The sequence below is a fragment of the Sphaeramia orbicularis genome, chromosome 19 (assembly GCF_902148855.1).
Source record: "Sphaeramia orbicularis chromosome 19, fSphaOr1.1, whole genome shotgun sequence".
NCBI classification, from domain to species: domain Eukaryota; kingdom Metazoa; phylum Chordata; class Actinopteri; order Kurtiformes; family Apogonidae; genus Sphaeramia; species Sphaeramia orbicularis.
In genome coordinates this window covers 36,668,574-36,807,509 of record NC_043975.1, presented here as the reverse complement: position 1 = coordinate 36,807,509, position 138,936 = coordinate 36,668,574, and the positions used below count along the sequence as shown (strand labels likewise).

Below are 138,936 nucleotides of genomic sequence, written 5' to 3'. Positions count from 1 at the left end.
CTCTTAAGTATTTAAAACATTTTAAATGCTGCTGCTTTTACCCATTGGCGAAGTGTTTCAATGTCGGTGGAAACAACTCAGGCTCACAAAACTACACCTGTAACTTAATCATTCATGTAAACAATTGATTTCAGCTGAACACATCTGTACACCTGAGTATCGCTTTCATCTGATCAATTTGACTAAGTGACAGTTATCATCAGCCAAATCGAACTGAGGCTGGTCGACGATAGCCCACAAGCAGAGGTTTGTCAGCCACAGGATGTACCTCAAATCAACAAAATACTTTCACCGTGATAGATAGGAGACTCAGTTAACATGCTGAGATAAATTTTTATGTAGGTTTTGTCATAACTGTTGGAGAGACAATGTAAAAAATTTTCTTTTTCTGGATTTAACAGAAACGTCTCCTTTGGTTGTTATTGGATTTAATGGGGCAATTGGATCATCACTTTACTTTGAGGGTCATAGTTCAAATTTTGTAAGACACTGTTGAAGATGAATGAGGCTACATTTAGTAAATATGATGATCCAATTACAAATGGCTCATACTAACAGCAGTTTTGTCTACAACAGTTTGTCTAGTCTGGCAATCTACTCTATCTCCCATTTTATGTCTGAACATTCTGTGCAAAATGAGGAAAAAACTTGTGGCCTGTTGTGAGAATTTAGAAATAAATTTGCTCTAGAATAATAGATACTGATTAAGACCAATAAAGTCTAACATCGTGTAATTCATTTAAATATTCAACCATATTTCCATGTTAAAGCATAACAAAGCTTTGTGACTTGATGGAAGGTGTCAGTCTGATCATTTTCTCATTCCCATTTCTCTCCGCAAAATATCAAATGAGGGAATATATTTTGCAAGAATAAAATAAATCTCAAGGTGCACTAAAACCATTCTGGAAGCGTGACACAGCGCCATAGTATAACCCATTATATGAGGTTTTCCTTTAAATTGTCAACCATCTGTAGTAAAACTGTAGTGATGCTGGAGGGAGCTCCACTGCTGAACCTACAGAGGGCGTCCCTGCTCAGCAGATGGATCACAAACTCATTCTAAGATATGATTTAGGAGTTTTAGCTTGTTCTTTATTCAGTTTACATAAAATGTTTAACATTTATACAAATATATTAGAGGAAACATAAGGGCAATGTGTACTTTGCCCTTTTATTCCTGCTTTGTGAAAACATCTAAAAGACAGTCTTCCTGTCTGTTCTCAATGTGTGATGTGTTTAGAGTCACTTTGGTGTCAGTATGAACTGTGTCAAAGACCCATAGTGTAACCTTGATAAAAGGAGCTCCACTATGTGTACTTCAGTCTGAGACGTCAACACTCCTTGTCTCTAAAATAATGGTTTGGATGAACAGGTAAAATAACAAATGTACATGTCATTCTGATCAGGGAAACATCCTTTCTTTCATTTAAATTCAAACACACAGATGTAGTGACACATGCACAGAAAATACATAACAGCATGGAAAAAGAGAGGCAGGAATGGATACAAACATACTGCTCACAGACAAAAAAAAGTCATATACTGTTATTGTTATCAGTGCTATTATTTTCATTACTATCACTATTATCACTATTACTGTACTTCCTCCTCATATGTATCCTATCCCACGCATCATTAGCTTGCTCTCTGTGGACCCCGGGGGCTGCGTCATCGTCTGCTGATATGCAGGCGCTCCTGCTGCCGTCGGCACAGTGATGCCTGTCGATAGCCAACCAGATGTTTTTTTTTTGTTTTTTTTCCCACCCCTTATTGTGGGATGGCGACTGTGCCAGGTTCACCGTGGCAACCATGGGATGGTGCTTTAGAAGCCATTACAGCGGTCCTCTGATGACACTCAAATAGCTATCATTACACCTCCTCCAAGGAGACACAGAGGGAGGAGGAGGAGGAGGGAGATGAGAGATGAGGCAGAGAGAAAGAGAGGGATGGGCATGCAAAGCTGGGAGGAGAGGTGCAAAAACAAGAAAGGGAAAGAACGGGGGGAATGAAGGGTGGACAGTTGGAGACAAAGTGCAAAGAGAAAGATAAGGGACATGGTGAATTAGAGACAGACAGAAAGGGCTGGAAGTTAAAGATAGAGAGGATGCATGGAAGAAGGGATGAGAGGAAAAAGGAGTGACTGAGGAAAAGAATGGGCAATTCAGAAATGACCGTTTCTGAGTTAACAGCCTCTGGCGTTTTCTACCCTATTAAGTTCTATTCTGCCATTACTTGGGACTGCGGGGTGCTGCCTCATACCCCACAGTGTCCCACTACTCTCAGAGCCACCCCTATTCTACACACACATCCACAAAGCACACTCCCACTTTTCCTTCCTTCCTCTTTTTTTGTAATAAAAACCTCAGTTCTCAGTGCCTTCCGCCTCCTCCTCTTTCTCGTTCTCAGTTCAATTCTAAAGGTTGTGAACTGAATAAAGGACAGATCAGCTGGATCAATCAAGTCCACCAGCTGTCCTTGTTGTTGTTATTGTAGTTGTTGTTGCAGAGTCCACCGCATCAACGAGCTTCTAAAAGTCTGTGTGCTGCTGTCATATCCACTTCTTTCTTGACTTTTTTTCCCCAAGCATTGACTCTGTTATTTTTGCAGAAATATCTTTGATCAACAGACACACATTTTCAGTCTTGCATAATTTTTAGTCACTGTTTGTATGATTAAAAGCTTTGACCTTTGACCTCTGAAAAATGAAGGTGCAAATAAAGAGTATAGGCCTACAAATGGGATGGAAAAGTGGAAAAGCTATCGACTGCTACTTCTAGCTGTATGTACATGCAAATTAACCCAAAGCACCTCCACACTTTCCAGGCTGCTCCAGTACTGCTGCAGGATGTTTTCTTTCCAAACCCCAGATTTTCACTCATAAAACTTCTTACTCCTTGTCTAGGTACAGCTTTTCTCAACACACCTGCACTGCTTTGCACCGTCTCTGCATCTTCCCACTTTTGTTCTTCTTGCACAAACTTTTGGGAAAGACAGGATGAAGGATGAGGCTGCTCTGAATCCCAACACATCCTCTTCTCCTGCTCCTTAACGCTTAAGCCTTTAATTGCAGTTTCCTACTATTAATTCATGACGTTGCCTCCGCATACAAGCGCACACACACCCTATCCCAGAACCCTTAGAGGTGTAGTTCCCAGTGCTACCTCTTAGAGGCGGTGTCAGCCTTCTGCTTCTGCTCCTTTATGGGAGCCTTGCCTATATATTTTTTGGAGGTTAAAAAAAAGAGAGAGAAGATTGATGCTTGGTTTGTCAGTGTTGGTGCCTGTGTGACTGCACAGCGTAGGAGGGAAGGACTTTAGTGCTATTTAAAATGGCTGCTTTTAATGTCTCTTGCTTTTTAGAGGACTTTGCAGAAACTGAAAGGCGTCAACAACACGAAAAGCCTTATCAACAGTAAAACATCAGTAGAGTTAAAAAAAAAAAAATACAAGGGGCGGGGGTTGTTTCCCTTGTTTCAGTCATTTCCACTCACAGTACCTGCATGTTTCTATGCCGTGTAATGCAGGCGTTCCGTGGCATAGCAGGAACAGGTCTGACCCACAATTTTAGACCCTGGATGTGTGAATGTGGGTTATACCTCACTGCTAAGCATGCATCTCTCATGTGCTTTTAATCTCATTGGTTTTCTTGCATGCTGATTTGATTATAATCAGGGTAACATACAGGCTTAAAAGGCTGCAGCAGTGCTCTGGTCGCCCCATGGGCTCCAGCACAGAACACTATATTACCCCCCCTTCCTTTTTTTCTTTAAATGTGTCTGAAACGACTCTTTGAAACAGTCCGGATTAACTGATCTATCGTGTTTCTAAAAACAAACCGCCTCTGAATCATTTATTAATTCACATTTGACTATTACAGTGCGGGTTTGTGATTTATAGGCAGAGCAGCGCCTTCCTGTGTGGTAGGAAAGAGTTAATAACAACGGGCTAAACGTGATGAGTGAGGGGACTCTGTGAAAAACAGCGAACCAATCCGGGTCAAGATTAACACCTTACGCGGACGTGATTGGCCTGAAGCCCTCTCGTTGTCGTTCAGAGCTCACATCCCACGTGGGGGCGCGGACCCTCATTCGACCTTCCATTGGCCAAGACCCGCCTGTGAAGGATCTACTTGTATTATTGGCCCACCCGCCGCACTCCGCTCCTCCCCCTCCTCCTCCTCTGTCCCTCCTCCACTTGTTTTTCCGTCCGAGAGGAAAGGAAATATCCCTCTCGCGAGCTTCATGGCTCGCGCGGCTGCCGCGCCGCCGCCGCCACAGCTCCGTATCAGGCAGGAGGCGCATGGACGCAGAGCTGAGCTTCCGCACCGTCCGACGGTTTAAGGAGGCGAAGAGACCGACAGCACAGGCTGTTACCGACGGTTTAAGCCGAGTCTGAGCACCAGGAGGAGGGTTTGTTCCACCGCTTCAGCGCCGGTTTCGCCGTGATGTTCAGTCTGTCTTCTCCTGGTGGTTGTTCATTACGCCGCCTGCCGCTGCAGCTCACACAGCAAGCAGCTCACACACACACACGCACGCACGCACGCACACACACATACACGCACACACGCACGCACGGACTACGATGTGTGCCATTGTGTTTCCAGGACAGCACATAGATTCATATTAATTTGCCTGCACGTCTAAACCAGATGCATCTATCTGCCCATCTATGAACATATTCTAACAACCATCCAAATATTCCAACAACCTTCAGTGCACAGACCCTGCAGACCAAGCACCACTTTATTAGACATTCATGTTTGGTTTCTCATAAACATAGATTAATTTCCCTGCACACATAAACCTCATGTAGATGTAAATTTAAAAATAATAATAATAATTCAAGTTTTCAGACATCCTCAAAATTTTTGCACAATTCCTAATATTAATGTGAAATGTTTGCGGAAAAACCTTTTTTGTGTTTCAAAAGGTGTGGCTGCATCCAACATACAGAAGTCAATGCAAATAATTTTTTTGGTTTATTAAGGACAAAAAAAATAACAAAACAAAATTCCTGACAGTTTCAGGATGCTCTGCCCAGGATGTGTTTCAAGGGGCATTATTTTGCTGAAACATCCAGTTTTGACCTCGATGGAACATTGCACATACAGAAAGGAGCATGTGGGTGTGGAAAAGGGCACAATACTTGACAGAGTTCATTGACTTAAGAGTGATTATTAATGCAATACACACACATAATACATATACCTGCCTACCTATCTATCTATGAACATCTTCTAATAACATCCCAATTATCCAACAAACTTCAGTGCACAGACCTTGCAGACCAAGCACCATTTTATTAGACATCCATGCATCTCTTTTTCACAGACTATCAGATGCCCCTCCAGGTCTAAACTTTGGTTTATGTGGTTTTATTTCAGCCAGGCATGAGTAGGTAAACTGCTGCTTTGCACTCACATGAACCGTAATTATTCAATTGAGGATTTACAGTACTTGGTAGGCGTAAGTTTCACTTTTTAACTCTGTCTTTCAATGACTTGGCTTCAACGACATGATTAATGGGGTTGTGTAGCCGAGGACAAAAATGGTTTAACATCAATTTCAGTGCTTTTCCATTAGTTTATGTCCTTGTTTCACATAAACATAAAAGCCCGTCATACTGTAGGTTACACAAACAGATATAGCTGTAACTGGAGTTGCAGGATTTGCAGGTTGTGTCAATAAATTAAAGACATATCAAGTGTATGAAGAACTTAGGGACACAGTGTCATAGGCACTTGAAACCCATTAGAAGATTTTTAATGATGAAAATATGTGTAATGTGTTTGCTTTTAAAAATGTAAAACCTCCAACATTGGGAATTGTTAAGTGATTTGCAAAGGGACTTAATGATTTCAAGAAAACAAGGACCATCAGGATCTGGAACTGTGTCTCTGACAATGCACCTAAAACTGTGGGCTATCAGCTAACTAAATGCATAATATCTTCACTAGGATATAAAACTACTACCTTTTCACCAGAATAAAATTATATATATTTCTACAAACCAGAAAAAATATGTCTCATACACAGCATTCTAAATACGTATATATCCAAGAAGTATTTTTTATGTCTGTTGGTGATTTATAAATAATTTCATGTAATATTTGACAATTTTCTTGGTTAAGTTTCATCACTGAAAACACTTGGTTAAGATTAATGAAAGCCATCAATGCTTGGTTTAATACAGAAAAAGTCAGCAAATGTGTGATAAAAATGACCTCCCATCTATTCAGTAATATTTAGACCAGGCAACGATAGTTTCCTAACCCTTACCAACATGCTTTTATTTCCAAAGACTAAAATCCAATGCATCAAGATGTGCACTTCATTCTTTGGTAGCAAGTCTTGGATTTGCATATACACCATCGGCTACAACCACCTCCTGCTTTTTGAGGCAAGACAAAAAAGTAGATGATCCTACGATGACAAATGATGTTGAGATTGTACATATATCTGTGGTTTCCAGAAAGGGCAACATTTTAGTCTGGCCATGTTGAATGCCAAGCTAAAAGAGGCAAAAACCTCACCGATTTGTGGAAGAATTGCACAACCTGGGTTATGTTGTATATTGTGCACACTTCTCATTGAAGACCAGGAGAATATTCTTTTTAAATTGTCTTCTGTGCAACTAGCCGTACTTGGTTTGCCATACAAACTACACTGACAGTTTCCTGTGATTTCTGCGTCTAGAAACACGTAATAATGCTGCTAAACTCAGCTCAGAAAGAATCTCCCGTCCATACAGTTCACCCCAGAATCAAGATCAGTCAGCTTTTTTTTCCACCTCATCCTATGCTGGAGCCGTGCTGCGGATTTAGCCTGCTTCTGATCCAACAACAGCAGGCACGGCGGCCCTTGCTGTGTGATGGCTGCAGGAGGGGAGCTAGGGCCAGCAGGGAAGGGGGATACCCCCCGTGTGCGCTCGGCAATTGTTGTTGTGGCGATGGTGGCCGTGGTGGTGGTTGCCAGGGAGATGGCGGTTGCTTGTCTGACCCGTCCCCCTCGTGCTGTCACAGTGTTATTGATGCACGCCGCTGCTTGGTATTGTGGGAGTGAGGGAGGGAGGGCGGAGAGGACAACGGTTAATGAGTTCAGGAGGAAAAGGGACTCTCTCTTTCTCTCTCTCTCTCTCTTTGCTTTCTCTCGTTCACTCAGTTTGCCGATCACCTCGCTGTGTCTCCCTCTCTCGTGCTCCCTCCCCCTATTGCTTGCTCTCTCTCCCCTTCATTTCTCATGGGTGTCTGTCTCGTGCGAGTGTGCATTAAGAATGTGGGTCTCTCATGATCTATTATAGCAAAATGTACTTTCCCTTTCCTTAACACACTCTCTCGCACGCACACTTACACACACACACCTAAATGACATGCAGTCAATGTACTCACAAAAACCATGTTCTCTCACACCTTTACTCAAACACCATAACTGACTCATTGGCAACCACCCCGTTCTCCCTCACTTACACACACACACACACACACACACACACACACACACACACACACACACACACACTCACACACACACACAGATGCTGCCCTGCTGTTATGCCTGAAGCTAGGAGAGCTTGCAAGATTAATAATGACCCCTGACTCCCCATAGACAGACCCAAATATACACAGTTTGGAGAGAGAGAGAAAGAGTGAAGGTAAAGAGAATGAGGAGAAGAACAAGGTGAGGCCAAACAGTGACTAAAAATACATAGTTTAGAGACAAAGAGAGAGCGAGAAAAGATGTATATAGTTTAGAAATTGATGGAGAGGCGAAAGGAGCAGAGAAAGAAGTGGGAGGCCTAACATACATTAACAGGAGAGAAAGAGCATGTCAACAATAAGCTAAATATGTATTTATTGAGCTGGTGTTTGACATCTGAAAATTATAGGTTCTTAAAAAATCCTCTGTGGTTTAATCATTTTGCTCTTTTATAGCCTGTTATTTATGGTTTTATCTTTACATGAATTTAGGGGAGTTTCAAGTTAGGTAGAGAAAGAGCTGCAGAGGCTGAAATATAAAAATTAAATTATTTGGATTTTTTAAGAAAAGGGAACATTTTCAACTCAAAATATATTTAAAGCAAATGTGGTAGAATTTTATCCTTCTGAAGAGGTGGTCATGTCGTCTCATCAAGATCAGATAAAACTAAAAGAAGTTCATTTTTCCCTGTTGAAAAGAAAAAAAAATTAGAGATCCCATTACTCACCAGAGGCATGAAAAGGCAATAAAAAGAGCACAATTAAAGCAAATAATGTCCAATTATTTCACATCAATACAAACAGTTATTTTCTCATAAGAATTTCAGTTTGGATGCGGATGTTTGTTCCCTCTCTTTGTCTTTCATTCTTGCACTGACACATACAGTCATGCATAGACATACATTGTAAATATAAGACATATATATGTGTATATGACAGAAATAAATGCAAATGCATACATAAATATGAATTTACCAATAATCAAACAGGTACATGTCTCGCTCATGTCTATGTAAGTGAGAACATCCTGCATTATGGCACAATGATTGTCCTAGTTCCGTACCATAACCTTAACCTTTGCAATTGATAGCCAACCTGTTACCCTGAATCTGAATCTGAACCCTCAAAATGTTTCAAGAACCAGCTGAAATGTCTTAAATATGCTCCTGAGTATGACTGAATACAAAAATGTGTCCACAGAACTAGACAAAGACACAAATGCACACATAAACACACATGCAAAGAAAAATGCATAGATATATATAAATGCAGAGACATATACAGAGATGTACATGTAAACACACACACACGTACATGAACACGCACGCACACACACACACAGAAGCAGTGGCATGGATTAATGTGTTTGGCTCAACTATTTCATTTATTACTGTCGGCAGCCTTTTGTGATGAGGGCATTTTTCAGGTTGCTAACCATTATTCCCTCTAGGCCTCAGGCTCCTCAAAGGACTGCATGCATGTGCTTGTGTGTTTGTGTGTGTGTGTGTGTGTGTGTGCGTGCGTGCGTGCGTGCGTGCGTGCATCAGGCTTACACTTACCTATTCTTACGGTTATGGTTATGGTCTAACCAAGTTTTTTTCTGTTCTTCAGGGGATTCATGCTGCCTTTTCTGACTGTACTTTATGCTCCCTTCCCATTTGTCAACACAAGCCCAAGCAGCTCGAAGCCTGTTTGTTTTGCCATGAAAGGTTTTTTTTTTTTGGTATCTCTATCACACCTTGAAATATTGCTGAGTTTGCTGTATCCATCAACATAGCAAACGTTTGTGAGACATGGAGAGAAGGAGAGAGCGGAGGAAGAGAAACAAGCAAGTGCTACCACGTCACTCGTCTCTGTACTGATGTTCTTCTCTCTTTCCCCCCCAGTGTATTAAAATGTGTTTACACAGTACTCGGATCAACTACAGCACAAATTACATGCACATAGATATAAATTCAAACCAGATGTCTTTGCTTCTGCTCTGAATAATGGTCGGTGTTTGGTTCCATTTTCATGGGCTTGACTCTGCAATCGCCTCAAGACTAAATTAATTCATTGGTTTATTCTTGGTTTTGTTTGTTTGCAGAGGAACCTTTTTTTCTGGCCAGCAAGCTAATGTTTGACTCTCACTCGATAATTAATCAGAATCCGTTTGGGGGTAGGCTGTGTGATATGTTGTGTCGCCTTCAGCCTGTACCACTGCAACCTCACCCTACAGTACATCAGACCAAAGCTAAGTATACCATTTTATATGTGCAACTAAAATGATTTGTCTAATCCCAAAAACGGCTTTTAAATACGAGCAGAAGAAGCCAGTGCAGCCACATTCAGAGATGGTCACAGACAGATGTGTCCAGATACTGTGAAGTGTGATGGGAATACAAATGTGACTGCACTGACAGATGACAGCTTTTGATTAGGAGTTTTTGGTATGGGGCATACTCAGCATTATGCTAAAAGTGTTACTTGTGTTAAAATTAATGTGTGATGTGTTTGACATGTAGTATGAGAAGAAATAATAATAATGAGCAAATAGGTTGTTTGAGCAATCTGCCAATTTCAACACATGGCAAAACTGGAAAGTAACATGTATAGCTGATCTCATCAGAGAAGTGACTGATTGCTTAACATTCCATTGTGTAAGATTTGTTCAGATTTAGGCAGACTAAATTACAGAAATATAATACAGTGTTCATATTTAGTACTGCATGAAAATCACAAGAACACATGAAAATATGAATTAACCCCATTTTTGTTGCCTCAGAACAAGCATGTAGAGGGAGCACAGCACTGCTGATGGAGCCCACTACAGACTTATTAGGCTTGTTTCCGTTTCATCCAGGGTTAAAGTGCGTGACTGTCACCTACCATGTTTCAGTGTGAATCATAGACTGTATATAATTAGTGGATGTAAGAACTATAATGCCACCCACTGGTTTATGAACTACTGTTTTGAGCCCTGTAGTTTCAGCAAATTGGCTGTTGACATGTTGGCTTGTTGGACCAGAAAGTGACCATATTTGGACAAAAGGGGCAGAGCAACGGGAGCCCGAGGGGTCAAAGCTTACTGACTCAGTAAAACTTTAAGTGCTGTGTTACCAAGTGAGTTTACAGTCTTGTTGGTGGAACCTATTAATCACAACAACAGTCACAGTCTGTCAAGAAAAAATGCATTTTATTAACTAAACTGACAATTGGAAAGTCTGACTCTGCAGATAAAGATGGTATGATACCTTAGAATTAAAGCCTGACATGGCAGACATCACTGCCTTCTATTTAACATGAGATCTTATTAATGATGCAAAAGTTTAAAAAAGGACCACCAGATTACTTAGATGTTGCCTGAAGACCTGAAGGACTCTTTGAAAAAGTTACTAAGTATTTTTTGAGAGACATCCTGGGTAAGTCTGAAGGTGCCAGGGCTTTTCAGAGTCCACCCAGTGGCAATTAGCAGTATCACAGCTTTAAACTACTTATGCATTAGCTTCATTTTGGAGAGGGGGTCCTTGCCCTTTGTTGTGAGTTCATATCCCCTTGACCATAAAACTCTGGCTGTAACAATGACTACTCCAGGAGAGGGTAAATGTCTGCAACATCACCACAAGATCTCACTAAATGTCACACACTAAACATTTAGAGGGTTTAGAGGACAGGTATGATCAATGGCGGAGTGGCTAATCAGGAGATTTGGAAGGATTCCCGAGGGGCCAGCCCATGTCAGTCTGGACTTTGGGATGGCTGGATGGGAAAAATAATTTTGACACTTATCTGTCATTTCTCTAATCTTCTTCTTGCATTCATTGTCCATTAAACTATGCACTCATTCTTCATTCATCTGACAGCGCAGCCCCTACATCACAGTGGATTCGATGGGTTCTGCCATCTGAGGGAATTCTTCCCTCCCAAATGTTTAAGGCCCACGAGTCGTCTTTTCTGGAGCGGTAGCGCGAGTCAGGTTGCTTTCACACTGCGTACTCAAGTCCATACCATACTTGGATATGTTCACACCTTTCTCACAAATGTTGTGTTCACAAGCACATACTGCGGCCTGTGCCCAAGTACGAGTGGGTGTTACAGGGCTGAGACAGTAGGTGGCAGTGTGGAAGGAATTCTGTCGCTATCCAACAAACGCGGAAGTCAAAAGAAAACAAACCCTTACATCATCAGCCGAGCGACTGTTCTGTTCATTTGTCTACAAAGGCGACAATACTTGTCTATCTGTTAGCCTGTTTGAGGCAAAGTGAAGAAGAGTGACCTTTGTTGTCCCTGATATATCATCGAGGGGTTTGGTTGGTAAGGCAAGCCAGTGCCATGCTGATCCAAGGCTTTTTCAGGAGACGACAGGAGCGCCGTCTATGGTCTTGTAGTGATTAGATCATTTCCATCTTCGGAGTGGTGATTAGATCACGTCCGTTCTTGGGCACGGATCACTTTCACACTGCAGTGTACCATACTGGAGTCCACGCAGTCTGTACCCAGGACTACCTTCTCAGCTGGACTTGGGTACGGTACTCGAGCAAGGATCATTTGCATTCACACTGATAAAATTAAGCGGACTTTGGGGTCAGACATACTCGGATACAGGCTCGGTTACAGAGAGTTAAAGCATACTCAGTCAGTGGTGATGGAGGGCAGGAAGAGGCCAGGTGGAGCTGAAAAGGCCAGCTTACAGAAAATGAGGCCACTGAAGAGTTTAGTGTAAACCTGGCAGATTTACCTACCGGCGCCCTCAGTGCCGTACCCATACCCCCTCCCATTTGAAAATCTGCAGAAAAAAACTGCTGGGTTTTGCACCCCAGTCTTCTGCGTTGCAGTGTGAGCTTGCTACCTGTTGAGCTAAATCTCCATTGGCCAAAGGCTGGCCTATCTGATTGTCTTAGTACTTTTTGGGCTCTGACGTTTATGTTTAAGCTTCAGGGTTAATTAAGATTGAAGTGTATATTGTGTTGTGAAATATGACCGTAGAGCACAATACGTTCTGTAAACAAAGCAAGCAGGAATATGACAATTCAGAGAAGGATATCATATATGTACGTATATATAGCCCCCCCCCCTTTCATTTTTTCTGGATCTGCTACTATAGGTGCCGTATGCATAGCTTGTGTAATTGATGGCAATTGTAGTTCTGTTATTAATTAGTGATTAGTAATTTTATGATTTAATTGCATTTAAAAAGGTCTCACATGATTGTAATTTAATATTTGCATCATTATTATTTGCACGGTCAGGGTGTTTTGGTTATTTCATGTCAATGTACTGACAAATTGCTAAGGATGAAAATAAGAGCCTGCAGCTTTTTGGAGAGTGTATGGCATTAGAGCCCAGAGGAGCTCACGGTTTTTCTGACCATGTTTGGACTGTGTGGATAAGTTCCTATATATTTTGGCTGTGTTTGAACAGAAAACGTAGGCAGGGAATTCCTGTATGTATTTGATTTTTTATTTTTCGTATTTTGTTCAATTAATCTGAGAAGATAAACTTTTGTGGAGGACACACTTTTTACAACACGAGACAGCCATAAGCTCTGGTGGAAGGTTTTACTGGAAAACCTACAGCTACTACCTAAGAACAGAGCACCTCTCTGTTGTGAAGAAACATGCAGTTTTAAATCATTTCAAGTTATTGCTCCTGTGCAAAGGTAAATACGTTTTCATCTTTATCATATTTTTTACCTTATAAATCTTTACCTGATTTAAATTTGAATTAAATATATTGTTAAAGTGACGTGTTTTCTGTTAACTTGCCAACATATACCTGAACTTATAAAAAGGCATTGGAAGAGCTAGGTGCTGTTTCATTTAGTCAAATCCCTCCTCCATGGAAAAAGTGGGCCGGTTTGGGCATGAAACTCTTGGGCTGAAAAAGAGGCCCACTCCGCCACTGGGTATGATTCATTTTTGGTTAAATGTCTAATGCCACTGTATGTTCAAACTCCAGGTCTTAAACTCAATTCCATTTTTTTGTTTAAATCCATTTTTTAAAATATATATTATTCACATAATTGAAATGGAACTGCCAACAGACTCGTGTGAACAGCTTAGGGTCCTGAAGTAATGTCACTACATCACACTGTGTTTACAGGAGTAAATATGGGTCTTACCTGGTTCCACCGCCTCCAGCGCAGAACTGTGACATTTGTAGAATTTTAATGACATAAAAAGTTGGATGAAATCTGACACGACCGTAAGACTTTAGTCACATTGCAAAACATCCGATATGTATCCAATGTAGGTCCACAAATGAAAGTGGCCTTAGGCTGATTTGAAAAAGTAGATTTGTGCTGTTCAGACTGTCATAAAAAATCTGATATGAGTCACATATGGGCAAAAAAGTCAGATTTGGGCCACTTATATCAGCAGTGTGAACAAAGTGTAAATAGTCTGGTGAAGTTGAACAAGTGGGAGGATATGTCAGTAGATATAGTGGACTTAAACATCTTATCCTAACCTTAAAAGTAGGGTTGGAGATCCTGGAAAAATGATTTGAGCAAGCTACATTTTGAAAACACACAATTCAAAAGTCCAAACCCCTTCTTCAGACTTCTCCCTGAAGCCACACCTCCAGAGCACAATGCTTGTTCTCGAGGGTTCCCGAGCACTGCGCAGCATCAATTTGCTAACCTTTGCTAACTTTTTCTTATGGTTCATTCACAAGTAAGAGAATACCTGACCACATCATAATGAACCTAAAGAATGAATAAGATTGTTTCAAGTTATATTTATCAGTTTATTAGATTAGAAGTTGGACTTTTCACTTGTTATATGGATATGTGCTCTAAATAATCTGGGGCTAGTAAGAACAGCTGATTGCAGTAAGACTGATGTCAGGCTAGCAGCCCACTAAAGTTTGCTTTGAATGCTGTAATCTGTGCATTTCACTATTATATTTGTTAGCAGAACAGCCCCAATTCATACCTAGCAGGCTAATGTTAGCCCCGTAAGGTCCGCCGTGCTGGTTTGTTTACATCTAGCTACCACAATTTCTTGCGCTCAGGCAGGCCATGTCCACATGAAACCACAGCTTTTCCTATCCGATCTTTTTCTTTGTCATTTACCAAAAAAGTGCTCCATAAACAGAGTCATTTCAGGAAATATCTGCATCCCCATGAAATGGAGCATAAGCCCTGTAAAAAATTGCTACAGCATTACTAACATAGCAGGTCGTCCAATTCATTTTTATCCTTTTAACTGACTGGACACTTGTTAAAATGACAACATAATGCCGGAAAGCAGAGGTGTGACCAGAATGCCATGAGTGGGTGGGCATTTTGCTTGTTTGGGGGTGCAGAAATCTATTGTCAGACCGGCCCTTTCTGTTCCTTCAGTTGATGCCACCACCATAATGTTTCTAATGTGTCTACCATATTTTAATTTAGTATGCTAGCTAATATAGCAAGCCAAGCTCTGGCTCTGGCTTGGAGAACTTCCTGCACAAGTGCTTCAAGCCTCTGAGAATGCACAATTCGTGCATGAAGAGGGGTATGCACAGAGGGGGGAGAGACAAATGGCAGTTGAGTTTGATTAGACATAAACACAGAAAAATCCCCTCTGTAAAAATACGACTATCCTGTGAAACAAACTGTGATTAATCCATAACCATACATCCTATCTCAAAAATTCTTGGACTAGAGGAAAGCAGAGAGTCTCTTGAACATATTAATATATAAAATGTGTCAAAAAAGTTTGAACTGATAAGCAGTGATGGTGGAAAGAGTCTTGTCTTGTTAATTCTTTGTTGTTAGAATACATTCAGAGGCAGATTGCCAACTTCCTGTTGGATTTAGCTCATGGATGTGTGTGTATGATTTGTTGGGCTCGATGACACCAACAATTTGGCATTTGTTTCATGTCTGTACGACATTCCTACTGGCCGTTAGGGGCAATTATGTATATGTAGGTGGCGCCACCTGCCACCAGGGGGAGCTGTCGAGGTGTTTCCATATCCAGAATGATTCGCAATGGTCATATCTATAACTGTGCCAAATATCAAATTTGTTTCCGAAAGTGCACAAACATGGCCAATTTTGGAGCTAAGCCACTGTGCTAGATAGACATCAACATTCAGTCATTTCGATGGGTTGGTCAAAATGGTTGGATAGTGTTTTTTCGGTCCTATCCCTTCCACAGGTGACGAAAATTTCTTTTTTTGTGTTAGAGCATTTAATTAATTGGTTGCAGTCGGGGTGTGAAGCAGATTTTAAGCAATATGGTAAAAAAAAAAAAAAAAAAAAGCTCCAGGAAAACTTCACCTACCCTACCTTTAGCCGAGCTGTTGTTGTGCCTGAAGCTAATGAAACCATTAACACAGCCTAAATGCAGCAGTTATTTTTTACTTTAACATTAGCCGTAGTATAGTGTGTGTCATTTGTCCTATTTTACGTAGCTGCCATTTCTGTGGTTTGTGGGGATGCTATAGAATCACAAACATCATAGTGGAAAACTAATACATTGGGCTGTTTCACTCTTTAAGTGAAAATCTAGTTGTCATGCCCCAAATTTCGAGTCATAATTTGAGTGATGGAGAAAGTCTTGAGGTTTGGGTTACTATATAAAACATTTACCTTTAATACAAGCTGTTTCAAATAACAAGACAGTTGTTTAAGCCGTGAGGCTCATTTTTGATCATGATCTCTACAAGTGATCATGAAAACAGCCATGACATTTCATTTAAAGAAACTCAGGTTTTTCAGGGTCTAAACCTAACCAACGCTTTGTCATAGCATTGTCACAGCATAAAAAAATTCCTTTATTTTCCATCCACTGGAGGGATGCAGGGGGCTGGAGCCTATCCCAGCTGACAGTGGGTGGTAATGGGTGGGATACACCCCTGGACATGTGACCAGTTCATCACAGGTCTGACATGCAAACAGTAATTCACTCTCATTCACACCTAAGAGTGATTTAGAACAACCAGTTACCCAATAGAGGTGCATGTTGGAGGAACCTGGAGGACCTGCGAAGAAGAATGTAGGCACAGGAGAGCATGTTAACACACAGAAGGGCCCAAGCTGGCCAGCTCTTGGTTTAGACTTTCTTGCTGTGAGGCTTCCCACAACATAAATACAACAGTGTTTTTATAGTCTTTGCATATCCTTTGTCAGTATAGAATTGAATTGAATTGAATTGCTATTTATTGTCATTTGACAGCACAGAGTACATCAAACGAGATTGTGATTGATGATTAGGGACATCGGGCCGCTGCAACTGGTGCGCTGCCACAGAACCCTTTTCTTCGAAATTTGCAGTGAAGAACACAGGATAATGCAAAGCACAAATATAAGACATCATACAGATCTCACATGGTACACGTGGACACATGCTGGTACTTTTTCATGGATCTGATAGGAACTAGTTTGCTGTAATCTCTTATTACCATGTTAAAAGTGTTACATGTGTGAAGACTTCTTCATACCAGAGTTAACTTATGGTGTCTAAATATCTAGTGCATCAGCCACAAATCACACCAAACGCTTTCATGTAATAATTTAATGGATGTAAGGGCCAAGATCTAAAGTGGTTTCAGGTCAAAGCTTAGCATCAGGGATAGACAAACGTTTACTGCATCAGGAAACTCTCAAAACATTTGACAAACACAGGGTCAAAAGTAACCGCAGATTTTAATCAACCTCTCAACCCCACTGTGACACCATGCTAACCGATTCTGAAAACCACAAGCATCAAAAATCTGGTATTCAGGCCTGCCATTTAGAGACACTATTACCAAGGCTGACCCATGGAGATGCAGTCAGTGCAATGTCTCCACAACCTGGTGCCCCGAGCTGTGGACAGAAGTAAGAGGATCTAATCAGCTGTCTTCATCTTTCTCTTATAGGTGTCATGACAGTTGTCCACGTCCAATGGATCTTTTGTGTGACTTAATAACAGCTTAATAATAAGAGGCCATTTGGTGCCCCGTATTCCAAGATGATGATTCCTGCATACATGCTGCTAAGAAAACAGAAGACTGTGTTTTTATGAGCGCCAGAATGAATTCTGACACATTCCATTAAACACCACTGACCCTTTATGGGAGGCAGTGAAGAACTCAGCCTTTGCCATCCTTTGAAAACTGGAGACTTTTTCCTGTACACAAATGTCCAACAGTAGACTATACACAGTTTTGTTTTGTTTTTTTAATAAAAGTACTAGAAGGAAATTTGAACACTACACTGGTGTTTTGAGCCACAAAATTGGACAATTAAAAGTAAAATTTTCTTGTCTCTCATTACATCTTTCACTCAAAAGCATTACACTCAACTTTGGTGTTGAAAGTATAATTATTTTTAGTTTATCTTATTATCCATCTAAATTGAGTTTCAGGGCTTCTCTGATAAACACACCTTGATACTTTTTTTCTTAATTATTACATTTTCTAGATAAATTCTTGCAAATTAAATCAAAATAGGCGAAACTAATGTCAGCACAGTTAATTTCAGTGTTACTCTGTCCTTGGGATGTGTAGACACTGTTAAAAACACTGTGAGGTTTTTTTTTATTGGCAGGAAGAAGCTGTGAGGTTGCATTAAAAATAACTAAACACAGGAAGTGTCAGGAAGTTGATGACAGTGTCATGAATTTCCCTCTTGCATTTCATGTTATCGAGTCATAACTCCTCAAGTCAACAGTTCAACTGGTTAACTTCTGCATATTTAACCTTTTAAAACTATAATTCATTCTTTTAGCATCCATATATCAAGCTTGCTAATTTTGATTGATTTTACCCACGTGTCATTGCACTAACAACTAATGAGTATTTGAGTTCATACTCATATCTCATTGGTTTGGCAGCATCTAAGGTGTGTGGCTACCTGGTAATATTCCCTTTGTCTAGACTTGCAGGCAGTGGGTTATAAATTGAAGGTAAGGAGACATTGTAAGATGATAAAACCGATCTGAGTGTCAACCAGAAAAACTAGAACTCAGTCACATGTTTGATCAGTTCATTACAGCATCAGCTGACCGAACTCAGCTGATTGTCTCAGTAGCTGGACAATGGGATCATCTGATGCTGTAATGAACTGATCAAACATGTGACTGAGGTCTAGTTTTTCTGGTTGAGACTCAGATCAGTTTCGTTATCTTACAATGTCTCCTTACCTACAATATATAACCCACTGCCTGCTAGTCTAGACAAAGGGAATATTACCAGGTAGCCACATACCTTAGATACTCATTAGTTGTTAGTGCAATGTCACTTGCGTAAAATCAATCAAAATTAGAAAGCTCGATATATGGATGCTAAAAGAATTAATTATAGTTTTAAAAGGTTATATTCAAAAGTTAACCAGTTGAACTGTTGACTTGAGGAGTCATGACTCGATAACATGAAATCAAATTTTTTGTATTGCTTTAAATCACAAATTTTTCAATCCAGGAATAAGCCAACAACATCACATAAGCAAAAATTTTCAGTTGATACAACCCCAAATTAGAAAAAAATTCAGTCCAGTCCAGCACCAGTGCCCTCATCTTCCTCAGTCAGACCTTTGTATTGTATGCAGAATGTGGCTTTGCACTGCCTTGTTGAAATATGCATGGATATCATTGGAAAAGTTGTTGTCTTGAAGACTTTGCGTGTTGTAAATTGAAGTATTTTTCAGCATCACAGAAGCAAGAATGACCTTTGGCCTTTGCACTGACACAACTCCAGACCATGACTGATCTTGACCTCTGGACTGATAACAGTCTCGATGGCCCTCTTTGCCTCTCGTCCACACCACATGACATCCATTTCCTCTCAAAAAAAAAAAAAAAAAAAGATCTGGATACTGATTATTCTGAGCACAATCCACATTTCTACTGAGTGATGGTCCATCCCAGATGCTGCTGGGCCCAGAGACAACCATGGTGCTTTTGGACACATTTCAAAACACAGATCTGAACTATTACTTGTAGATATAATCTGTCCTGTACTGCTTGATAAAAGTTTCCCTGATGTTCTGTATACTACGAAGCTGAGCAGACAAACCTGGAATGTTACTGTTCTGTTCATGTTGTCTATGGCATTCTGTTGCATGTACTTTTGAATTACATCATTGTCTGACTTGTGAGAGCGGAGATGTCAGTCATATTTCAGAAATAATACACTGGGGGTTGAAGTGTGAAGGGGATCATTGCGACATCTACATCAACTGGCAGTGTGTTGTTTTCACCACTGCTCTTCAGACGACTCAGCTGTGAGTAAAATAATTCATGATGTTTAGTGTTAATTTGTACATCTTTCACAGTGGTGTAAAAGTTGGACAGGTCACTTTAGAACAAAATCTTGCAGTATCTTTGCAGTTTAATATTCTTGTCAAAACAATAATGACAGATATTGAAAATCTGTACAGTGATGAATTATTTTATAGTGTGCTTTACAAAGACAAACTTGACTACTGGTAATTATGTAAATTTGTGTTCTGTAAAGCTTTCATTTTGACATAATTCAGGATAGACAGCATTTGGCATATTTGTCCTGTAAATGAATGAAATTATACTGAAACCACTGGATATTTTTCAACAAACTTACTGCAATTTGTCACTTAAGTCTTGGAGTGGTTCTTTTACTGTTTTTTTCTGTCGTCTGTTCTTGGCAAGTAAATTATCCATATATGTTGTTGATGACTTAAGGTGCAATTATCTGTGACCACATGACTCCTGCACTCAAAGATTATGTTTATGTGCAAGCTAATATTACACTAATATTGCAAAACAGTGTATTCTGCTGGGGTATTCTGAATTTGACCTTTTTTCAAATGGAGTATTTTCAATTATATGTGGGATATGCTAATATTATTTCAAGTTTATGAGAATTATTTGGATATGTATTCAGCGCATTTGGAAAATGTATCTGATTTCCACATGTTGTGACACACAGCCAGTACATACAGTCAGCTAGAGAAAAGACAAAGCTCCTTTCTGGTAGAAATGGATGCTCTAAAAAAAAAAAAAAAAAAAAAATTACATCTAATGGGTATGAGGAACACTCCTACTGTTAAACATCACGACAGAGGATATCAACAGGTATATAATTGTGAGCAAATATCCTTCCAACATCCTCTTCCAGAAGCTGTTGGAAGGAACAAACAAGGGAGGCTTCATTTACATAGTGGGACATCTGCCACCAGTGCAAAACTATGAAAAAGTACTGATTATAATGGGTTATGCGCGTCTGCATGTAAACAGCATATTTGTAATATTGTCTTTTTTGGAGTATTAGTGTGCATGCCAACAAAGTCATTGAATGAAACTAAGGAAACACCAGTAACAAGTACCATGTATTGGATTTTGTGGGAGCTGGGGGACATACCATCGTCTCCTATGTCTTTTCTTTGATAGTGAATGCATAATTGTGTTACGTGAGATCTACCACAAAATTCTAAATCAGATTCTTTGTCATACATGTTTATTCATCCCCCTCATATCCTGTTTTGTTGTTTATTTTCTGCAGTGAATATAAAGTACAAATGGAGCACAGGGCAGCAGGAAATATATTCTGGTCCTCCTTCCTGGTGCTGCTTCTTGTGGCAGGTAGGCAATAACTTACATTATCATCACTGATTATAATTCTATACTTTGGGGAATCACCTCCACCTTGCCAGTCAACTTTATAGGTATCTGTGCTATCAGAAATACTCATAAATATATATGTTTTATTTCAGGACAGCTCTCAGGTTTGTGTGTTACCTACAAACAGACGGAAATCTATGGGTTAAAGGGCATGTCAGTGGAGTTTGCCTGCTCCTATCAACACAATGATCCGGTAAACCGGATCTCAGGATGGTGCAAAAGTTCACATTCTAAGTCAAACCAAATGACCACTCTTACAAGGGTGCCTTCCTATTTATTGCGGGTGAAGTACCTTAATCGTGGAACAAATGATTGCACCATTGAACTGAAAGATCTGAAAGAGAGTGATACATCTGTTTACTATTTTAAATACAATTATAAAAAACATAATAAGAGTGTGACATGCCATGGTGTTCCTGGTGTGACACTCTATGTTTGTGCATCTCCTGTGAAAATCCTGGTGGGAAACATGGTTAATGGACGGAGAATGCCTGTAATAGATCGCACAGTGTTGGAGGGTCAGAGTATAATGCTGACTTGTGTTCTTAACTGTGCTGTGGATCTGAACTCCAACCCAGGCTACATCTGGTTCAAGGACAGACAACAATTAACTAACACAAGTGAAAAATCACCTTCTCTGTTTTTGGACCCAATTCGTAATGAAGATAGCGGCAAATATTCCTGTGCTATGATTGGCTATGAAAACCTCCCATCATCCCCTGTCAATCTCACAGTCCAAACAAGCCCAAGAAAAACCTGGAACATCGTGAGCATGGATGGAAACCCTGGTGGAGGATCAAAGAAAGGCAGTGAAGCTACACTGACACATGGCTGTGATGTTCAGAGCTCCACAGACCAACACCTGAACAACTGTCAGGCACACAGAGGCAAAAGCATATCTACATTCTCTACCATGCTGTTAACCTGTGTTAGTGCAGGATTGGTTGTTTCGATGATGGTGACTATTCTCACCCTCAGAATGAAGAAGAGGAGCAATTTTCGTTCAGCCCCTCACACTCCAAGACACATGAATGACCCATATGTAGCCCTTGATATCAGCCAGATGTCAGTAGAATATGACACACTGAACTCAGTGAGACAATGCCCGACTGCTGATACAAGCTATGCTATTTATGAGAACTTACCAAAACACGAGTATGCAACCGGATGAAATGATGTTTATACACATGGTAGTCAATCCAGTGAAATCTGTGTGAAGTTTAGATTACTGTAGTTTTTCTCTGTCTGTCATGTTTTGTGTTTTTTCAATGTTACTTAATTTAATCCTTTCATGCATGATGTCCACATTTGCGGGTACATAGTTTAAGATCACTTTCTAAAGGGTTATAAAGGCAATATTCTCCAAACCACATGGGGGCAGTCTTTATAGACCCCAAGCAATACAATGAAAAAAAGGATCATTTTAGTTTTAGAATTTTAACTGCTCTGTGATGAAAGTTAACCTCCTAAGACCCAGCTACGGGTTTTCTGTCCACATTTGTGGCCAAGAGTTTCACAGCTTTATACAAATAAAACAAAACAAAAAATGAACTGTCCAGCGCAAAGGAAATTCCATACATTTTTTTTTTTAATGCATCTGAAAAAATTGTTGCATCATGATGTTTCCAATATAGGCAGTTATTTAATGAAAAAAAGCCAAAAACTTATACTTTCCTGGGTCTCAGAAGGTTAAATGTCTTCTTAATAAAGCCATATTTTTCAAAAATTCAAAATGCATTTCAACTTTAGCCTAATTTTGAGTAACAGAATCAATCTAAAAAAAATCTAGATACTTTTTTTTCATAATTCATGCATGAAAGGGTTAATTCACTTACATAGTTAATTGCATTGTGTTGATGCTGCTATTTATATTGGTATGTGATATTTATTAATGGTACTCCAGACTAGTTTTGTTATAAAAAAAAAAAAAAAGAATTTAGTAGCCAACACACCTTCCCCTTATGTACAGTATCGTAAACATAGTTACATTGTCTTACTGTTAGGTGCTCCTCCAAATTTCCAGTAATTGTAATGCTAGCATGACTCCTAGAACTACAACTTATGAGCAACCCAGCAGCTTAAAACAGAAAAACAAAGCAAAGTTTACATTTAAAGTTTCAATGCGTAAAATTTGGGTATGCTCATGCTCATTTATTCCAAGTTCATGATGGACTATCTAATCATTTGTTGACATTAGTTTTCTCTCCATGTCTAAGCTAACATTTGTCTAACACTTTTTCTCAAATTATGCCGTAAGGACACTTGCCTGCCCACTTTTTAAAAGTTGATCAGAGGAGCATACCTTCCACCAGAATATCAGCCATTAAACTCAATTTTCCATTCGTTTTTACTTTCCTTTTGTGTTTTGGTGGGATCAAATATTTTGTTTGTTCAAACCTTTGATTTTGTACAGAGCAGTGTTTGCTGCTTCCACAGTGATGGCCATTTCCTCCCGCAACATTTCTGGTCACTTCCCTAACAATTATGGCAATTATTGAGGGTTGACTAATATTCACGATGTCTAGCGTACCACATTCAACATTTGAGCGTTCATCCTTGTACTTAGAGTGCGCAGCATTTTTCCATAACTGACATGTCAAATGTTTTTGAAGACTTATACAGCAAGTGGATATGTTGAAGAACACTGTCAGTTGCCAACCACAAACCACTGATTTCTATGTAAGGGACTTGGATCAGCTTTCCAGATGGAATCCATGTTATTTATTTATTTATTTAACCTTTATTTAACCAGGAAAAAAATCCCATTGATTAAGACCTCTTTTTCAAGGGAGTCCTGGCCAAGAGATAGCATGAAACACAACACACAGTTACAACATACAAAAATTTACAGGACAAGTCAAATTATGCAAAACAAGTGCGAGTTATTGCACTAGGTCTCTAGGTCTTTGAGTTTGGATTTAAAAGCATTGAAGGAGATCAATGCAGTCAGTTTCTACTCTTTCAGCAACATATTTCATGTACAAGGAGCAGAGTAGACAAATGCCCTTTTAGCCAGTTCTTTCCAGGCATATGGTGCAGAGATATATCATATACTTACTCCAAAGATCTACAATACCTCTTCTGTGCTCCTCTACAGCTGCAACACTAGTTACAGCTAGCTATGAAATACAGTCAGCTAACATCAAAAAACGACCTGCTCTCAGTGCACGTGTGAACGTATAATCCAACCAGGACTTCACAAAGTCACATGTACTCATGCAAATGTTCCATATTTAACCTTAAATCATCACCAAGTTGACTTGTTGACATAGAAAACCAGTTCTAAAAATGTCTGACATTAACATACACATTCAGCTGGTAACAGATGAACAGTAACTTAAAGTATATGAATGTGTGGAGATGACATGAATGAATATTTGATTAGTGCTGTTTGTACCCATTAAGCTGATGTATACATAACTTGTATTTATTCCTAAGGCAGCTTGTCAGTTTCTCTTTTTTTTTTGTGATCTCTAAATAAAATGTGACCGATGCTTCACTGAAAAAGTTGATTTTCCTTCTTTCAAACAACTAAAATGTAATATTTTCATAATATGCATGATCAAATTATGCTGTTGGTTCTTTCACTGATATTTCACAATGTTGAATGAGACTGCGTTGCATGACTTATGACAGAAAATTCTGAAATCCCAGTGTACTTTGGCATGACTTTATGACACACACACAAATCAAAAACACGATTAGGATCTGACACCGTGAAAAGGGTGGATCTAACTGAAAACACATACTTTTGTTTTACCAACTTGTCATCACTGTCTTGCTTTGTGTTTGTGTCTCATACTCCTTTGTGCTCCATCCGCTGTGTGCATGCTCCAGCTAATGACATAAGTAAGGAGACATGTTCAACAATGTATTGCTGCATGTAAACATAATACGCTGCACAAGCTCCCCGTCCCTCCCTCTTTCTTTTCCTCCGAGCTTTTATCTCCCCTCTTATCTCCTGCCCTCTAAATCTGCTCATCCATCGCTCTGCCTCCTCTCTCTGTTCTATCTGTTCCTCTTCCTCTGGTTTCCAAATCCTGCCCCACAGTCCTTTTCTTTTCTCCACTCTTCTCCCTTTTTATTGTCATTTTCCTTCTTTTTTTTCCCTTTTCCTCTGGATTCAACAACTCCACTGCTATTATTTATTTCTCCCTGCATCTCCATCTGTCTGATGGTCTGCCTTTTTTTTCCAGCCATTCATCCACCATCACTCTGTTGCTGATGTGGTGTGATGGAAGAAGTAAATAAACAGAGCCAAAGCCAGGAATCCTAAAAGATCTTGTCTTTGCATGAATGATGGAAATTCATCACTACCTTGTCTCTCTCTGTTTCTTCAGTGTATATGGGAGAAGATTTATCTCTAATTGTAATAGTGAGTCAGGTGATCTGAGGATGGGAGGGGTGAGGACGAGTGGGAGAAAGGGAATTATTAAATGTCACAACTAGTTTGATGCCACCAGAGGTTGAGATGCCATCTTTGTTTTGGGCTTCTGCTGTTTGCTCTTGGTCATGTGGACTTGTTTGTTTTATTGACAGGTATCTTATTTTTACTTCACCTGCAGGCAAAAGGAAAAAAGTTGAAGGTTAGGTTAAAAAAAAAAAAAAGGGAGTAGAGATGTTCTTTGACAAGGCCTTGTCCTATTTGCACATTTAAGACAAAGGTGGGAGGCAGAGATGTGATGAATAATTGCAAACAATGGGTGGTGGAAATACAGGAACTCATTTCTTTTACTGCACACCTCATTGTAGAAATCCCCTCAGTAAACCCTGGCTTCCTCCAGCTCCCTTTACCAAACCCTCCACCTCCGCCTCTGTCTCCCTTCTCAACCCCCCCTCCACATTACCAATTAGCTCTGAGGCCATAATGGATGTTGTTTGCCGTGTTTTCCTGTCAGCGGATTGAATTAGCGCCTCTGTTTGTGTGTGCGCGTCTGTGTGTGCGTGAGTGATCATCTTATCGGCTCTTAGTACAGTAATGAAACACAGTTATAAATGGCTGCAATCCTGTTAACAAAACAGCACCTGAGTGCAGCCCGTTAGATAAATCAGAACTGGGCCGTCGCCACACCGACCTGGCGGCTGTTGCTAAGGCGTGGAATCACCAGGAGACAATTGAATCATTTGCTCACTGTCTGATAAAATGTCTGTCTTTAACAACTGGATCACTGCTATAAAAAAAAAAAAAAAAAAAAAAAAAAAAAAAAAGCACACGCTTGTTATCACTGTTTTCTTTCTCTTTACATGGTTCAAGAAAACCAGAATTTCTGTTTTTATACTCAAACTGATATTAAAACAGCAGCATGTTTCTTTGTTTTGCAACATTTGGTGCTCTTAATGCAGCCACTGCTTCACTTCTGGTCTTTCATCACGGCTGATCCGCGTTGTCATTCATGCACTCCCTCTCTAACACACACATGCACTCATTCCTCTGTCTTTGTGCTGGGGGACTATTAAGACAGTGTCTAATGCTGCGACATACTTCACTGCTCACACACTTAATTGTGTTAATGTTTGAGTTCACATAATCTTTCAAGGCTGTCATTCTCTCAGATTATTCAGCCCTGTTTTCAATTACTGAACGCCTCGGCACTGTAGGCCCAGAATGCATGATATACCTGTCCCCTTGTGTGTGTGCCTATGTGTGTTTCAAGCAATTGCTTGTGTATGAGAACAAAATGGATAAAACGATTTTGTTCAGCTAAACAAAGATTGAGGATGAAGTCGTGTGAATTATTTTTTCATGCTGCCTTTTTATCGGATACTGTGTTTGACTGTGTGTGTTTGTGCATCTCTAGTGTGCGCACACATGTGAGCAGGCCTGTGTGCATTTGTGTATTTATACAAGCAGATCAGGCTTTCAACGGCTAGTCAGTTGAAAAATTGAACAGCTCCTCCTCGAACTCATTTTGAAACGTGTCTGCAATAGTTTTGCCTACAGTCACCGATCACACCACATCATCAGTTATTGTGAATATGAGACGAGTGAGCTGTTAGCATTTCGACACACACACACACACACACACACACACACGCTGAGCAGTGGAGCATGAGTCAACTTTACGGGAGTTAGAAAAATAAAAACTACATAGCGCACTCATTACGTACTGAACAGAGCCCACTGAAGCAGATCAGAGGTGCTTGTGTGTAAAGGCAGAATATGTACGTATTGTGTTTTATCTTTCTTTATCTCTGTGTGTGTGTGTACTCATGTCAGTCATCTTTCTGTCTCTTTGCTGGTCCACTGCAGGAATTTCCTCATCATGAGTTACTTTTACCGTCACACAGAGTTGCATGTGGAACTATGTACAGTAAAGATTATAGCCTGACAGTAAGGGTTAGTTCCTGTAAATAAGAAACTGTTACAGCAATACAGTGGGAGTAGTGACTGTGTATGAAAACTCCTTACAGATGAGAGGAAAAACTTTATTTATTTATTTATTTATTTATTTATTTATTTTAGCGGGCATTAGCTACATAGGAGGTAAGACAAGGTAAGACATAATAACAAGATCAGCATGACAGGCCAGAACACATCATAAGTTCGTAGAATAGTGAGGCAGATATGGGGAAAAACATACTTAGATATGTGAAAGATACTTGTTTATGTGTTGGTGTAAGTGTAGAAGAGTAACAGTGGGGGACATTTTTATGAACAGAAGAAACAACAACTAAAAAAAAATAAATGAAGAAAGAAAGAGAGAAAAGGACAGAGAAAAGAGAAGGAAAAATATACCAAGTTAACTTTTCCAAGCAGAAGTGTATGGTGTTATCCAAGCTCCAAACTGTTTTATGATATACCTAATATTTTATCTTTTTCTTTCTTTCTTTCTTTCTTTCTTTTGAGAATAAATACCATCTTGGATTAGATTTTGGAAGCCTTTTTTTCAGTGCAGTATGAGGCAGTGTTGTTTGGAGGCTACGTCTGTTTTCAGCCAAATAGTGGACTGTGTGTTTGAAGCCTTTATGTGGCCACCGGTATCTTGGATATAGGAGCATACATTTGGATAAAAGGATGGAGCAAGAGGTGAAACTCACCAAGCTAACACTATCTCACTGCACACATGGAGCACTTTAACTAACAGTGTTGCGTTTTACATTTTTAGGTGTTACGCAATTTCAGCTGCGTACTAAGTATTAACACAAGAAGTTATGTTTAATAACAGTAATGTCAACTTCATGAAAATGCTAATTAGCACTTGCTGGCCTAATTAGCAGGCTAGCTGAAAGACTATATAATCCAATATGAATTAATACTGTAATTAGCTAATGGTTATGATAATAGGTCAGGTATTATTATTGCGCACTGTAGTCTTCATGATAGAATCCTATGATTGTCTTAATTATAGAACTTCTCAAAATAAGTTTTATTCAAGAAACAAAAGTCAATCAAAAGCCCCACAGAAGACACAATAATACTTAAAGAGGTCATGACCTAAATTAAGCATAACTTTAACCTTTAATACAATTGAAACAGAGTGAATAGAAATTTACTCTCATACAATCGATACGAAGGGGGAAATTAGCTACAAAAATGTTTTGTCATACCAGGTGTTAAGCATGTTCACTTCTGCTGTAATGCCATTTCAACATGGACGCCCATGTTAAAATGTCCAACTCTACAGCGGAACATGGACTGTTCGACAACTGAAGGTCCTTACAACAACATAAAGTTGCCATTTATGTGCACCATAGTGGATTAATGGTACGTTGTCACGTAAAATACAGTATAACTGGGATAATTTTATCATGTAAAGGCCTAACTCCACAAAAATACAAAACTAAATATTAATGTAAAGTATATTTATTTGCTGTTATGTAAATGATGGCAGCAGCCCATTTGTGTACAGGATCAAACTCAGCTTCCTGCATTCACATGTCAAACTGGAATTTATTTACTATTGACCTGGAAAATGATGCAGATGCTGATGTTTGACAGAATCGTGATGTAGAGGAGTTCAGTTTGTCTCGATCTGCTGAACTGACATGGAATTCTTTCTTCTGTCTGGCTTTAATTAAAAATGTTAATAGTACAGATAAAAACACACACACTGTGGCTCTGACAAACTCAGAACCACTGTGTCTGTGTTTCTGATGAAATATATATTTAACTGAGAACGAGTATTGGTGGCATTGTTGTGCGATCAGTTTCAACATAACTGAAATAATTAAGTGACTTTGAACATGAATAAATACTTTAAATGTATAGTTTAATTGCTCTGATTTAAAGCGATTGTGTATGTGTAAATAACTGGTTTTAAAACATGCCGTCTTTTCTTGCCACTTAAAAAACAGGCATCAGTGAGAAAAGAAGAAAAATATGGAAATCCTCCACAAACTGAACCGGTGATTTGAATAAATTTCATATACTAGCGTGGCAAACATTAGACCACAATTCAGTACAATGCAGTGCCATTTTAAACACAATGCAAATGAGCTTCCTTGGCTGGTGAGAAATTCAATTTTTCAGTAAAGGATTTGAAAGTGTAAAGCTCACCACCTCTGCATTTTACCTTTTCTGTTTCTCCCCTTTGACTAGCGGGGCTAAATAGCATGGTGGAGCCGACCCTTTGTAAACAGGCTGTGGGTCCAGTCAAGGCTGCAGGAGCCTGTTAGAAGATGGACAGGCCAGGGAGACAACTGAGGTTGTTTGTCATCAGGTGTGTGTGAAGATATCTCCAAACATTTGGGCCCTGGAGATAACAAACATGCCAGAGAGAGACAGACAGAGATGAGTGTATTTCCCCGGGTCTATGTAAGCCGCCTAATCAAGATATGACTTCAGTGTGTGTGTGTGTGTGTGTGTGTGTGTGTGTGTGTGTGTCTGTGAGAGAGAGAGAGAGAGAGAAAGAGAGAGAGAGAGAGAGAGAGAGAGAGTCAGACAGAAAGAGAGAGAGAGAGTGGTTTTCCTGTGTGTCTGTGTGTGTATATGCCTGAGATAAAAGGCATTGAATTAGAGGTTTCCCTCATCCTGATCCCTTCTAGTAGGTAAGGCTCAGTACATCTGAGTGTGTGTGTGCCAGACAACTCAGAGGCTGCTCCCACAGCCCCCATCACATCACCTAGACCATGGAGACCAGACCTACACAGGAGTAATGAGCAGTGCTCTGTTGTGTCTATGTCACTCAGTGTGTGTGTGTCTGTGTGTGTCTATGGGGGCAAGTGATAAACGTTAGCGCTGTGATGTTGCATTAATTGCGTGCAGAGTCTTTGGTTCCCTCTAGCACAGTTAATGAAGACACGACACGTCGCTCATCCCTCTCTGACGCTCTGCTTTGAGTGCCACTGTGGCCTCCGCTGCATTTGAACACTGTAATTTGGCTTTTAAATGAAATAAATGAGTTATCTGGGAGATCCTGAGGATTATGATTATCATTATTTTTCCCTTAGTGACAAATGCCACGCTGTGATTGGTTAATGACTTTCTTCTGAGTGGCAGCTGTCCTATGGGGTCGTCCAGAGTGAGCAAAATGGAGAGGGAGTGGAAGGCGCCAATCTGTACGACTAATGAGGTGCAATTATATCGCTGACAGTCTGTTGATGTGACCCCTTCAAAACCCTACAGCACACACACACACACACACACACAAACACAAACACACACACATAAAAGTGATTATTGGTGATTATTTTGTTACCTAGGAAGCTGATTGATTGCAACAGATTGTGTTTATGTTCCACATTCTTTTCCTCCATAAAAGGCCTTTCTGTCTGCTTATCAACGGTTGTAATGGTCACAAGGTTTAATCATTCTGAATATAATATAACCACTTGCATTGTCAATGTCCATGCATTATTAACAGTTTGTTTTAATACTTTTCATTATAGCCATACTCATAGGCATACAACCCTGAAGTTCTGCTCCTGTTTAGTTTACCAGTCCAGTATGTAAAGATTTATGAGGATTTATGATATGATAGCAAATATAGGATATTGTGTATTTGTTATTTCTTCACTTGTGTACAAAAGCAATGCATTTATAGTCATTAGTCATTTAAGAGTGGAAACAAGTCTGCATTCCTGGTGGTCCACCATGTTGCAAAAATGTCTCCTTGAAAATTTCAGAATGGATACAAAAGGTGCTAAAGAGTAAGGTGCAACATCACCACTAGATGTCACTAAATATCACACACTGACCCTTTAAAGGCTATCCACATGCTAAGTTGTCATGTCTATTCCTGTTCGTAGCTTCACTCATGTTCATTATGCATATGTTCAGTCTGCTGTAGTAGGTACTGCATCCCTGACTCTATAAAACCCATCCAGTTGTCATGCACCACCTTACACGTGACCATAAGAGCAGAAGAAGTGGATGAAGATTATACGTACAACTGCAGGTTTTTCACCATCATGTTAATAAACTACTATTATTTTCAACTGCATCTGCAAAAATGGATGTTTATAGAATCCCCTGATATATCATATAGGCCTTATGATTCGTTTCAGGTCCTCATACTCAGTATTTTGTTTGTAGGCCCTTCATTTGCCCTGTCCAGTTCAGTGAAAGATAAATAAAGTAATGCTTTAGGTCAACACGGCCCTATTTAGTGGATGGACACAGCTGAGTACAAAGTAAAATGATGCAAGTGATGAAATGAACCAAAAGCTTAAACAGTATTTAAGATAAATAAAAATAACATTATTATTTGAACTGATCATGGTCCTGATCTGTGCAAAAGAATATTGTTACGTACAGGATGCTGTTGAATAGAAGTAACCATAGAGGCAGCTGAGGTCATGATGGTTTGTCAGTTAATTCATGAGCAGATAATGAATTTTCTGCCATCCATCCATCCATCCATCCATCCATCCATCCATCCATCCATCCATCCATCTGGCTGGGAGTTTGTGCAGTTCCTAGGATACAAGGGTTGATCGGTTACCTAATGCTAACCCTATGACACCAAACGTGTCATATTCGACATGTGAGTTTTGAAGCCCTCTACATAATCAGTGTAATATTTTTTGTCTTGAAAAACCTGATGTATACAATTCGATACATGCAATACACAGATAATTCACAAGGGAGGAGGAACTTGTTCACCAGAGGACTTTCCAGTGACACTACAATATTGTCAGGAGGCAGAACTTTGCCAATTTTGAAAAGGAATTACCAATTTGTTACACATGTTCGTGTTATATTATGTTTTTGTTTGTTCAAAAATAATATTGGAGTATTGAGACCTGATGTATCAAATATGATACAAAATTGAAAATCATAAATGGAAATTCATATTTGAAAAAAAAAAATGGTTTTTTGGTTGTTCAGAAGGACCAATAAAGGCTCCAGTTTCAAATAACCAGAACTTTCTGCCAATGATTTAACGGTTCAGGCTTTACAGAGCTAAACACCAGCTTACAAACAAATTTAAATGGTAAACTTCATTTGTGCAATAAAATTGTTTAGTGGTATTGTCAGTATATTAACAGCAGTGGAGATATCTGTCTGTTTTACTCAATAATTAGAAACTTTAAAAGTCCGACTTGGCAGGTGAGTGAGCTATCAGTCACCCCTGTCACCATGGGTCAACAGGGCAGATGTCAAAGTGTTCTATTCGCCCAGCAGATCATTTATTTGAGCATCCATATCAAATAAATGAAATCAGAATGGCTCCTGTAAATATATATGTTTTTAGGCGGAGGTTTGGTGTGAATCTGTGGGAACCAGGGGCTTTATGGAGCCAGACTCTAGTGGCCATTAGTGGTATTACATTATGAGATAATTCATCATTAGCTCCATTTTCAAGGTGCGGTCCTTGTCTCTTGATACACATGCAGCTATGATGGTACCATTTACTTTCACACATTAATAGAGTCTTGAAGCCCAAGCTGAAAGCTAAACTGGAAATATGTTCTTGCTGTTTTGCTGCAAATTCAAAGCTGGATTTTTACTTCTGTTCAGTTCATAGAAAGCCTTCCACTCTCCTCTTTTTGTCTCTCTCTCTGCATCCATCTCTCATTGTCTTCGACGTCTTTCAGATAATCTCATTTAGACTTCCCCTCTTGATTCTCAAGCCTCCTTCCCCTCTCTCAGCGGAGCTCCCTGCCTCTCTCCCATGGCTCTGTCTTTCTCACTCACTTCCTCTAAATGCACAAGGTATTGATGTTTTCTCTCTCCATCATGGCCCCTGTGATGCCTTTCCTCCTTTTAGCTCTCCCCTTTGTCTCCCACCTTTTATTTCTCAAAGGTTGTCTGTAGTCTTTTCTCCCCAGGTATACTATCTCTCTCTCTCAGGATATATAGATATAGCCGGGTTTTAACAGAGAATACTGATTTTTCCTCTCAAACAGACAACAAACAATACCTACAAAATGTATAATTTCCTTCCTGTAAAATAAACTGTAGAAATGTCATCTTGACACAGGAATAATTTGGCAACATTACCAAGTTAATAAAAAAAAAAAGAGGATTCCTCTGTTTTGGGTTTGAAAAAACACAAAAAGAGAAAATATTTATCTGTGATCACCTCTGTTAATATAAATTTCTAAATAACTGCTACAAGTAGGACTTTGTTCTAAAGAGGTGAAAATTCTGGTGCCTTTTGGACAACAGCTTTTAGTCCAACATAGTGAGCTGCTACACACTGATGTTGCTGTGACCAAATAATTTTTTTTCAGTTTTTATGAATATGAGTTAATCTGTACCTTTTACACAAGCAAAGAGAATAAACAAAGCTGTGGGACTTCTAAGAACTGCTTTCAGCCCAAAATGGTGGAAAGAAAGCAGTGTTACTGTGAGATTCTGTTGCAATGGAACGGCTTTCAAGTAAATCTACACCTAAACAACTCTTAGAATAAGAATTCATTCAAATATATTACAGTCATTTTCAATAGACTGAATAGAAATTAGCTGAAGGATTTTTCTGAAAAAAATGAAAAAAGAAAGGTTTGAGAAAAGATGCAAACCTTGCGGACAGACAAAAGTAACATGAGGGACATTGTTTTTCAATAATTAATAATGTGGATGGGAGTTAAGACAATATAATGACTAGTAGTCATAAAGCCACTTGAACTCATATAAGCACCTCCATATAAAATAAAATAAAATAAATCTGAATCAGAATCACAACTAGAATACTTTATTTATCCCAGGGGGAAATTATTGAATGTGAAATGTAGCCTTCATGGCCACATCTTAATGGCACAACAGTCACTCCAACTCAATAATGGAAACACATAATTCACAATGGGGTTTTTTTTTTCTCTTTTTTTGTGAGTTTTCAAATGTTTGCTTGAAGTTCAGTTGTCATTTTATGGGGTTACCAACAGAACAATACACGTTCAATATCTTGCTCTGAATGTTTGGCATGTTTGAGAAAGCACATCTTGAGTTTTCAACATGTTCCTTATGCATGTATATAAATAAAATAATGAAAGCTTTGTTAAAAAAAAAAAAAAAGTCAGTGTCTGTCCACTATCTTTCATTTAACCTTTAAAGACCTAAATGACCAGTGGCAACGAAAAGCATCTACTGATCTAAAATGTTAAATGACATTTGATCCACTGACAATAGATTCATAATTTTCAGGTAAAATACAGTTTCCCATTCAGAGGCATCATCAGATATGACCCATTTGGATAATCACTGTCTTCTGGAACTTTGATTCACCAGTTAAATCCATGTAATTTGCCAAATAACAGTGGTTGTAAACACCTGCTTGTATGTTCAGCTCATGATACATTTTGCTGGATGTCACTTTTTCTTCATTGTTTTTTCTGTTTTGATTAAGGCTGTCAAAATTAACGCCTTAACATGGATTAGTCCATCATCATGATCAATCTGATAAAAAAATTTAATGCAATTAACCCATCTGCAGTGCAAAATGACTCTGAATGTCTCTGGCAGAGGTGATTTCTCATAGACTGCAAGGGAAGCTCGGCTTCCCCCAAAATTACGAAAACTAAATGGTCAAATATGTACGGTTGTGTTGACATTTCATTGACTACAAATGTGTTCGAACATGTTCATCTCAAAGGCGAGTTCGTTCAGAATCAGCTTTATCACAAATCAACAGACTCGATGTTGTTCACTTCTCATACATTCCCATTGCACTGTTTTCTCATACGATCTCTGCTCAGTGCATTTGCTCATAGACACTCAGCGTCCATGCATTTCAATGGGACTGAGTGGAACAGTTTTTTTCATTCCCTCAAAACTGGACGGTAATTGGATAAATGCCACGATGTTGTCCCACCCCCGGACGCTCGGCGTCTCTGGGGGTAAATGGAGCTGTGGGTGGACCTCAGCCGGGCTGGATGCCGGGCTTCCACGTGCTGATTGGAGGGTCAGTCGAAAGGCTGAATCCCGTTTGATTGACAGCTATTTTGAGATCTACTTCTTCACTTGACAGAGTTCAGTTTAATACTGTCGTGCATTCTGCTTGTGAAATCGAGAGAGAAACCACTACGAAATTACTTGTTCATTTCTTGCACTGTAAATAAAACACACTCATTGTACTTCCTTGTTTCAGTTTAACATAATTTCAATGTTTTCTTGTTTAGTTGGTACAATAAGGTCACTGACCATTTTCTTAAAAAGGAAAGGAGGGCCAAATTTATGTTTAAATAACTTGACAATTTTTTTGATGTAAGCATACAATGAGCTTCCCCTCTCTGAAAGACGAGCAGCTGCCACTGGTCTCTGGTAACACATTTCAGGCAGTTTGTCAAAGTAGAGCTAGCGACATGCATGAATGGGCAGTTGATCCAGTAGAGACAGGCAGCAGAACTAACCTGTAAAGGTGGAAGACGCTAAACAGCACATTGGCCCTCTGGATGGAAATATGAGGACATCAAAACCAAGACGGAACAGTTGTTGTAAGTTGTTTTGTTGAAACTGTTGAAGGTGTTTAATAAACATGTTAAGTGCATATATATCACCTTCCATCTTGAGTCTGTTTGCTCATGCAAAATGAAACATGATAGATTAAAATGAATTATATTTAATCGTAATTAATCAAAATTAATCCACAACAACCCTGTGATTAATCTGATTAAAAATTTTAATCGTTTGACAGCACTAGTTTTGATATAATAAACCTTTGACTTCACCCTGATCTTTTATAAACATCTCAGTAAATTCAGTGTAGGAATGTATCAGACTTTCGCCCAAAAAAGGCAAAACGCAAAGAATAATATTATAATACATAGTGATAAATCACTTTGGAACAGTTATTATTAGAAGTTATCACAGGTTTTGACTCCTGCAGGCCTTTAATGAGTTAAAACAGTTAAAGGAAGAGTTATTGTATTAGTCTGTTAGTAGTTTTAACAGACCAACAAGTACATTTTTAGACAGAATTTTGTTAATTCTTAAGCTAGGTACAGAAAAAAATGGTGGTTCTAGGTTTTCACTCAGCCAATATAGAGTACAGAATGTCCCAGCCTTCATAAAGACTGATGTGACTGTTGTGTAATCTGTTATTTGTCTAATGCATTAACATGGACATCAGTGGAAACATTATCGTGTTCAACTTCACCTTCAGGATAATAAGTAGCGTCTCACATCGTCCATTAAAGGGTAGGTTTACGGATCTTCAGGTCTTAAAACAATAGTCATAAGTCTGCGTGAACAATGAAGCAGGTTTTTCTAGCTGCGACACTTCCTTAAAAGATATTTTATTGGATACGTTTAATGTAAAAAAATTTTAAAAAGTAATCCTTCACTGAACTTACAGTATGAGACAGAAACAAGAAAATACATCCATCAGTTACTTGAAAAGTCAACAACTTAATGAAATGTACTTTAGGTAACATAAATATTTATAATTACCAAATTATTTTCAATTGAAAGGTAGATTAAAGCTTTATTTGTCAAAACAAAAATTGTGATTTATCAACTTTTTCAGCAAAAATAACCAAAAATATTTCAGCCCTACTGAAGCTCTACATGCAATTTTCCTACACCTGCTTACAAAAATATTGGACTTTAGCCATTTTTCAATCAGTTTAATCTGCTGTGTTTTATTGTTCATAAGAAGCTCATAATAAATGGGTGCAATATGTGATAACCAGTCCTGAAACTTTATTCACTAATTATTTCTTAAAAATTAATCAGATAAATCCAAATCCTTACTCTTTTATTAGTAGTCTGCTCAATATTATGGGATTACATGTTTTTTCTACTGAAATTCATCAATAAACTACCATGAACATCTTTTATGGAATAAATGTTTACTTACTAATAAAAATACAGAATTATTCAACCCAGTGTCACTTTTTACACTGTAGTCATAATCTGATATGTAATATGACTTATACCAGAGTAACCTTCAGTTTATTTTTATGGGATGATTCACATGTCATCTTGACGTAGAGTCTTAGTTGAAATAAACATAACAAGACGTGTCTGAAAGCGCACACAGTCTTTGCGGTCACGTTTTGGACTGAAAAAAGCAGCCATAATAGAGAGCTGTACATGATGTCAAGCTATATTTTACATTTACAAGCACATCACCCAACAGCCCAATATGAGGTGGTGAGGCCAGACAAGGCGAGCTGTATTACGGTCCACCTCACTGGGCAGTTGCTGGCCCTATGACACGTCTGGCCTGTATCTGAGCAGAAAGGATATTTAGGGAGTGATATAAAGAGTAATGAATGATGGGTGGAAGGGAAGATGGATGAGAGAGGAAGACATGTAAGAGGAGTAGGATGGTGTGGAACAGAGGCTGTAAAGAGCAGAGGTTGGTTTCAGTGTGTTTAAGAGCTTGGCAGAGGAGAGGCTAACGCTACCGCGCTACTGTGGTTTCTGGGGAATCGATGGTGCCCTGTGTGTGTGTGTGTGTGTGTGTGTGTGTGTGTGTGTGTGTGTGTGTGTGTGATAGGGGGGAAAAGATCCAGGGTATTTTCCTGGCATTTGATGGACAGCTTAACGCCTGGCTTGTAAAAACACCAGAGCCAAATGTTCCACGTGCCAAAGGACGGAGCGAGGTCAGACGCATACACACCGGTGTGCACACAAACACACACTTACAATAAAAGTAAAGCGTGGAGTTGTACACTTATTTATTGGTGATCCTGTGGTGCGGGTGAACAGTCACTGGGCAATAGGGAAACATGGGCTAAAGCCATGATATTTTCTTAACATTTCCCCTGATTACATTCAACATCTTCCATCTGTAATCAGACTTTCAACATTTCCTCGTCGAGGGGGAGGCCAGGCCTGTCAGAACTGAGATTCTGGTGACCACATGGCCCCAGCAGGCTGTTACTGGAATATGTGTGCAACTAATGAGATCAAGAGCAACAGTTCAGGCTGAATAGTAATGCATCCACAATTAATGACACAGCGAAAAAGCACGGAAAGAAGAAGATGGTGTGAGGGAGAAGTTGCACACAGGCACGGACATGCACTTGGACTTGACGATGAAATTCCCAGATGAGGGAGTTTCACGCTCTACTTGTCTGCTTCTCCCACACACTCAAATGCTTTTCCTCTCTCATGGGAATGTTAGTCATGTCCACCCATCAGTCCCCTGCGCGTCTCCCTCAGATAGGTCATCGACTACTCACCTATCCACCTCTGCTCGCTCTCCTTTCACCTCCCACATCGCATTCATATCATCTACTCGTTCTTCTACCGTAAGCGGTTCAGTCCAGTGAACCACGCTGGAGAGCTGACTTCATTCCACGTTGCAACAGCTTTCTGTTTCAATGCACCCAACCTCGCAGGAGTCTCATTCCTATTCCAATCTCAACATGACAATCTTGAACTAGTGTTACAACATTTTGTGTTGTTGCATTTTGCTGGGTGATTGAGCAATGAAGACATAGTGGGTAACTTGGTGGCAGCCAGTTGGGTTAGTGGTAGCTGCCTTTATCGATACTGCACGTACTGCTTTTCTAAATGAGCATACAAAAATAAAGCATTATAAAAATCTGAGTACAGACCTCCACCATACCAACCCCAGCTGGAATATGTAACCTTCTGCAAACCTTGCTCAGGAGTTACATTTTTCACTCTGACAGACAATGGTCCAAGGATACCACAGTTTATTGTTGACATTCAGTGATTTGTAGAAAACTGTCAACTGCAACCACAACCTTCAACCTTTCAAGATAAAACAGTTTGTGGTGCATGACATCTAGTACATTAGAATCAAGTCAGATGAGGTTTATCCAATATTTATTAATGCTTGTATATAGTCTGCATAGTTTTTATTACCCCACCCCCCCAGAGGGGAGGCAAGGGGTATTGTTTTTGGTTCGGTTTTTTCTTTGATTGTTAACACTTTAGCAGCAAAACTATTGGTTGAATTCATACCAGATTGGGTTTATAGATTGCCAGTGACCCAGAATAGATCTGATTACATTTTGGAAAAGTAGGTCAAAGTTCAAAATTTTATGAATTTTTTTTAAAGTATTTCTTTTTCCCATTTACATAAAATCAGCCTGGCCAGCCATCCATCTTTCTCAGTGAGAAATATGTCTGGAATCGCAGGGCTTCAATCCAAATATGAAGGCGGGACAAACAGGCGCCGAGTAAACCAATCACAGATAAGACGGATGTGACGGTTTTGTCAGAGAAACCAGAGAATACAGGGTGTAGTCCATAATTCAAGCCTTATTTTTGAATCAAGTAAACAACCGATAAACAACTGTGCATATGACGGACTGCGAAACACACACACCCCCAGACTTGTGATTGGTCTTATTTCACAGCGACTGGCCCAATTCCAGACTGTTTTCTCAGTATTGAATACACTGAGAAAACCAGATGGATGGCCAGGCTAACGTGTAATGGGTGAAATGTAAATGTCTATAAAAACATCAATTTTGCTTCAATTTATTTCAAACTTGGCACATATATAGAGGCAATTGATATACATCACTCTGACATAAAGCTAAGGCATATGTATTTTTTCACATTTTAGGTAAATTTAAAATCAAAAATTTCCCCACCATTTACCTAACATTGTGGTACTCCGCCATTATAAAGGATAGGGAATCCCAAATCAGTCAAAAAAAAAAAAAAAAAAAAAACATCCATAAAAAAATTGCCATTTCTAATCAACTCATTCTGATTTTTTTTTTTTTACTTGTTTTAATAAATGAAGGTTAAAAGTTAGAGTCTGTGACCTTGAAATAATGTCAAGTAAATAATATCAAAACAGAAAAACTCATGAAAACATTCTGTGCATTTATTTTTTCAACTTTATGAATGTCATCACAACACAAGGGTGTATAATAACCTACAATATGTGCAAGGGACAGGGTTTGTTGTGCCTGGCGCCACTTGTTACTATTATTATTTATTTTAAATTGTTTTTTGCATCTTTATGCATGCACACTTTTTCTTGAATTTCCCTGTTGTGGGATCAATAAGATCTAATCTAATCTAATCTATGATGTGGTCAGAAGCCCCTTTTTGTCCAACTGTTCATGTCTTCAGTCTGTCCCACCCAGTTAAACTTTTTAACTAAGGCTGTCTTTAGCTGTGTCTTCCTGCAGTTGACGTACACACTGCCTTATTCATAGGTCTACACATCCATGAAAGAACACAACCACCTCCCCAGCCTCCTTCAGAATTAAGATAAATAAATCATTAAACTGATCTTTTGCATGTAAGTGTACTCTTCCTATTTATTCAAGCTGTTCTAAAGGGGCTTTGCGTTCTCAGAGAGTCAACATCACAGCTTCACCGAGGCATATAAATGGTTAACTCTGGTGTAAGGGTTCTGCATGAAATGGGAATCTGTGCTTGGCAGAAATAGCCAGTGATGTTTAAATGTGAAATTTGTGATAATGTGAGGATATATACATGAGTTAATCTCTTTTTGTTTAGAGTGGATATTGTACCTAAAGCAGAACAAGAAAAATCGGACCAATGGCCCTGTAGCTTACCGGCCAAATTAAAAGCTTTGGGAAATGTATCCAGATGCCATTTATTATCACCCAGTTATGTGTATTTATTATATTACAGAAATAGCCCATGTTTTGGTCCAATTCCAATTAGATCTGTAAAAAATTGAAATTCCAACTTGATATCACTGATACTTACTGAGTTACTGTATCAATCCATTTCCTATCTCTTATAATGGGAAAATTTTTCGAAGTCGCACCAAATCCAGAATCAGATCCGGATTGAAATAATTTCAATACTTTGTGTTGACATCATCATACAGAAGCTGTATACCAAGTTTGAAGTCAATCAGAACTGTAGTTTCGGAGAAAAAGAGGATTGAAATTTTTTCCCCATAAGAGCCCATGTTAAATTTTCCGTAAGTTCCTGAAACCAGAAGAAGATCCTGATCAGCATGTGGCCATTATGTTTTGGTCACCTTCCCATCAGGGCTGGACTGTAGAAATTTCAACTTGATATCATTTATATTTACTGAGTTATTGCATCGATCCACTTCCTATCTCTTATAATGGGGAAATTTTTCAAAGTTGCACCAAATCCAGAATCAGATCCGGATCCAAATAATTTCACTAACTTTTGTTGACATCATCATAAAGAAGCTGTATACCAAGTTTGAAGTCAATCGGAACTGTAGTTTCGGAGAAGAAGACAATTGAAGTTTTTGTAACGGACGACAGACGCCGCCGACAGACGCCGCCACCGGATGCCACATGACGACAATAGATTACAGCCTGTCAGCCAGTAAGCTAAAAACAAGAACCAAGAAAGTTCCATCAGATGTGCATATTTTTGTATGTGATGTGTTTGTCCAGTTCTTTGAATTACCTCTATTTTTTTGAAGGCAAGTGGTCTTGACCTTTGTCGTTTGGCCACCAAAATCTAACCAGTTCATCCTTGGTTTGAAGTGGATGTTCAGTGTGCCAAGCAGTGGTAGGTTGTCAGGGCCAGCAAGGCCTACTCTGCTGGCCTAAACATCATCAGAAATGCAGACGTACATTTACAGCATAAATTGTAATATTTGTTCCATAAAATTGTATTAATTTCCAATAGACTATTCTCTTCGATTCTTAGGGCGTTGTCACACAGCGTACTCGAGTCCGTATCCGAGTACGCTGGACCCCCAAGTCTTCTTAATTTTATCCATGTGAATGCAACTGTTTTGTGCTCGAGTACCATGCCCGAGTCCAGTTGAGAAGGTAGTCCTGGGTCCGGACTGCCTGGACTCCAGCATGGTACGTTGCCGTATGAATGCAATCTGTGCCCGAGTACGGAAGTGACTTAATCACCACTCTGACAACAGGAGTGGGTTAATCACCATGAGACCATAGACGATGCTCCTGCATGGATCCACGAGGCACGGGCTCACTTTATCAACTGAACCACTTAGTGATACAGTATATCAGGGATAATGAAGGCTGCTCTTCTTCACTTTGCCTCAAACAGGCTAACAGATAGGTAAGGGTTCGTCTTCTTCTGACTCCCACGTTTGTAGGATAGTGACAGAATTCCTTCCACACCGCCACCTACTGTTTTGGCCGTCTACCACCCATTTGTACTCGGCACGGGCTGTGGTACACACGTGTGAACGCAACATCTGTGGGAAAGGTGTGAACGTATCCAAGTACGGTACAGACTCGAGTACGTTATGTGAAAACGCCCTGAACATTTCTCTTGGTTGCACTGCTGCCAGAACGTGTATGTGGATGTAAGATATTTTGTCCAATCAGATTTCAGGCTCTGTGTGTTGCCAGGGTCTAATCTAATCTGTCCTGGGCCTTCAGAATGAGTAGTGAAGGTGTAACTTAAACTGTATGGCATCAGGACTGTTCCTTTAACCAATCAGATTTCACTTTCACCTCACAGGGCTAGCTAGCCCCCAGTGTCGTCAGCATTTATTCTTCCTCTGACTGGATGGTAAGAGCAAAACTATTATTTGATATAGGTTTGTCAATATTCTTTTTGATTCATGTTAACGAAGCTCATTTAATTGGATTGAACTATTAATACATTTGAGGTAGAATTTTTTTCGGTTACAATGGCTGACGGAGGACAGGGAAATGATTTGGTCTCAGACATCCATTTTCAAAGTGGACTTTTCCAGAAAAGCTGGACATTGTGAGGAGAGGTTAGCCAACCCCCGATGCTAGTTAGCTGGTCGAGTGGACATTCTCTGCCCTCAGGAGAATAGAAACTTATGCCGGGAATACGATTGAATAGAGGCGACTTGCAGCCTTGGCTTCCATGGACATAAAAAGGACTTATTGAAGGAACTGGAACACACAGATCACTCATTGAAGTTTTCCTGCACAAAGAAAGGAGGTTGGATTTTGTATATAAATAATGAGCATCTCTGGTGAGTAGGATATGATGTTTTGTTTTTATTTAAAGGTACAGGAGACTTTCGCCACCAATTATTCATCAAATCTGTAAAACCCCAGTCATATCCTCAGTATCATGAATCCGTAAGTCTTTCTGTGATTACTCACCTGAATGTCTTGTATTACGGTGAACACTTGAAAGTGCCATCCACCATAAACAAACCATTTGTTTACAAACAGAGCTGGGAGGTAACTCGGGCATCTTTGGAATTTTGTCGCAATGTGCATTGTGGGAACTGGAGGCTGCCAGGCAGCTGCACGAACCTATGGATGAACCTATGTATGAAACAAACACGGTCCGGAAATGGCTGAAACGTGGAAGCAGAGCAAGCAGAGATCCGCCTGGCAGCAGCAGTTGCAACAAACACGATGTGGAAACGGCTGGAGCTCCATGGCTGCGCAAGCCTCCACTTCCCACAATGCACGTCGCAACAAAATTCCAAAGATGCCCGAGTTACCTTCCGGCTCTGTTTGTAAACACATGGTTTGTTTATGGTGGAGTACACTTTGAAATTGTTCACCGTGAGGGAAGACATCCAGGTGAGTAATCACAGAAAGACTTACGGATTCGTGATACTTAAGCTATGACTGGGGTTTTACCAGTGGTGGGCCGTCAGGGCCTGCAAGGCCTTCTCTGCTGGCCTAAAAAAATATCTGAATCACAGACTAATGTTAATTATATTTTGTCCATGAATACTTATTAAACAATTCCAAATGGTCTGTCCGCTTCCTGTCATAGCTTTTCCCCTGGTTGTGCGGCTTCCAGACATGTATTTTCATATTAAAGCATTTAACCAATAACATTTCAGACATCATTTGTTGCCAAGCAGGGTCAGAGTCAAAGAAGTCTGCCTGGAGGCCTTCACAATCAGTTCTGCTAGCCCTCTATAGCAAAGCATAAGTGTCGATGACACTGTTGCTTCAACCAGTCAGATTTTGAGTTGGCAACACCAGGGCCCTCTAGCAGGCATACGGTAACATCAGCGTATTCACACCCTTTGATTGGAATGTCAGAGAGTGTACTAGCCAAAGCTAGCAAACTGCATCTGTAGCGGGCTGAACAAATAGTGAAATATAGTTGTGTTGGTTTAATAGCTGTTTAGTCAACCCACAATGGCTGAAGGAGGAGAAGAATGGATTTGGATGCAGATTTATTGTCAAAGCCATTTTCAAGATGGACTTTTCCAGAAAAGCGTGACATCGTTAAGAAAGGTTGGACAATTCCGAGGCTAACAAGCCGGTCACAACCAGGAAAAGGTCCATCACTTTCACTCCACTAACTACGACTGGTACCCCCGGTACCCACACGGATAATCTCTACAACAGAATAGTTTAACTGTTTTTGAGGAAAGAAAGAAGGATGAATTTTGTGTATAAATCAGAATTTTTGGTGAGTAAAATGTTGCTATTTTCCTAAATAATATTGCAAGTTAATGAGGTCATTATTGATGCTTCTTTAAGCCTCAGTCACAAAGCTTTGTATGAACAATGGGTTCGTACAAACCTCCCAGTTCGTATGAGTTCTGGAGTTCGTAGACATTTGTGGAGGCAGCAGTAGTTTCTTACAGCCGTCTTACGAAGTCGGTATGGCTGTCGTTCAAAATGCAAGAACATCTTGAGGCTGCTGTGAGAAAATGACATGATTTTGAGTCGTACGAACACCGTATACAGTTGTCACGGTCTTCCTAAGGGTGCCTTGAGACCTTCCTACGTCAGACCTACAGCCACTTCATGAATTATTTTGTCGTAAGGTCAATGCACGTCAGCCCTATGTGGAACTCACGGCGCTCGCAAGCCGATGGTTTGAAGATCTAACACTGTTTCAGTCCAACAGCCGCAGAAGAAGAGGGACATTCTAAAGTGCTTAATAAAAAACATAACTTAATGTAGTTGAATGCCCCAGAACAGAAATCAATCAGCACAAAAGTTCATGTGAACATCTGTAGTCATGTCCACTTCCACCTCTGCAAAAAAAAAACAAAAAACTTAACATAGTTTAATCTTAGAGTACTGTTCATTCATCATTTCATTCATTCATATATTTTCTGAGCCGCTTTATCCTCCAGACGGTCGCAGAGGTACTGGAGCCTATCCCAGCATTACAGATGTCCATGCATACTGTGGCGATTATTGATGCTTTTTTTGGACATTAAACTATGTTAACCTATTTTTACATGAAGCCTTTTGTGAATGTGCGTTTTCTGTGTTAGGGATCATGCGCTGTCCGTGGTGCTTAAATGACACATTACTGCGTGAAAACGGACCTGCACTGTTAGAAATTAGGAGTCATAATAAGACATCAGATGAAGAAATTTGAAGTAGAAGGTATAAGAATAAAACAAAGATACACAAGAATAATAGAGAAGTGAATGTTAAAAACACTAACCGTCCAACACACACATCCATCACCCTGATTCTCGTCCAGTGGACTGTGCATTATCTCTGTAGATTTGTTTCAAGTTTATTTTTCTGTTAATAAAAGACTTTATTCTTTATACGTTCTGCACCATGTGTTTGAGACCAGTCATTCACTCCGCCTTGACAGTTTGTATTCGACCCATCTAAGAACGCGACAAATGTTGTATTACTGCTGCACTGAACCTTATGTCCACCTGTCTGTGTGTTTGTTCATGTGAATGTTGTATGGGACCCCTAATAAGACTGTAATGTGTTCTACTTGCGGCCACCGCAGGAACATCTGGGTCCTGGAAAAGACCTCCTGATCTATGAATGTCGTGCGCTGTTCTTACGTACTTCATAAGGCATTTGTTAGTGCGCTGTGTGAAAGGGGGTTTCTTACTGCGTTGGTAGAAAATCTTGGACAAGATCGCTCACCTGGCTACGAACTTAGCAACGGTCCACGAACGCTCCATGAACACACCATTCTTATACGGCCACCATATAAGGTGACGTACGAAATGGTCCATGAATTGTTCACACAGTGTTCGTAGCCATTCGGAACGGCATTTGTGACAGAGGCTTCATGTGTGTCGCAGCTGTAGCTGCAGTAGAAGGAGACTTGTGCTCCCTGGGTTTGTTTATTCAGTAAAGGCATATTTGTGGCTACACAAGTTATCTATCTGCGATGCAACAGCTCTTTATACTGCATTTCTGCATAATAAGATGGTTTTTATAACCATTAAATAGTTATTGAGGGGTGGATTGATTCAGACGGAGCACTACTGAAGGCCTAGGTATGAAATGCACAGTCTGCCACTGGGTTTTACACATTTGATGAAAAATTGGGGAAGAAAGTCTACTGCAGCTTTACATTTTGTATGTTTTTGTCATGTTACTAGATAAACAGTGGTGTAGTCCAGGGTATACGGTGGTATATGGAGTATACCTACTTATTTTTCAGTCACCATTGTGTATACCCACTTCTAAATACCCCTGATGAGCACAAATTGCCCATTTTTCCCCTTAGGATGGTAAAGCCATGACCCGCCCTACTCTGCTTCTAATTGGCTAGTATTCGGTACCTTCACTGATTAGATTGGTTAACTTTAGGCATGAAGACTGATGAGCCAATCAGAGGCAGAGTAGGGCAGGTCACGCCAAGGAAAATATTGCTAACAAGCACTACCCACCTGTGGAACCTGACTGGACACCTCAGGTGCCAGTGCCAACCCAGTTGATTGACAGATCTTGTTGAAAGATACACGATTATTGAAAATGTGAATGAGAAAGGCAGAAAAAACGTCTTTCAAGTGAGTGACACATAGTGAGAGAACGTACTTTCATGGAACACATAATTCTGAGGTAAGTTTTAGGGTGGTTGCAGAATGAGTCAGTGTTTTAAACTACTGGACATATGACTGCACATTTAGAGAAGAGATGTTGTCACCAATAGTTAAACTCTGTGAGTACGCTAACGTTATGAAAGGCTAACGTTATGAAAGGCTAACGTTATCCTATGTTTGCCTCATGTTGAATACATTTACATTCGTGCAGCTGCTTGTGTGACCAGTAATACCTACAAACTGCTCCTGATCAAGTCATGATAATTTTATAATAGTGAGCAAATACTACTGATGGATTTTTGGGTGAACTAAATAGAGTAGTCTTACATGTTACAGTTTCTAAAACTCCATTTTTCTGGATTACTTTAAAAAAAAAAAAAAAAAGAAGGGCAAAAATTGAGACTATACCCACTTCTCCAGGGACCACTACACCAGTGTAAATAAGTATTGAATCGGAACTGCTCCAGATGATGTACATGGTACAGTTGTGGTTGTAGTGTAGAGGTTTGGAATTGTCTTTACTGGGTTTCTTGTTCAAGTAATAATGGTATTCACACTCAATACTCCAAATGTCTCTTTCTCTCTTTAATGCCACGCCTTGTAATTTCATGTTTTTTGTATAGTATTGATGGTTTCTATAACTGTGACATCATAATTGTGGTAATAAGAGGTGGATTAAGTTGAGTAAGTCCACACTGAAGGTCAAGGTACCAAATGCATGGCCCACCACTGGTGCCAAGTTAGATATACTCCAGATATTGTGCTCATAAAAATGGGTGACATGAGGTCACAGCCACCATGACCAAAATTAGCAGGTCATATTTGCATCCAAGTTGTCATGCCTGCCGCCAGACGTTAGTCTGGTTTTGTCTGTCTTGTGTGTTTTGTCTGTCATTTCCTGTTTTATTTTGTTAAGTTTTCCTCTTGTGTCATGTCTGGTGTCTTTGCTTCCTTTCCCTAATCTATGTCACCTGTGTGATTACCTGTCCCCGCCCTGATTTGTTCCACCTGTGTCTCATTGTCTTCCCTCCCTTTTGTGTATTTAAGCCCTGTGTTTCCCCTGTTTGTTGCCAGTTTGTATTTTCCCTGTGAGATACTCATCAGCGGTTTTTGGATCCTGTCTGCCGGTGTATGGCCCGGTTTGCCATCTCTGTTTTTGGCCTGTTGCCTTATCCCCGTCTGTACTTCAGCCTCCAACTGACTACGTGTGTTCGACCTTATGGTCTGTTTTTACGGTACGTGAGTTAGCCTGATCCTTATGTCCTGTTGCCTTTCTGCCTGTCTGCCCGTGTATGACCTGGTTCTGCCACTGACCTCCCTCTGCTTTTCCCTAGTTGGATTCCCGACGTGCTCTACTGATCCGGACTGTGGGTTTTCGTCTCCGGTCCAGTTTAACCCAAAGAAGAACCCGGGGCTCATTGTTCTCAAGACTTTGTTCATTATTGTTATCAGTGAATTGTCAGTGCGCTTGGTGTTTAATAAACACTGTGAACTTTTACATCTGTCTCTTGGTCGTGCATGTGGGTTCAGTCTACGTCCTCTGAGCATTACAGAAGTGAGTGTTTGTGCCAAATTGTAAACCAACTACTAACTATATCTTTTTATAAGGATTCGCCATAGAAACATGCTTAAGTATCTTTACATGAAATTGCATATATCTTTAAAAACCTTAGAGATTCACCATATTTCAAGACTTTTTTAACTTTAGAAGAGTGAAACTTCTTTTTTGCAGAATAGATATAATTGTGCATAAAAGCTCACTTCATATTGTACGTTTACTGAATGCGATGAAGTATAAAAATTGCAGCACTTGTTCTCTGCAAAAATATTTCTCAAGTTTACCTGAAGACAGTTTGATGTTTCACTTGTCAGAGTTAATTAAAACAAGAACTTCCAAGGATTAAGTCTATTTGTCTCCTTGGATATTGTTTCTATGCTAAGTTTAGATGGACAGATATTTACAAAAAGTATAAATGTAGTAAAGACAGGACGGAAAATTTCTACTTCTTATGTCATGCTCAGATGACTTCAGATAAAAACTGACTTCAGATAAACTTTGAAATATTTTTTTTATAGCAAGGATTACTGTTTTTGTCCCCATTGCTTACTTTGAAAATATTAGATTTTTTTAAATCTGAAGTATTAACAAGATGAATCACAACATCAAACAGCTGATCCACTATGAGCTCCTGTTTGTGTTTGTGAATCCTTCAGGCCATAAATGTTCTAATTGTAGACAATACAACCCAACATGAATACTAATACGTCACTATGCTTAAATGGTGTTTTCAGGCATTTAGTATATATTATTATATGTATTTTATTTTAAAAGTAAAATGATTAATAATTTTAATTCCTATATATCATCCAAATACCTATACTTTCTACTTCTTTACATTTCTTAGTTAAAAAAAAAAAGAAAAAAAAAAAGATGCAGAATATGTAATTGATGAAAAAACTAAAAGATGTCACAACATGAAAACTATGTAAATGATACAGCACAAACATGGGGTGAAACACTCAAATTATGTAAAAGACATAACAAAGACGAAAAGGACAGAAAAGATGATTGTGATGCATAAAATGTAATAAAACAAAAATGCAACAAGATGAAAATTATGTAATTATATAAAAAACAAATGTAACAAAATAGCTGTGAAAAGTCAAAAATGTTGAAAAAGACGTAACAAGATGAAAGTATGTAAATATGTAATATATATGTAAAAGATGCAACAAAGGAAAGGGCACATGTTCAGTCAGTTTTCCCAAGAAACAGCTAATTTATGCATTCAGTGTAAGTCAGAGCCTCTACATTTTCACTTTTACTGCAAAAAAAGAAACTATCACTGCTTCAGCTTTTACGAGAATCTTTTTTTCGTATCTGTACTTCTACTGGAGTACAGAATATGTGTACATATATTGGGATGAAATTGTTCTATAGATGTCAGGGTTGGCATGTGTGTTATGTTGGTCTGTTCCTCTGGATTACTTTAAAATATTACAATGACAAAAAAAAAAAAAATCTCATTAAATAGTTTAGAATACAGAGCTTTGAAGTAATGTCAAAGATTTCAGTGTTTTAGAATGTAGAGATATGAAGTTAATCTACTTGTACCAATGGTCTGACATATTTATGTGTCCACTAGAGGGAGTGGTGAGTCATTCTGCTGGTCTATCAAGAGGAAAAAAACTAACACCTTGGGGCCTTTGACCAGCATCAGAAAGTGACCAGATGGGGTGAGATCTGCTAAGAAACAAGTGTTCGAGTCAAAGTAAGTGACTGATAAAAATGAGAAGCACTGTTGTTGTTTCCACCACTGGACACAGCTCTAAATGAAAACAGTAGGGTTTGATGATGAAATAGCAGTGTTTCGTCTACATGTTTGATTATGAGGCTTATGAAGGTATAAAATTATTATGTGACGTTATTATCTATGATAAATTCTCATTTTGCTGATCCATGCTTCAGGCTAAACTGTGACAATTGTGACTTTGTTCACCCTCCTTGCCTCCAGTGCCACCCACACTGGTGTATGAATGTTTGGTGGTGGTCAGAGGGGCCGTAGGTGCAAAATGGCAGCCACGCTTCTGTCAGTCTGCCCCAGGGCAGCTGTGGCTACAGATGTAGTTTACCACCACCAGAGGGAGAATGTGAGAGCGGATGAATAATGGGTCAATAATGTAAAGCGCTTTGGGTGTCTAGAAAGGCGCTATATAAATCCAATCCATTATTATTATTATTATTATTATTATTATTTGTTTGAACGGTTCTAAATCGATCTTTAGTGCTATTGACAACACAAACTGTACATAAAACTGACATAATTCTTTTCTATCTAAAAAACAGCTAAGCTTAGCTCTGTTGGCCAGGGGCGGATCTAGAAAAATATTCCTGGGGTGGCAAGGAAGGGGCAGGAAATTTTCAGGGGTGCAGCATCTGAGACAGCATTGGTACAAAACAAACTATTGAATAAAAATGTACCCGGGAAGATCTATGGACAGAGCTGTATTACAGTGTACATAAATGCACTGTGTGGAAATAAATTTGAACTCCAACAAGTTACTGATCATTACGTTTAATCTTTACTCAGAACATGTTCTCCCTGCTCATTCCTTCGTAGTTGAAATAACTATGTACATTTTTTAACAAAAAACAAAGCTGTACATTTCTTATACATACATTTTAGCCCCTTAGAGGCTTGCGTCCATTTTTTTTTTTTTTAAACAAAACCAAAACAGTATTTCTTACACATTCTTATAAATGGTCATTATTTTAGCCATTTAAAGGCAGACCAATGAAAATAACAAACGGATGTAAATGGCTTTAATCATATATGATATCCACACACAACAGTCAGTCCAATTTCCTGAGCATCGCCATCTTTTCTAAATAAATTAAGTTGGCTTCTTTGCTTACGTTAACACCATAAACTGAACGGATTGGTTATTTGGTGATTATGATTTGCATAAAGATACAATTTTGGTAACTCTTTTCGGCACCCCTCGCTGAATATCGTTACCATGATCAGAAATTCAGCTACAGCCATTGTCAACAGAACCAACACGAAATTCGGCCGGTGACCCCAGCGTAAGGTTCATATGGTTTCCAAAATTGGATGTCTGTGGAAAAATATGAATATTACAGGTGATAATATAAATTTTAGACTTTATTTTGAGAGGCATGCTTGTTTCTGGGAGGGATATGATACCCATAACTTTGTATATTCTATTGTTCGATATAGATTGATCCCAGGCTTTTATCTTACCAACGTGGGTGAGTAGGACTGACGTTTTTACAATGCTATGGTAGGCTATTATGAAGCTGGAATATTGGAATTTTGTTCCGGTACCGGGATAAGAAGAAATATGATGTAGTAAATTAGTTTTGACCTTTTTCCTTTCGTACTGCTGCCTTCTGTTCTTGTGGCTCCCTCCTCACTTCGCGCCACTCGGTTTCAAATGAAAGCACTCTAGGGAGCTGTCGTTACCTCATGCTGCATTCAATGAACTCAGACATCGGAGCTTTGTACTCGGAAATGTCCAATTTGTTATAACTACTTCTTGATTTCCAAGTTGCCAGCTGGGGTGGCAGCCAGGGTGGCAAGGCTTTGTTTTAAGGCATTTGCCACCCTATGCCACCCTAGTACGTCTGCCCCTGCTGTTGGCTAAGCTAACAGAGCTATAATGTAAACTATCAGCTGATGCAGCATGGGAAGATTATTAGACAGTGTTATTTAACAGGCTGTCATAATAACCTGCCATGAAACCATACTTGATATGATAAACAGATGTGTGTAAACAATGAGCTTCATACTTTATACAGTGAGTGATACAGTCTGAGGGTACAAAGCATTGATTCATTGGCGGTTTTTGTTAGGGCTGCACGATATTGGAAAAAACTGACTTTTTTAACTCTGCGATATATATTGCGATATGAAAAACTACTCATGAGGATATAATAGCTGTGTGGTGCGGACGTAAATGGTCAAACAAATTAGTTGTGTTTCCTTTTGTTGTGGACACAGAACATGTGTTTCAATATCATCCTTCTTGTTGTTGAAATAATTCCTGATAGCTGATGTTGTTTTTCTCTTTGGCACCAAATCTTTGTTTTCGGTGATTTTCTCTTGTTTCGTCCTCAGTTTTCAATGTTGTTACCAGTGACTCCCTCCATCTGCAAGGGCGTGGTCTGCTTAGGCAAACTGATTAAGAACAGTTGTGATTGGTGGATCACTGTGCACAGTGTGTGTCAGGTACCCAGGTTAAACTTAAATGAGAACATGTTGAGTTCATTTGCCTCCAACTTTACAGGACCTTGCGATGTGATAATTGCGCACACATAAATTGCAATGACGATGCCCAAACGATATATTGTGCAGCTCTAGATTTTGGAGTCTTAAGCGTGCTCAGGTACATAGCCTCCCTCTGCTGCCGAGACTTTGGAATATCAATACTACATATAAACCCAATAATGCAGACAAAAGATGCAGAAGATAAGTAATATTCATCATAATTTCTGCTCGTGAAGAAATGAAATCATGTGCATCACGACAAATGGTGAATGGAAAAACCACAAGTCAAACTATAAATGTGAAAGTAAAATGTCTTATGTTATTATGAATGCAGAACAATGAAAGCAGAGCCATGCTGTTCATTCTCCTGAATCTCAAAGGTGAGGTATGCCGGTTTGAAGAGCTGGAATGCAGTTAATGACAGGCTGACATGAGTGGCATAGGACTCATTGACTGATTGAATGATAAACTAAGCATTAGTGATAAATGACTCTATGATACTTCTATTTCCACAAGATGAAAAACTGTGAAAAGATTCATTGGCTCATTTCATCATAATCAGTTTATTATTAAAGACTGAATTTTCTGCTCTAGCTGGTTTATATCCTGCTAATGCAGAACATAATGCTGAAAAAATCTATGACATACAGAGTGTTTTCCCCATGTATTATATTTGCACTTTGAATATAAGAGAAGGGCTCACTAACAGATGTAATACAGTCAGGATTCAACTTTTTAAAATCGACTAATCCGATTCAGCGCTGCATCAGATCAGAGTAAAGTTTCAGGGACAGCAATGACACCACAACCCACAACTCCAAATGTTTACACTGTGACATAATGAAAAAGTGATGCAGTGTTTTTCACAGCTAAAATATTGAGCATGACCTTGTCGGTGCCCCTCAAGGATGAGTCTGTGACTCATGTTTGAACCGATGTACTGTAGTGTAGGCTGTGTTTCACACACAAAATGATAATTTAACAAACTAGATCATGCCATTCAGACTAAGCCTCATATATGATTTAGGCTTCACAGTTCTGTTACCAGTCTAACAGTATCTTAAAAGATGTTGCATTAAAAGGGGTGGGAGTGACATATTTACCTGGTGTATTCTCTGTGGGGACATCATGAAATTTCAAGTCTTGATGTAGAATCAGGTATTAACACTTTTCTACCTCAAAAAGTCCCATTGACTTTAACTAGACATGAAAATTTTTATCAAGTGTGTTTACACCAAGTGGCATAAGCTGCAGCATGGCAGAAAAGCCCAGGCAGAAGTATGTTAAAGTGTAATACCACTGACAGCCACCAGGTGACACCTCCAAAAATGGCATTACTTCCATATACAAAAATACCAAAATACTAAAACAATATTATTTCCAGGAAACATTGTCATTTCATTGATTATATGTGGACCATCTATTCAGTTTTCTGCTGATTGATCTTTAAAGAATTCTTAAAGAAAGAGTTTATTTTATTTTACTGTCAGAAGGCTAGCATTTAGCATTAACTCACCCTCCCTGTGTGGCAACATTTTGCCAAGTATGGTCACTTCTGGTTCCAAAGAGCTAAGGTGGTGATGACCAAAACACAGACTCCTGGAGGTGTTGGTTCCTCTGTCCACTCTTTATGTATAACCACTTATTTTTACCAAGTGACCACAAAAGGTGACACTCTTTGTCTTCCAGGTCAATGTTTCTGTGATGGTGATTCTTTTCGTCAACAAACCTCAACATGGCAACTGACGGTGAGTCACAGGAAATGAAGGGATCATCTTTAGCATCAATCACAAGCAGAGTGTGACAAGGCGCCTTTTCACAATCTTTGACAGGACAACAAATCTGTTTGGCTCACTCCCTCCCTCCTTCCATCCATACCACACTCACTTCGTCATAATGAGGAGCTGCCACTCAAACTGCTACACACTGCACTTATTGCAACACCGTCGAGGTTACAGGACGAGCCAGCTCAACTGGGATTAAAGTCTCAGTTGCATTTGTTGAAACAGAGTTTAGAGCAATACAGTGTGTAAATCTGGAGGAAAGAGTTCGGGAACAAAGACTGCCTGTGCTGTAAGATGCAGGATGGGCCAGATGAAATTTAGCTTATGAATTCAAACGCATGCATTATGCATAATGAGAGGCCGAAGGGAGAGAGAGACAGAGAGGAGACATCTTGTCATCACTAAAGGAGAGCGATGGAAAGATGGACAAAGGAGATGTCCCAAGGGACTATGCACTCATTCTGCATGGCTGCCTATCTGTCACCATGGAAACTGTGTGTGTATGTGATGTATGTGTGTGACCAGAAATGAGCTGGAGGGTGTGTGTGTTACGAGGAGGGGGAATAATATAGTATGTAGGTGCTACGCAGGAGGCCTCCCACTGCGTTCACGAGAATGCCTTCGAAACTCACCATGATCACATTCCACGTCATCATGCATGTGTTTTTGTATGTGTGTGTGTGTGTGTGTGTGTGTGTGTGTGTGTGTGTGTGTGAGCAGACAGTGAGTCTGTGGATGGAGAGATCTTATCCTCTAAAAGCAGGACCCTCCGCAGATGAGTGATTCGTCTGATGGTGTGACTGATGAAGGATGGAGTGATGAACGCTTGATGAGATGAAAGAGTGAAGAGCCATCAACGCGCAAACGCCAACACACACGCTGAGAGACGAAGCCCATGACTGAGGCCTCAGATGTATTTATGGAGACAACACACAAGCACGCACACTTGAAGAGACACACAAACGTATAGAAAAGACACATTATGCAAACGCACACACTCTCAGACACACACACCTCGGCTGAAGATGAAGGGACGATTATAGATAAAATGTTTTCTTTGAGCTGACAGGAACGTGACCTGAATAGTACAGAGGAGGCAGGGAGAACATACACATATACAACTCACATTTGACTTATACACACACCAGGGCTTCTGCAGCTAAAGGCAAGTTAGAGCCAAGATTATTTAAGACTTTTAATGTCACTGAAAGAAATTTAAGACATTTATTATTGAAGCTGTTGATATGCCTATAAAGCGACTTAAAATTATTAAACATTTACAGGAAAATACTGAAACAGGAGGATAGCAGGGAAGAAGGTGAAAACACAGGAAAATCCTGGAAAAGTGGGCAAGTTGACAGGTATGACTAAGTGTCCATTGTTGTATCATTCGTTCCTAGAGTCACACTGAAGACCATGTCACAATAGTTTACACTGTGACATTGAGGAAGTACTGAATTCCAGTCCCCGTCTATGGTGCCCCCTTCATGGACCATTCAGAAAAAAAAAAAAAAAAAAGGTGGTCAATGGAGTGATAGCATACATTTTTGATTGCGCTTGATCTGTGCCACCATTTACATGTAATTTTTGTCATTTTACAATCTAACTTGATAAGCCAAGAAGGTTGCGGTTTCATGACAAAGATAGTAAAAAAACATCTAGCTTTGTGTTAAACTGCTGGACTGAATTTCCTATTGCACATGATACATGTCACCAAAACCAAAGCAGCCACTGCCTTGGCACATTTTACCACAAAACAAGGGTTAGGGTTAACCCGAACCCTAACCCTATCCTTGAAAACAAGGTGAAAAAGCATTAAAAGTGAAAATGACTTAAAGTGGGGTCATGTTGAAGTTTCAGAGACGTCTTCAATGACTCTGAGTAGATCATGGAAAAAGACATTGACCATGAAGTCACCTCTGCGACTTTCAGGGTTTCTAGTCCTTATATTCACAGATTTTCACAGGTTGATAGTAGGGATGCACTGATACTGATACCAGTGTCGGGTATCAAGTCCGATACTCAGCGTGTGTACTTGTACTTGTAAAAGTACTCTGATACAACTGCACCGATACCACTTATGCCGCATTTCCACTGTGTGGTACCAGCTCAACTTGACTCAACTCGGCTCGGCCTTTTTTCATTTCCATTACGAAAAAGGACCTGGAATCTGGTACCCGGTACGAGTTTTTTGGTATCACCTCTGCCGAGGTTCCAAGCGATACTAAACCGTGACATACAACACTACAGACCACTGATTGGTCAGACAGTTTTCTCTGTGACCCGCCGTTTTACAAAAAACAGAAGCGGAAGTTTACAGCAAATATAGCAGTACATTAATCCACATGATAACAGCCCAAAACTACACCATGGTTGGTTGAGGAGATTCAGTCTTTGGTGGCCGACGTAAAAATTCAGACGAGACAGCACGCAACGAGCGAGTTTTCAGCAACTCTCTGAGCAGACGATACGGAAATAACGCGCCGCATCGCTATGACGTCCAGGTACTGTAAAGTCAGTAGTATCCTGTAATGGAAATGGTCTCCAGGAATACCGAGTCGAGCCGAGCTGGTTACACATAGTGGAAATGCGGCATTACGGCAGCATGACATTCGCAGTTAAGTGCAGCAGGTACACAGCGAAGGAGTAATGTCAGCAGTGTGGAGATTTTTCAAAATAAATGGCAGTGACAAAAGTAACAGTGACAAAAGTAACGTTAAAGACACAGATGGATTTGGACAGAGCATTCTGTCTGTCCTCTGTGTACATTCCATCCATTTTCCAGGCGCTCGCGAATGTGTACCCAGACAGAGAATAGCACCAGGAACCGTGGAGGTAGAGGATCTTTTCAAAGAGGGACTGTGTGAGTTAGAGAAAAACTGCTGGCAAATTTATGACAACTACCTTCAGCAATATCAACATCAGCATCCACATTAGTATTACCTCCTCTGTCCTCTACATGTTTGTTATTACTGACTTTCTTCTTCTTCTTCTTCTCAAAAAGCGTTACTTTTCTTAATGGTGTTTGTCCAGTATGGTTAATTAAGAGTGGCGCCCCCTGGTGGATTGATTGAGAAACGCTCATTCCAACACATTAAATGTCAGTAGCAGCACTTTGTTACAGTCAGACTAATGACAATGACAATAAAGCACATTTTCAAAAGTAACTAAGAGCTGTAATGGTATTATTAAGTGCTCATATCAGTACTTGGTATTGGCAAGTACTCAAATGTAAGTACTTGTACTCGCACTCGGTCTGGAAAAAAGTGATATTGGTGCATCACTAGTTGATAGTGAAGCGGCTTTACAACAACCTGAAAAAATCTTGACTTGTTAAATTGATATGTGTAAATGATCCATAATTTCAAAGGGGGCCAACAAATCTGTTGTCTCTCCCTATTGACTGGAATACATTTTTTCTGAAATAAGGTCCCATGGATCACAGTTGGAAAGGGTGGGACTTCAGCTGTCTATGTCAGCTGTAGCAACGCACTATGCTTTTGATTGAACGGAGGCAAGTGGAAAACTGACAGTGTTTCATTCGTTTTCAGAACCACTGTTTAGTCCTTGTGAGGGTCATGGTTGTACTGGAACCTATCCCATCAACCAACAGGTGAAGGTGGCTGGATGTGACACCAGTTCATCACTTTTCTGACATATACAGCCGAACAGAAAATAACTCACACGTTCACATCTAAGAGTGATTTAGATCGACCATTGAACCCACTGAGGTACATGTCTTTGGATGGTGGGAGGAAGCCAGAGTACTCACACAGACATGAGCAGAGCATGCAAACTCCACACAGAAAGGTTCACCCTGCACTGAAAATAATATAATGTAACTTTAAGATGGATTCCACAGGCTATGAAAGTGAAAAAAGAAGAAGCTGTAGAAGAAGAAATCAGTTTGGAGCTTCTGTGAAAACATGACAGTGAGCCTGTTATACCAATATTCCGATCATTATCTGATTTCTGGAGTTATCAGATTATTCAAGTGACCATGTAAACAGGATAATCTGATATGCTTTATCAAATAATATCCAATAATATCCAGCTACACCTGGATTTCCTCCCAATACTCCGATGTTTTCCTGCATGTATACAGGTTAGTCTGATTTATTGTGTTCTTTTATGTCTGTGTATGTGCAATCATAGTTAAAATCATAGAGAACAGAAGTTATGTAGTTAAACATTAGCGGAAGACAACAGGAAGTTTAAACTACCCCCACTATGTACATAGATACTCTGAAAGAAATCCGATAATGGACTGGAGTGTCTAGACCAGGGTTTTTCAATTAACGCATTTCTTAAGTACATGTAAATGCGTCAGATCTGATTATTACAATTATCCGATTACTCCCAGTTATCGGACTTTCATGGTCATGTAAACAGGTTCAGTGTAACACAGTGGACTCCATGACTGATGACCTGCTCCCTCTGTAGATAATAATGGCTTATGATTAGTTGATCCCATTAAAATCACACTGGACCTCTAAAGCCTTATTTTATCACATTCATGAATCCAGTGCTTTCTAAGACTTTTTAAATAACCCTGGCGTATGTAGAGAAGAAACTGTACAGACAGACATCACACACAGGCTGCTTAACAGGCTGGTGACAAATTTAGTGTTAAACTGCTCTCTTTCTTTTGAGTCTCGCTTGAAATTTATTGTATTTTTTCTGCAACTTCCTCCACAGAGAAGAGTAATTTGTCTGTGGTCGGGCCACACACACACACACACAAACCATGCACATTTTGGTTCAGTCCATACTCACACACAAATGCACAGAGTTCATTTATTAACTCAACAGTGTGTGTTTTTCTATTTCTTTCACACATACACACACACACACACACACGCACACACACATGCACACACACATACACACACACAAAGAGGCCCCTGGCACCCGAGGAGAGCGGCCCTTGCTGTGCCAGGCTGTGCCAACATGTGGGAGCAGTTACAGTAAAGAAACCCTGCCAAGACCACTCTGGGCAGGGCAGGCAGCTGCCAGGGCGCACACACACACACACACACACACAAAATCCCTGAACCTAAACCTGCACCCTCGCTCACACACCTATTTCACACTTTCACTACCACAAGAACATCGCCACAAATTCTACAGGCAGCCTTCTCACACACACTCTGAACATAATCCACGTATAATCCTCTGCTTCTTGCTCTGTCTCCCTTTCTCATGCAAACACACACACACACACACACACACAGCGACTGCACACTATGCTGAGTCAATGCGGCTAACAAAAGACCCAAAATATGAGCAGGATTTCCCCACCCCACCCGCCTGTCTTGATTTCTGTTGTCTGCATCTGATATATATGAAGCTTAACTGTTCCATTGATTCTGTAGCCTACACCGTACATTCCTGGTTCAGCTCTGCTCACTCGGCGAGGCGTCTTAATCTCTCAGGATCGCTGTCAGCTGATGAATTGTCACTCACGCAGACCGAGCGGAGCAGCTTTCAGCTTTGGGGACTACTAGGCAGAGAAGTTTAGACAGAGAACATAAAGTAGACAATGTATGAAGGCAGCTGTCTTTGTACTGCAGTCTATTACCATTTCTCTTTGTATGTGCATTACGTACCATCAGTGTGTGTCCTTGAGATGGGAAACTGGTCTACTGAAGCTCCTTTCAGGGGAAAAACTGCTCACTGTTTCTCTAGTAATATAGTAAATGGGGAATTGTGTGATGTTTGCCAACACTTCTGTAATTTCAATTATTTTCTACATGTAAAAATATGTCCTAATACCTGTTCAGTTCAGTTCAGTTCAAGAGGGACTAATATCAAAATCAAAATTAGCTTTATTGGCCAAGTTTGTGCACACAAATGAGTAATCTGACTCCAGATTATCCCTAGATCTTGTGTACTATACAATAAATAGAATATTGTAAAATATATAAAAGTTAGAATATATAAAAGTTAAAAAGAAAAAAAAGTATAAAGAGAATAAAGCCATAGTGCAAATATAGGATGGACATTTGAGTGCAAGTATACATGACCCTGAAGGACCCACAACTGTTTTGAGGTTCCCAAAGTCAGAACTAAACATGGAGAATCAGCATTCAGTTTCTATGGTCCATATATCTGGAACAAACTACCAGAAAATATCAGGTCTGCTGAGAGTCTGAGTTCTTTTAAGTCCAGGTTAAAGACTCACCTGTTCACTGCTGCCTTTGACTAAAAGGCTTTTGACTTTTTAAATTTTATATTCTCTTTTGAAACTCTGCACTGCAACTTTTACTTTAATATGTGTGTTTTTATTTTTATTTTATTTTATTTTATTTTGATTTTATGTGTTGTTTTCTTACTCGCTGTTTTTAATCACCTTTTATGTTTCTTTTATAATGTTTTAAATGTGTTTCTTTTTGTTTCTTTTATTTCAATGTCCTGTGTGAAGCACCTTGAATTGCCTTGTTGCTGAAATGTGCTATACAAATAAACTTGCCTTGCCTTGCCTTCAAAATAATGTTTTTTTTACATTTAACTTTTTCCAAAGTTAGGTGCATTTTTTTTTTTTTTTTTTGTCAAAATCTGGCATTTTCCTATATTCGATTTACTGACCATGCAGATGTTCATAAAAACTCAAAGTAGATCCAAAGGCTTTAACATCAGAACAGAGAAAAGCAAAGCAAAAGCGAGTCTTTCAACCAAACATATTATTAACTGAACTTAAAAATAAGCATCTACAACCGCTGTCATTTGTCAAACTAACAAAGGGTTTTACTGGTGAGTCTGTGTTGCGAAAGATGACAGTGTTTGTGTGTTCACTATGGAGCCTCTGAACGGGTCCAAATGGGTCATATCTGATAACCATGAAAAGATGACAAACTGCATTTTACTTGAATTGTTTCAATGTGTTGATAGGATTAATTGTTTAAAAGTTATTCAGTGTTTTAGATCAGTTGATGCTTCTGGTCACTGTTGGTTGTGTAGGTCTTTGAGCGTTAACCTTTTATAGGGCACTCATGGAAATACTCTGAAATTCAAAATTTTCAACCTTAGTGTGTTATTGTTAAATGTGAAATGTTTACAGTCAGTGGGTGCAAGGACAAAGATCCTAAAGAGAGATGCTTTAAAAAAAAAAAAAAAAAAAAAAAGTCCACATTTGTTATTGCAACAAGAAACACACCTACTGTTTTACACCATGATAGAGGATGTCCACAAGTTTATATGCATGTATGAGCAAATATCCAAAAGTCTTTTCCAGAAAGCATTTGATAAAACAAGAGGGAATCTGAGAGGCTGGAAAATTTGGAAAAACTGTTATTTTTCATGACGTTTGAAATCAGATATATTTGTGGAATATTAATTTTCATTGGCCATGTAGACAACTTATCCTTAACCATATTGTCTGTTTTAGAATGTAAGAGTAAACCTACTCATTGATGTATGTATATAGAAATCAGTGACAGCTGGTGAAATTCTTTTTTGGTGGGGTGCAGTATCCAAGTCAGTTTTCAACTGCACTATAACCACATATCACCACTAGGATACACCAAAGTACATGCACCACTATTTTGAAATATTAATTCAAATTAAAATAAAAATACACAGTATGTGTTTTCAGTCATTTATTTTTTATGTGTAAATTTCACCTGTCTGTCCTTCAAACATGCACATTTTTCCATGACTGTCGTGTTAAATTGTTAATGTCCTTGACAAGTGTCTGATAATATGAGAATTTGACCGATGCATTTAGACCAGGGGTGAAGGTAGTGCTGGTAGATCGCATTGCATTCAAAAAAAAAAAAAAAAAATCAACTTTAGGGTTAAAACATATCAATGCTATCAGTTTTGCTGGGAATCGAATCTTAGCTTCCCGGATTGAAGCCAGTCACATTAACCACTGAGCTATCACACCATGTAGTGATGTAGTCACGGCTCAGTAGTATTACTTACAGATATATTCACTGGGTCCATTTCTGATGAAGGTCTTGATTCTTTTCGGGATGTGACGTTTACTCCTGTAGGAGGTGCTTGGCTCTTCTCTCTCTTGTATTGGAGGGCGTCTACTGCGCATGCCCCATTTATAACGGGAGCGTATTCTGGACTTACAGCTGACGTCTCTGGTCATGTGATTGTTGTTTACACCGCCATATTGGTAGGCACGCTATCTGGATCGAGAAAGTCAGAACTGTTGCTTTATATCATGTTTTTCTTTGGACTCGTGTTTGCGTGTTTTGTTATTTGCGAGTATGTCTACTTGTGATTAAGGCACCATAGATGAGTTTCAATGTTTACTAACAACAGTGATGCACGCGCAACTCAGAGGTAAAAACACCAGTACCAGCTACCAGCCGGATCACATCAGCCGCGTACACCTCCAAGCTCTGCCCCGGAACTCGTGAACGAGCCGATATGTTAGCTCTGGTAGGATTAAAGGGGTCTTCATCACCGTACCACATGATGACAATTATTTTTTTCCACGCCGCTAAACGCAACAGGCACACAGGCTAACTATACTGAGAAGCTACGCTAACCGCGGTAATAACTATAAACGGCAAAACAGAACCACCGCTGCCACCAATGGAACAGAGCGGTCTTTCTGCCTAACTTGTACTTGGTGAAAGCTAAGTGATAAACGGCACACAGGAGTTTAGCAGGTCCATCGTTTAACACGCTACGAACTCGGCATGACTTCCGCCTCCAAGACTTAATGAATGCATAGGTGACATGAAACTCATCTATTGGAACCAACCGCAACACACGTGGTTACCATGATCACACTGCTTAAAGCTTTATGTTATTGTACATCTACACAGGAGAAAGATAAGTATCACCAACAATGGGCAATTGTACGATCCAAGGAAAGCTTACCTACCAATATGGTGTCGTAAACAGAAAACCACGTGATCATGTGATGTATGTGCAAAACCTGAATTATGGTTAGCAGAGAGCCTTGGGGGCGTAGATTTTTGCACCCCAAACAGGAAACACATGACTTGACGAGTCACTAAACAACCAAAAACATTTTTAAACTACACTTGAATGCAGATTATACACAGTACTCATAGGTTGTATCATGTATAGCTCATTTATTTAATCATTAATGTGTTGCACACTCAGACACAAAGGTGAGAGTATATTTGAGAGTTCCAGGCGAGCATGAGTTTTGTTTTGTTTTTTTCAAAAATAAAGGCCCACAAATGTTTTTTTTTTTTTTTTTTTTTTTTTTTTTTTACCTCCGCCAACGAACGGAGGAGGTTATATTTTCACCTGGGTTTGTCTGTTAGTCTGTTACCAAGATAACTCAAAAAGTTATGGGTGGATTTTCATGAAATTTTCAGGAAATGTTGATACTGGCACAAGGAACAAATGATTACATTTTGGTGGTAATCGGGGCTGATCTGCCCTGGTGGAGGTCTACGCTCTCCAAGTGCTTTTCTAGTTGTAAAATAATTTTAGGTGATTCTATCTTCTTCATCAAGTGAGACAGGTGGGGCGACGCCCTAGCACCATCTACTGATAAGCCGCCACTGCTAGAAATGTTAATATGAAACATCCTTTTGCTTCAGAGGCTTTGAGACTGTGTGTATCTGAGCACTGCAGAAATGTTTAATTCTGGTGACTGGATTCACGTTTCAAGCCTCCTCCTGGATGTGGTTAAAGCCAAGTCAGGACGTCCTTTGCTTCTAATGCAGGAAGGAAACACTTTGCATAGATTAGCATGAAGACGGGAAGCAGCAACTCTCTCTAAAGCTTAAAAACCCCTAAGCTCTTTAATTTACATGTCCTATTTTCATATAAACAAATGTACTTTTTTTGGCAATAAACTGATCATTTACAGAGAATAACTTTGAACGCAGCACAAAGTAAACCAAATAAAAAGAGCATGTGCCTCTTTTTAGAAGCAGTCTATCGTACTCAAGCAGATACTAATATTTTCCAAAACTTTTCCTTCAAGTATCAAAGTGGACGACTCCTTTTGAAAAGTCTTTTGAGCAATTAATTTGTACAGACACAGCGTCTGGGTTGGTGCTCGTGTTGCGGTGAGATTGTGCTACACTTCTGTCTGTTCATGTCAAATTTAAAGCGGCGGTAGTAACGGCGTTCAGGTTTCATGTTAATTTACTATACATATTACATCCAGACAGGTGTACAGTTACAGGTATTTTGATGACCCCTGCAGTGTCGCTGACAACCCCTCAAGAGGAAAGAACATACAGGCCGGTATGAGATCTGTGTGTGTGTTTGTGTGTGTCTGTGTGTAAAGGTCGGTTGTTTTATCTAAATATACTGTACATATTTTCTCCTCCTGTCGCTGGGGTAGAGTTGGCAGCCTTGGCACTCGAGTGTCACCGTTCCGTCTTTCTCTACACATATAAATTCCAGTCTGAGTCCAGATCATATCATGAATCTCTCACACTCGTTCCCACACAGCAGCTATCGGGTATCCGGGGCTCGGGTTGCTGTGTCCACTAAGACTTTACAGCATGTTTGACCTATTCTGACTGGCGGGGCACACAGCCTCGGGCCGGCCAAGACTCCTACTACTATTCCAAATATCAAACAGCAGCATTTGCGATAAACCACTTCACGTAATGTGCAGCTCAGAGCTCTGTGAGTGGAGTCTGTCTGAGACTGATGTTGAAGAGGACAAACCAGGGTTTTACTGCAGTTTTGTGTTGAACTCCTGTGGATCAGAAGTCTGACCTCACATGACCCTCGTACTCAGAGTGTCCAGCTCTTCTTCAGCCTCATGCTCCTCTTCATCCTCTTTTACTCCTCATTGCTTAATTCTGAGTTAAATAATGAAGGACATGAAGGAAACAGAGAAGGAAATAGGTTCAGATGTATTAGTTGTACTATTAGTTGTTAGTTATGCCAAATTTGGTTAAAAATGGTTAATGGTTAACCCTTTATCAGGCAAGTGACTATTTCTGGTAATTTCCAAAAACATTAACCCATAAGGACCCAGTGTGACATTTGCGGCATTTCCCGAATGAACTTTTCTTTATATTTAACCGTTCTTAAGTGGTTTGTCACAATTTATTGTAATATTATATTCTGTATCTTGTTTTTTTCCAATAAAAATCTGGTAGTTTCCATCGTTAATTTACTAATCATGTAGATGTTCATGAAAACTCACAGTAAAGTTGAGGGTTATTATATCAAAAATAGAGAAAACTGAAGAAAAAATGACTTTCAGCAAAATCTATCATTAACTGAACATGAACCAAGTGTCTCCATCCACTGTCATTGATCAGACTCCATTGGTTTTACTGGTGAATCTATGTTGTAGAAGATGATGGTGTTTCTGTGTTCCACTATGGAGCCTCTGAACATCCAAATGGGTCATATCTGATGACCATGAAAAGATGACAAACTGCATTTTACACAAATTATATACATGGATGAGTGGATCAACAGGTATTTAAGATTTTGTATCAGTAGATGATTTTGGTAGATGGTGGATGTTTGGGTCTTTATGGGTTAAATGTAGGACCAATCCCATGCCTCAGTGAGGTCAAGAAGCATGTTGGTTTTTATAACACTATACAGTGATTCAGAGAGATTTTATAGAAATTTTGCCAATTTGTGGCCCTATAATGGTTGTTTTATTGCATGTGTTTACTTTTTTACAAGTGCTGCTTGGATGTTTGATGGTAAGAGGAGGGAGACTGTTGTCATACCAACCAACGAGGAAGTAGATGACGATGTCCAATAACTAAGGTTTCAACTCAGGATGAAATTTTGAATTTCAGTGTATTTCAATGAGTGCCCTATAAAGGGTTAATAATGGTTTCAGTTTGATAAATACATGTGGAAATCACTCCTAAACCTTCCCACATTTCTTTCATTAAATATACATTGTTGCCCATATAGCTAAAATAAAGTATTTTTACGTCTTCTCATGAAATGATTGTGACAATATGATTTATTCTTGATAGATAAAGTGTAACTGGGACTTAGTATTTAATCATTACACCTGGTCAAAGGTGATTATTATGTCTGGAAACAAAATTATTCCAACTTTATGGGCAAGAGTGCATTTTATATATTTTCTGTGTTTTGCATTCAGTTTCTATTTACATTATTCTATTTGCGTTATTTGTATTATTAATTTTAGAATTTTATAATATTAAATATAGTTTTCAATGTTTTATTTAATTTAAACACACATATGGATGGGGTTACAAGTTGATAGATAAAATATTTTATGATTGTGTCAAAATAAAACTAAAGTCCATGCATTGATTAGTACAATACTGTATTGACTAGCCAAGAAAAAGTCCCCATCTTGATTTAACTCAGCAAATAGTTAAGCTCCTTCCACTGGATAATTACTGCTATGATTAATATTCAGCCCTAACTGATGCAGTGAGTAGCTCCTCATTTCTTAAACAACCTTCAGTTTGATAGAGAGCATAAAGATTGGACTGTGTTTCTATAGAAAAAAGTAATGTGGTGTGATGAGACCAGACTGACCCTGTTCCAGAGTGATGGATGCATCAGGGTGAGAGGAGAGGTGGATGAAATGATTACCCAGCATGCCTTGTGTCTACAGTACAAGCCTGTGGGGGCAGTGTTATGATCTGAGGTTGGTTCAGTTGGTCAGGTCTAAGTTCAGTAATGTTATGCACCCAAAGATTACAAAAATAAATGTTGTGATGCTGCATAAGTTTATCGAAATGATGCCACGGGAAATCTATATTGTAATCCGACCTAATGGCTGTTCAATAAAATATCAAAGTGTGGGACTTTTTTGGGGTAGGCCACGTATTTGATATATGATATTCTTCATTTGTGTGTCAAGTAGAAAATGCAGACAGATCCTATCTTACAATCCTTGTGCTCATATTTCACAGTAGCTTAAACTGTACTACAGTAGATTATATGTACATCAGTGTGGATGAACGTTACAGGCTAATGTAGCAGAGGTAGTATAAGTTTCTGAGAAACTGGTGCCAAATTTGCGTTTCCAAGTTTTCATCTGGTCCTTGAATTGAGATCTTTTAATGGAAATGTCCCGTGTAATGGGGCAGCATGTGAAAGAAGTCATGAAACCAGGAAAGGAGAGACAACAGTGGAGATTTGTTGGTGTCGTAACATAGGAGAACATGGACATGACTTCCACATTGCCAAGAATCCATGATTTATGTAAGCCTACCATCTGTTGCCACAGAATACGTTGCTCAACTACCAATGAGTCAGATTGACTATACGGACATCTACAATGTCTACCGTGTACACACACACACACACACACACACACACACACAGTCAGATGGATACCAGTGGCAGCTCACAGAGGCTCATATGAACGATGGATGAGGTGATGTAGAGAAGCTGCTGATCTCCTTACTCCCACTCTGAGTGACCTGAATACACCCCAGCACGCACGCACGCACGCACACACACCTTACTACAAACACATGCATATGCCTTTCTACAAACACACACAAATGATCTGCACACACAAATGCAGCGTCCCTCTGCAGCTGACAGCCATTCATTCACTCCTCTGACATGCACAGGCTATATCTAAATGGAGAACACCCCCCACCCACCCATATAACAACACACACACACACACACACACTGCCACCCCTTCTCCAATTTTTACTGTTTTAACTGCTCACCACATCTATCATTCATATCTATGTAATAAAATCCAATATGAATACACACACACATACACGCACAAGCTGATAGTAACACACATTTGGCTGATGTAATGGCTCAGCTGTGACATCTTTACTTCTCTAGTTTTGATTCTGAACAAAGAAAACTAGAAAAAAAAAATGCTGCACCTTTTTTTGACACTTTGACCCTTTACACAATCATACCCTCACACATCAGCACTCACCGTGTTTACTCTTAGGATGTGAAAAAGCCCTATTCTCATTAACCCAGAGGGCAACCCCAACCTCCCATTGTGCCCCCTATCTCCTGCAGCATTCTGGGTAAAGTAGTTTAACAATGTCAACCAGATAAGCCCAGTGCAAACCTCCTGATAAGGAGTCAAAGACTGCACTTAATGTCTGTGTGTTTTTAAAGGCGTTGGTTGATTGAGAAGCCGATGGTGAGGATGTAAAAGTCCAACAGTGAGCAGAAAGGCCGCATATGTGTGTGTGTGTGCTCATAATGCCATGCACACCATTTCATATCTTTGTAATAACAAGTCAAACTGCAGAAACAGCCAAATACAGAGGACAATAAGAAAGCAAACACATACCACTGGACAAAAGAGCATGTCTAGGAGTGTGTGTGCATAATTTCTAACTATGGCCAAGGACCATTAGTAAAGTTATTCAGAAAGAAAGGTGAGTCAACTTTTCCTGTATTGACAAGTAAAGCAGGGAGAGAGATATGTTGGCCATGAAGAGAAAAGAAAAGAATCAAAATGAAAAACTATGGAAGGATTGATGTTTAAAAAAAAAAAAAGAAAGAAAGATTGAGATAAAATGAAGATTATGGCTGATGTGATGTTTAAGGCTTTTCCACGAGGCAACTGGACTGTAATTTGAGGTCAAAGGTAAATGCTCAATCGAGACTTTAATGTTGCAATAAGCCGTGTCACAACGACTCCGGTTACAGCGTGATAAAAAGGTGTGAATATGTTACAGGAAGTGTCAAATAAAATGCAGTAAATTTGCACACTTTGTCCCAGAAACTCCACACCCTGCGGGGGATAATCGCAACTATTCTTCCCAGCTCTCGCCTTACACACACACACACACACACACACACACACACACACACACACACACACACACACACACAGAGTAGAAACCCATGGAGATACAGATGTGTGTGTATACAGCCTATACATATATATATATATATATATATATATATATATATATATATATATATATATATATATATATATATATAAACTGTGGATGTATAGTTGTGGACATACATTGGCCTAGCATGCTTAGGCTGATGAGAACATACAAGTTGCATTTATGTGCACACACATGTCCAGAAACACACAGATTGAGGATTGGAAGTCTTCGCAGGCTGAAATCAGATACCTTTGTTTTGTTCTCTTAATGGTTCTGTTCCGTTTTTATTATTCTGAATACCTGACCCACCTGTACAGCCCGAGGAGACTTTATCCCGCCCGTCGTCTCTCATGAAACAACATAAGATACAGTTTCCCTTCTCTTTCTCTCCCCATTCTTCCCCGTCTATCGGCTACAGCTACAGTTTCAAATTGCTTCCTCCTCTCGTGTTTTTCTTTCTCTCTATCTTTTTTTTGCCCATCTCATTCTTCCACGCTTTGTTCTTCTGTAAATTTCTCTAGCAGCAAACAAATGATCTGCATTGATGAACACAAGGTAGCATTCAAAGTGCTCACACCCACCAGAAAAGAAGAAAGAAACAATTCAACATGTTTTTTTTTTGTAAGAATCTTTCTTAATGAAACACAAAAAGGCAATAAAATTAAGATAAATAATTTTCTTTTTTACATGAGGAAATATTTAAGTCATATTTCCAAAGAATGACTGAAATTACATAATATATTTTCGTAGGCTATCTCAACCGTACAAAGCAGGTTCCAGTGGGTCTAAAAAAAACATTTCGCACAATGATGTTGCTTCTGTCAGAACGTGATGGTTAGAGCTGAATCCAGTGTTTCTTAAAGAAAATACAGCTTTTTCAAAAAAAATCAATTAAAGACCCTTTAAAGTAATATTTCAAAACTGTGTTTCACATTAGTTTCCTTTTAAAGCTTTTGCTTTGCAGTGTAACAGCAACATTGTTGTTAAAAGTCAGTCAATGTCCAAAAAAGAAACAAAAGGCATTCATGTTCTTCCCCCTGTACATCCTAGTATACAACCGACAACAAGTCATCACAGGCTTGCATAAACAAAATGACAATGACAAAGTAGGAAAACAAGCAAACATAAAACACACATTTTTTTTGGCAAAGCAGGAATAAAAGTGACAACAATTTGTGATTTGATCCTAACCTTTTTTTTCCAACACTGTCCCATTGATTGGTGCTGATTGTCCTTCACAGTCACGTGATGCCATTCTGGTTGCTGTAGAGATCTCAAGTGCATCAGCTGGGCCACATGCACACAATGTTGCTGCAACGTTTTTACCAGAGGCTGTCATAGCAACGCTGGATGGACACGAGCAGACAACGAGAGGAACTCTACTTATACCTCTGTGATTGCAGGGTTCCCGGATTTAGATTTGATTGAACATCTTTTTGTTTTATAAAATTGTATTCTTCTAATGCGTTGATGCGTAAACTCACAGGTGCTTTGGTATGTTTCTTTTGATGCCAGATAAATATCTACATTTTACATAGGAATACAAGCTAAAATAGATAAAGATGATCTAGATTTTTCAGGATCAGAGGACAGTAGAAACTCAGTTTCCTTTCCAGTAATTGCAAAACAAAAAAAAACAAAAAAACAAAAATGCACATTCTAAATCCAATAGAGTAAAATAAAGAAAATACATGTGGACACATGTTTTAAAAGAGCCTTTTCTGGTTTTCTTATTAAAATAACATCCTCCAACACCATTTCTACATGTTTATCTCCTGCCTAAAGGAGAGCTTGCAACCACAACATCTTCACATCAGTTTGACCCCAAATCCAAACCTCAGTTCAGTGCATTGAGAGAGACGGAAACTTGAACAAACCTCCTCTCTCTGCTGGAGCCCCCAACCCCCCCACACACACCCTAAAAAAATCCAAATAAAATAATTATCTCTGCAAAAGAAAAAAAAAAACAAAACAAAAAACCAGGACAAATATATATGAATATTATTTTCAACATGTTATTTTATACATAATAATGTACAAAGCGCACACACACTCCCATGTTCACGTAGGCACACACACATCTGCACGCACACAGTTAAAATAAACAATCCAACTACCTGTACATGTGTCTTCGCACCTGAATAGGAGGATGCGAGAGAGGTATTGACGTGTATGGCTTGACGAGAGAAAAAACGTTTCAGTCCCAGTGGCTGAAACTGCACATTAAGTACTGGACAGATTAAAATTGTGTTAAAGACATACCAAAGGTGTGTCATGACGTCATATCGGCTTGCAACAGACAAGCTGAGGCGTACACATGCATGACCACACACACAGATGTTATAGTACAAACACACACACACTAAAGCACTATTTGCTTAGAGCTCATTAAATGCCGAGCAGGGCTGTCACAGCCACTCTGCAAACACACACACTTTTACGCACAATATCTGAACTACAGTGTTTTTTTGGTCCTGTTGGGGATCTCCCAATCGTGTTGTCATTATCAAACTATCAGTATAAGACCATTTGAAACCATCCAAACAATGTGGTTTAACAGTAAGGCTCTCCTTACCATACAGCCTCCCCCTCCCTGTCCCTCCCCTCCTGTTCTCTGAGTCAGTCTTTGTTGTCAGAAAGCTAAGTCTGCTAACCTCTCTCTATAGCATATCCAAGCTACTATACTCCAAAGTGCTCCTGTCCTTGGCTCCTGTTCTTTTGTTGCTATAATCTTGTCACAGTGACAAGATACTCTTTATTTCAGCCACAGGAAAGGCTGTAGGAAAGACTCTCGCTGTGACAAACAGGCCTTAGTCCACATCTGATAAAGGGGTACAAATCTGACTTGGATCAGGACTTTCACCCCCCCAAAAAAGAGTTAGACTCTTAAGTGCCAGGACTGTCAGGCTTTATCCAGCGGGTGCTGCTACTTCAGAACCTCTTTGTGTTGGTTTTCTCCATCCCTTGGTCTGTTCTGAAGGACTCTCCTGGAAGCTGTCAACTCCAGAGTTTGGGTCAATATTTGGGTTTCTCTCTAGCTGATGGTGCTAGGATACAATCGCCATGCCATCCACTCCTATCAGCTGGCCTGTGGTTGGCTCGTAGGTCCCAGCCAGGTAGAATAGGTCATTGCTGCCCGATTTGCGATCACGCATCAGGTGATCGTACTCGGCTCTGCTGACCACCTGGCAGCGATGGGAGATGGTCTGCACATCATTCTCATCTTCATGGCTTGACTGGTACAAAGCATTCTGAAAAACACAGAGCTGAATCAGTAAAATAATTCATTAGATAATCAACACTGCATTCAAAGGTGCTTTCACCTCAAGTAAAATGGTGCTCCTTTGAATTGTTACTCTATTCTCATTGTTACTCTGCAAATCTCACACAAAAGTCTGTCTTGTGTTTTCTTTGGAATTTGGGTGTATTTTTAGTTGCTTCTCATACTAACTGTGGCTGACTTTCTTTTTCTAGAACATATTTAAATACCCACCTTACTGCATAAATAAAAGCTGCAAAAGCAGTTTCATGAGTTAAATGGAAGGTCAAGTATTTCTGTCAGTAAGGAATAATAAGAAGTAAAGTGCTAACGTACTTGTATGAAAATGTCATGGGCTATTACTTTGACCATTCCTCGATTGGAATTTCTAGCAGCACTCTCTGGACTTTACCTTGCCATCACGGTGTCGCTTCCCCAGGCGAGTCTCCTCTGGGTGGTAGAACCACTTGACCCTGACCACCATGCTGGAGCTCCACGACTCCCACAGGCTCTCCACTCTGCCCACGTAGGGCAGCTGGGGCCGGCCAGGTGAAAGAAACACAGCACAGTCCCCAACACGCACCATCTCCTTGCCCCGAATGATGGCCTTGTAAAAAAGCTTGCGGGCTTTACCCTTCAGACCTCTCCTCTGTTGGGCAGAGAGAACGAAAAATGAATTTTCAGTCCTTTTATTTTGTGGAAGGTTCATTTAACTCCTGAACACATTTCAGGAATTAATTTAGATCTTTGTTAAATGTGGTACATCTAAAGTTATGAAAAATAAGAAACCTTTTTCCAAGCAAGAAATACAGCTTATGATAAAAAATATGTTGTAGGTAATGTAAGACATGTTCTGTTCTACTGAACAATGTTTGCATTCACACCACAAATGCATTTTTAAACTTACATATAAGGTGACTGTGATCAGGTTCATCTTATGATTTATTTGAGCATGAGAACACCTATTCCAACTTGCAATTGAGTTTAAAAAGCAGACATTGCAAGACAGTGGATTGTCTTTATAATCAGGTTTGTCACACAAAGCAGGACTGGTAGACCTCCCAGTGTGTACAGATCTGAGGTACAATAAACATTGCCAACGCAGAGGAAGGCGATCTTCTTAAAACTGACACTGGAAAGTACTTTTCAGAATCTCAGTTTAGTGAACCAAGATGCTGATTGTGTACGGATGCTAAACCCAAACATGCAGAAAATGTTGAAATTACATATTGCAACACATCATTTAGACCAGCGGCGATTTCTCATAGACTGCAAGGGAAGCTCGGCTTCCCCTAAAATTACAAAAATTAAATGGATAAATATGTACGGTTGTGTTGACATTTCATTGACTACAAATGTGTTAGAACACGTTCATCTCACAGACGAGTTCGGTCAGAATCAGCTTTATCACAAATCATCCGACTCGATGTTGTTCACTTCTCATCCATTCCCATTGCGCTGTTTTCTCATACGATCTATGGTCAATGCATTTGCCCGTAGACGCTCAGCGTCCATGCACTTCAATGGGACTGAGTGGAACAGTTTTTTTCATTGCCTCAAAACTGGATGGTAATTGGATAAATGCCACAATGTTGTCCCGCCCCAGTATGCCCAGCGTCTCTGGGGGTGAATGGAGCTGTGGGCGGAGCTTGGCCGGGCTGGACGCCGGGCTTCCACGTACTGATTGGAGGATCAGTCGAAAGGCTGAATCCCGTTTGATTGACAGCTATTTTCAGATCTACTCCTTCACTTGACAGAGTTCAATTTAATACCGTTGTGCATTCTGCTTGTGAAATCGAGAGAGAAACCACTACGAAATTACTCGTTGATTTCTTGCACTGTAAATAAACACACTCATTGTACTTCCTTTCTTGTTTAGTTGGTACAATAAGGTCACCGACCATTTTCTTGAAAAGGAACGGAGGGCCAAATTTATGTTTAAATAACTTGACAATTTTTTAAAGTAACCCGACAATGAGCTTCCCCTGTTTGAAAGACGAGCAGCCGCCACTGATTTAGACCCAAACACAGCAGCAGAAAACATCTCACCTGTGTGGGATTCCCAGACCATTTCCAGAGTTGACGTCCAGGCAACAGGGGGGTCATGCTGGGCAAAGGTTCAGGTGAGGACATCCTCTGCCTCTTGGATGATGGTGGGTCCTTGGAGATGGATTTTGGCTGCTGGTTCACAGGACTACTCTGGTTCTGATGGTGGCTGTTTGGACCTCCTTCTTTCCTTTTCAGCTGGCCTTTAGCTGTGCTGTTGTTCGCAGCCGCGCTCCCTTTAGACAAATATTCCTTTCTCTCCTCAGTCCTCCCAGCCCTCATCTTTGACCCCGAAACAGCCATGCTGGCTTTGGCCACATAACCATGAGCAGGAGCTGATGTGGATGAAGAGGAGTTTGAGGTGGTGCGATCATTGCTGAGAAGGTCAGAGGTCATGTTTTGCCTTTGTTTGTGTTTGTCCTGCTGGAGTAGAGCGCGGCGCAGTAGCACAGATGACGACTCTTCATCAGAGGAGTAGGAAGAATCATTATCTGATGAGCAGATGGATGAAGAGGAGATGGAGCCGGATGAGGAAGATGATGATGATGAGGAAGAGAAACAAACTGAGAGACGAGAGAGAAAACGACCTCCACGGTGGGATGTCACCGCAGAATTTCTTCGTGCTTCAGCAGTTTGGCCATCCTCTTCATCATCCTCGTCCAGCTCAGAGTAAGAGCTGGGACAGTCACTTGGGTATTCCAGACTGTACTCTCCACCAAGACTAGCAGACAGAGGATCCTTTCTAAGAGGTGGGGTACCTTTTAGAAGAGCCTCAGAACGGGCCCCAGTACTGTCTCTTTCTCCACCACCCTTCTTCCCATCCTTCACCAGCAGAGCAGGGTGGATGTATCGCAGTGGTGCTCCTGTGGAGGTGAGGCTTTTCCCTCCTCTCACTCCACTCCCCCCAAGTCGAAGCAAGGCTTTGCTATTCTTCGTTTTAGGAGAAGTCACCCCCTCATGGTCAAGCTTTACGAGGAACTGCTTCCTGTCACGCTCACTCACTAGCTTCCTGTTAGCAGCTCCCATCGCAATTGTAACAGCTGAAGAACAAGTCGAGGGTGAAGGATCTCGCAGACCCATGGAGGCTATTGTGGTGCCGGGTCGACCAGCTCCAGAATTTCCACTGCTTCCAAATGTAGAGTAGCCATTCGCGATGCTGCTAAATGAGTCCACCTCAAAGGGGGATCCAAAGATGCTTTTCATTGGGGTTGGGGGCACAAGAGGGTGGGATGCAGGACGGTGGAATAAGGCCAGATCCCGTTCTCGAATTCTCCTTTGGGTTTTCCGAGATGTTCCATTGAACAGGAAGAAGTCGACTGGGGGCCTTTTCCTGGGTGCAGACCAGCTTAACAAGGAAGTGTTGCTCTTGGTTACCGTTTCTGACAATGACGTTGGTACGCTGGCGGTTTTAGGCACTGAGTGGATTTTCTTCGGTCTGCCAACTGAAAAAAGAGCCGCCAACAGTAAGAAGTTATAATCAATATGAAGTGGCAGGTCTTAAGAGCAGGCTAAGATTAATTGTGGAACTAAGAGCTTTAGAGAAACTTAATATCTTTATCTCCTTGATCTTCACCTGGCCAGGTAAGTTTCGACATATCCATTACTCAAACTACAACAAACCTGGTAAACCTGTCTCTCCCTTGAGCTGTATTATCACTTTTACTACACAAAGCACTCCAATGACACTTCATAAAATCATGATTAATATACTGACTGGTACGGAGGATAAATGATATGTGGCAAACAAGGAATTTTAATCTAAGAGTGCCTGGCTTTATGTAACTCCTGTCAGTCGGTGTTTTCAGTTGACTCACAGGCATCAGGTAATTGGGTATGAAATATGAAGTGCAGATATGGCCTTGTTTTGGGATGTCAGACTGGCCTTGGGCTTTATATGTGTCTTAAGACTGGGAAAGACTAAGTATTTGATGGTTTTGAGTAAAAGGTGACTTTCCAACTGGGTATTGCCTTTATATATTTCTGCAAACCACAGTAGCATACAATCTCTAGATTTCTGAACAAGAGATGTGCTTAATTTCATCACTTCTAGCTATGTGTGATTAAAAAATGACTCACAATAAGATATTTAAACCAAAGACTATCCCTAACCCAAGCAACTCCCTTTTACCTAAAAATCCATGAGATCTGAAATACTAACTCCTGTCTGTGGTGGCAAAGTCCTAGATTTTGCATATTTAGCTTCCACTTGAACTACCTCCTGCCTGCTGAGGAAAGGCTAAAAAGTATCACATCCTCCACAGAAAACACCCTTGAGATTATAGATGGTGACGTTATGTGAAAATGTATAATATCAACATACAAAAAAAGTGTTGTGTTTCTGTGGTCTAATTTCTTTCACCTGGTCTTTTCTCCTGCGGCCTCCCGGGACCCTCCTCATTGGCTGCTTTTTCTGTGGTTGTGTCTTTCTTCTCCTGAGTGGAGATGTGTCGACCACGGCGACCAGGTGAGATGAGAAGTGCTGGAGAAGGTTCAGCACCTGACAGCGAACAATTATGTATGTGGTTATTTAATTTTTTTCTCTCTTCTTTTGTGCTAGTTTTCCTAAAGTTATACTTACAACGTATTTGGTATCCCGGAGGCAGGAGTCTGATGTTTGCAAGGGAGATCCTTCCTCGGTCACCATCATCAAACTCCACCATCACACTGCCCTCCTTCTCCTCTTCACCTGGGCCTCCTAAAGTATAGCAGAGGAATGAGGATATGAGTTGGTGGGTGTTTACAGGTGGGAACACACAACAAGGCTGTTGATGGGCTTTGCTCACCTCGGTGGACGTAACCAGGGTAAAGGCAGCGAGAGCGCTCACTCCAGTAGGCACACACTCGTGTCCCTGCAGCTAGGATAGCTTCAGTCTGGGGCCGCACATCTAGCACCTACAACAAGCACACGCAAAATGCTATGTTTAATTCATTGTGGAGTTTCAGTGAATTGCCACATAGAAACAAAATGTCTACAAGGCTGCAGAATGTAACAGAGTTTGGCAATCACCGCTTCCTGTAGCAGCTGCTCCAGTGAGTAGATCCTGGGTCGATTCCCTCGTTCCCCTTCAATGACAACACTAAATCTGGGAAATAAAAAGAGAACAATAACCATAAATTCGCAAACTATAACTGTTCAGTTGTTCTTGTTATATATGAAGGTTGTTATAAAAACAGCGTTTTTGATTGTAAATGTTGAGTTTTGTTACTGGCAGCTGTCTTGGCTGCCACTGCTGTGTGACTTGGCATTTTACTTGAATAGATGCCTTGTTTGTCAAGATCATCACAAATGCCAGGAATTAAACTAGTAGTTAGCTAAGGCTTCAACTCTTTTGAAAATGACAGACTCTTTTTACACTTGTCCTGATACTTAATGCTACAAGATATTGTTTAGCGAATGTTGTATGCCACTAGGATCCTAGTAGTTATTAGGTGTTATAAAAACCTTCACATTCACTGAATATACTACATTTCCCTGAAGTTTTATGTTCTATTCTTTGAATTCATTCTAACTTTCTTTCTTTCATCCAAGGTAGCTAACCCAGATTATACAAAACTGCAGAAGTGCTTTGCATTTGTGCAGTCTTACATGTCAGGCAAGTCCAGAGTCTGAACACAGGCGGCGTAGAGCAGCTCGTCCTCTTTAGAGATTAGGATCTTCAGCCCATCTACCAACATTTCCTTACTGAGAACACAATTTGGCAGGGCTAGACAGGGAAGATGGTGTAAAAAGATGGACAGATTGGGAGGTTAAACAACAAAATATAGATAATTTGTGTGTTTCATAACTGCAGCATCAAGTACAGTGAAAAATGTGTCATTTGTTTTTAACAGTCATTTCATAAAAGCATCATAAATACTGTGTCTCTGATCATGCATACCAGGTATTCTGCTAGGCATGTTGGGAGGAAGCTGGATCGCCGTCCTCTCCTTGGCCTCCTCTTCCTCCTCCTCTTCTCCTTCAGAGAAACTGCTCTCCTCATCCAAGTGAAAGCCATCATCAGCTGCAAAGCTCTGCAGTAACCGGCTCACTGCATGGCCTTTGGCCTGATAGGAAAAAGGGCATGACATAAGTGAACGGAAAGCAGGATATGACACTTGATTATATACCCGAAAACTTAATCAACAGTAAACAGGATCATCAGGTGAATTAAGTCTGTTCCGACCTGCTTTGACTCAAGTGGTGAAGCCATCAGTGAAAAGAAACCACAGCCACCAACGCCTCTTGTAATATGATACTTCAATTAACCCTGAGGATTTCTTTCACACTTGCCTCCATTTACAGAAATGCCAAAGGTTACAGTCAGTAATAACTGCATCTCCTGAACAAGAGGGGCTTCTGTGTATTGCTCAAGGACACTTCAGCAGGATGGACACTTGCTAATGTGGAATCTTGAGTCCTAATTTACATTCTTACCTTAGGACACATACACATACACACACACCAGGCACTATGCATCTCTGGACCGGTTTAGGCTAGTCTATCCAAAGATGACTGATGAGTGATGATGGAAAGTCACCTCACCTAACAGGTTTCTGCTTGCATTTGGGCTTTCGAAAGAAAAGACCATAATATTCAAGGTAAACGAGATAGCGTGTGTGTATGCGTAAGCGTTGTCTCTCGAAGTTTTCCACATCAGGAGACTATATTTTTTAGTGACAGAAGTTTCGTCACTCGAGGGCAAGGATGATTATTTCCCTTTATTGGTGGTGTGTGCATGTGTGTATAAAAGCATGGGTGTGTGTAGGGTTATGGCCAACGATTATCTTTATACTTCTCTGTTGGCTTTGGAGTTATGTGTTTTTGGACATTCCCTCATGATGACTCAAAAACTATGACAACCTCAGGGCATTTCCCATTAAAATGAATGTGGGTGTCTCTCCAACGGCTGCAAAAAAAAAAAAAAATGCAGCAAAAACAACGGACCAGTGCTGTGTTAGCATAGCAGACACACAGTCAAACACACCAATAACCAGAGCAAAGGGTGCATTTGACAGAGTGAATGATATGTAGCTGCCACTATCCATCTCCCTTCAAGTTATTTGTTAATTAATGTCACTGTTAATCTGTTGGGATTTTTGTAAATTGCTTGGGGAGGGTGTGGTTCAATTCAACAAGAAAAGAGTAGAGCTAGATCCGCAAAGAAGAAGCTGAATGTATATACAGTCTTTTCTGAACATCCTTCTTGTTGAAGGGAGTGACCTTCTCTGAATCACCTTTATCATTCAGCTCACATTCCAAGCTGCTTTCGTACCCATACCCCCATTCTGACCACGATTAGATCATTAAAAAAAACAACAAAAAACCAAACTGGATCCTCCTCTTTGCTTATTAGCATCTTTCAAAAGAACTGTAATTACCTCAATTACATTTACAACTGTGATAGCAGACACAGTGGAAATTGCATCTCATCTTCCTGACTCAGTTGTCTTTCCCATGTACAAACACACATTCTGTTTCACATTTGACACATGTTGAACTTTTATTTACAGATCCAATTCCTGTCACTTAAATTTTTAGCTTTAACAAGCTGGATTTCTTTTTTTCCCCCTGCCTTTTTTTTTCTCAGAGCACAGAAGCAAATATTAATGCTACAATATATAATCACATCTAAAAACCTATATGCTTTTGCTGCATGCAGTTTGATGTTCACTTGTGTGCTTACATCATATAAAATGCTTCCAAAAATGTTTTCCGCAAGGTCATGTCAGATGTATTATCCTTGGCAATGCTGGTGAGAATAAATCCCATGATCCCACACTACTTAAAGACCTCACATACTACTAGAGCTTTCATTATTGCTTTGTTTAAGGGATCACTAATGGCAGAACCTACACACTGTGTCTTTAAGATCTAGACTTCTCTTGCTAAACACACTTCAATAAACTTATTCTCTTACCTTTCCCAGAATGCCTTGTCCTGTTGAGTTCTTCCCCACAACCTCCTTGGTGGTTCTGTTTGCTTCATTCCCAAAAGGGGAACCCAACAACGACACACCCCAGCCGGGCAGGGACACTCTCTTAGGCCCATGGTGGTCAGGGTGTCCCCTCTCTGTGTTGCCCAGGTTTGGCCTCCTGGGTGCTCTCCTTTGGTCTGAACCACGTAAGCTTCCTGAGTCTGAGGGTGTTGGGACAGCATTAAAAATTACAGCTTGCAGATAAATAGGCAAAATATCATGACATCAGCCTAGATGTCTGTACGTCCTCTCAGCTCTGTTTTGAGGAGTTGAAATGGGTGAATGACAACTGTAATGACCAGATTCTGTGGTGCATCACAGAAGCAGCATGACAGCTCCCCTAACTGTGACATTTTCCCTTCACTTTTCCACACAGCCTGAATTGCAGTGACGTTTGACATCTGTATATAGTCTGTGCTAAGTGCAGGGGGAGGGAAGTATTTTCCAATTCAGGTTTTTTCCCCTAATTTCTGCCTCCTAAAGCTTTAATAATCGTATAAAGTAAAATGTAAACTGCTGTCTTTATGAGGTTTTTGGGACATCAGCTGATTTTCTTTGTTACTTAGACTCAGATCACATCTAGTTTACTACCTTTAACTACTCTGACTACACTTTGTGAGACTTTAAAACTAAAGAGATACACAGTATATTGTTCTAAACTCTCCAGAGAAAAAAAAACCTTTCATTTGAAGAAAGAACAGTTTTTGCAAAAGTTACTGACAGCAACAAATATGAAGTATAAAGAGCTCACCAGATGACTCTGGTCTCTTACTTCGGGCTCTCTGGTTTGCTTGAAACTTGGAGGACTGTGATGAAAAAGATGTAATCCCAGCTGGGTTTACGAGAGCTTCTTTTGAGGATGAGCTAATCTTGGTGTCACCAGCTCCATCTTCACTGTCATAGCTGCCATTGCCATCCTCCTCTGTGGAACCAGAACATCAATATGATCAGTCAAACAGTTTAAAGGGATCTAAATGTAAATAGTGTTAACTAAAGCCAGGTACTCACTTGATAGGATATATTGACAGTAAGCTTTCAATATTCCTTTACAACCTGCAGTTCAAATCCTAAGCCTGTGGCTAAACGTAGATAATCATAGACACTAAAGCAACAAGTCATTGATTGACTTGTGCATGTTTGATCAAATGTCCCTCAAAGGGGTTTTTAAGTGGCATGTTTTCTCACATCATAAGTCGTGGGGTGAAAACCTTTCATGGCAACACAACAATGTATGGTTTATTCCTTAACTGCATTGACGGGAACCAAATGTTGACACACATGCACATATGTGGTGCTGTGTGCACATGCACACACACAAACACATGTACACACTGTTATTGGCAGCTGTGTGTTGCTGACTGCGAGGGTCGTGTTGGGTGTCGACACATCTCTGACACACTTGTCACTTACATGGCATTCTCGTCAACACTTTGCTTCAGTCTCACACACACACACACACACACACACACACACACACACACACACACACACACACACACGCACACACCACCAGCAGTGACATACGCATACACATTCATTCACTACCACTCCATGTCACCAACACCTCAAGGTCATGCAGATTCTAGTGTTTTCCTTCAGTTCTGTTAGTTTCAGTGGGTACTTTCTCTTCCTGTAAAACATTCATTCAAATCAGGAGGGATGACACTGTGTCTCCTCAACTCAGTTCTCCAAGGAGGGCATTTTCACGAGACTGAAGAGGTGAAGAAGAGAGGGGCGGACAGGGGTGTGACATTCTGAACAGGGCCAAAGCAGGCTCATGTTACTGCATGGCGTTGAGGGCAGGGGCGGCTGTTGCATGCCTGTGGCAAGTCGTTAATGGTTTTAATGGTGTGACAGACGAGCTGGGAAGTGAGAGGAGGCTCCCGATGACGGCAGACATCTCACTCTGACTTTTAATGTGTACACACACAAACACACACACATGCAGGCATACTCTCATAGTGGACTCTCACAATGTCTGCTTGATATCCTCTGAGTCATCCCTTTGAAAAAATGGCATATCCACAGGTGTGCCCCCAAATAAATCAGCATTTCAAGCATTAAAAAAAAGGACCAATAGCCCTGTATCTCACCAGCATGTCCTATCACAAATTAATAACAACTTGAATTTGCAAGGTTCTCAGGTGCTGCCGCTATGTTAGAGCCCTGTGGTCTTGATGCAGATCAATCTCCCAATAGAAGTGGGTGGTACTTTCACTGGAGGAGAACTCAACTAATTAAATCAAAGTCTTCCTATCAGTGCTCAATAGTAACTATATTGATATCTGTAACCATTTAAATGTTATAAGCCATCAAAAAAGGTAAATTCTTAATATTTCAAAAATTCATCAAAAACTACATTTTTCAAAACTGTGAACAGACGTTGTAGACATTGTTGGAAAGAAGCTGCATAAAAATTTTTAAAAATAATCCGACCAGTAGGTCTGGAAAAGATTGTTGAACTCCAGACATTGGTGACCTTGAATTTGACCCTCCAAGGTCAGTCAAGGTCAAAGGTCATGGATCTAATTGGGACATTGTCCCAAGGCAGCTACATAAAAAATCTAAATGAATCCGACCAGTAGTTTTGCCGAAGAAGACATTTGAAGAAATAACTAACGATGGCGACGATGACTATGATGGGGATGAAGATGATGATGACAAAGATGATGACGCTGGACACAACGCCATCGCAATAGATCATGGCCTATCCGCTAACAAGCTAACTACAACTAGAATTTATTGTTTTGTGTTTTTCTTGTTCTTATAAAACAGAGTCAAGTATAAAAGGCTAGTTAACATTCTGTTTTGCTCACAAGAGGAATTAACAAATCCTATTAAATCTACAATAACACAGTTACTATTTATCAAATATATAATCAAATGTATATTTCATTAAAGTGTGTGCTTTATCTATTAAACATATTTTATTGTGGTGACACAGCAGCAGTGAAGATGGTCAGGATTGTTAATTTATTCAACTATTATGAGTGAGTCACGATCGTTTGTCATTTGTAAAGAAACACTACTCACAGCAATCCTTTTGGTCGTTTTGGCTACTTTCCTAACTGCCCATGAACTTCTGTTCAGTTCCAGTCAATTTGTTTTGCTCATTTCAGTGCATAAATGCAGAGAGAACTTAAGAAATAACTAATACTGTGCAGAGAAAACTACATAAACACATTCTATAACCAAAAACCATTGATCATGGAATTATTATCTTACTCTCTACACATCTAACAATAGAAATCAGGTCAAAAACAAAGCATCAAACACTTCACAAAAGCCAAAAGCACACATCAGACTGCATATTTAGATCATCTCCTGGTGTGACCTGTAGCTACTGTAACTCACCGTGATCTGAACTCTCACTGTCACTCTTCTCTTCCCTGACCTCCTGTTTCTCAGACGCCCGCTCATCTTTGTGGTGAGCTCTGTTTGGGTTCACTCCCATCAGCAGCTTTGGCTTCCGACCCCTCTTCCTCTTCACGGTCTGAGAGGCTACCCAGTTCTGCTGTGGGTCTGCCAGATCCAAACCAGGTGGAGAGTGGAGTTTAGAAGTGCTGCTCAGCTGTTAATAGGTGAATGTGCATGTGAATGTGTGACTGTGCATCCTCTGAGTCCTCACCACTCCTTCCTTGTCTCTTGGGTGCCATGTCTTTGCAGTGTGCCATGCCTGCTGTGGGAGCTCCACGCTGGGCTGCAGCCTTCTGTTTCAGCTGGGTTACTCGCCGGGCCAGCCTGGAGTTCAGAGTACTGGGACGACCTCTGTGCTTACAGCGAGCTTTCATCTGTATGGCAGGAATGAGACGGCTAATTACTTGCTAATTTCTTCCCACTAATTGAAACACTGAGGAAAAAATAACAGCAGGAAGTGGATGACAGAATGTGTGGATGAACTAGGTGGGAACACAAAGGAACTGACCTGTGCAGCGCTGAGGCTGTTGAAGCTGTGATTGGACATTTTCTTTGTAGCTTTTTCTGCCAGCAAATTGAGCCCAGGCCTGGAAAACATAAAAAAGCACACACACCTGATTAATTTGATCACAGTATCAAGCTGATTTTCTTTGTAACGGTGCCTCTTTGCCCTCATGGCTTTACTCCCTACGCTGCTGGGTTCATTCATTGTCTCACTCTCTTTGCTTCTTCCCACTCTTCTCTGCCTCATAAGTTTGATGAGGTAAGAGAAAAGGCTCTGCCAACCGTCTGCGCAGTTTGACAGCAAACACAGAAATATTCAGTGGCTGTGTGAATATGAAACTCTGCTGAATCACCACATGAAAGGGTAAAAATTACCTGGTGTGAAGGAGAATGGAGAAGAGACGGGCAGAGAAAGAGAAAGAGAGAAGGAGGAGGAGGAGAGTAGTTTGGAAGAGGGAGGGGGTGAGACAGAGAGAGATGAAGCAGTCTCACGGGAGTCTGTCCGTTGACCGGAGCTTCAGGGCTCAATCGATAAACACTAACCTCTATTGAACACTACTCCTCCCTTCCTCTCTCACTCTCTCTCTGTCCTTGCTTCATTGTATGCATGCTCTCTCACACCAAAGGCTGCCGCAGACACACACACACACACAAACACTGCACACACACACACACTCTGTTAGCAGCTGGCGTCTGAGGCAGGTGAATCCTATATTCCCACTGAGAACCAGTTTGGCTCTCAGCATCTCCGCTCTCAGGAGAGGAGGGGAGAGGAGAGGAGACAAGGAGTAAAAAGCAGGAACAAGAAGAAAAGTGAATGTCACCCTTTTCTACGTTCCTTTTAAAAACTTGAATTGCATTGAATTAAATTGAATTGATAATACATATGGCTCTGCTCCAGTATCTAAGGGGTTCGTCCTTGGCCCCTGTCCTACCCTTCTACCAAGTTTCATTACAGTTGGTGCCCACAGACAAACAGCAGTGAAAACATAACCTCCTTGGCAGAAGTAATACAGGCATAAAATTCCCCAGAAAACTTGAGTTGAGTCAGTCTTCAGTCAGTCTTCCTTATACATTCTCTTTAATATCACCCCCACCCCTCCCCATATCTCATGAGAAGATGAAAGCTTAAACAAATGATGCACTGCTCATTAATAACAACAGGAATGTGTCTTAGGCATGTAGCTACCAGCTCTACTAATTAAACAAACTCTGCATATGTGTGTGGATGTGTGTGTGGTGCATCGGTGTGTATGACTACAGCTTTTCATTGTCATTTTCATTAGCACTTTCTAATCATAGTAACCGTGACAAACCTCAAATTTCTCTAATCATTTTATCAAGGCAAGGGGTGCACATGTTAACAGAGGTGGGGCAGCACAGGAAAACACATTTATCTTTATGAGCCTCGAACACTCGCTGTGTGTGATTGTGTGTTTCCAGCTTGTGTGTGTGGGTGTATGTGTGTGCATGTATATAAGGAGTTAAACAATATGTTGTTGTGTGTGGATGAGTGGTTTGCACCGAGTGGGGGTGGCGTTTGGTCGTTTATCACTGTAATAACTGTACATCAGGACTTTGTCCAGCCTGTATTAATGTATGCTGGAGGTTCACTAGGAATCAGGACATAATCAATGCAAGTGATAAATATGATTAAATGTGATTAATGATGATTAATGAAGGCCTTATCTTCATTACCTTCTCTCATTTAGAAATACACCCAGCTCACAGCTCCCATCGCATAACCCTCTGGATGTATGAATGTGTGTGTGTGTGTGTGTGTGTGCGTGTGTGTGTGTGTGTGTGTGTGTGTGTGTGCGCATGTGTGCATGTTTGAGCAGCTCCTTTCAGTGCCCAATCAAGCAAATCATCAACCATAGAGCATTTGAATCAATTCAGCTGAAGAAGAACTTCTTGAAAATCAACCGTGCCTTTCACTAAAAACACAAACAGAAATCAGGATGAATGAGCTGGGCTTGCCAATCACACTGATTATACTGATGCAATATCAGAGCACTGACCGGAGTCTTTTGGAGCTCTCTGCAGCAGCTGGGCCGGGGGTGGACTTGCGTTTGCGGGGGCGGCCAGGCCCCCGACGGGCAGGGCTACGAGACGTCTCCTCTTTCCTGCGGTGAGGAAGAAAAGGAGGAGGAAAAGGGATAGAGAGAGAGAGAGAGAAAGAGATCAAAGATGCAGTTAGGACAGCAGAAATCATGGGGAACTTGTATTGGCTACAGGTCAAACTGCATTAGGTATGAGGAGGCAGCAGGTTCTAACAAATCAGGTAGATGCAGCATGACAGCAAAATTGTGAATGTTGGAATTCACGGTTTGGTCTAGACCAAAAGAAGTGTGTGTGTTTGTGTGTGTGTGCCGTCTCTGCTCACTGGTGGTCGTGTTTCCTCTGTAGCTTGGCCAGTTCTCTCTGTTTCTCTTTGTAGCGGCGCTGTAGCTCAGCCAGCTGGACACGCATGGCCAGCTCCTCCCCTCCCATCGTCTCCATGGAGCCCTTCACTGGGCACACCTGACAAACAAACACACACACAAAGTGGGGGAATTTAAATGCTGAACACACACAGAGTTTCACATTCACTGGGTATGTGAAGTGCCCAGCTTGTGTTTGAGCAGCTTAATGATGAGATGGATTTTCAATTTTTGACTTCCAGTTTCTGTGTACTGTACTGCAGTACAGCTAGTCTTGTCAAACAACATCATTTATCCTTAAAGGACAGTTTTTCACCGTAAAAATGTTCCTATCAGAAAAAAGCCAAATATCCTTAAATATGGCAAATTGTCTTGTATTGAGCAACAAAAAAATCCTGATGGGGTAAGCAGTCTTTACTTGATTTCTAAAACAAAAAAATGAAATAAAAGTCTAGCCACTGAAAAGTAAAATTGAGAGAAAAATACAATATTTAAGTAAGTTGTCCTTATTACTGTAAATATCAGCTGGAACATCTTATTAAATTTTAATATGTTTTGTTATCTTACTTGTCTCAAGAAAACAGGCATGACAACATTATTGTTCTTTTTAGAGAATAAATAAAACTCCCAGAACAAAATCATCTAAGAAACAATGTTTTCTTACTGTCATAAAATTCCTTTTTTGCAGTGTTGTGAGATAAACCTTCTTTCTTCGATTCTAAATTACTTCACTGAAAAACTTTAAAACTTCTTGAACAGAAAAAGTTTGTAGAATAAATGTATCTAACCTCTTAAGACCCAGCTATGGGTTTTCTATCCACATTTGTGGACAAGAGTTTCACAACTTTATACAAAGAAAAAAGAAAAGAAAATTGTCCACCACAAAGGCCACTCCATAAAAATTTTAAAAACTGCATCTGAAAAAACTGTTGCATCATGATGTTTCCAATATAGACACTTATTTAATAAAAAACAAAAAAAGCTTGTACTTTGCTGACATTTCCTGGGTCTCAGGAGGTTAATGTGTTTTCTTATCACTTGTCACTTAAATTTGATGCTTAAGTTAAAAATGTCAAAACACTAGTAGAGTCGGCTCTATCTGTAGGCGGATTAAAGAGATTAAAGAGAAAAAATATATTGATCCACCCCCAAGCAAGACCTACCTTATGCACAGACCCACTTGTGCAGCAATCATTTAGGTAAAACAAGCATAATTTTGATGTTGACATGTGCATCATTGAAAATGACCGGTAGCTGTTTTCAGCTCATTTTGCTTAAATAAAGAGTACAGCTCAATTATAGCACAATTCTATATCTAAATTCTAAATATACAGGTGCACATCAGTAGTCATTCCTCCAGCACGTACAGCATATTGGTACATGTTTTGGTCTTTAGAACAAAATGAAATACAAATGAGATATTTGTCCATTGTTCGACACTTCCCTATATTTTCAGCATGAATGATTCATGATTACATGGATAAACATCAAAAACATTTTGATAAAAGCCTCACTGGCTCATGACGAGGTGTCCAGCTGCACTTCCTGCGCAGGTTGAGCCTCTTCCTGATTGGACACTGCTGGTCCACCCTCATATCTACTGCTCCTCCCCCCATCTCTAGGGCGCGAGCAGCCGCCAGTGTCGCCAGACTGTGGAGGTCAAAGGTCAGCATGTCCTCGCCTGCACAGAGACGGATTGTTTCGGTTTAGATTGGTGCATCCCATAGCAGCTGACTCAGTGTTATAAACCATGTTGTGCGTGAATTGATTTATTTCTGGAACAGTGAAAACATGCCTTGAAAAGTGGTGATATTTATGATATTAGCTGTGTAGTTTATTTGATGTATACTGGTGTTCCTGCCTAATCGCACACACAAACAGCACACACATCTGGGAGAGAGGTAGCGAACAATCTCTACATCTGTCACTGTCATTAACTCTGTCATTGTCACAGCGGCGGCAGAGGAAACAGAATATTCATGAGACGATCCGCTCACACACACATACGCACCTATGCTGATAAAACGCACACATCCGCTAAATACACACATGCACCTACAACATTTTTCGCTGAGCTGCGCAGACGTGGGCAAACTGCATGTGTGTGTAAGGAATATTGGAGAGACAGAGAACGGCGGGCAGGAGGGAAGTGTGCAGCCAGAAGAAGGGAGGGAGGGGATGGGGAGTAAAGGGGAGGAGAAGCAATAAGAGGCAAAGTGTTTATTGAGCTATCTATTTATTCTCCTACATCTCCTCATTATGGACATGGACAGAATCCAATTTCGCCTTGGAGGAGAGGAGAGGAGAGGAGAGGAGAGGAGAGGAGAGGAGAGGAGAGGAGAGGAGAGGAGAGGAGAGGAGAGGAGAGGAGAGGAGAGGAGAGGAGAGGAGAGGAGAGGAGAGGAGAGGAGAGGAGAGGAGAACCATGCACTGAGGATGAGCTGTAGCTGTAAAACCTATCTACTGACATCTGACAGAATTCAAATCTGAGTGCATGAGCAGAAGATTGAGACGAAATGCGGTAAACCAAATGCAGAGGAGTCAGTACGAAGGACTGGGTCTTCATCATGAATGGCTATGAGAACGACAGGTAACTCCTCAGAGACAGTCGCAAGGAGCTGGATGTGGCTTTTGTCCTGTCCCGGCTCACAGAGGTCAGTGCCATCTCATCTGTCAGACCACCGAGAGCCAATGGCATGCTCCGATTACACTGGCAGAGTGACATCACCACTGACATCACCACGCCTAGTTTAGTGTCCGGGAGGATGGCCACAATCAATAGATACCTTCCACCCACAGTATTCCACACTCACTCGCACACATCTTAGCAGAGTAATAACACCACACTGTGTCTCTAAAGGGGGCTGAAGGGTGTAATAAGAGGCAGCACAGGGGGATTTCACGGGAAAAAACAAAAACAATGGAGGAAAATTAAAAACCATTACAGTTGATATGGGCCTAGTCATCATTAACAGCCATTAACAAAGTTTATTGAGCTAAAATTTTACAAAGGAAATGTGAAGGACTAAAGGAACCTCTGACACAAACAGCTCTCTGTCTATGCGTAAATACAAGTAATGGCGCTAATTTACACCGTTGATTCCTTAATCTGTAATTGCAATCTCCAGTGAACAGCTGAGATATCCTTCTGCATCATGGAGCAGCATAACTGCATCTGTCTGGGATCGGTTTCATCTCCCGATGACAAAAACGCCATCAGCGGTATTAATATCATTCCACACACTGAGGCCAGAGCAGGTTTTAAATAAATGTGTTGCAATTTTGAGAACGTTTTCCACACCATGACAGGACTTATTGATTTCACACCTATTACACATGCTAACCACGTGCACGCACATGTAAACAAATGCACACTCACTCACACACCCCGTATCTCACACATTCACATGTACTGACAGCTGCAGAGCGACTTATGATTTTTACACTTATTAATTCCGTCAACAAGGCTTGCAGAGGCAGGATTTACACACAAGATTACATTGGTTTAATAAAAAAAAAAAAAAAGAAAAAGAAGCGGATGGGGGGGAAATAACAAAGAGGAAGGAGGAGGAAAGGCGGGAGGAGGCAGCCTGGTGGAGACACACATAGACTCTGATGGAGGAGAGCAGGGATTCATCTGGGATTACTTAACAGCTTACACACACACAACAGCATGCACACACACACACACACACACACACACAAATGCTGGCATAAATAAAAACACTTTCTCTCAGAGGGACAAGGGGAAAATAGGAACGCTTACAGGAGAAGTGTTTTAAAGGAAAGGGTCTAATTAGCAAAGCAAGACGCCAGAGCCTGGGGGACTCACTGGGCAGAGTGCTTGTGCATGTGTATGTGTTTGTGTGTGTCCTGGCTTGTGTCTGAAGCTCAGCTTGTTTGTCCATCTCTGTGTCCCCCCCCAAACACACACACACACACACACACACACACACACAGACACACACACACCCTTCCCAAAGGAAAAAATTATGGTCTATGTGCAAGAACAGAGAATTGGAGCTTAGGAAGAAAACAGGACAGTTAGTGAGAGATGTGTACATCTGCGTGTGTGTGTGGTTAGTGTATGAGACTCGACATCTGGGATGCATACATCTGCCAGACCCTTTGTTAGGTTCACAATAAGTGTGTGTTTGTGTATGTAGGGATATGAAAAGGTAGGGCAACTTTTCTTTTCTTCCTCTATCTGGTTATTTGGGGGCGTATTATTCCTATCTGTTGCAACAAGACCATGCAAAGTGCACACAGAATGATTACAAAAAGGTGTAAGTGATGTCCTTACCTTCTGTGTCTTTATCTTTGCCCTCCTTGTTCCGCTGCTGGATTTCCAAATCTGCCAGCTCCCCAAGTATCTCCATACCGTGGTGCGGCGGGGGGCTTGGGGCCTGGACAGTAGGTGCAGATGGGTACAAGGCATCTCTGGTGGCACACAGAGCTGCAGCGATCAGCAGCTCCAGACTCCACATGTAGGCCCCTTGGAGCTGGGCTGCCGTGGCAGGAACGATGGGGTCAGAGGACACGGGAGATGTGGGGGAGCTACATGTTAATTCCAACAGGTCATCATCACCTGTGCTCCTCCTACTCCCCTCCTCTTCCTCCTCATCCACCTGTACATTCTCTTTTTCTTTGTCACTATTGTCTTCCCCCTCCTCCTGCATCTCCTCTATCAGTTCTTCAGGCACAGACACAGTACATTCTGTTGGTTCGGGCTTCTTTTCCTCGCCCTTATCCTCCTCCTTGTCCTCTTTTTCAAGTTCCCTATCATCCTTCTGTTCTTTGGATAGCTGTGGCTCCTCCAGGCTGGCCTTCTGGCCTGGGCAAACCAAAGAGAGCTCTACTTTTAGGGCTTTGCCTGTGGCTGAGGCCAGGCAGGCAGGGTCTGGGAGTGAAACTGGAGAGGGGCATGGCGGCAGTCCAGAAATTGGGCTCTCAGACATGGAGCATCCTTTTCCTTCTACTTCCCTTTCCTCTTTCTCTTTCTTTGCACCTCCGCTCTGAGACGTCACCTCTTCACAGCCTCTCTGTTCCACTTCATCCCTTTCCTCTTCATCAGTGAGAGACTGGATGTGGCAAGGGTGTGGGAGGGTCTTACACTCAGGCTCTGCAGGATCTGCCTCTGCCATGGTATGTTCAGCCAATCGGGCTTCAGGAGGTGATGGTCCAGCCTTAAAACCCATTGTGATGGGAGGGAAGGTGTAAACAGGTGGCAGGTCTGGACAAAAGGGGAGACAGTGGAGATCAGATAATCTAGTCAAAATGTGAAACAGTGTAGAAAAATGTATTGAAAAGTATCATCAGGAAAGAAATCTTGGTAACACCTCATCTTAAGATACAAATGTTCAACATAAAGTAGGTTCTTATGAGTATCATTGGCATTTATTAGTCATTACAAACCACTTATTGTGTCTGCCCATATTCTACAACTCCTAGAGTGCAAGTGCTATTAAAGCTTCAATGGGCGCTATTTCTTTTTAGAGACAAATGATTTAATAATCTTTCAGGGCGCTGCAACTGAAGTGGGCTGAAAGGAAATGACCCTTTTAGGTTTCTTCTTGACTCTGTTTTCAGGCCTGTAAAAGACGAGTGGACTCATCTTATGTTTTGTTTTTTTTCTTGGTCTTTAGAGAGAAGTAGAAACAGGTGACTGATAGCTGTAGGCCATCAGATTTATTGGGCTGCCACTGAGATGCATTTACATAGAGGAGGGTGTGCATTTTCAATTGTATTGTCCCCCTGACTTCGTATACCAAAAGAATACTACATACACATAAAATGAAAGAATTTAACAGAGTTACAGGACTTTGCTGCATCATTTGATATTAAGTGATCATACTTGTGCAGTACTGTCTGTGTTCATGATAAATAAACATTATTTAGGAGGTTATTGAGGTGAAAATGTTAGTTGATGGCTCAGTAATTGTAGAATATAGTCATGCAAAATAAGGCATTAATAAGTGTTTTATAAAGACTAATAAGGAGAAATAATGGTGAATATCTGCACCTTAATACTACATTGTCCCTTCAGCCTTTTAAATTCATTGCCATGCTGTTCAGACACACAGGCTGAAGCACGTGATTACAGTTGGCATAATACACTGACAGCAGGGTGCAGAAACAGGGAGTGTGAGTGCACATTACTGTCTATTGCAGTCTACCAGGGTACGTGTGTGTGTGAGCGAGGGTATAGATCTATGTGGGATATTGATGACACCCTGCCGTTTTCCTGTGATTGCAGCGCAGCCCTTGTCACCCCTGTGCTCTTATTATTGATGGTATCCCTCCGCCCTCTGACAACACAGCCAGATAAATGCGTATTCTTCCGCCTGTACTTCTCAAGGACCTCTGAAGGATAAGAAGGACCCGTCTGACGATTTCTCTGACCTTCCTCTCGTGACGCTCCCATACACACACATAAGCCTGCTGGCAGGTCACACACACACAAACAGTGAGTGCCCATATGCTTCATCTGACCTTAATGGCTGACCTGCCTCTTTAGCTTTCACTGTGAAAATTGCACACACACAAACACACACTCAAGGACGCACGGAGCAAGAGATCATCCATGCTTCAAACAATTCCTGCAAAATCAAAAGAATACCATGCTTCAAAGACTGGTGCTACATATCTGCAGCAGCACCCTCTATCACTTCCCCTTCTTTCTTCCACTTTATCCTTTGCCTGGACTCTTGTTCACTACCCTGTTAGCTGTCTTTGTATTTGTTATCTGGCTACTTACACTACTTTAAAAGCAGTTATTGCTTTCATAAATTAACCCACAGGCTTCCTCATGCGCTTACCTGGCTCTAGGGATTGTGGGTAGTCCTGAGGTGGCTGTCCCTCGCCCCTCTCGCTGCTCCTCTCCAGACCTTTAGAATGGTGTGAAGGAGCAGGGCTGAGCGCTGGGGAACGTGGTGCTGCCGCAGCCGGACTCGGAGCAGGGGTTAGAGGGTTCTGCGGATGTGGTCGCCTGGATGGAGAGTGGTAACAGGGGGACTGACGGCTGCTGGGGCACAATCCAGGAGATGGCGTGGATGTCTTGGGTGGAGGAGGGGTGTGGGAGAAGGGCTTGGCCACATGAGAGGATGTGGAGGATGAAGAAGAGGAAGACAAAGAGGATGGAGTCCTGGATGCTGAGGAGTCATGAGGGGAGTCCTCTATGGTGATTGCATGCTCCTCATTTTTCCTCTGTTAAAGAAAAAGAAAGAAATGTATATATGTCAGTTTCGCTACTTTAACTTTATATACACACATACACTGTATCAGGGGTCAGCAACCCTGGTCCTGGAGAGCCACTATCCTGCATGTTTCAGATGTTTCCCTCTTCCAGCACACCTGACGGTCATTATCAGGCTTCTGCAGAGCTTGATGACAGGCTTATCATTGGAATCAGGTGTATTGGAAGAGGGATACATCTAAAATATGCAGGATCGTGGCTCTCGAGGACCAGGGCTGCTGACCCCTGCAGTATATGGAGAAAAGTATTGGGACATGCTGAATTCGGGTGTTTCTTTTCTAACATGGGTCTGGGCTACAAAACAATAATGACAAATATCATAATGCAGTTTTATATTGGGATAAATATCATTGCATTGTTTAGTTTTGTTTAAATTGTTATCCTTGCTTCCAAAATACCTGAGAGATGTTTTTTATTTAATTTCTCTCAACATTGATTCTTCTTTTTTTTCCATGACTATCATTTTAAATGTTGTACCTCTAAATTTCTAAAATACTTTTCATGCTCTGCCTGTAAATTATAATTTTCTACCACAACTAACCATCTACTTTCTTCATATCTCCCTTAGGAAGAAAACTCTCCTGTTAAACCTCAAGGAAATATTAATGTTAATAAACTATATGGAGAAAAATATTAGGACACATCATGGCTATAGCTGTAACATGTCCTGTTCATGTTGATTTGAGATATAAACATCAATATTTCTTTTAAAAAAACTACACTAAAACTTATACAACTATATTATGACATTTGTCATTATTGTTTTGTTAGAAAAGAAACACCTGAATTCAACGTTTCTGAATACTTTTGTCCGTATAGTGTAAGAAAAAGAAAGAGCTGAAGAGGAAAAAGACCAACTCTGTGACAGGAAAATCAGGAAAGAAAAAGTCACTGTGTTGGCCACACTGTTTGTTTGCCAAATAATCTGGCAATGTGAAAGTGCAAAAGCACTACATCAACACCTCTTTATCAATAAAATGTTTTGCCAACAAACAGAGGAAGTGATTGGTTTAAATAAATATTGTTCAGTCTGAGTTTGAATTTATTTTTAGTGTTGAGTAACAGTCTCTGTGGAGGGCATCTCAAACAAACACCGTCTGATTCTCATTTGCCTTCAGTTTTGTAATATTCTGGGTTTCACAATTTTTAGACCAAATTGATTCAAACTCGACATGTACAAAATGTGCCAAAACTAAAGGTGACTAAATTTTGTTGGACCATCATCTAGACTCTGGATCAGTCAGGATTTTAGAAATCATCCACTGTTCCATGATTTCTAGGATATTTCTATATTCAAAGCGGACGCTGAATACTTCATGAGTATGTGCAATGTTTGTATGTAATTATGATTATTTTGTGTGTGCTAATTTGCTTGGATTTCTCGTTGATGTCAAGAACTGTTTCCCATTTTTAGATTAGAAGGTGCTACATAAATGAAATTTTATTCACTTAGTATTCGTAGTATTTTACCTGTCCTAGGGAGTGACGCTGTATGTGCTCCATTGCTCGCTGCTGCTGTTGCTGCTGCAGGGCATACAGCTCCTGTTGCCGTAGGAATGACGAACGGGAGTAGACAGGGTGATGTTGCAGATGAGGAGGAGGACCATGGCTGCCATATACAGGGGGCCAAAGACCTGACTGTTCAAGGACATCTAGAAGTATAGAAAGAAAAAGAGGACAGAAGAGGTTGTTTAATCTTTTTTTAAATCAACAAAGAAGAAAAAAATATTTATTTTAAGTTGAAATGCTGTCAAGATGTCATTAAAGAAATATCGCTGCAGTATTCCAGGTAAGTGATTAATATCGACAGAGAATGAGAGTGTGTGAGCATCTGAAACAGACACAGTCACTGGTTAAAAGTCATCCACATCCTCCTTCCATCCTTTCTTTAAAAAATCTTATTACATACTTTTGGTACACACATTCACACAAAGCCCCACCATGGGCACATATGAATTAAGACACACACACATACTAATACACACAATCACACACACATTCCTCCTTGGCTGCTTGTCGCTGGGAACCTTTGTTCTGTGAGATTAGCCTGAGTGGGCTAATGTTTCCCAGGGGAAGGGTTCAGTGGATGCACTTCCCCTCACTGCAGGAACTCCCACGGAGCGAGGCAAGGGAGGCTGGAGATAATTAAATTTCACAGCCTGTTTGCAAAGCAGCATTGGCACACACACACACACACACACACGCACAGACACACATTTTGTGTTTTGTGCAATTGCTGAGATGTACACACAACCCTTAACACTAAACAAGGTGTTGTGTTATTCCATACATGAATGTAACTCAAAGCTCACCTCAAATGAACACACACACACATACAAAGTCCACTTCAAACACACCAGTGCCCCACAATAAGAGAGATGAGCGCCAGTTAAAATGGTTTGCATAACTCTGGGCACATGCGGAAGGGGGTAATGGAATAGCTGCTCCCATTAACAAAGCTATAAAACACTGTTCCACTGACAGAGAGACTTAGTTGAGCATTATATTATGATTAGCCAATGATACTAAAACTCTGGGAGAGAAATGTCAGCGGGTCTAATGGTACAAATAGAGAGAAGGAGGGAGGGAGGGGGGGGCAGTCAGACAGAATACACGGCTCTGCTGGATGTGTGTGTCACTGTACCGAGGTGATGATGAGCCCCAGGTTCTGTGGGAAGAACCACCAGTGGTGTGCTAGGGTCTTGGGTTAGGGACCCCAAGACGGGCTGCAGAGGACTGGGGAGACCTGGTGGGAAGCCGGGACTCATCCCCACATGGCCCAGACCTGGACACAAACACACACACACACACACACACACACACACACACACACACACACACACACACACACATAAGACAGTCCATTAGAAGAAATAGTGAAATGCTTACCAGTACAAAATAGTGGTGTGATCAGGTGGTGGATTTTAGAATGTACTCAACAGAGTTTAAAGGTTGAGACCTTCAAACAAGTAAGTAACAGTAAACTTAGAGCAATCACGCAAAAAAGGTGGATGAGAAAGGCAACTGACATGAGTTGTGGAAATTTTTCTCTGCTGCTGGTGAATAATGAAATAGAGACTTCTGCCGAACAACAAGGTTTTTATTTCTTTGCAAAGAATCTTCAGTTCTGCACACGGGCAGTGACTGTGAAGAAAAGACACCTAACTACTGGCAAGGTCCACCTTTATAGGGTGGATCTCATCAGGTCAGGTCAGGTGACACCTCCAGTCTCTTCAAAGAGCCTTTTGATTGAGTGGTGGCCCCGTTTTACAGTGACCCTTTGTTACTTTGTATTTACATACAGTAGGGGGTGTTGGGGAAGGACATGGGACCAAGAAAGGAGTTCAACCAAAGAAGTTAAAATTCCATTTCACCTGACAATGGAAAAACACAGATATGAATTTGTATTAAAATATTATTCATATTAAATGTGGTAATCTCTACAAAAGTGATGTCACATCTACATCACATCCATAGGATCTCCAATGGGAAACGAAAGGATCTTCTGTCTGAATGGAGCGCTATGAGAAAAGTTTCTTTGCTCCATTTGCCTTCATTACAATCAGCTGACCTGTGATAGTCTTTAGCATGTTATCCATATACTAGAAAATTATGTTGCCTCCTGAAAAGAATTAATGATTGTTTTGTGAGACAAGTGACAGTTGGGGTTTTGTAACAGGAGGGTCCATTTACAGTCTGTTATATATTCACTTTTCTTCTTTATGCCATTGAAAATTGAAAAGATAAAAAAAAAAATAGTCAAACTCAAAGATCACATTACTAATCTCTACCACCCTGAGTACCAAATCTACTCTGCTGTTCCACAAGACTAATTGTTGGAAATATTAGGAGATAATTGGGGAGAACTGATACCTTTGACTCACTGTGATGCAACACAAGTTTAACCTCTCTGAGTCCAGGTTAGCCATTATGTTTTTATCAAAGGTGAAACTCTATTAGTTTGATCATCTTATATTTGCATTACGTCATTTCATTCTATTGAACTTGATGCAAGTAAAGGTGATATGACGGATATGATTAACAGGTCAAATAAAACTGGCTTGTACAGTAAATAAAATTACACATTTCTCTAATCTTGAACATTACTGAAAACATGATATAGTGTGACTACACAAGTCAACAAAATACACAACATTGACCTATTTGTCTTTAGATATTTTAATCCATTAAAGTCAAAATACATACAGTATTTTATATTTAACATCTTCATGGCCATAAACATCCCATGCTGTCTCTTCTTTTTACTCACTGTATGAATGGCCCATCCAGAGGGACGGACTTCCTGTCCTCTGCATCCAGTGGTGGTGAGCTTGGTGAGCGTGTGCAGATGGGTCTGCCCCTAACTGGCTGGCTCCTCCATGAACCAAGAGGTGAGAGGTCAGGTCACCATGGCAACTACTAGATGGGTGGATCCTGGCGAACTCAACGCGATCCTTGTTTTCCCTGCCATGACAGCACATGGGATAAACTTTGTCATTATCGTCATTATCCTCCTTATTGTCATCACCATCATTATGATCATTATCTTCATCCTTGTCATCTTCATTACCACTACTACCATTATAATCATCAAGAAAAGGAAATGCGAAGGCAACACGAGCAGCCATCATCTTGTGCCTGGCCTATGAGTTCTCATTATATGTTTTCTTCCCTTAATATGACTACATAATAAGCGCCTGATACTTCAGAGACATCCGTATTAGTCCCAGTAACATTAATGCACCACATCTCATCTCAGATAGAAAGAGAGAGAGGAAGAGAGAGGGGGTACAGAAATACCACATCAAAGGGTGAGGAGAGTAAATGGAGAGAGGGGATGAGAGAAAAGAGAAGCACAGCCTTAGACAGGGAGAGAGATGCAGAGAATAAAAGAACTGCAGCTTATCAGATGAGACAGAGACGGAAAGATGCTCCTCTACACGTGTGTGTGTCTGTGACTGTAGTATATGTGTCGATTTGTGAATTTAACTGCACCTGATGATCATTTCTCTGTCTCTGTCCAGGTGATGAAGACTGATCTGTTCTTCTGCCAGCCTCTTCCTCTCATCCGGTTCTCGACCCAGAGGATACACAGCACGCGACACCCCTGATTCAATATAACAGTAACATATATAAAGCAACTACCTATCAATCAAATGTATGAGTTGATGACATTGTTTTTGACAGACATGTTCTTCAAATATTTTTCTTTGTATGCTCAGAAACTTTGAAAACATTTTCAATATTATGACATTTACAGTAGAGGCTGACCAATGGTGTATTTTGACAGTTGTAACCTTAACCATTACTGTTTCTACACCATATAAGGATTCTATATGAAGAAAGTTTTAACATTTCCTGTTAAACATTTTAATATCTTAATGATACTGTGCAACATTGTCTGTATTTGGTCACCTATTAAGAAATGCAAAACACTATTAAGTCTCTGTTAAATGTTTTACAGCACCTTTCATTTAACATAGTCAAGACCACAGAAATAGAATTAATTGACTTTCAGTGCAAGAAGCATAAATGATGTCTGACCTTTCATGCTGGGCAGCACCCTGCCCTGTCGACTGTGTCCAGGGGCGCTGTCAGGAGAACGATGGGGGGGTCGAGCTACCGCAACTGCAATACCCACTGGAGGCTGTCGCACCTCCCCCTCTCCAGACTCCCCTGCCTCCTTCCCACCTCTGTCCCCCCTCTCTCCCTCATTAGTGGAGCCTCGGCGAGGAGGGAGCGACTGTTTGGGAGGTTCTTGCAGGGAGGTGTTGCTTTTACCTCCTCCTCTGTCCCCTTTTTCTGATCTCTCTCCACCCTGCTTGAGACAGCCCAGACCTCCAAAAGGGCTTCGCTGAGGCAGCAGTGAAGGCTGCTGGGTGCTGTAGTTCATTAGGTTCTTCATTGCGCTGCCCTCCCCTTCTGTGGTGTGCGATGAAGAGTGGGACAAAGATGGAGGCGGTTGAGAATGGGCTTGGCTATGGTCGCTGCTTGGAGCTCTATTACTCAGCCCTCTAATTTCACTATTGCAAGTTGATGCATGAAGGGAGCCTTTTCTCTGGTCCTCTTGGTGACCCCCTCGGGCCCCCCAGGATGGTGCTGTTTGACCCCCATCTCTGCCCCTCTCCTCTGTACTTGCCCCATGGCTGCTGTGCTGCTGGTGTCGTATCCTAGCAACCTTTTGTCCCTCCCTCTGAACTGCTGCCCCTGACCCCAACCTTCCATCAGGATGAGGACCTGAGTGGGAACAGTCCCTGAAGGGAGGAGTGCTGGTGTCTGGGCTGTTCTTGGTTGTGCCTTGACCAGATCCAACATGTGTCCCCTGGACATCCGGTGGGAGGGAGGGCCGGTAAACGTCGTCCACAACCTCGACATCTCGGCAGGATGTGGATGTTTCCAGGCTGCAGGACCGCAACTCAGGCTGAGAGCCCAGGTTAGTGCTGTGTTTGCTGAAGTGTTGTGTCTGTTGGCTCCAGTCAGGTGGTTTGTCAGCCTTACTGTAATCCAGCTGCTGCTGGTATGATTTTTCCTTTCTCTGACAACTACTAAGTTGGCTGAGTTGATGAGAGGGACTTTCATAAGATCCTTCTCCACTATTGTCATCCCCCTTCCTCCCACCTCCACCTGCTCCACGACAGTCAGGGACTGCCAGGTCCCCTAGGGGCCCCACTGAGGGGACATAAGTTGGACCAGATATTTTCGCTTCTCTGCCAGACCCTCTGGAGGTTGATGCCGGATCTTTGGAGGGCATCAGTGTAAGAGGAGCAGGGGGGCAATAAAATTCAGGATGAGGATGATGGTGTGCGGGATGCAGCCATCCTCCTGTCATTGTGGAGCCAATGTGTAAGGCATGAGGAGGAGGTGGTGGAGGAGGAGGTGGAGGCATGGAGTAAGAGGCCACAGAGTGGGGAGTTGGAGGTGCCAAGATGGCAGTCGCTGTAGATGCTCCCTTTCTCATACATTCAGAGGAGGAAGTTGAGGATTCACTGATCCTCATCTCACCATTCATTGGTCCATCCTTGGAACAGCGCCTACTGCCTCCAGATGGAGGTCTGCCTACCCCACCACCACTACAGCTGCTCAGAGCTCCCCCCTTTCCTACCCCAGAGCCAGTCTCTACCCCCGAAACAGTGGACAATTTACAGGCACTCATATGTTTCATCCCCTGATTACCCAAGTCACTGTCTCTGAACTCTTTGTGCCGCTCCAGGGCATGTCTGTGGTCTTCCTCCCTGTTGTGGGGTGTCAGGTGCGGGAGAAGGACGTGATGGGGGTGAGTTTGGTGGTGGCTGGATGAGGTTGTGGAAGGATTTGTCTGGTGAGGATGGTGGTGATGGAGCTGATGTTTGTCTTTGTTTTCCTGGTGCCGCTCCTTGCTGGACGATCGCTCTTTTTCCTTTGACACAGATGAAACCACTTTGTCACCAATTTCCTTGGTGGTTTTTTGCACACCTCCTCCACCATTGTCAGTCTCTCGGCTGCATGAGCCAAGCGGGTGGCCCGGGGCAGTCCTGGACAGTGGAGGGAGGCTGTGATTGGTGGAGAGCAGAGGGGGCTGGGGAGGAAGGCCTCTCAGGTAGAAATGATCTGGAAAGAAAAGTAACAAGTAAAGTTACAAACCTTGAGATGAGTTATTAACTCTGAGCTAGTCTAAGGGTTAGGTGTTAAGCTAGAAAGGATCAACAAGGCCAACAGGATTCACCATAAATATGGCTGTTTCAAGCACAACTTTGATTCAATTCATTAAATTGTTTTTGCAGCTAATATGATCACATTATACACTGCCTGGACAAAAAAAAGTTGCGCATGCAATATTTCACTGCACCACCTTTGCTTTGATTACAGGAGACATTCACTGACACATCTTTTTTGCCACATAATGCTTATGTACAGTAGTGTCACAATAAGGTTCATAATATTTTTTCCATCCAAAGCTGCATTAATTTTTGATTATTGAAGATGGAGAAGTGGACCACTGCATCAAGTCTTCATCACATCCCCAATTAGAGACTGTACTTCATGGTGGCTAATCCATGTGTGCAAATGATGTCGCATTCTCCCTGAACCATTCTGTCACAAGCCTGATGATCCCGATCAGTCCTGGCATTGTCCAGTCTTTTTGACGTTAAAGAAATGAGAGGCTACTTACTGCATCAGTTAGAGTCTAATAAACAGGCTGACCAAAAAAAACAGGAACTGCCTGTAGTTCAGATCCTTCCATAGGTAAGTACTGCAGTGGTTAATAACGTTTCAGATGTAACAAGTTATTTAACTCTAACTGATGCATGTGCGACTTTTTTTTTGGCCAGGCAGTGTAATATCCAAATGATGACATAGTGATACAAGTGATTACAAGTGATAAACAGAAAAAATAAATAAGTTTCCACCTGAAAAACCTGTATTATGAGCTACCAGCTGTTCATACTAACAGGATGAGTGCTGATTAAGCAGTTTGTGAAAATATACATTAAACTAGTTCTTCCATTCTGTTAATCACACACGGATACCAACACCTACCTTTTTGAGTTTCATAGAAGCGGTGCTGTCCATAGAGACCGTTGCTATGGTGATCGAGAGGACTCATGGGGAGAAAAGGAGAAGCAAGACTTCCTGAATAGCTGGGGTACCCTGTCAGAGGGAGGGAGACAGAAAAAGAATTGATGTTTCTCTGCAGCGATGACATTCAGCAGCCCTCTAAACAAACAGTTTATCTCTACAATCTATCATGAAATGGGGCCATTTTGGGAAAACACAGGAAAAATATAGCCAGTTACTGCTACTTTCACCATAAATGCACTTTTGCACAAACACGCCACATGAGTTGACATTATTTACAGTGGACAAAGTGGTGACAAAAACCACAGCAGACAGTTACTGCCAACTGTTTGCAGCATTTAACTGAATGGAATTTGCTCTTCTACAAAACACATTTTTCTCAAACCCAAGACAAATAGTATGACCATCGCAGCACCCCCTTCTTTAAAACAGACACACAGAGTTCTCCCAGGAGGTCAGTGGGAGGTAAATGGTCGTTCCACTCTGTTCCTCGTCTTCAAGGACGTTGAACTGCATCGTGGGATCCAGGAGGTCTTGGTGGTTGTGTTTTGCTGGGGGTGGATGGGTGTGTGGGGATGGCTGTGGGTCTGAATTGGTGTGTGTGTGTGTGTGTGTGTGTTTGTGTGTGTGTGTGTGTGAAAAGCATGAGATAGGGTTTTATTCGGGGGGGAAAAAAGCAGCAAAATCATCGCAGACCTATGCACACACACAAGTCCACAAACATACAGCGCACACAGGAGGCACATATCTCTCCATTACAGGGCCAAAAGGCCTGGATTGTGTTTGTGTGTGTACGTGTGTGAATGTGTGTGTTCTCCAGCAGCTGGTTTCATGCCCCACAGAGTGTCCTTGCCGGCCCGTTAATTGGCAGCCGTTAAAAGTTTAACGGTGGTGGCCAAAGTAAACAGCACTCCATAAAAACTCATCCTACGCATTCCACAGTCGCACTGCAAAACCACCAACACCCCCTCACTGCTCCCAGCATGTGAGTGTGTGTGTGGGGGGTGATGGTGGTGGCTCAGCATGTCTGCATGTTCATGCTGCAATGTAACTGTGTGAATGTGTACAAAATGTGTGTGTGTGTGATTACTCTGACTGGTTAACAACCAGTGAATCTAAATGGCGACAATTAGCCAAAAGGCTCTATCAGCCATCTAAAGCCAATCCCCCGGGTAATGATGAGTGATAAAACTCAGGAGGGGAGGGAGGGCAGGAGGGAGGGGAGATGAGAAATAAGAAGAGGGGAACAAAGACGGGAGAGGGACATCAGAGAAAGGAAAGAAACGAGAGAAGAGAGGGAAGGAGGAAACTAAGAAAGCGAGAGGTTAGGGACTGAATAAACGAACGAAAGGCATGTGGAAATACGGGAAACGCCAGAAGAACAGGGCTGTCAATATGAAAAGCCCCCAATCTGGTGCTGTTGTGAGGTTTATGGAGAGGAAAAAAAGCAGTATGCATGTGTGTAGGGTGAGTGTGTGTGTATGTGTGAGTGAGTGAGGGGGGGATGGAAGATGAAGGAGGAAGTGAAAAGGAAGTGGCGAGCTTTGAGATGGCGGAGATGAGAGGACAGAGGAAAAGGGAGGTAAGGAGAGGAGTGAAAGCACATGAGAGAGGAGACAAAAACCAGGACAGGTGTGGAAGAGGGAGAGGATAGGTGGTTGGGAAAGAGAGAAAAAGAGAGTGTGAGGGAATATGTGTTGTTTTTTCAGACCCTGTGCATTTCTTTGTGAATGTGTGTGTGTGTGTGTGTGTGTGTGTGTGTGTGTGTGCGTGTGTGGTGTGTGTATCGGCCAGGTTTCTTCTCCCTGTGCTGGCTACGCTCCACTCTCTGGACCGTAGCCAGCTGGCAGGCCGCCTCCCGGAGCTCCCTGGCTTGAATTCTTAAAAACAATCATTTGTAGTGTGTGTGCGTGTGATCGTGCAGCAGAGTGTGCGCACACACGTGTATGTGTGTGTGTTAAAACATCAAAGCTGAGCCACACAGACACAAAATCTGTCTGATAGGCACACACATTATCCCTCAACACACACATCCTTAGTCTCTTTTCACCGCCGCTGCTCTCTCTCGCGTTCACATTGAAGCCCTGCCTCCGACTCTTTCTATGAATCTGATTTAAGACAGTCACTGTGGGCGACATTAGCGCTCATTTTCAGGGCTTAACAGTTGCTATTTATCGCTCGATGAGCTACAAATGAGGCAGTTGTACAAACAAAACTCTTGTCTCCTTTCAAGCTTTAAAGCTGTATTAAGAGAGATTTCAATGTAAAGACACAGCTCTTATGAGTTTCTCTTACGAGCCTAAATCACAAATTTGGGCTACAGTAAAGAAGTGTTCTCTCTGCATGAGTGAGATGCAGTGTGTTTGCCTTATTTGCCCAAATTAAATTCTGGTATGCACACTTCCACTGACAGGACGAGACAAATTAAAAGTTAAAGGACGGAAATAAAAACAGTTTTGTAACAACTCTCTTCAGAGAAAACTAGACTCCCTGTCTAGTCCCTATCTAGGACTCTCTCGCTTGTATATAGTATAATATAACAATTTATATATATATATATATATACATATATATATATATATATATATATATATATATATATATATATATATATAATGCACACACACACTTCAAATAATGTCCACATTGTAGCGACTGATGATAACCTTGATTCCCTATGTGTGTCATGACAAGCCAGTATAGTAACAAACTTCACACGGTTCATTTGTAGAATGAGTGGTGAGGAGAAAATTCCAGTAATAAAAGAAGTGAGAATAAACCTTTTCTGTGACATTTGGACTTGTCATAACAGGAGGAGCACAGGTGTTGCTACTAACATTGATGATGCCTCACTTCCATTGAAATGTTCCAGTAAGTCATTCCTGTTAGCCAACATCAACATTATTGGAACCAAACGCAGGCTCACATTAAAAGAATTCAGTTGTTATTCATGTTATTAATTACTCCCATTCTTCTCCTGCAATAACACTGGAAAACATCACTGTCATCTGTTAGTGTGACTGTCACTTAGATATTTTCATGGTCAAACTTTAAGTATCAGTTTACCTTATGATTTAAAAATGCATGTTTTCCATTTTACTCTGCAGCAACATTGTTTGAATAGACCTTCATACTTAAAACTGCAGGTGTTTTCTAATGAACTTGTGAAATGTGTCATTTCTGACCGTTTTCCGTTAGTTGTGAAACTGTGCACGTGACGGAAGCAATCTTTCTGCTGAAGGCTTTTTCAGGGTTATCTCTTCAGACCCATTTCTTTGTCGGAAAAGAACTCCTCTAACGTACATATTAACATATGCACGTGCACCCCGGAAGGGATAGATAACTGAGTCAAGCTCACTCTATGACCACAAACGGTTAACAGTCAAAAAGAGGACATGATGCATGTGGATGCGCACATTTTTAAGAGTGTGTGAGAGTAAGTGTGTGTCTGATCAGGAAGGGGGCCGTTAGAGGTCGGTTAGCCCAGAAGGGGCCCAGAGGGTGGGGCTGCGGTCAAAGGGGGAGGGGGGTTTGTGAGTGGGACTGGATGGTAGAAATGGGGTAAGTTTCATGTGTGTGTGTGTGCCTGTGTGAAAGGGGGGTACGGGGGCTCATGAAACTTAAAACTCACCCCTAGATGAGAATCAGGGGATGTTAGGAGATGCCTGAGTGTAAGAAGCAAAGAAGAAGGCTTATTGGTAGCGAGTGATACACTGGAACACCCTGTGTGTGTATTTCTATTCTACATAAAGGTGTGTATTTGTGTTTGTTTGCATGTTTATGTGATGTGGGTGGTGAGAGGAACAGGAAGGTTTTGGTTGTGCACCAGTTTTAAGATGGTCCTCGAGTTGTGAACTAGAAAACAGCCGCAAACACAAAGCCACATGCTGACATTCAAAGCCAGAAAAAGACACGTGTGTGTGAGTGTCTATAAGTAGCATCATCTCAGGCGTCATTGCTGCTCCTGTTTGGCCTCAGCTCAGTGTTGGTTAAACCACTTAATGGCTCCATCTCGATCTAATCCCACACCAAGACCTTGGATTAACCAGAGACCCCAAACACTTCGGGCTGTATCCTATGTATGTGTGTGAATGTGTGTGTATGTGTGTATTTGTGTGTCTTACCTTCATGTGAATGGGGGAACCAGATAGAGGAGGCGCTTGAGTGGGGTCTGTAGGAGGGGGAGGATGGGGAAGCAGCGGGTCCTGAGGGGTGAGGTGGGTGAGAGGAAGGTGACCCCAAACTGCTGGTCAGGAAGGAACCCATGAAGGAAGCACCTGAGAGATCCGGAGAGACAGACTGGAGGTTAGAGTGGTGTATCTGGGTGAGAGAGCAGTCAGGAAATAAGTCTACTCAGGTGCCAATGAGTAAACCACACCAACAAAAGGCACAAAGAGTGTTTAGAGAGACAGAGAACAGATGTAACCTCAGATGAAAAGTTACAAAAACAGAATATCAGTGACAAATACTGTTATGCTTCAGCTGTTTTGTAAAGAAGCAACAGTGCAACTTCAGTTTAATGGATTTATCTACATGTTTGCTGATGCATATCACTCAATATTTATAACACAAACCCACAAATTCCATTAATGTTGCTTGCAAAAGAACCATCATCAGCCTTCTCTTTCAAATACAGTATCAGCGCAGTCAGTGTCCAGTAGCAGAGGCCAGAACTCCGACCTTAATGTCAGTAAAATATCCAAACCTATCAGAGCACCCATGTGGAAACCACAGAAGGATATGTTTTCTGGTAGAAGGTAGAAAGTCAGACATGACAGATCTGGATGGTATTAATATTACTGAGTAGTGCTGGGAAAAAAAAGAAAAAAAAATTAAATTATGTGACCTGCCCTTGAGAAATTAATCCCTTCAAGCTATGTTCACACTGCAGCTGTAACTGTCCCAATTCTGTTTTTTTCTCCTCACATGACATACATATCTGATTTTCCCCTAAAAAACAATGATAAGGGAAAAAACTAGATTATTTCAGAGAAGTTCAGTTTCTGCAGAAGCTAGTTTGGAAAGTCTGATGGAAGGCAGACACCACCGTGAGAGAAGAAGACTTTATTTCACTTACAATCCTTGTTTGCATATTTAGAAATGACAAAATGAAGAAGAGATGCAGCAAAGAGTCTAAAACTGAAAGTGGCTGACAACAAGCAGAAGTGAGCACTTTGCTGTAGATTTCACCTAAAAAAAAAAAAAAAGTCACTTATGAGGCATAGATTGGAACTCTACGTGAAAACCTAACTTGAAGAGCAGGCATAGTCAGTCCCAGTTTCTGAAAACAGACTGATTCCTGTAAGAGTTTTAAAACATGCTCCATTCACTTTGGCTCAGTTTGGATGTATCTCCAGTTATCAGCATGCTCTCATTTAGAGGAACAACCCGAACAGTTGTAGGGGAAGGAGGAAACAAATCCACAGGGAATCAGGTAATTAGTCACTGGATGGAGCAAGAGAAAAGACTGTGTGCGTATGTGAGCGAGAGAGAAATAGAAAAAGAGAGAGAGAGAGGTGGCGGGCTGGGTCGTTACCCATAAATGCTGCCTCGCATCAGAGACAATTACCACAACCACAACAGTCCGCATTTGAGTCACACACACACAAAAGAACACATGCACATGTACATGTACTGTACCCTCACCTCAACCACGACCCGACGCCCTAACAACCACAACCACAAGTGCCTTCAACTGTCTGCCAATCTGTTTCTCTCTCTCTCTCTCTCTCTCTCTCTCTCTCTCTCTCTCTCTCTCTCTCTCTCTCTCTCTCTCTCTCTCTCTCTTACATATACACACACACACTTGTAGGAGGGCATGGGATGAATCAAGATGGGTGGTGGTGGTGGTGCAGCAGTGCATCGAGAGACAAATCAGCAAAGAGTGTGTGGATTTGTACAGCTGGATCTAAAGCATTGAAAGACGAGCTCATGCATCCACACAGACACACACCGACTGTACTGAGATGTTTTAAAAGCACAAATCACTCCATGTTTTGCTCTTGATATTTTCACTGTCTGCAGTCATAATAAAACCGAAAGGAAAAAAAAAAAAAAAGACTGGGCCAAGACATTTATTTTCTCTGTTTCTGTCTCTCTCAACCCCTCTCAGACAGGATATTTTTACATTTCTTCCCCCTTTTGCTCTAAATCCTGTCTTGTACAACTGTAGATCAGTGGCCTTTGAGCCAGTCATAATAAAACACAGCTCATATAAGGCTGGTTTCACAAGGCCCCCTGGCAACGTAGGCACACACGTGAGGCATAGAGAATGACACACACTCTGCTGCCCTGCACCTCATGTGTGTGTTTCTACGGCCAGACAATGGGAAAGAACGAGTTCTCAGCTGAGCGGCCATGCATTTTTGGAATTAGATGAGGCATCTCAAAGTACCTCCCAGGGGCCATAAAAGTTAACTCGTATTAAAGAAGACATTTCAAAAAATTTGTTACGCTGATCTCCAACAGTAGTGATGTTTATCAGGAACTTTCCTGATAAATACATAGCATTCCTGGTTGCGTTTCTTCCAACAGCTGTTCTTTAATCTCTCTCCACCCTTCCCCCATTCCCCCATTTTTTTTCCGTTTACTCATCTCTTTCCTTGTCTACCCTTTCCCCCTTTCCTGTCACCTCCCTCCTTCCCATTTCTCTGTCTGTTTTCTGTTGGCAAGTTGAAGAGAAAATCATATTTTGCCCACTCCCTCTGGCCTGTTGATATGGAAAATCATCACAGAGGCCAGGCACTAACGTAAACCTTATTTCTGTTCCTCTTTTTTTTCCCCTCCTGTTTTCTCTTCCTGCCCTATGTTTCCGCCTTTGTTTTATCCTTATCCGCACATTCCCTTTCCATCTGTCACCGCTGCATCCTTTCATAGTTTCCCGTAGCTCAGAGCAGAAACAACCTCACTGAATCAAATGACGAATGCAAACAGACTGAATTAGCCACAAGTGATGAGATTTGTCAGAGGAACGATAAACGAGACAAAGAAAATACACAGAGATCTCATTTAATCTGTGCTTGTCAGCGGTTTTAATTTTCTAATCAACCGATATTTGTCAAAAATTCAACTCTGACCCGACTAATGTCATGATTATTCCCCACGTTTTGCTGCATGTGCATATGTTATTTACCATAAATACAAGCTGCTGCCTGAGAAAACAGCTCAATTCAGACTCCATAGTGGTAATTAAAGTAGAAAATGTGTTTGCCTCCCATTTTTCCCAGTTGGCATCATGACTTGGAAAAGTGTGTCAACAAACAGGCAGCGAATCCTTACGATGTTGACAATCCAAGGTAATAAAAATCAGAATTATGAGTTTTTATTCACACTAATACAGTCAGCTGTACTTACAGTGAGCGAAATCTGCTTTAGTTTATTTATGATTGAAAGTAATGTGATTTGCTGAGGGGAAAATCCACTCAAAAACACTTAAACACTGCTTTTAAAAAAAGAAGTACTGGATATGTGCCTTGCTTTTCTGGGCAGGTTTTGCTGCTTGGCATATTTTTGGTATTCTCATGGATAACAGGCCAAACATAAATTTTGGGATGTTGCCGTTATTTCCAGTTCAGCCACAATGGAGTCTGATAGCAGCAAATCTGAAGATTCAACAGTATAAATGTCAGGATTTGGTGTCAGTGCCTCAGAATTAAACAACCAAAGGGAGGAAGATGCTATTTTTTTTATAGTCATACAAGGAGACATTTATCTACAAAGGGAAAAAAGAGAAACCAAATTCTCCACAAAAATGTTACACCATCTCTGCTTTAGAGGGTGAATAAAATAACACCTTTGGTAGTGTGGGAATGGTTTAGCATGGAATTTTTCATTTAACCCCAACTGATAAAAGTTGAGAAAAAAAAAAAAAAAACTGGCTCAAATTGTGCAAGAAGTGCTGCATCTCCTATGGGTGCTCTCATGTTTTCACACCTTTAAGGCACACTATTTTAATTAAAGATGGATCAATCAGGTCTGCTCAAAATGCTTGGCAGTCGTCTTTAGAAAAAGAAACAGGGTATAGGCTTTCATGCAAAATCCAAAGAAAGAATTAAAAAAAAAAATCGAAAACCATCCAAAAACGTCAAGGTTATTTTCTCATTTTTGGATTATAACAGATTTCATTTTTCAGACCATCTGATATGTAGTGTATGCAGTATGTTGAACAAGCCAAAGAAAAAAGAAAACGGCGTGAAAAAAGAAAAAAAAAACTCTGCACCCTCTTTTGTGTGTTTGTCTCAGCAGCTGCTCAAGAGTGCTTGATGAAATCTATGGTGAAACAAAACAGACAACAGGCCAGAATGTCCCAAGGTTTCTCACTTTTTTAAAGAGAGAAAGGGAGGTGGGGCAAGGAGAAGAGGAAGAAGAAGAAGAAGAAGAAGAAGAAGAAGAAGAGGAAGAGGAGAAGAAGAAAGGAAGACACTGGCACTGTGGGTGATAAAAGACAAAAAAAATAAAGATAAATTTATGGAAAGATATTCTTTTCTGAATGGAGTGCTGTTAATCAATATACACACACACTCACACACACACACTCACACACACACACACACACCTGGAGGGATGACAAGTTAAATCAATGTCTGTCCAATTGAAGATCAATATCCTCTCGTGTTCCATTGTCACATTTCCCGATTAACAAAAGCCTCTGTCCACACACTGATCTACTGAACTCTGTCACACACACACATACACACACACACACACACACACACACACAGTGTCTTTTGCCACTGAGGGCGCTTGAGAGCCTGACAGTATGGTCTCAGCATGTGTGTGTGTGTCAGAGGTTCTGACTCTCGTTAGCTTGGCTGTTACGCTTATTGCCGTACACTTGGCAACCTCTCGTCAGTCCGACCCTTTCATAAGCCTCCAACCACCAAGGGCCCTGGCACCGAGCCTTCAGTGTGTGTGTGTGTGTGGGTGTGGGTGTGTGTGTGTGTGGGTGTGTGTGTGTATGTGTGTGTATTTAGGGTCAGGAGTCAAGCCAGACCTTTCTGATCTGTTTTGACACCACGGAATTGCACAAGTGACAGGGCTACTCAAACAAGGCAGTCGTGGAAAGCGCTTAGGCTCACACACACACACACACACACACACACACACACTCACAAATATATACACACACACAGGTCCATAAAAGCATTATGGCACTGGGGACACAAACACATTCAATGTGTGAGTAAGCGCTCGAGCGGTGCTTACAAAGAATACGTTCAGGGGAGAAAAGGAGTTCTTTTGCTCGACTAGATCCAGATAGCATTTTCCTTCTGCTCTATCTTATTATTCATCAACGATTCCTCTTGACTCATTCATGTTAGAGAGAGCAGGGTGTGCAAGCAAAGCATGGCACGTCGCCTGGGACAAGCGGCTGTACTGAATCACATTACAGCAGGAAGAAGAGAGAGGACAGTGAAACAGAAAGGGAGAGTGAGAGAAAGAGAGGAAGGGAAAAATGAGATGAAAGAGCTACAAATGAGAGATTTCCCTGTGAGGCGCATAAATCAGCAGACTATGAACAGCACAGCTCAAAGCTTGACTCCCAGGCTGCGGACCGGAGCCTCACCATCCTCACACACACACACATGCGCACACACACATGCACACATTTTTTCTATGTCTCAGCTACTGTCTCTCCACCATGCATGAGTCTACTCCAGTAACATCACCTGATATAGTAGAACCTACACATGTGCATTTACTCCAGCTGTTACTAAAAGATACATCATCTCCTGCCTGTGACTCCCTGACAATGACAGGAAATAAAAAGCAGGATGAAATCAGGAGGTATTAAACTAAAAGGAAAGAAAACGTACGCCGTTGCACCTTGTGTCAAACTAGTTCCAGATGAAAAAAAACCCCAAAAAAAACAGTAAATCCAGTTTTCCATTGGCGTACGTGGCCCACAATTGCCCCACTAAACTACAAGTGAGAAGGAAAACGTTCCTACCTTCTTTTTTTTTTTTTTTTTTTAACAACAAGACTTTTTGGACACAACACACCCACCTACCCATGACAAGAGGAAAGCCCATATATGGTTCTTGAGAGCAGGAACACACAACACATGAGATTCTTAGGAAGCAGGAAGGAGGGAAGGGGGGGCTGTCGGAGTAAGTTTTTCCATGTTTCACCAAAGAAAACGGGGAATTTGGGGAAAAGGGGTCATACGAGACTCATTCTCCTGCCTGGGTCAGAATGAGGCACAAATGATACGTGCAGGTCCACACACACACACACACACACACACACACACACACACACACACACACACACACACACACTTTAATTAAAAGCATAAGGTTGCTGATATTTCAGGAAAGCCTGCGGTGAGAGCCAGTAATGCAATTCTGTCTTCTTGCTTGTGTGTATGTATGTGGGAAGATGTGAGTGTATTGACCAGCATCCCTTCCCACACATACTCACACACACACACCTCCACAAGTAGCTCTGCAGCTCTGGTAAACAGTAAGGAAGCTTGTTCTGGGAGTTCTGGTCGTCCCCCCCCTCCCCGTCTGGCGTATCTGTGCCAAGTCTCTGCGGTCCGGTCAGGCTGCAGCCACAGCAAACACACACATTCACCCACACACACCTACACACACACTTTAATGATTTGAAGGTGAATGTGCCTGCCGCTGGATAAAATACACCTCAGGGTCAAGACGGCAGAAAGAGCACAAGGTGAGTCTAACAGAAAACACACCATGAACTGAGAGAAAAGTGGAGACAGCACAGATACACATGTGTTTCTTCATGTGTCATATGATTTAGTGAAGTTCAAACACAATACAGGTTCACTGCTTATCAACATTTACTACTCTTCTGGTTACATATTATATCTATGGAACATTAGCACACAATCCCCATTAAACACATGTTCTTTAGTACTGGCTTTTGTGACCCTGTTACTTATTAACGTACAGTTTATTGCTGATTACAGTTATGGCTCAAAATCATGGAAGTGGATGTTACTGATGTGTCAGAGTTTTTTCTAAGTCCTTTGGCATTTTGCTCCTGTGTTACTCTAACCGTAAAAGGAGGAGCCATGCAAGATGTGGTCATTTCATTAAAAAATAGACCAGGATTTTTTCACTTTTACTTGTCATGTTGTGTAACGTTGCACCTTTTGACGTTTCATTTTTTTTTGACTGGCTGTTTGATAAATTGAGCAAATCAGGACCATAGTGCAGCTGAAATGCAGGCAAAGATTGAAAGACTAAAGTCAAGATGATCAATAAGCGTGTGTGAAGCTAATATTGTTAGTCTGAAAATTTACTTAACAGTCATGTGCACTGCAATGATTAGAGACAGACTGTAATCTACACTTGGCTCCAATAGGTGCTGATGATTAGCACAATGAGAATTACACTGTTTCCCATTAAGTTGGAATAATATTGTTTTCAGACATATTCTTTTCATTTCTCCTTATACACATCAGTGATCACCTTTGACCAAGTGCAGTGATTACATACTGAGTCCCAGTTGCATTTTATCTATCAAGAATAAATCACATTGTCACGATCATTTGATGAGAAGAGGTAAAAATATTGTATTCCAACTTTATGGGCAACAGTGTACTTTGAGAGAAACGACGCATTTATAAAAGCTCATTTTTAATGGTCAGTTTGATATTCATTTTAAGATTTACTGATGTATTTATTGATGTATTATTTATTGTAGTGATTATACACTTATCTGGTTTCTAATTAAGGCAAATTGATTGATCAGCTATCGCCTTTTTCTTCTCCAGACAATCAGCATTATATTGACTAAATACTGACTTGGAAAAATCAATGTTTGATCAAGCTAAAAAAATGATTTTCATTTGGTTATTTTTATTCTTAATTAAGCTATCAGCTATAATTAAGAATAATTATGATACACCAATAATATCTAAATGTCCATGATGCTGATCATGAATTGAGCCTATTTTTATTGCTTTTTTTTTTTATATAAAAGTTTCTCACAATGGGAGTTCAACATTTTGCAAATTATTAAACTTTCAGCTGAAGAGGCTTTTCAGCCTTGTTTAATCAGTACATGTCATAAACAAATCTAAAATTAACTCTCTCTTATTGTTTTTGATGAGCTTTAACTTTGCCTTGATCTTAAAGCTTGTCAGGCTATTTTTATCATGAAAGTTTGTGATTCTAATCACAGATTTGTAGCAGGGTTGCACAACGATTGCCGCTTCATCTAAAGTTAGCTGCAACTGCAATGGAAACTAACACACCTACACAAGCAGAAACGAAGCAGCAGGGTGGCACGGCAAAGAAGAAGGAGAAGAAGAAGAGGAAGAAGAAGAAGAAGAAGAAGAAGAAGAAGAAAAAGAAGAGGGAGAAGACATGCTTTAACCAGCAGCAAAACCCACAATCAACCATATCCATGTCAGCCCAGCCAGCCAGACAGTATCCACCCCTGCTGTAGTGTCCTTGAGCAAGACACCAAATCCCCCCACCAGCTCAGGCATGGCTGTAACTGACCCTCTGCAGTCTGATCTGCCAGCGGCCGAGGAAAGGTGAATTTCCCTAAGGGGATCAAATGTCACATTATTATTACAGTATGCTACTCACAAGGCATCTACAGTGCTTCCTTCAATCCCACACTACAGAGACTCGTATCTGTGTATCACTGGAGCAGGATGTGTGTGTGAGTCTGGGTACGAGTGTGTGGGTGTGTATTCAACCACGCCACACCGTATCACCCTCCATCATCGTGAGTTGAGGGGTTGTGGTTCCTAGAGAAGCACTTTACTTAAATTAGACCCTCAACTGCTCGACATGCAGGTGTCAGCGAGTATGTGTCTGCATGTGTATATGTGCGTGTGTGTGTGTGTGGGGGCGTAAGACAGTCAGTGTGTGTCAGTGTGTGTGTGTGTGTGTGTGTGTGTGTGTGTGTGTGTGTGCGTGTGGTGGAAGAGACTGAACAAATGAGAAGAGCGGGATCAGCAGGCAGCGAACACGAGAGAGAGGGAGAGGCAACAAGGGAGCGAGCGGAGGAAGAGAGGAGAGGAGGGGGGAGAGGGAGGGTGAGTGAGAAAGTGAGGGAGGATGGGAGCGAGAGAAAGCAGGTGAGAATAACCCAGTCTGACCTTATTTCAGCATAGTTTTTCCTTTCTTTATATTCCTTCATTGCTGTAATGTTTACACAGGAATAAAAGATTATTGGAGGATTCATAGAGAAGAAATAAAGGGGTAAAATGGGGGGGGGGGGGGGGGGGGGGTTTAAAATAAAAAGAGACGGAAAGTAAGCAGCCAGTGGAGTAGAGGGAAACAGACTGAAATAAATCTCAGATAAAAAGAGAGAAACAAGACAAAAAAGGAGAGTAGGGGAGACTGGGTATGGTTGGAACAAGGCGCGAGTTGGAGCTAAAGCTGCAGCTATTGATTATTTTTGTAATTGATGACTCTATCAATTATTTTTCTTCAATTTGATTCAATTATTTGAATAGGCAACAACAAAAAAAATAATAAAAATGTGAAAAAGACATGTTTTTGAACTTGTCCTTCATTCCACAACCAGCTGAAACAACAACCACAAGAAGTATCAAAGTAAAAGGATATATTAAAAAATTATCTACATAGAAATAAATAGAGCAATAACAACACTATACTAGTATAGATAGATAGATAGATAGATAGATAGATAGATAGATAGATAGATAGATAGATAGATAGATAGATAGATAGATAGATAGATAGATAGATAGATAGATAGATATAAACAACAACAAAGTCAAATGACATCTATAAACAATATGTGAACTGCAGTCTTCAACACATTTGGATCCAACTTACTAACAAGTTAAGATGGAACTAACATACAAATTTGTGTCGATCTTGGCATCATGTGCATCACAATAAGCGTCCATGTGAAACACATCAGTGGAACCAATATTTAGCGGCGGCAAAATGAAAGAAAGAAAGCCTCAAGTCAGGAAGATTGTGATCAAATAATTTTTTAGCGATTGGAGTCAATTAATCGATTAATCATTTCAGCTCTGGTTGAAAGCAATTATGTCCTTTCAGTGCTTACCATATTCTCACTGATCACACACGATTGATATCAAGGACACATGCACAGAAATCTAATTCTGAGGTAAGAGCATATTTTCCTGCTTGGGCTATATGTTGTTTATAACTCACACAAGTGCAGATAAACTCATATGACTGATATTAAATGAAAGTATGATGTGGTAATTCTAAACCACTGTGTTAATACAGAAGTTAAAAAGAGGTTGACAGGAAGGAAATGAGTTGCATCACATCATTAAAAAATGTTACAAATAGCCTTACAACGCACAATGCACCGGCTGCAGTTTTATGATAAAGGTAGCATGTGTCACAACATTAGGGCTGAAGTTGACTAAAGGGGAACTCCATGTATTTGTATCCATGTATTTGCAGAAATGTGAAGTTTGGAGTACGCACATGTAGGTACGGTTTATTAAAGTTTTAGAGTTGTAGCTCAAAACGTCATTGAGATACCAGTGCTGAGGAAAACAGGAATACAATGAAAACATGTCAGGTCTCCCCTATTTTATCACAACACAGTCAGTTGTTATTTGATGGTAAAATTCATTGTGTAATAGCAGCACTTTACCAAACTAACCAATAAAAAAAAATGTATACACGTACGTAATTAAAAAATCTCAACAAAGTTGGCATCAGCTCAGTTACATATTTATGATAAAGCTATGATAAATTACTTCTTTCAGTGGAATCATGGGAGATTATTTGGGGGATGACTCAAGATTTCTTCTTTGAATGTAGGTTTGATCATTTTATATACAACATTACCTACATGTTCCGTATTTTAGACTTTATTACAGAAAATATACTTCTAAACATTGTGATAATTAAAATCATATCTCTTCATGACTGTTAGAACTGTTTAGACCATGTTCTAAATATTCACTGAATGACATACCACAATTTTCATACATACATGAAAAGCATCATATATCCAGAAATTCCCCTTTCTACCAGTGTGGTTTTCTCTTCATCTTTTCTTACATTTTGGCAAAATCAGTAAAGCAGCTGTCTTTGTTGCAAAAAAAGTATCAGCATTCCTCAGCTGAAGAAGAAAAACATTCTGTTTTGTTGTTTTCCATGCTGTTTGTCTCCTTGTATGTGTTTCTCTATTAGGTGAAATATAAATCTCTGTCGTCTTACATTTAATTATGCTAATAATACACCCATAGCATTCATGTTACTAAGCATTATTTTGTGTAAATAAAGACAAATCTTAAAGAAAGAGAGAGGGGGGATAAAACGCAGACAAGACCAACACTGAGACGGTGTGATAAAGCAAGACATGCGAATACACATTCACAGACACAAGTAAATCTGAGGAGCACACATGCATATAGGCAGAAGTAAGAGCACACATGCAAAAGCAGAGATAAGTGCATACTCACACACAAAAGAAGTCTCTGCATTATGCATGCACACATGCTTCCAAACATTACAAAAACACACATCAAAACGACCGGAAAAGACAGTAGGCGGTTATTAAAGAGACAAGAGAGAAAAATAGAGAGAAGGAGAAGAGACTCTTTACTAGCAATCAAAGACGCAGAGGAGAAGAGACGGAGAGAGGAAGAAGAGAGAGAAGTAGAGGTAGAGAGAGGGAGAGACATGCAAAAAGGGAGACTTTGCTTCTAATCAGCCAGGATCCAAAATCTAGACAGGCACACACAGAGGCACAAGCAGTCCCAGTAGGATTAGGACCTCGGCACTGCGTGTGTGTGTGTGTGTGTGTGTGTGTGTGTGTGTGTGTGTGTTTGTGCGTGTGTGTGTGTGGTGTGCACGTCCCACGAGACTGATTAGCCATGAATGACTGATGACGGATCTTTGTTGTTTTTTTCTCTCTCTCTCTTCCTCTCTCTCCCTCTCTCTCTCTCCCTCTCCCTCTCCCTCTTTCTTGTTGTCTTTCTCACTATACTCTCAGTTCAGGCAAGAGCATGGGTGGGGATTCACACACACTAACACACACAAACATACACACTTATACAAAGCTGCACACAGCTCCATGTATATTCAACGAAGGCTCCTGAATATACTTAATGCTTTCATGTGTGTCACTGTGTAACGATCCATGCTGTTCCACACAGCTGCTTCTCTCTTTCTCTTACTTGCTTCCTCCCTCACACACTCTTACAAAGATATGAAATCTATTTCCTGTTTAGGAGCAAATAAACTGTCTTCCATACCAATCTGTTCAATCAGCGGTTCAGACAACTTGAAGGGTCTAGCATTGAGGAGACCACTCTGCCTTCTTTAACCTCACCTCCAGATGAACCTACAGCCCCCTTCCATCCATCTAAGCCCCTGACAGCAAAACAAACTGGACATAGACCTGCCTGAATGGAGGCCATTACAATATGAATGAGTCAAACAGAGCTGAAATGAATCGAATAGAGAACCAAAACACAACAGCCGAGGAGAAAGAAAAAAAAAGGGCCCCGGCTGAGTCAAACGAGTCAGCTCGAGTGACGATGAGTCAGGCATAAATGTGACCCTGAAACCAATGAAAGCCAGGCCCATCTCAGGTGTCGGTTGCAGCGATAAGGGTTGCCGTGGTTGCAACCGTGTCGCTTGCGGTGTGCATTTTGCAGAGGTGGGGTGGGGGTTGGGTGGATGGGTGCAGACCTGTGGATCTGGCGAGACTCTGACATCATGTCTGTCCCCGCCACGTGATGTCACCTCTCTGTCATGTCGCGTAAACAGGGGATTGCCTTGACCCCTCAGAAGAAGTGGAAAGCCATAAAATAGCAAGGAATTATAGTGTCTGTGAACACACACACACCACACACATATGTCCAAACAAAAATCCACTTTCTTTGAACATGCAGGATACTGTGACCGTCCTGAGCATTACAATCATGAATGCCAACAGCCGAAAATGCATGTACAACACTTTAAGTTGTATTAGTATTGTAAAATGAACACACACACACACCAGCTTTGTTTAACACTGAAGGGAAACATTAAACACAGCAGATTATGTTGTTTTTGTATCAGTTTCTGGTAGAAAAAACTTGATATAAAGGAAAACAATTGGAATAGAATAGAATAGAATAGAATAGAATAGAATAGAATAGAATAGAATAGAATAGAATAGAATAGAATAGAATAGAATAGTGCCTCTGGTTACGTATTTGCTGTATATTCCACTTTACATATATTACTATAATGACTGACAAATGCATGTGTGGTGATGCATTAAAAAATAAATAAATAAATGAATATTATCTGGACAGAGAAATGGATAAAAGACCATGACGCCTCTGGGACATTCTGAAGGTGTGTGACAGAACACAAGATTATTTATGAAAACATCCAGACAACCCAAATGGTTGAAGATTTACTGAATCCAAATCACACTAATACCAACGTTACCTGCAGAAGCGATTAAGCTCTGATATTGTGTGTATGTGTTTCAATACTGTGCACATATTTCCTGCATATTTCTTATTAGACATCAAGATGCATGCTCATTACAACCCTGCAAAGACAACGAAGCTAAAACCTGCCAAAGAGTTTTGCACAGTATTGTACACACAGACACAATTTACTGCTTTGCCCTCTTATGTCTTCTGTTCAGGGAAGTAATGTCTTTAAATATGCATTTAACATAATTCATTTAAGAACCACTTGGACTATAATAGCCAATGCATGTCTGAGCAGGATTCTGCTCATGTTTGAAACTTTCTGCAGATCCATAACATATTACCTGTATTTGTATGGAAGGTAGATGAAGGCCTGAAACACATTTTGTCCAAAAGTGATAAAATAAATATCTCAAACAAATCTATTATAGCATGCAATGATACTTTGTTGAATGATGTGCAACTGCTGTCGTTACTTCATGTTTTTATTTGGGGGATGAATCCCCTGCATTTCCATGGAAATCTGCGCCTAAGTGCGCACACACACACACACACAACTCCCCCTTCTCTGTGTGGAATAAGAAGCTGTTTTAGCCTTGTGTTTTGCAGGCTGTTTAAAATGTCATTTTTCTCTCGTTTCTCTGACTTCAAAAGGAGACGCTCTGAGCTCTCACTCCCTCTTGCCAAATCCTCCAATCGTTTCTGAGTTAGTGAGTTGGCCATGGGCCGAGTAGCACCGGGACAGGCCCGTTAACAACCGGCCCGAGTGGCGGGGAGGGGAGGCGAGGTGAAGGGAGGTGGTGGTGCTGGGGGGGCAGAAAAGGAGGTGTATTGGGGGGAAACAAATGAGGCAATGTGGAAAAGAAGAGGAAGCAGGCTGAAATTGAGACAGAAATAGGAGGAGTGCTGAGAGATGCTGGACGAGAGGAGGCAATGGGCGTGTGGGGTGTTGGAGATGGGATGGATGGAAGAGGTGGTGGTGGGGGAGGGGGGATCGATTGAAAAGACAGGAGAGAGTGGAGGAGGAATGAGGCTGCGACGTGGGAGGAGGAGGAGGAGGAGGAAGAAGAAGGAGGACTGGAGGACCACTCGAAAAGCCGAGAGGAGCGAACGCACAAGTGAAGGGGAAGCGCAAGAGACAAGCAGAAGGAGAGGAGGAAAAGGGAGGGCGAGCATGTGGTTAAAGAGGAGCGAGGGAGGGATGGAGGGGGCGGGGGGGGGGTCTGGTCAGTGGGGGACAGAAGAAGAAGAGGAAGAAGCAGAGAAGGGGGAAGAGAAGAGAAAAGAGCACAAGGACACAGGAAGTCTGGCACTTTCCATTCACATGCCAAGTCATCAGATGGTGGTGTGTGTTCACACCCCGGAGATGTCGCAACCAAAAAACGCACCTCGCTCCCTTCAAATCACTGCTACCGACAATAAGCAGCTGTTCACATGTTGGATGAGAGTTGGAGATGAGACAAAAGTCTTCTGTCAGTGTGGCAAATGCGCGTCGGAACAAACGCTGGCTTCACTCAAACTCCCAACATCAAAACGCGTCCTAATAGATTCAGATTTGTAATCTCCCATCGGGGTGACCTTTTAGACGACTGAAAACTTGGTCACAGTTTCTCCGAGGTTTATTGGAATCAAGGTCAATTTGATTAGATGCAGTGAAACATGTAGATGACTGGAATATATTGAAATGATGTGCCATAGTTTTCCTCCAAATATCAAAGCGTTCACAAGAGTCTAATCTGAAATGGAAATGCATTTAATGACTTTACTGGCTTTACTTAATGACTTAATGTCCTTAATGCGTCAACAAAATTCACAGTCAGACTCATTTAGCTGATTTCTCTGGTCTGACTGCATATTTTATCGTACATTTAATAAATTAAGGTGTGAGTGAAAAATCTCTTGTGAAATTTTAAAGGTGACAAAAATTAGGCATATCAGTGTATTATTTTGACAGGATTTATGAATTTAACCATATATGTATTTTTCTTATCATTCAATTGAAGTGAGCTAAACTGACAGTTTACACTCCAGTCGTCCTCAGTGCGTCCAATCGCAGCTCGGCTGGCTTCAGCCTCCACCAGCTGTCTCCTCCACACGGGGGGTCGTCTTGCACGCTGCACCCGGGATGTGCCCCTTGTACCCCGGGTAGCGCTTGGTGAGGGGGGGCGGGTCTGTCTGAGGCTCATCCACTGCTGACTCATCTCACACACAGACACACATCCAGGCAAGTGTCTCCTCTCTCTCTCTCTCTCTCTCTCTCTCTCTCTCTCTCTCTCTCTCTCTCTCACACACACACACACACACACACTCTTGAGAGGCAGCGGAGACGCCAGGCTGAGAACTCGGGGCCAGTGGGTGCCGTCAGGCGGTGGTAATCTGACTGGATTACCAACCAGGTGGAAACATTCAGGCTCTCTACTCCCCCTTGCTCCATCTCCCCCTCTTCCTCTTCTTCATCCATGCTATCATTTAAATTCTCATATTCTTCTCGTATTCCACTTTGTTCACCTGTTATTTCTTTCTTTTCACATGGAACCTTTCTATCTCTTATCCTTTTACGCACACATCCCTGGGCCCATCTGCGCAACTAACACCCAATTCTACAAGCACAAAACTTGTAAACTCACACATTAACCACTCATATGAGTTGTATGTGCGTGTGTGTACGTAAAGGTGTGTGTGACAGTAGGAGGATAAAGGGGCGTGTCTAATCTGTCAATCAAAACCAAGAAACTTCCAAGAGAGGAGAGATATTAGTGACAGCGCAAAGATGAATGGACGGGGCGGTAACACACAACGCACACATACACTCAATTTACAGCAGGGGACTGGAATTTAAGTGAGGATCTGAGTTTTGATGAGAAAACTGAATTACAGATACCTTCTGCCGATTAATCGACTGGTAGAATGTTTTACAAACCATCAGTATTGGCAGACGTTGACTCCAGTCGTGGTGATGTTCAACTCTTCCACTCGAATTACTGACTTCGAAAATAATTAGTCCCAACAGAATTATTTACTGCTTGGTGTATGTTCGGTTCAGCATTAATGTAGTTTCTAATAAAGTTAAAGGTAGTAGGTTTCTGACAGGTTTGAGGGGAGGGTGATAAAGGCCAAATAACCGGGTATCCATGCGCCAAACCATCATGATTATATCTGTCTTTGAGAAAACAATATAAGGGAGTGTTGCATTAATGACATGAAAATACAGAAAAAAGCAAAGGAAGGGAGGTCAGGAGATGTACACATATGGGAGAAATGGCAGAGATGTTATCTTGTCCAACCAGTATCATTATGGTTAATCTCAAAAGGCCATGAGCGAGTGCCTTAAGATAGAAACTATTTAAATACTAGTGTTATGTGTGTTTGTTTGTGTATGAGTACAGCTGTGCGTTTGTGTAGTTTAGAACTGAAGCCCTCTATCTGTCTTACTAGGTCACACACATACGCACAATCCCACACACTTACGCACACATACACAGTCATGTAAACAAAAACCGTCTGCTGTCTGGGAAGTAACACACCTGTTCAATAACAAGCTCTGCCACGCCCTCCATAATACTGCACACCTGTGCTACTGCAGGCTAAACCTAACCTTAATCACACACACAAACACACACACTTGCACAACTGCTGCCCAGGGGCTAACATCACAGGGAAAAAAAGGAAGAAAGAGAGAGAGAGACAGAGAGAGAGACAGACAGAGAGAGAGATTCGGGAATGAAAGCAAAGCAGTGAAACAGGGAGGAGAGAAAAAAGAGCAAGACAGACAGATAGAGAGACAAAGGCTTTCCCACTGTTCCTATCAGTAATCTAAACGCCTGTGTAATATCATTGTGGAGTTTTATCAAATGGGGGCTTGAGTCTTATGGCGTTGGTATGCGCCTGTCATTCCATCACCTTGTCAAGCGCGACCATATTCAAGCAGACACCATGCTGATCTAAATAAGAGGCTTCAGCAAATTGATGGATTGCAGGTTTTCCGGGATATGAAGAAACGGTGGAATGAGAGTTTTTTTTTTTTTTTACTTTGAATTTTTTCTGTAAGTGATACACCCAGTTTGGTCTTGTGAGAAGGTAAAATGTGTGTGTGTGTGTGTGTGTGTGTGTGTGTGTGTGTGTGTGTGTGTGTGTGTGTGTGTGTGTGTGTGTGTGTCTTTCCAAAGATCTGAAACAAACCCCCCGTTGAATCCCACCCCCCTCCTCCTCTCCTCCCCTGCCCTGGTATGGCCAACCCCACATCATATCTACCCCCTGCGCCGAGGCCTAGGGCCAGGCATACAGCTCTCTGAATCTCTAAGGGGGGCAAGCACAAAGGTAACCCCCATCCTAACCTCCCAGCAAACACACACACATACACGTAGCCCATCCCCCATCCCAAAACAACAATCCTCTATGCCCATCATGTCAGTCAAAACCCCATCAGGGACATGCATGGAGAGTCTGGATATCTGGAATCTCAATACAGTGTCATGCACCTTGAGACCCAGTGAGAGGCCCTCTTGAATATATTTCAATAGCATTATCACTCCGCATTACTCCGCTTCTTTCCCCCCTTCAATGTTGCAGAATCATTTTTAAATTGGGCCATAATACATGTCAGTGAGTAGCAGTATCAGTCAAAGTGGAGAGTAATCTGGTTAAATTGGTATGCAGCAAACATGCACGTTAGATTTGCTCCTGTTAAAACAAGCAGATTATTCCAAGCAGTTGTAGGTGCAAAAATCACAGAGGGAGCAAAATCTTTCCATTCAACCCTACAGTGGTCGTGCACCGAAATATCTGGTGTAATACCAAAATATATTATCGATATAAAATGAATTATTACATATTTATTATTGTCAAATTTACCAAAATGTAAAAGGGCTGCAATTGTGTGAATTATTTAATACATAAAGTTAAATAAACATGGCTTAATCATAATGTAATGTAATATACATTATACATAAAGTAACACATTTATTTGAGATGGATTTGTGAATTTGAAGGTTATTTCAAAACGTTTCAATTTATGGAAAATTATCAATATAAAGCACACGTTATAAATTAAAATGAAAATACATATTACATGCATGATAATTGTAATAGATTTGGAGTAAAAATTACATGACTGTAAAGTTTGTGGAGTTCTGTAGGTTTTTAAGAAGCAGAAGAGACTGCAAGCCGCTCAAAAATATTCATGTCAATTTTTTTATTATTAAAATCAGAATTCCAACATCTAAAGCTGCCAAACCAGAACCGGGACCTGAAGCATAGCAAATGTAAAAGCAAAACCAGCTCCGTCTAAATTGCATATTTGAACAAAATAGTGCGTCGAGCTGAATGTGTTAACCAAGAATATGGTGTTATTAACCTCGATCAAAAATATAGATATATATCAATAAGAGTTAAAATCCAGGACTGGACTGCTGTCGGTTTTGCTGTTGTGTAAAACTAATGAATATGCAAATAGGGCCACAGCCGCAGAATATATGGATCCTACACAAAACAACAGACAATATCATTCATGGGCCCGAGTCTCATCGTCTATTTAAAGAAGCCGCTGCATCTGCAAATGATAATTAATGGGATTTCTCATTGGGCACGTTTACATTCATCAGTGAGTCCAGTATGCAGACACTGTATGATTTAAAGCAAACCCTGTCTTTCTTTCTTTCTTTCTTTCTTTCTCCCTCTATACACACACATGGACATACGCGCACACACACCTTCCCATCCCCCCCTCCTTCCCTATTGAGACAGAATACCAAAGCTACTTGTTAAATCTAATGCATGCACTGTCAACCCATTCGCACCCCGTCACGTCCCTGCTCAATATAGAAACCGGATTTTCTGGTATTACCCGCACCTCTATTAGCCAGAGCTTCTCCCCTCCCCTCCGCTCCCACCCCCTCTTCCCACCACCACCACTGCGACCCCCAGTTTGTGACCAGTACAGACCAGCATGTGCCTTCGAACCACCAGCACCAAACCAGCACCCAACCACTGCAGCAAAGGGCAAATATTGCAGAGAAACTGTCGAAAACAGGGAAGGGGCTTAGTTAATAGCATTAATTTATTGTTTAATGAGAAATATAAGCAGTGGAATTATCCAGTCCTAATTAATTACATCAAGTGACAATGAATACTACTTTACTAATTGATGAAACCATATAAATCTATAATATTATGCCACTAGAAACGCCTAACAGTCCCTGTGTTATAAAGGCGAATAATCCTGGAATATTTCTAAATTCTTAAGAGGAATATAACAAAGAGGGTCCGTAAATGTGAAGTTAATTTAATTTCCCAAAGAAGCCAAGTTTCTATGGGGAGAAAAAAAAAATCCCCACTGTGCTTCATATTTTGTTTTTACGCGTCTCTAAAATACTAAACTGACAAATCAAGTTTATTTTCAGAAAAAGAAAGCAAGCACTAATGCCATAAACAGTTCATTAAATAAATTAAAATATAAAACCTCCAAAGGTGCCTAGTCGTTTTTTGCTGATTACTAAAAAACCCACAAAGTCTGAACAATTTCCATTCACATAAATTCTGCTTGGTTCCAAAGAGCTTCAAGCTTTCCCAAGTTTACAATATGGAGAACATATGCTTCAAAACAAAAGAGAGCAGCAGAATTTCTTAAAACCACACTTGTCATTCACAAGCGAGAAAGAGCGTCTAAAAGCATCGTGCATTCACTACTGACCTGTATGCGGACCCATGGAGAGGTGGGATGAGTAGTATTTTCCAGGCTGGAAGTGAGCGGGGTGCTGCACGGAGCCGTGGCCGCCTGGCGCCATCCGAGACGCGGCGCTGTGAACTAAAGCACTCCGCTCCGTCAGGAGGTGGTGCGGAGGGGCGAAATCTCGGCTTTCCATCCCGGCGGGAACCGATAAATCCCAAATCCAAAGTAAAATCCGGAGGCACCGAAGGTCTCAGGCACCCAGATGCAAATAATCCCTTTTATGAACTTCGGAGTCCCCTTGCATTGAGCAGAGTTTTGGCTTTGCAGGGTAGAAACTGAGACCCCGTCATGTCCTACAAAAGAGAGAGCAGGAGACACGTCAAAGCGCTGACAATAATGAGCCAACCCGGGATGTAGTGGCGAAGAAAAGGCTCAACTGCGAAATAGTCGCTGTTTTCGACAACAACGGTAACATTAGAAAAAGCAATAGAAAAAAACACGTCAAAGGAGCGCATTTCCATATTTCTGACAAAGCCTCAGTATACTCCCCAGTCCACCAAACTACGATTTACTTCAACTGAGGAAGCTTTGGAAGTCTGCTCTGCGGATGGAAATGTGCGTGAAATAAGTTTCTATGGATTTACCTAGCAGTGCATCGTTGGTCCCACCAGAATCTCTGCCCCCCTCCTCCTCATCCTGTGACCAAACACGATGCAAATAACGCACCCGGAGCTTTCCTTATCAGCGCAAAGAATGGAGCGGAGAAAGGGAAAGACCTGGCCCAGGTACAAACCTGTGATGCATACAGTGGACTACAGCACAAGAGTTCACAGACAAAAAGCTTCCTTCAATCAAACACGACTTGTTCAATCTTTAGACTCAAGGAGGAATGGTCATAAACAGACTGGACCTCGAGGCTCTTCCTCTAAAATATGAAGAAATCCAATTGCAACAGTGCGAGAAAAAGCAAAAGCACTTTTCTTCTAAATGATGGCGAGTAAAATGTCTTGCTCAACCTCTCAGCCTTTATAGTGTCCAAAACAAGACACGCACACACACACACACACACACACACACACACACACACACACACACACACACACACACATACATACATACATTGCTATGACTGTTTATGAAAATTGAGTGTAATCATTTGTCATAAAAGCAGATTCACTACCATACATTTAACATGTGGTTGTGTGGAGAAAATTTTTAATCAGTTTCATTAAATAAAAACGGTAATGAAACATGGGATTAATACAAGGTCCAGTAAGACACACACATTTGACTTGTACTTGCTGTGTACAGCCTTTATAAATTAAATCAGAATTTATTGCGTGTTGTTTATTTATTAAAGTTGTTCACCCTTTAACGTATGTCTTTTGTGGTTTATGTCCAGGATTCTTAATTCTTGCGCTGCTTATTAATGAAAACCACCATGAAACAGATATTTGTGTCAACTCCTGCGGTGTCAGCAGCAGTGGCCCTCGCCTCCTGACAATGGCAAACAATATGCATCTCTGCTACATATACAGTGTATATAGGCTACACTGTAATCACAAACACAAATCAAATCACCTTTATGCTCCGGTGCGAAATGCTGGGGCAGTAAACAGTGAAATAGACTCGGAAATGATCGACTTTATATGTATGCCTTATAGCCCGGGTCATTTACTTAAATAGGGCTCCCTGTGACGCGCAGATAGGGTGAGTTTTGGTTTCTGCGTTCACCAAACACACCTCAGCAGTGCTTCTATTAGGCCTTTCAATGCATGGCACGTCCATCTAGCGCTCTGTAGATGCTGATAGCACCTCCCAGGAATCAACGATAAAGGAACAAAGAAAATATCAAATGCTCTGGTGGACCAGGCGCTTATGAAGTGCATAAGACCATGAGCTTCATGAGCTCGGAGATCCAGGTCTCATTTTTACGCACACATCCTCTCACACGCGCGCTGCTCAAGGATTCAAACTTTTAGAAATAGTGTTTGAGGGCAAAAAAACAGACGATCTTCAAAGTTCAGCAACTCTGACGTGTGTGTAGAAAGCAAAAAGTCCATACAGAAGCAGTGGGTTTAACTGTCAGATGCACAATTGCATTGATATAAAAGTATTTTTTAATTATCAATAATCCTTTTTATTGTGTGTGAGAACATCGTCACTTTTCACGTTGTGCGCCAGGATGATAAAAATGGCTAAAAAGCGAGAAACGCAGGGCACTGAGGAACACTGGGAAGGCAAAATGGACTCTCTTGTGTCCCCTAGGCTGTGAGAAACAATGGCCTTTCTCTACGGGACATCAATCATAAACCACTCTCGTCTGACATTTGTCTATACATTTTTAAATTTTCAGGCCGTAAACACACGTCCACTGTGTTTACATTCCACGTCAACAGAGAGCCACTCAGCTACATTTAACAAGCCTAATCTAAATCCCGTTTTATCGCACGTCACGCACACAAAACGACGTGAACAGATCGCGCATAACAGTTTAAGAATATGATCATTTGGATCTGCTGCACTGTGTATGTATCTGCATGTGTGTATCTACGTGGAAGGCTGCCTTCCACTTGCACACAGACTCTCTGAAACCCTCATACACACCTACCAATGACACACACATACACACCTCCTAAACATGCACACACACACACACACCTCCAAAACACGCACACGCACACGCACACACACACCATCACTGCCCTAGAAAGGGTCAAACTATCGATAGACGAAAATCTTCACATGCAAAAAACAACACATGGCATCACAAAATTACAGGACAAAAGCGAGAAAATGTGCAAGTAATTGTGTTATTAGATTCCATACAATTCGAGCGAATAGTTTAAAAAAAAGATTATGAAAGAATGTATTTATTCAGAAATATGTTGAGCCTCTGACAAAAGATTAAATAAAATAATTAAAAGGCATTTACTTCAGAAGTGGCTCGGGTCGAAGGCCAACTCGGTGCCTTTAACAATTGTGCAATAAAGTAAAGTCACAAAGCATAATCCGGGACGTTAAATCCGGATACACAGATGCCGGCTGAACATGAGAGACAAGCCCGACCAAAGGCACACACAGCCCGGCGTGTGCAAAGGCTTCATACCGGAGGGGAAGCAGGGAGCACTGCAGCCTGCAATAAAACCTCACCGTCTCCCTGCCTCTTAAACGCACACACACATACACACACACATACACACAACCACAATAGACAACTAACAAGGAAATAATACACTATTTATAATCTATAAAACTTTAGGCGTGAGGAGAGTTGAAAAGCAAGTGGTGTGTGAATAGTCTTTGAATGAATTTGAGACACTGAAGTAATTTGGCTGTGAAGAGAGGTCAAATCAAAAAGTGGCACACATATCGCCCACAGCTCAGCCCTCCAGAATGGACGGGAGAGGAAACAGTACAAATGGTCTATCTGAAAGAAATCCCACACATGCCCTAAAATCGGGACATCTGCTTCTATGAAGTCTTACAATTACTGATTGATAATGTCTTTAAATTATTTTCCGTAATCTATCAAGAGTCGTGTACATGAGCTTGGTTTTTAATGTAGCCTTTTTTATTCTGTAAAGGTATGACTGTATAATAGCAAGGTATGTTGAATAATATACATCCTGATGCAAATACCTAATTCGATAGATTTAAATCATCCTGTCCTCCATTCAGCTCTAGAACAAAAATTATCATTCATTGCAAGAACATATAACATGGCTTGTAAAATAATTTTCTACTTACTGGTAAGTTATATTCCTTGCGTGGCAAGCAGGATATAGCCTAATGAAAGTACAAAAATATTCAAAGTAAAAATCCCCGAGTCGCAGAGATGAAACATGTGGGATTGATTACATCCTATGCTGCTGCAGACTGTGCTGTGCAGTCAGTTGAGGTATGGGAGAGACGCATCGTAGAAGTTCAGGCTTGTAGTGAATCGAGGCTCGTTCATGCAGCCGGAGACTCAGACGCCGGGAGGAGGAGGAGGAGGAGAAGGAGGATGGAGGGGTGTGTGTGTGCGGGGAGGGGTGAACGCGCACGCCTATTGGTTTGAGAACGACAATGTGAAAGCGTGCCCGTGAGGCGCCCTCCCCATCCACCCCACACTACCCTTTCCTACACACACCCCACCTCCTCCCCCCGGTTGACGGTAAACACACACTGCTATTGGCTGACGCTCCGAGCCAATCAGGAAGTCGCTGGAGCCGCGGAGCGAAACGGCGGGCGTTTGATTTGCAGCCCTCGGCGCACTGCGTGCACAAGCAAATGCGAGGAGACAGGCGGCACAGCTCGGCGCTGTTCAGTGCTCGGAGAGGAGAGGAACTGGAGCCGTGCAGCGCTGCTTGCACTTTCTGATCACTGGTTGAGAGCAAACAGCATCTAGCCTATTCTGTGTGATCCCGATGCAGTTCAGTTCAAATGCTGCATGTGTATCGTTATTTCGCTCTGCCACGGCGATGATGTGATAGTTTTATTGATGCCCCTTTAGGGAAATCCGCTTCTTCACTCGCCCCTCTGCATGTGTTTTGCTAAATAAATCCTTATTAGCAAAATGTGTATCTGATTTATTAGACACGTGGCTCTGCAACACATTTGACTTCACTCTCAAATGCATGAATAGACGAGATAAGAAAAGATTATAGGACATAATTAATAGACATAAAACGCACGTTTGGTATAGAAATATGTCCACTGGGATACTAGCCGACAAAGTAGGACTTGATCAGTTTAATTATCTGCCCATAAAGCCAAACCTACTCTAATATTCTTTGCGCAAACATGTATTTCTTCAGTGTTAGCGCACATGACCAGCCACGGTGTCATGTCCTCAAAATAAGGATTATTTTATAGAAGAACATTAAACAATTTACAGCAGATAATACGCACACACAGTTTAATGTATATATGGAGGAGGACACGTTACATATAAATCACATTAAGATGGGTCAGTCTATTTTATTCAATGTTTTTCAGTTTTATGGTTTTATGTCTGTTTACCTGTCTCCTTTTCTCCATACACATGCACACACTCATATACACACGGCCAAATTGAATCACTGCGTAATTTGAAAGCATTACTGTCCTCGGGGTTAGCCTTACGCACGGTTCACTAATTTAGCCAATTAAAAGTGGAAGGATATGGGCCTGTGTGTTTCCATGTCGAAATATATGAGCTGCTATAGGCTAATATTCCCGTCCAGGTTTGTTTATATGTGGAGGCAAAGGGTTAAAACTCGGGGCTTCAGCTCTGCGAGGCTCCTGATTGGCTGGCATGTTGCCAGAGTGCTGTCAATCACCGAGTGTAAACAAGGCTCTGATTGGCTGCTGGCCAGTCCGCACTGGGCTGCCTGAAAAAAGCAATTACTGCCCCTGCGGTTTCAAGGCGGCCCCGCGCTGAACGATGAAAGGAGATAAGGAGGGGCGGTTTCAAGGCGCCCCCCACGGCGAACCCCGTTGGCCCCAGAGCAAAAGGAGAGTCAAGAGTGACTGAATCAAAGGGAATGCGGGAAAAGGGGAAATCATTCCTTGTATTAAATGTAGAGGCGAGATTCGGGGAATGGTGCAATAACAACTTACTGTTTAGAAAATGGAGGAGAGGCACGGCGGCACGAACCGGAAAACACTGTGGCACCGCCGCGAGAGAACGTCTCTTTTCTCTGCACGAGGAGAGAAAAGTTTTACCGACAAAATAAACGGCGGAAAGCGATGGGTCTGTCAAGGATATAATTGTAAGAATTTCTCACTTAAATGTGACATTATTGCATCGTCACTATCGGGCTCTAATTGTTCTCCTGCAACTAAAATGTTGACAAAAACTTTTTGGTGCCAACTCTTCAATAATTAAGTGCACGTTTCCGCCTTTACCCAGCAGTTTAGACGGTAGGTCAGTTACAATAACATACGGAGATGAAACCTTTCACAGACAATGAGCGACATTATTTTTATTAAATAGATAATTGATTATGGAATTTTTCAGTGAAAAGTTACAAAGATAGAATTTTATTTTAGATTTATTTTTTGACATAACATGTATTGTATTTAGAAAATCCTGTATAAATTAATATACACCCAAACTAATACATATAAATATGAATAAATAAATACGAACTAAATTAATGAATTGTTTTTTTCTTTACACTCTCGCTTTTTTATGGAAAGTCCTTCAAGCAACGCTGCTAAAATTCTGTCATGTGACTCGTATGAAAGCAAAGTATGACATACTCTAACCTATATTTTTAGCTGACCTTGTCCAGAGCTGTCGACAATGACTATACACCTTATAAAGTCTATGCACACTGTTGGAGCTGATGTCTCTTAAAAACACAGACTCGAGCCCTCCTTTTCCTTCTTTGCTTCAGCTCCACGCAGACAAAATCCACTGGACAAAGGACAGAGACTCAAGCCTGGCCCTGCAGCCCAAAGACATCTTATAAATTGCCTGCGCAAAAGAAAACGAGGCTTTCATCTATACAGTGGAATTAATTGATACATATATAATTTAAATCAAATAACGTCAAAGCGAGCAGATTTATCACGTCTGTAATTAGATAATCGTTACCCTCTTTACCCATTTACATAGCAGCGTGCATTCCAAAGCCCTGCGCTCTCCAATGGGCTTCAGCCACCACGTGTCCACACACACACACATACACACACACACACACACACACACACACACACACACACACGCCCCCTCCCCCCATCCACACCTCCCAAAATATAACCATATTCTTACTGTTGTTCATGCCAATAGCCAGAAAGACACCTGACTTCTGAATTATGATTAAAAATAGAGTGCAATATGTACTTATTTATAAATATATGGACTAAAAAACTAAATTCAACATGCATCTCACACTCTTAATTGTCCCATTATTTAAATATTAATCAGCTTATGAGGAAAAAACGTAAAATGCGGGCCTATTTTGGCTTTTTCACATACAATGTTATAACTTTACAATCAAACCACAACATATATGCCCAAATATGTTGCTATATCGAGTAGAGCTGTGCTCACTATATGAAAAACAGGCCTTTAGTTTGTTTGAAAGGACTTGGTTTCCCTGTTCAGTGTTGTCCTTAACACTAATGACAGAGGGACAATAAAGAGCCCTGTTCCGCAGCTCACAAAAGGCGTCCTGCACTTAAAACAGAAATCTGCATTTAATTTATTTAGCGACAAGGAAAAGCCCTTTATAGGTTGATTTTTATTGGTTCTTTTTCACTTAAAAGGTAGAGGTTTGCGTGTGTGCGCGCGTGCGTGAGGAGGAAGAGAAAGCGCGTGAGAGGGAAAGCATAACACACGCACCCCAGCCTCCTCTGGTCCGTGTGCCAGCGCGAGCTACCCAATACTGCGGAGAGAGAGAGGGGGGGGGGGGGGTGGATAATTAATGCGGATTGACTGATTGCTCTTGAAACAGACCGGTTCCTGCGCGCGGATTGTCCTCGAGCAATGAAGCGTTCCTGACTGACACTTTTCCACCTTCCCTTCTTCCCTCCGCTCTTTTTCTTTCTTCTTCTTCTTCTTCTTCTTCTTCTTCTTCTTCTTGTTCTTCTTCTTCTTCTTCTTCTTCTTCTTCTTCTTCTTCTTCTTCTTCTTCTTCTTCTTCTTCTTCTTCTTCTTCCTCCGCGCGCCGAGTTGAGCCACAAATCCTGTTTTCCTGTTGTCCAGCCCAAGCCTATAGCCGAGGCTGCGCGAGGCACCGTTCACCCTCCTCCTTTCCTTTCCGCTAAATGAAATAAATAAAACCCCACAAACATCATTTACATGTCATTTCTCCGACACTGGTCCTACAGTTTCCACCTACACTACACTTTAGTGCGTCTGTGCGCGTAAAATGTCCCGTCTACGGCCACCGTGGTAACAATTCAACACACGTTCTCACACCAAAAAAGTAGATCACTGAAGATATTACAAAGTGTTACTGTCTTTCATTGCATCAACAACACCCAGGCTATAAATGAATAAACTTTGGACCCACATAAGGGAAAAAAACGCCTCATAATTCACAGTCAACGGGAAGCACATTTTCGGGGCTGAGATCCAAATGGAGAGTTGTCTCCACGGGAGGCCCTCCATACAGGACAACCATCCTATTCTCACTAGATATTTCTGATAGCCCTTTAATGATGTGAATTTCCAAACAGGGTCGTTCACCAGGGAGACGCCCCGGCTGTCTAAAGGTGGTGCAACCCCATGAGACAATAGAACCGTATTAGAGTAGAAAAGCATACGCTGCCAAGCTTTGGACTACGTTATGTGTTATGAAAAACAGAGTTGCTCCATGCGCTCAGTGACGAGGGTGTATATACATTACTCAAACCCCATCGTGTCCTTTTCGATGGCGAGTATCAATCCGAACACAAAAAGAATTGCCACCCGCAGAAGAGGAAGTAGGAGAAGAAGGAAAGACATGATGAAGTTCGAAGTTGACTGGACACAAAAACAACGTGACCTTTTCTTCTCTGTGTGCGTGGGTCAGATGCTGCTACTTCTGATCATCCTGACAAATAGGCCGGAGAGAAACTCATGCCTCACGACCGGTCATGAAATGGCAAGTGCTGGCATGAAAAATAAAACAAGTTACAGAAGAAATGCTGCGCGTCTTGATGTTTAAAAGCTTTGAGAGGCTTGAATTACGACTCTGGAGTGAAACTCTTGTCTCATTTAGATGACTAAAGGCAGATGTCTGCAGACACCTTTAGATCAAGAGGAAGATGCCGAGCAAGCAGATCATGATGATGACGATGATGATGGTAGCGGTGGTAGTGATGATGGTGACGGAGGGAATGGGCTTGGGCACCAAATTAGTACCTGCCACACAGTCATATATCCGGCTGTAACCACCACCAGGCCTGTATGGGTGACATGAAAGCACCAGCATCTATTTATGGGCCATCAAAACACGCAGGTGGAGGCTTTAATTATCATTTGATCAAAAACAGCCTTGGCGTGCACGGTCCTACGTGTATGTTTGCAGTTTGCAAGTTACGTTTAGGTTCTTTTCTGACATGGAGATGAGAGTTGACTCATAACAGCCAACACAGCTCGTGAAATGTTGATATTATACACTCAAATAATAGGATTAAATATGTCCTGAGCGTGACATGGGACAGACCACCTTAGTCTAGTGTCACTTTCATTTTGGTTATGCTTTTGTTTCTTTAAAAAAAAAAGAAAGAAAGAAAGAAAGAAAGAAAGAAAGAAAGAAGAAAGAAAGAAAGAAAGAAAGAAAGAAAGAAAGAAAGAGAAAAACTTGTGGATCACGTTTTCACTAAAATGTTGGCGCAATGGGAAACAGACAGCGCACGGACCGCTTATAAAACAACATCTATGTGTTTATGAACGTCTGTGGTTTATAAGAGCGTCATAAACATATCATTCTGAATTGGAAAGTATAAGAAATCTTACGCAGATACAGCTGTCTCCCTCCTTCCCGTCTCTAGTATGGACCTTAAGGGTCAACAAGTCGTGTGAACTTTTGCGTTCAATCAGTCAACGTTTGGAGGAAAAACTGGACTCAGGCTCCAGCAGGAGTCTGAGGCATAATGTGAACAGTTCGATGACGCACAGGCAACTTGGAGATTTGCAGAAAACTTTCAACAGTCAGAAAAACATGTGCATCCTTTGGTCACATAGTCGTATCCTCTGACAGACAGGAGCTGCTGAAATTATTTCGAGCATCTTGTTAATTTAGGATTATTCACATGTTTTATAATCAGATCACGAATCTGGAAGAAAGTTCACACAACTTACCACACAATTTATTGAGTCTGTTAGAGGATAGAAGATCAGTCAACCATCTTTATTCCTATAAAAAGAATTATTTCTGCTGTCATTTAATAATAATAATAATAATAATAATAATAATAATAATAATAATAATAATAATAACCTATTTAAAGTACAAACCAGTTTTTTTTATTGTATTGTAATATTATTATAGCCCACATATATTTGAGGCAATCTGTAATACTTTAAAATTAATTTAAAATTTTAAAAATATAGATATTAAAATAATTGATTTGTGTGTCTGAGCGTTGGGACAAACTACAACAGGTGTTTCCTATACTGTACCCCGAAGCACATGAGTTTATTTGGCTTCAAGACTAGTTGTTTGTATTAATTCCCACACAAATAAACATGGATCTATATGAGTGAATTTTGTCTGACCACACTCCAGGATATTAACCGCAAGTATTTAACAACAGCAACAACCAAAAGATCGGAGAATAGCTATAAATGAATACATATATATTGAATATAACTGCGGTTTATAGTAGATCTGGACATGCCCCTCATATCTGTAACAGCGATCGATCACCTTGGTTTTAAGCCCAGTCCGAAATCAGAAATGTGACCTGACTCGCTATAGGTCAGGGGTGTGTGTGTGTGTGTGTGTGTGTGTGTGTGTGTGTGTGCGTGCGTGCGTGCGTGCGTGCGTGTGTGTGTGTGTGTGTGAGTGAGAAGGAGACAAACAGAGAAAGCTGAAGGAGACGCAAATAGAAGAGTCAGATCAGCAGCAACATGAAATTACTACTAAATGTAACTTAATATATCAGAAATACATGAGGCACGTTATAACACTGGCTGCGATCAAAGCAAAAGCGACTTTACATGGTTGAACCACTTGTGTGTGTGTAGTATTAAGACGTGTGTGTGTGTGTGTGTGTGTGTGTGTGTGTGTGTGTGTGTGTGTGTGTGTGTGTAGTGTTAGGGTGTGTGTGTGTGTGTGTGTGTATGTGTGTGTGCGTGCGTGCGTGCGTGCATGCCACTAAATTGGCTCATGCCCCCCTGAGAGGCCCTAACTGATAAACCATCATATTCCACCTCCATGCGTAATGTTCAACACAGTCGTCCATCGGCACATAAAATATAATACACATCTATTCACATCCACGCATTGTCACGCATTTAAATAAATTAAAAAAAAAAAAAACACTCTAAAGCATCAAATACAAAAAAGCTGTATTTTCATGGCTCAAAATACCTCAAAATCAGCCAAAACAATTTATAAACTACAGGACTGCCCGATGCGCAAACATTTCGCTTAAGGCATTTGCAATATTTTTTCCAAACAATGCAAAAATAAAATACCTACCTATAACACGGCAGCCTCCTTTATTTGTATATATGCGTGTAATTGGCAAAAAAGATGCTTTGAAACCAAAAAATGGCACCAAAAACTGACAACTCGGGCAAAAATGCTAATCCGGACCAACGCGCGTTTAAATGTATGGTCTTAAATAGCGCTCCACGCTGGCTGAATGTATCCACCGAGGGGTTTTCCCGACTACAAGCACCGGATCCAGTGGACGTGAGTCTCCATAAGGCTGTATAATAGCAAATTTATGTGCGGATGACGCGTCCTCTCTCTCCCACAATGGAGCTGAAACGCTGACATTAAACAGAAAATTGATGGAGTAACCCGACGAAACTCTCTACCTCGATTTCCCATGCACTCTGCCGTCTCGTCTGGGAGACTAGAAGGGAGCTTTCTTGCATTTTCTTTTTTTTTTTTATCAGGGGAGGGGGCAAAGGGACATCATCAAGCATGCTTGTGAGTTACACACACCAGGAATACACCCACTTCCATCCCCACCAAGTACTAAAAAAAATGCCAAAAAGTAGGCTACATACACACACACACACACACACACACACACACACACACACACACACACACACACACACACACACACACACACACACACACACACACCTTTGCTCTGGCCAGTATTGTTTGTAATTGTAAACCGGATCTATGCGGGGAAGGTGGAGGAAGGGGGAAGGCCTGTATCACCTCGTCTTCGTGCATCTTTTTCATATCCAGCGTCATCATCACTAGCGTAACTGTTTGTTAAGCTTAAGTATTATTTTACGCACAAACGCACACGCCTCAGTTTTGGATAATCAGACTCTTTTTACGCACCATGTGCTTACCTACGTGTAAGTGTGTTGCAGTGGAGGGGAGGCCACACCAAACTCAGATGTATTTGAGGAATAGTTGACACACTTTTTAAGTCTGGGTGAAAAGGAGCAATCAGGTCTGCTCTGTAAATCTAATTGATATTTGTTTATAGTGGCGGTTGTGTGCCAAATGATTGGCC

General features: G+C 41.0%; 2 protein-coding genes and 1 long non-coding RNA gene across 6 annotated transcripts; 2 read left to right on the top strand and 1 right to left on the bottom strand.

Annotated features, from left to right (window-relative positions):
• The first annotated feature begins 19,548 nt into the window (after positions 1 to 19,548).
• Positions 19,549 to 21,198, top strand: LOC115410403 (uncharacterized). Its single transcript, XR_003934091.1, has 3 exons — positions 19,549 to 19,651; positions 20,908 to 20,987; positions 21,119 to 21,198. It is a non-coding gene; the product is annotated as an uncharacterized LOC115410403 (long non-coding RNA).
• A 297-nt stretch (positions 21,199 to 21,495) lies between these two features.
• LOC115439426 (uncharacterized) lies at positions 21,496 to 22,314 on the top strand. Its single transcript, XM_030163264.1, has one exon. It carries the CDS (start codon positions 21,496 to 21,498, stop codon positions 22,195 to 22,197), a length of 702 nt encoding a protein of 233 aa, XP_030019124.1. The 3' UTR covers positions 22,198 to 22,314.
• A 47,850-nt stretch (positions 22,315 to 70,164) lies between these two features.
• On the bottom strand, positions 70,165 to 137,993 carry bahcc1b (BAH domain and coiled-coil containing 1b). Of its 4 annotated transcripts, none has more exons than XM_030121864.1 (28): positions 137,928 to 137,993; positions 126,841 to 127,172; positions 106,888 to 107,040; positions 102,725 to 102,835; positions 99,752 to 101,794; positions 99,203 to 99,314; positions 98,478 to 98,671; positions 96,852 to 96,992; positions 95,678 to 95,859; positions 93,771 to 94,158; positions 91,256 to 92,185; positions 88,467 to 88,633; positions 86,916 to 87,052; positions 86,551 to 86,655; positions 84,534 to 84,612; positions 84,237 to 84,399; positions 83,963 to 84,130; positions 81,360 to 81,530; positions 80,552 to 80,769; positions 78,533 to 78,698; positions 78,241 to 78,358; positions 77,662 to 77,737; positions 77,438 to 77,546; positions 77,233 to 77,349; positions 77,014 to 77,151; positions 74,658 to 76,096; positions 73,021 to 73,257; positions 70,165 to 72,600 (listed from the first exon to the last, which is right to left on the bottom strand). In XM_030121864.1, the coding sequence occupies exons 2-28, from the start codon at positions 127,010 to 127,012 to the stop codon at positions 72,397 to 72,399; spliced, it is 8,238 nt and encodes a 2,745-aa protein (XP_029977724.1). In that variant the 5' UTR covers positions 127,013 to 127,172; positions 137,928 to 137,993; the 3' UTR covers positions 70,165 to 72,396. The 4 variants fall into 4 exon arrangements, with proteins under 4 accessions (XP_029977724.1, XP_029977723.1, XP_029977726.1 ...); XM_030121863.1 differs by lacking the exon at positions 137,928 to 137,993 and adding an exon at positions 130,570 to 130,766; XM_030121866.1 differs by lacking the exon at positions 137,928 to 137,993 and adding an exon at positions 130,570 to 130,766 and having other exon boundaries at positions 81,381 to 81,530.
• Positions 137,994 to 138,936: the final 943 nt, after the last annotated feature.

What these genes read in the sequence shown, in the direction of transcription:
- LOC115439426 (XM_030163264.1), top strand. Translation starts at nt 21,496, where the DNA reads ATGGTTAATGGACGGAGAATGCCTGTAATAGATCGCACAGTGTTGGAG.
- bahcc1b (XM_030121864.1), bottom strand. Translation starts at nt 127,012, where the DNA reads ATGGAAAGCCGAGATTTCGCCCCTCCGCACCACCTCCTGACGGAGCGG. An exon ending in GTTCCCCCATTCACATGAAG is followed by an intron (nt 102,836 to 106,887) that starts GTAAGACACACA and finishes TCCCTCTGACAG; the next exon opens with GGTACCCCAGCTATTCAGGA. An exon ending in CAAGAGACAAGGAAGGAGTG is followed by an intron (nt 84,131 to 84,236) that starts GTGAGGACTCAG and finishes TGGATCTGGCAG; the next exon opens with ACCCACAGCAGAACTGGGTA.